This window comes from Pyrus communis, chromosome 4 (genome assembly GCF_041283825.1).
Source record: "Pyrus communis isolate YQ-2024b chromosome 4, ASM4128382v1, whole genome shotgun sequence".
In the NCBI taxonomy this organism is placed as follows: domain Eukaryota; kingdom Viridiplantae; phylum Streptophyta; class Magnoliopsida; order Rosales; family Rosaceae; genus Pyrus; species Pyrus communis.
The window spans coordinates 16,548,124-16,691,259 of NC_142568.1; the positions used below are offsets into that span (position 1 = coordinate 16,548,124).

Sequence of the window (143,136 nt, forward strand, 5' to 3'; positions counted from 1 at the left end):
ACTCACACATCAACTACTATGTATTGGTTAGCATGTTCATCTCTTTAGTGCTATCTTTGAGGTATTGATGGTAAGCCTTGCAAAAAGCTCGATCATCATTTCATGTCCAATTTTGACCCTTTGTAGTGCCATCCATGTTTCAAGCAAAGTGGAGTATGACCCTTTGTAGTGCCATCCATGTTTCAAGCAATGTGGAGAATGAAATGACGGAGGAGAAAAAATAGAAAGAAAGTGTTTGAAGGAAAGAGTGAATGTGAAAAAAAAAATTTCTTGTTTTTTTGGGTGCAAATGTGTGAATTTGTTAGATAGCAAGGTGGCTATTTATAGATTTTTATTTGGGAATTTTTAAAATCAAACGGCATATTACATGTGGTTGCAAGATTTTAAGGTGGGATCATTGCAGCCCATTTTCTCTCCAACGTCAACACATGTGTGTGCACCATAAACAGTGTTGGCGTGGGAATGAAATAGGCTATGTTCGTTTAGCATGTACCTTATTGCCTACCCTATTGTGATGATCAATTCTTGATGTAAACATGTCATATCACACCGTTATTAGCACTTAGAAGCATCATCCTACACTTTTTGGTTACAAAGTTGTAACCATGAATTTGTAGTTGGAGCACGATGATCTTAAGGTACTAATAACAATTATTTAGTTAATTAAATTAGATTGTAACAAAAGAAAATTGGGCTTGCTTGATTTATTTGGTACCCAATAATCTATTTGCTCTGGACACAGGTTGCGTCTAGGTGAATCTCTATCTTATTTGGATCACTGTATGCGGAGCCTACAAGTCAAATAATCTCGACCATTGAAACTAATCCTGGGGCTAGAAAGCAATTTCAACGTTCAGAATAAAATTCATGCAAAACAAGGCAAAAGTTGAGCAACAACTCCGTCTTCTTCCCCCATTGGCCGATGTGCTGCACTGTACGATGATCATGGGGTCGATCCCAGATCCTGCCAAGTTGACTCCGCCGAGCTTCGACCAATTCCAGCGGCGGACCTCTCTCATGACTAGCTGCACTCTCCTCTAGTTTGAAGGAGCTCTACGACCACTTTCTTCCCTCCAGCTGAACCTCCTGAAGAAATCCGAGACCATCAAGCTTAAAATCAGAGGCCACCAAGGGATCGCTCGACGAGTTACAAATAACTGGAAGGAGCCATGGATCCATGGAAGAACAGAAGAGAAGATAACAGTGATAGCTTGAAAAAATAAAATTAAAAATTAAAAAAAAAAAAAAAAAAAAAAAACTAATGAAAATAGTTTGAAAATTTTGAATTTTAACGATAAGGATAAAATAAAGATTAAAGTGAATAGTACCATAATTGATTTTTTACTGTAAAAATTTGATTTTTCGTTAATGTGAACAGTAACATAAACTTTTCTTTATAGTTGCCATATAAACTAGAAAAAAAATAAAAATTTAAAAAAATTTCTGATCACGTACCGTAAATGGCTAAGATTAAATCATCCCTACAGGATTCGCAGAGACGGATCCTGATAAGAACTGGTCCGTCTCTTTCATTCTCCACCTTCACTCGTCACAGCTTTAATTTTTACCAAAACAAACTGGTGCACAAGCTACAGTTATGAGCCTGGAAACGTCATTGCATATGATTTCATATTTTCGCTTCTCTTTTTTTCGTTGGAAGAAGGCCAATTTCAACAAGGCAAATCATACGTGAAATAGATTAACTTTAGGTCAATAAGAAAACTGATTATTGCATTAAATGGTTTAATTTTACCCTTTAATTAATTATTATATTTGTGGTTGAAAATGCAGCTAAATTTCCAGCATTTGTGGTATGCATAAAATAATGTTGGTTAAATTAACGTGTAACACATTTTCCACGCCCCCAACAAATAGTGAACCTGTCTAATCCTAATTTATTTTTAATATAATGATAGATATTTACGCTAAGTAAGGATTTTAAGTTAAATTAGATAATGTATTAGTGGTCATAATAATTTAGTATCAAAGTTGCCAATAGCTGAAGTTGAACATAAATCTTTTTATTTACAAGTGAAAAAATAATAACACTAAACCAAAATATAAATGACTCCCGAACCCTAACTTTAAGTTTAAAGCAAACCATTGCGTCCTCTACTTGAGGAACACGCACTAGATTTGCATATGCCACAAATATAAACACTTCAATAACTTGTATGATATGGATCAAATATTGCCCAAAATTCAGTGGATTGTGGAAGAGGTGTCTGTATCTTCGATATGTATGAATTATATATCATAATTTTGAGTGCCTAACCTCCATAATTGGAGGATGGTGGGGAAAGTCGTATCCAAATATCTTTTAAATAATTATAGAGGAGATATAGCCTTGCGATCTATCATCATATACATAATTGTATGAATAATTGTTCAAATTAACCCTTAAATAATACAGGTGTCACTACAACGTAGGAGATATACACGATCGATTTGGAATAGTTTGCATGCCCTTAGCTAGTTGCCAACGCAAGATATATTGGATTACCTTGTTATCTACCTTGCTTCGATTAAATTGATCGAGATACATTATTGATAGCCTATTACGAGACTCAATCCACTCTTCCATCCCCTTAGATCATCTCTAACCCTTAGGTATAAAGCTTAAAATTTTAAATCATAAAATTTTAAGTCATAATCCAAAAACTGCAATGGTTATTTAGATTATTAAATAATTATTGGAAGAGACGTTATGGCCTAAAAAAAAAATATTGAAATATGACAATTTGGTGGGTCTAAAATAATTTAAGCTAGGCTTAATTTCTGGAAAGAATCTTGCCCAAATATATATTTTCTCTCCAAGGCATATTTTAGCCCAATAGTTGGAGACGTTTTTTTGGGGGAGGGGGCTAAAGCTTTATCCTATGTGTTGGAGATAATCTTTGTATAAATAATATCATTTGTTCTAAAAAGCAAAAGTGTTAATTAATTAATGATTTAATAACTATACTTATTTTGGTGCACTCTAGAATGTATTCATATGCTAGACTGTTTTGGCACTAGCATATGGGCACACACAAAGTGTGTGAGAAAATTTATTGTTTTTGTTTTTGAAATAGAAGGAGAGAGGAAGGGAGTGATAGAGAACATGGGAGAGTGGGAAGTTTTTTTATTATTATTTTATTATTTATAATTAGAGATACGTTAGAATTATATGCAGATGAGGCTTTGAAAAAAATAGCAAAATTTGGTTGTGTGAAATTACATTTCTGCCCCATATTTCTTATTCATGTTCTCTTTTAATTAGAGGGTTAAACTGATAATTTCATAGAGTTTTGGTTGACAATGAGTGTTTTATTAATTAGTAGAGATTTATATGATTATATTTGTGAAAATTTACCGAAATTGAAAATACGTACGTTATCCATTTTATAATTATTATGAATATCGTCAAGTTTACTAATACTATGTTCGCCTATTAATTAGTTAACATAACGACTTTGTAATCAAGTAGTGATATTTTGCAGAGTTGATATTTCAATGAGGATCTACAACTTAGACACACGATTTGATCATATAATCACTTGAATGCCATCAGATTTACTGAAGATACTTTGTTCGCCTATAAATTAAAAAATTGAACGATATTTTAATCCAGTAATGAAGTTTATTAGGGTTGATATTTCAGTGACAACTTAAACTTAAACGTGCGATTTGGATCAATATGATTCATCATGGAATAATCGGAAACGAGTAATTAATACCGTGTTAATTTATTAATTCGTTTGCGCTTGAATGCTACTATATAACTATGCGTGTGTTATGCGTGACATCAATAGACGTTTTCTAAATTGGCTTGATTGAACTTTTATGTTATTTTATTTTAATATGATGTATTTGTATGTACAGACATGTATCCAAGATAAAAAATACCACATAGAATTCAAGTTTGTGCCGCCACTGACACTTGCAAATGCCACCACAACTTATAGAGTGCCATGACACATGAGCCTTGCTTTTTTTTTGTTTAATGTGCCAAGAGGAAATGATTGGAGGCCAAATATTACATGAGAGAGGAAGGTACAAGACAGACTAGATGAAAAGGGCTACAAAGGGAAAAAGAGTAGACCCTTGTTAAGTCATTCTTTCCCATTCACTAAATCATCAAAATAAAGGGCAAGATAGCTACAACTTTTATACATACATATATATGTATATATATATATATATATATTCATTGAAAGGAGGTATAAATGGGCCAAACAACAAATTTAGGAAACAGATCTTTTAGATCTCTATTTTATTTTATTTTATTTTTTGAATTCTCTAATATTGCATCGTAATCTTTTTTCGTATATACCTTTATTTTTATCTTAATTATCTTCCCTAAGTGGATTACCTTGAGTCAAGCATATATTGCGTCAAGTTAAGACTATGTAACTAGTCAATGATGGCCTTCCATGGATTCGCATATATAAGTCGCAGCTAAGGTTGCAAAAATAAGAGCTTGAATACCGCTTGTAAATAATCTAAGGAACATGATAGGTGTATGAACTACTGAAGATACTAAAGAAACAAGAACAAGACCTACTAATTCATCAGCTAAAATATTTCCGAAAAGTCGAAAACTAAGCAATAAGGGCTTTGTGAAATCTTCTAAGATGTAAGCTTGTCTGAGGAACACTTAGACGATATATTCTATGTTGTGCTTTAACGATCAAATCGTTCATATTTCTTAGGTCTTCTTTCAAAGATTATCTTGGTCAAAAATTTAGCAAACTGAAAATCATATGGCCATTGGATTAAACAGTAGCTATTTTAATGTTTTTTAAAGCACCATATATTCATCTATTTTCTTTGCCACAATATGTATTGGATTTGTATAAATTTTTGTAAAGATGATGTAGCAATTGGTTAAGTCATCTATATGAAAAAAATATTGAAGAACTTGGTGGTGGCTTACAACCAGATGGGTCTTATGAAAGCAGCATTTCTGACTCTTTCCCCCCTCAATTATTTGAACTGCCTGGGCTGGCGATGACCACGACCCTTGTATTGTTGTTATTACTTCTAATATACTATGATTTAAAATAGTATTATTATTTGGACTCCTAGCCTCCAGTTGGTGAGGTTGTTTAATTAGGAGAAAGCTACACCAACGGAGAGTTGTAAGAATCATGATCTGGCAGTCAATATTTTACTGTTGCATTCGTTTCTATGCACTCGAACCAGGAGTTGTTAGGATTTTTAGATTTTTAATTTGTCAGTTTTTTTTTTTTTTTTTTTTGCATAAAGTCAAACATGGTTCGCAGAGTTTTTTGTTCCTCGACATATAATTTGGTCTCGTCACTAAATTTGAGAGAAACGTTTAATAACTTTTTCTATTACGTGAGAATACGCATAACAAAACTTTGATAGTGCAAAATGACAAAACAATCTAATTAAATTGCACGGTAGACACAATTCCCATTTAAATATATGTCCTCTTTATACATTAAGATAAGTATAGTGTATGAACGTATAAACGCAATAACGGTAGCATACGCAAAAATATCTTGGGATTAGGTAGTGGATTTATTGGCCTTACATCAAATGCAAGTTCTGTACGGCAACATCAATACCAAAAGGCCTTGCATTCCCAAAGTAGTTTATTGATTTCTTTAAGTAAAAAAGTGGGAGTTTAATATTTGATTTAGCAAGAGAATTTCTTTGGCAGAATGGAGAAGTAACATCGGGGTCAAGTTTGTACTATACATATAACCAATTGGAAGAGCAGCTAGCATAATAACGATCTTTTAAACACAAAAAAAAAGTGCCAATTAAACAATAGAAACTCACTTATTTAAATCCTCCAATTATTATGAGAGTTTTAGAAGTGCTAAACTTTGATGCGTGGCCGGGGTTTGGTTGATCATATATATAATCAAATATGTTTTGGGCAACTGCGAGCATAATGTGATGGTACACGCCATAAACTCTACGATGTGCTCCGATCCATGACATGATGCGATCACCGGAAACCCTAGGATGTGCCCCTTGACTATTAATTATGATCTCAACCATTCAATTTTCTCAAGATACCATCATTTAATCCAAGATATGTTCACTAGCACTATTGCCTTGTAGAAATTGTGTTCATTTATGTAAGATGTCATAAGTTTGACTCTCATGAATAACAAGTTCATTATCGATTATTGATAGGCCATTGTGTGACTAGTTCCATCCCTACACTAATACCATTGTATCAAAACTTCGGATTCGATTATCTTGTATATATAAACTCTTTAATAAGCTCTTAATTAATTTGATAATTAATAGCTGATCACAATAATTTATGTAATAAGTACAAATCAACAATCATGCATGTACGTAATTGGGTAACGTGATTCATTAGTCTCAAATCATATATCGACAACTCAGAAAAGATCGAGACTGACATACAATTACATGATATGTCATATTGTCAATATGACTAGTCTATCCCCACAAATTAATTATTGGTGATGAAATATCTCATCACCATCCTTGTTTGCTTTCCAACAAGGAGGCCATTGGGGTTTGGATTTTGATGAGGCTGTTTTTTAGGCTAAAAAAGCTGTAGTAGTTTGTCCGTTTTGATTCACTAGGTAGCCAATCAACAGCCTACATTCCATCTAAAATCCCTAGAAAAATTCAAGTCCCACAAAACAGCTATCATGCATATATAGATTATGGAGTACCATCCTACTCAAAAACAAATGCAGTACTATCGTTCCCTGATTCCCATTTTCACATTCTTTACTTAAAAAGAAAGAGATTCCCTCACTGACTTTATTTATTTACTAATCTAGGTCAAATATATGCAGCTAATTTTCCTTTTTCAGAATCCCAATGAAATGTATGTTCATTGTTAGAAGAGCCAAATCAGAATCATATTTAGAAAAAAATCAGATAATTGTTTAAGTTGGGAGACTGGTAAGTCTAAGTACTCGTAGCATTAACGTGTCAATAGATCAGAGTCATTTGATTTTAATTAAAAGATCTTATTTGGTATACAAATTGGATTGAAATTCGTAAAGATTACGTAAAAGATATATTTAAAAATACTACAGCGAGCCGCATATTTGTAAATTTACCATCAAACTTTAGAACTTAGTGAAAGGTCCAAAGCAAAAATATAAACAGCTGTATGAGACACACTTTTGTTATATTGTATGTGAGCTCAACATCACAGTCTACACGTAAAGTCAGTTCCCCCAAGTAAATTTTAAAAAGGCATTTGTCCATTTCTCCACCAAATAAAGGAGAAAGCAACTAAGTCCTATATGGTCAGAATCATCACACATTCACTACAGAACACGCCTGAAAGTGTTTGCCCTCTCATGCGGAAGAAAAGAACAAAGCAAAAAAAAAACAAAACGTAGCCCGTCGCTCGTCCTCTATTGAACTCAAGGTCCATACCTGGATTAGCAGCTTCTGACTTCTAATCCAAGTGTCAAGTCCTAAACCATAGATATAAAGCCACGAAGTTCTCATTCATATAAGCTTTACGACGAGTATAACTCATCATGATCCATGACCCTTATCAACCCAAAAATAAAAAAAAATCACGTGCATGAGGGCACGAGTTCAACGATCGGAGTCCAAGGGCTTCAAGTCATGACTAAATGCTTTTAACCACATCAATTATAAATAATTTGTCAAGAATTCAAATATTTTGGTATTACTTTTGGGTGGTTCTATGGCTACCCCCAATCTATCAAAGGAGAAGGTCTTGAGTGTGGCTACCATTGGTAAGGTGCCCCCCACCCGGCATTATGTGAGAGAGGGTGGGACCCAATGGGGCCTGGTGAACCTGGAAAAATCGAAAAAGGATCCTCGCAGGATCATTTTTCTAGGGATTCTAGGAATCCTGTGATCTCACCCGTTCATCGTACATCGTGCAGTAAAAAATTATTTCAAAATTTAAAATTTAAAATTAAATATGAATAGTACCTAACGAAAATTGATCACACGATATACAATGAACGGGTGAAATCGCAGAATCCCTAGAAAAAGAATCCGGCGAGGAACCTTTCCGGAAAAATCAGGGCTAAGTATACCAAAAAACTTCTCCTATTAAAGTCACTCCTTACAATATTAATAAGAAGATACTTGTTTTCTCTAACATGACTTGACTATGGAGGTCATCATGAGTCGCATTATTAGCTAGAAACCATCTGAAATTATGTAATAATTTAGTAGCCAGCAATAGAAAATCTTCAAAAGATTTGGTTGATCTCCTTTAATACTAGAAGTCCATCATTAGTCATGGAATTCGGTAGCATCTAATCAAAAACTGTGCACACGTTGAGTAGCTAGAAGCTTAATATCCTCACCTAGTTTCTATTGCTCTCTATGAAACACATTTTCAGTGGTTAGCACCATTGTCACCATAAGTCGTCGTGATCTCCAACGTCGTCTTCGTTCACAATGGAGGATTTTTTAGGTTTAGGTAGCGGTTCACGAGCTAAGTACTAAAGTTGTTGTATAATGTAATTTATTTATTTTAACATGGTGAGTGGATAGTCTCTAAGGGCCTTTTGGGTAAGTTGAGCGGGTGATTTTAGTTAATACATGAATTTAAGTGTACTTGGAAAGTATAAATGGTGGATTGGCATCCTTTTCAACCTATGTGTCTCGGGTTCAAACACTTCCTTCTTTTCTAGTGTAAACTGACATAGTAATATCATTTGCATTGTAAATATTTTTATTTTTTTAAATTGAAGTTACGTGGAAGGTGTTTAGTAGGGAGCTTTACCTATAGAGAAAAAAACATAAAATATATTTCATAGAACTCCACTAGTTTTGCAACATTTCAAGGAGAAACAAAAACACAAACCACAAGAAGCCTAGCCAAAAAATAAGCAAACCAAAACGTCAAAATTTCAGCCATGCCCCTAGTAGACTTGTTACTTAACCAAGCCAAAACTATAAACCAATACTATCTATAAAAACTTCAAACTGATTTTAAATCCATAAAAATTAATTTCTACACATCTGCAAAATCAGTTTCACAATTCATGCACTTCTCCTACATTAGTTTCAAATTTTGTGCACTTATGATTAGTTTCAAAATTCCAGCACTTCAGCAAAATCAATTTCAAAATCACAATACTTCTAGATCAGTTTCAAAATTCCAGCATTTCTATAAGTACATTTCAAAAAATTCTGCTCTTTTGCAAGATCAATTTCAAAATTCCAGCACTTCAGCAAAATCAATTTCAAAATCACAATACTTCTAGATCAGTTTCAAAATTCCAACATTTCTATAAGTACATTTCAAAAAATTCTGCTCTTTTGCAAGATCAATTTCAAAATTCCATCACTTTTGCAAGATCAGTTTCAAAATTCTTCTTGCACTTCTAGAAGATCAATTTCAAATGCATCAAAATCAATCAAAACCTCAAAATCAACTTTCAAAAAATGCTACCATAAAAAACCAAAATTCTAAAATCTCAATCGTTCTTAGAAAGAAGAAGAAGAAGAGAGAATGACGAAGAAGGAGGAGCAAAGAGAGAAAGGTAGGAAGAAGGAGGAGAGAGAAAAAAGGACGAAGAAGAAGATGAGAAACAGCAAAGAAGAAGAAGAAGACCAAGAGAGAAGTATGAAGAAGAAATATGAGAGAGAATGACGAAGAAGGAGGAGCAAAGAGAGAAAGGTAGGAAGAATGAGGAGAGAGAAAAAAGGACGAAGAAGAAAGATGAGAAACAGCGAGAAAGAAGGCCGATGAAGAAGGAGGAGAGACACACACACACACACAGGTAAGATGGAGAATGAATATAAAGAAAATGACGAAGAAAAAAGATGAGATAGAACGAAACAGTACGAATAAGGAGATAAAGACTCCATCTTTCAATTACATGGAATAAATTGTAAATGTAAATGCAATTACAAAAATAATCATGACATCACCTGCCACATGAATAAGTTATGTCCTCTCTCAAATAAGTAAAAAAACTTAGTCTCTCCCCAAAATATAGTCTTACGATTTGAATGTATGGATAATTGTGTTGCAGTCATATTTAGAATAGGAATGTGATTGTGTAAATCTTAGGGAATCTGGGAAAGTATTATATATTCCTATTAGGATTAGATTACCTATTAAATGTTGTAATCCTAAAGGAAAAGGTTTTGCCCTTTCTACTACTATAAATCAAGGCACAATGGGGTGAATCAAACACACCTCACAATTAAATCAATCTCTCTTCTCTCTCAATATTGCCGAACCCCCCTCTCTCTCTCTAAACCCTAGATCGTTCAATCAAATAGGCCTACAACACATTATCAGCATGCTCTTGCCAGAAGCTGAGGAATTGAGGCATCGTACGAGGAGGCTATCATCCACCACATTCAAAGACTTATTCGTTTTCTGCTAATCAGGTATGCTTAAAATAAAGAAAGATATTTGAAACGTCCACGAAGCATGAAAACATTCTCTATGATACATGAGCCCCCTTATGTTTACATTTTCCTTCCGATATATATTGTATATGTTCATATATTTTTCAAAATATATATTTGTTTCATGCATCGCTCAATTAAATTGTTATGTGGAAATTGTGAGTCAAATTATATAAAATAAATTAGAAGCATATTTAGGATTTCTTAACCCTAAGGCTTTTTTTTTTCGAAAAAAAAAAAGGGAAATTGGACATTGGATGGCACCACTCCTTCAGCACAACATCGGTAACAGCCCTCTGGGCTTTGCTACACCAACTTGGACCCCCAGGCATTTGGCCTGATTGATTAGAATAGGCTTGCAGCCCTAGTTCTATCACTGAGGAGGCCCGCAACCTTCATGGATCCAAACCAAACCCACGGCAAGCCTTGCTTACTGGGTCCTTGTCCTGCACGCATCGAAGCCCACAAACTTGCTCTCTCTAGTGCCAGCCCACTCGATTGGGCCTTGTTTCCTTGCAGCTTGTAGCACAGGAAGCTAGCTTATGCGGCTGGGCTCTCATTCGAACCCACACACCAACCCATAGGGCTAGGTTTTGTTCTCCAGTACATCACCCACGAGGCTAGCACTTACTGGGCCTTGTCCCGTGCACCCCCCTTCAGCCCAAATTGAAACCCAGCCGCAGCTAGGGCTTCTTCCACGCCTATGTGGCCTGCAATCCACCCCCGAGGTCTTTTAGGCCTTGCCTTATACTTAAGGCACCTAAACCCATGCCACTTAACCCAAGGCACCAAGCCCAATATTATTTTGGGGCTATATTTCCGATCCAATAATATTATTTTAATATTATTTTGCTTCTACAATTGACCCGGTATGGCTCGATTTATTGAATTAATTAAAAGTGACATGCAGTCCATTAATCTGATAATGAATCCAAAAACATTGACCTGAATATCACTTTTGGACATTAACGATTCAATAATTTATTTTTATACTTTGAACCGTCACATACTTTCGTAGTAACGAAGCTCTCACACTTGAGTTCTCAAAGAAACTCAAATCCACTGTACTGAAATCAGCATATTGCATTCTGTGTTTCTTTCAGGAACCTCTCATTATGAACTAATTGTTCATAAAAACTAAATTAAACCTGTAGTTTCAAATTTAGTGCCTTTGAAACCTGAAGTTTTCATTCAAAACATACCTCATGAAACCCATAGTTTTCATGCATAAATTAAACCACTACATGTCTATAGAACCTGTATGTTTTACGATATATGTCTATGGCTTACCATATGACTAATCACATTTTCTCCCTTTATTTTAGGGACATGTCGAACTTGAACAAACTCGATTTCTTAGCTCTAGAAGTCTATGGAAGAAACTATCTGAAGTAGGTGCAAGACATAAAGCTTCATCTCACTGCAAAGGGCATTAGAGCCACCATCAAGGCACCTATGGCCGACAAACCTGTTGACGAGCTCAGAAGACTACTGCAATGATCTTCATTCGAAGACACATCCATGATGCACTGCAGATTGAGTATCTTGTTGAGGCCCACCGCTACTCAACCACATTCACCGTTATAGTTGGTCACTGGATACGAGTCTGACGTCTTGCATTTACTGGTGTTTGGGTGCGCCATTTATGTGCCAATAACCCCACCACTACGTACTAAAATGGGTCATCAGAGAAAAATGAGAATCTATGTCGGTTATGATTTGCCATCAATTGTTCGATACTTAGAACCCTTGACAGGAGATCTTTTTACTGCATGTTTTGCGGATTGTCATTGTGATGAGACAGTCTTCTCGTCGTTAAAGGAGATAAGCATGCTAACGTTCCCGTAGAACGCCGCGAATTGTCATGGTATGCTTTCACTATGTCTTATTTAAATCCCCGCACTGCCCAGTCTGAAACTGAGGTGCAACGAATTATAGATCTTCAGAGCATTGCTCAAAGCATGTCGGATGCTTTTAATGATCTAACAAAGGTGACAAGATCACATATACCTACTGCAAACACACCTGCAAGAATAGATGTACCTCGCGTACGTCAATTGCTCGTCTGGGAAGGCCAGATCGTCCCCGAAGGTAAGGAGGCCATACCCTCCACACGGCAAGGTATATTGGCGGCTAGCCAATCATCTGCTTTGACCCTAAAGCATGGCAGACCCCTTAGATCAAAGGATTCACAACCCCGGAAGAGGAAAATGGCACAAACTAGTGACCCTAGTTTGAATCCGACCATTTTTCACTCATCTATTCCAACGTATGAGGTTATTCTAGATTACGGTGATGCTTTAGACGAAACATGCCAGCCTCCTGAGAATTGCGAGATTTCGGTCCACTACACAGTATTGGATGAGATTTGGAATATGAATGAGATGATCGTCGACGATGCATTCTCGTACTCAGTAACTACTGACATCATGCTTAGCGATGACATTGAACCACGTTTCATCGATGAATGCTGACATAGAATCGATTGGTCAAACTGGAAACAAGTAATCCAGGTAGAACTCGATTCGCTCATGAAACGTAAAGTGTTTGGACCTATCGTTCCTACACCACCACGTGTAAAGCCTGTTGGCTATAAGTGAGTTTTCGTGAGGAAGCGTAATGAGAAGAATGAAATAGTGCGATACAAAGCATGCCTCGTAGCGCAAAGCTCTCTCAGCGCTCTGGGATTGATTACGAAGAGACATATTCCCCCGTAATGGACGTTATAACGTTCCACTACCTAATCAGTTTGGTAGTTTTCGAAAAACTAAATATGCATCTTATGGACATGATAACCGCGTATCTCTATGGGGATCTAGATATGGAAATATACATGAAAGTTCCAGAAAGACTTCCATTGATTGGTTCAAATAGTTCTAGACCACAGAGCACTCTCTGAATTAGGATGAAGAAGTCACTCTACGGATTGAAACAATCCAGGCGGATGTGGTATAACCGTCTAAGTGAATATTTGACAAGTCAGGGTTATGTGAATAACGAACTATGACCATGCGTGTTCATAAAGAAGTCATATTCTGGATTTGCAATTGTTGCAATTTATGTCGATGACATGAACCTCATTGGGACTCCCGCAGAGCTTGAGGAAATTGCTGCACGCTTGAAATCGAAAATTGAGATGAAGGATCTTGGGAAAACTCGATATTATCTCAGCCTGGAGATTGAGCATTATTCGGATGTAATCCTAGTACATCAATCGAACTACACCCAAAATGTGTTGCGTTGTTTTAATGAGGATAAAGCGAAGCCTTCGAGTACACCCATGGTCATTCGAACTCTAGATGCTAAAAGGGATCCCTTCTGTCCAAAGGAAGATGAGGAAGAGATTTTGGAACCCGAAGTTCCTTACCTAAGTGCAATTGGGGCTTTATTGTACTCAGCTCAGTGCACTAGACCCGACATCTTCTTCGTTGTGAATTTTTTGGCTAGATACAGTAATGCGCCCACACGCAAACACTGGAATGGTGTTAAAGACATTTTTCGCTACCTTAAAGGTACTACAGATTTGGGCTTGTTCTATTCTCTTGAATCTCTAAGTGTTGCGACCCCCTATGGCCTTCGGGTTGATTCTCGCCATGTTGGTTACGTAAATGCTGGATATCTGTCTGACCCACATAGAGCACGTTCTCAAACGGGTTATGTCTTTACCATTTAAAACACCGCTATATCTCAGAGGTCTACCAAGCAAACGCTAATTGCATCTTCGTCTAACCATGCTGAGATTCTCACCCTCCATGAAGCATCGCGTGAGTGTTTTTAGCTGAGAGAAGTTATAAGACATATTCGAAGCACTAATGGTCTTACATCAGTCGTTGACTTTCCTACGATGATCTTTGAAGACAATGCAGCATGTATCAACCAGCTAAAGAAGGGATACATCAAGGGAGACAACACTAAGCACATAGCGCCGAAATTCTTTTACTTGCACCAACAGCAGCAACATCAGAACATTAAATTCAAGCAAATCCATTCCCAAAACAACTTGGCCGATCTCTTTACCAAGTCATTGCCTGAGTCTACATTTCAGAAGCTTGTCCAAGGAATTGGTATGCGTAAATTATCTGAGTTGAATCGTTTGTAATTCTCTTATTTAGAAGTTATGTCTAACTCAGGGGGAGTATCTTGAAGCATACTCACATGATATTAATGTACTCTTTTTCCCTACGATTAGGAGCATTTTTCCCTATTGGGTTCTTGCTACCTAACTAGGTTTTAATGAGGCACCTATCCCAAGATGATCATACTCCGTTAAGTTCACTACCTTCGTCTAGTTTGACGAGCATTTTAGACATTATGCATATTTTCTTACTTTTCTCCTTAGTTTATGAGTTTTCCCCATTCCTTAGGTTTTACGATAGCAAGGTTTTTGTGTGTTTTTACAAATGCATACTTCAAAGTAAATTTGAGATTCGCGACCACCCGTTGTGCCGATAACTTCATCAACTATTCTACCTTATCTGCTGAATATCTGATGTGATGGTTTGTTGAGTATTTACACACTCAAGGGGGAGTGTTGCAGTTATATTTAGAATAGAAATGTGATTGTGTAAATCCTAGGGAATCTAGCGAAGTATTATATATTCCTATTAGGATTAGATTACCTATTAAATGTTGTAATCCTAAAGGGAAAGGTTTTACCTTTTCTACTATTATAAATAAGAGCACAATGGGGTAAATCAAACACACATCACAATTAAATCAATATCTCTTCTCTGTCAATATTGCCGAATGATGTGAAATATTCTAACACTCAAATTAAAACCCTATGATTGTAGTATATGAAAGTAGGGATCGTTTTAGGCCGGGGATTAGAAGGGATGCTAATCAACACAATTAAGACTCAAGAAAACACTAAAATAGACTCTATAGACTCTAAACTAACTTAAAACTCTCAAAACAGCAACAAACACTTAAAAAGACTCAATTTTAGACCTAACAAGTGTTTTGGACGAAAATAAACCTTAACTTGACTCAAAAGACTCAAATAAAACAGATTTTGACTCAAATAACAAGACTAAATGAAAGGGGGATTGTTTTTGACGAATTTAAAACTTAAAACAAAAACTTTGTAGAAAATACTTTGGAAAAACGAATTTGGGTAAATTAAATGGGTGAAAGGCTAGTTAGAGGGTCCTTCTCCACACATGATATATGCATACAAACCAATGTCCAGTTATTATTCCTTTAGACTATGAATGACAACGCCCCAAATTAGTTGCATCGCACAACTAACCTTCAAGTTTTCCTTATTTCATTCAATTAGATGGAATACGCATTTAAACCAAATTATCTTTTTTCAAGTTCTTTATATGAGACGCATAACAAAGATACATATCAAAAGTCATTAAGTTTTGTGAAAACTATAAGCATTGACAAGGCATTCATCACTATGAAAGGCATGAGACTCATACCAAGGATTTACTTAACACGATTGTGACTAGCAACCTCAACTACTTGTGAATATAAGTGAATAACTCTTATGTGAAACCCCCTTATACTCTAGCATCAAATTCATGCATGCAAATTAAGTGTCAACCCCCAACCCACATACAGAAACAAGTTTTAATAACTTAGATAAGCAAATCACATCAAGACTCAAGAAACAATAACTGGATAGAATCAATTCATATAAAACATTTAATCATGGCTTCGAATTCACCTCTAACTATAAAGAAATTAGTTCCACATGTTCGCAAAACAAAGATAATTAAACTTAAACATTAAAAACAAAGATAGAATACACCTAGAAACACTCCTGGTGGCTCCTCCTTCCTTCCTTGCCGCCAACAATGGGGATTTGCGTGAATTTAGCCTCTTGAGGTGTGGTGGATGGTGTGGTGTAAATTTGTGGTAGAGGGTGGTGGTTTTTTAGTGTTGTGGCATCAAGTATTTATAGGGTGAAGGGGAGGCACGAATTTGGGCTGAAAAGGAGAGGAATTAGGACTCCAAATCACCAAAGAACAAGGATACTTTCAAATAGATTCCAAGGAGGACAAGTAATGGTCCTTGTGGCAGATTCTAGAACTTCTAGAAGGGTTACATGTGACATAAACTTAATGCACGAAAATAGGGCTTCCAGAACTTGATATTTAGGTGATTTAATGTGAAAAGGAGTCCTCTTTGAAGTAGGAATTAAGGTAGGAAAAGATTAGGATAAGATAAGATAAGATAAGGTTGGATAAGGTTTGGATAAGATAAGGAAATTTGGATAAGGTTCTTTATTTCTTGCTATTTCCTTATCTTCTTTGCATTTGGACTTCTTTCTCCAGATTTTTAGCCTTTTCTAGCATCTCTTGACTTCAATTTCGTCCATCCACATTGCTCCGTAGTTAAGCTATCCAATCCATGCCCAAAACTGCTCCAAATAGCCTCAAAATGCACTTTCTTGCTCCTTTTGCCATTAGGACCTAAAAACATACGAAAATAGCTTAAAAGACTAAAATAGATAGTAATTAAGTAACTAAATGCAAGGAAACAACATAACTGAGTAGCATAAATATGCTCCTATCACCGAACCCCTCTCTCTCTAAATCCTAGATCGTTCAATCAAATAGGACTACAACAAATTGTTGTTTTTAGTAAGGATTGTCTTCAATAGGTTTTTTATTTTATTTTTTTATTATTGGTCAACGGATACCTTCATTAGATTGAGGGTAATAGAACCAAACTATTTTACTTCCAGTTTAATCTGTTTCTAGTAAAGACGATTGCCCAAAGAAAACCAAATTTTGCCTATAGAGACATGTTATAAAATCAACGGTGTGTGTGCAGTGGAATAAATAAAACAAGACACAAAATTTACGAGGTTCCTCTACAGTCAGTGTGACTGGAGTACATCATCGGGCAGCAATGGTGCTTTCATTATAATTTGGAATAATAGGAATACAAAGATAACTCTATTTATTCTCTCATCTCCTCTTCCTCTCTTTCTTTCTCTTCCCTCCTCTCTTTCTCTCTTTGCTATGTATTGAAAGCATACGGAGTGCTCTATTTATAGAGGCGCAACTCCAAGCACACATCTTTGACAATATGATCTTCTTTCATCTCCCAAATCAAGATTAATTTTATGGGCATTGAAAATCTATCCAATGTCTTCAGTTTCTATGTGGGCATTCATTACCCACTATTATTTTCAACACTCCCCCTTGGATGCCCACATATCAACATTAGTTACCTCGTTAAAATCTTGATCTATTTTTGGATGCTCCCCCTTGATGAGTATCTCCCCCTGATTTCAAATTCTTTAGGCTGATCATTGATCCTGCTGCTTTAGTCTATTAGCGATGATATTTGCCGAATGAGGTGTTTTACTTGTTGTTAACTTTCCACAGGCTTGTTCTTGAACTGGGTTGGAGGGCCTTTTGCTAGACTTCCTCCAAATGTCTGAATTTACCTATTTTATCTGGAGCAGAATTTGATTCAAGGGTGGTGGACACTTGATCTTGAATCGGACTTGTGATTTCTTCAAAGGTTGTCTAGGTTTGATCTTGAATAAAATTAGACCATGAGGAGCTTCATGTGACAAGTGATCTTAGACTTTGTCGAGGATGAACTGACATATGTTTGTTGTGCTTATCTCCACATGCTTCAATGTATCGTTTTCACTTGTCTTATTTGTTCCCCTTGTAGAAGTGGTATGTTCCCTAGTTTTTCCCCATGCATGTGTGGCATCTTCTCTTGTAATAGTTGCTCACTGATGCAGGAGTTAAATGCAAACCTTGCATTTGAATAGGCCATCACTTCTTGGTGGCAGCAAAAGTTTGAGTGAAGGTTTTGACATATTGCTTTCTCTGTCCTTGTCTTGGCAGGTAAGAGCAAGGGCAAAAGAAAGGATAGAGAGATTGCATGATATGAGATACTCTTGCTCTCGTCCCTGATGATATGAGATACTCTTGCTCTGGTGTGACCTATTTGTAGAGGTATTCTCGGAGAGGAAGAAAACTGAGTATTTCAAGATACTTTGTGAAAGATGCATTCTTGGAGATGAGGAAGAGTTAGATATTTTTCAATTCTGCCTTGCCATGGAGGACAGAGGTTGACATATATAGGGATTTCCCAATAGAAGGTAGTAGTGCTCTGCCTTTACTCTTGTCAGCAATTGTGGTGTAATTAGAACAGTAAGATTCACGCGTTTTCAACTTTATTAGAGATCTTTGATAAAGTTGCACGTGATATCCAAGAGCTGAGATTGTGTCTGAGAAATGTTGACAGACGTCATGCAGGGAAATCCAACTTTTGAAATTCGAAAACTGGTGTCTCTTCGATTTTTAAATAAGTGGCCATGTTGCCTCTCTTTTTATAGAGATATCAATTTTGTTCAGAAACACCCAGAAAATTGTTGCCTGCACAAATTTCCCTTTCTCGCACTTCTGAGATTTTATCTGACTTCCTTCATCATTTCTGAAAATGGCTTGCCCATCTAACATTTGCTTAGATTTAAGTCTCAAGAGTGATACAGACGAGCAGCGTCAGGATAACATATGGCGCCCGTCCTTCTCATCTTCTTATGGTCCTCTTATGGTTGGGGACTCTATGATGAAGAATAACATAACCGCTACAATGGTAGCCAGGAATCTTCTTACTCCAAAGGATAACAGAATCCTTTCAAATCAATCTGATGAGGCGGTCGTTCAAAACTTAGTGGCTCTCAGTGTTCAATGTGCAGGCTCTGTATCTAATATGGGCCAGTGCCTACTTACTCCAACTCACCAAGTTGAATCATTAATGGTTGAGGTGGCAAGTCTTAAACAAGATATTAAAGGGCTTAAGCACGAAAATAAAGTGTTACAAATGCTTGCAAACAATTACTCTACGAGCATGAAAAGAAAGCTCGACCAGCTACTGGAATCCAAAGATCGGACTCAAAATGACAATCAGGGGTTCGAGTCTTTATTCCAAAGACATCCATTGTCTCAGTTGTCTGGAGTTCCACCAAGTATTGAGACTCCAAATAATCAACCTATGATGTCTCCCCCTTCTAGGGTACTTCCGAGTACTAAGGCTTCACATGAGCAACCTTTGTGAAGGTTCCCTCCTGTTTGTTTGTTTTAACTCATGTGTATGTAATTTCTCGAAGATATTAATATATAAGCTTTATTTCATTCAGTGTATTGTGTTAAATACAATAAAGCATATATTTCACTAAGATGTGGTATTTCTGGACCAAATATCAATTTATCTTTACCCTCGCGAAGATAAATGATCATTCTTAGTGTCTAAATTATTTGAGTATTCAACTCATAATCTTCAATCCATATGATTCTTTAATATATAAACATCATGGATAAGATTTGTGTTGGCATATTGTTCGATTCTGCAATTCGAGACAATATTTCTCTCAACACTTTATAATCTTTCTTGACTCTTCAGGAGTCCCAATTTAATATCATCAACTCTTGCAAGAGATTTTAGTATGTTGCAACAATATCATAATGAAAGTACTCACTAAGGCAATTTATATCATCCATTGGTAGTACATATTTTATGTTTTACCCTTCGGGGGCTTTCTTCAAGCAAGTTGAATCCTTCAGGGATTTTCTACACTTCATGACACATTTTCCTTTAGAATTTATACAGAGCAATTCACTTCTATGTATATTTGAGGGATTTACTAATGGAGATATGATGTGGGCGACTCATAACCCTTCATATATAATTCTCCATTCATATGAACTCCTTTACAACTTTGTGTCATATCATGTGAATCTATTTCACGGTATTACAAATGCCCATATGTAACCTTCTAGGCTCAACATCCTTTGGCTATTTGTATTGTATTCAAATATATAGGTCTATTTTTCAACGTTCTTACAAAATTGTAATGGAATTGCCTTTCTCTATTTTGGCTAATAATTTTGTTGACAGAAAAAGAACAGGACTCAATATCAACACAGCTCATTGATGAATTTAGTAGTTACTTGTAAAAACCAAAATTACAATTGATTATCATCAATCTGTGATCCCATATTCTCATGTACATGTGCATGCATAAAAGTTTTTCATTTTTTTTGGATATCCATTGCCTCTTCAAGGGCATTACACTATCTCTTCTAGGATAGTCATAATTTAGAGAATGCGGATCATAACTACCTCTTGAGCGTTATAGAGCTTGGATTGTAATCTCCATTTTTGGGATTTGAGTCATTAGAACCTATAAGTCTATCATGCTTCATGCATGAGACATCAACATTCCCATGTCCTCAAATTGTTCTTTTTGGGACGTGTATCCATGCGGCAACTGTCATGCTTCTGGCATGCAACAATTATGCTTCGGGAATGCAATAGTTCAGTAGTGTCATATTCTTCTTCTTTTGAAGGACTGAACCTTTTGAGTCTGAGGGTTTGCCATGCTTCAGGTATGCAACAGATAAATCATTTATTGCATCACTATATCTTATCCAACAGGAACATTAATTCTTGTAAGCACATTTGCAGCAAGTATATGTGATTTTATCACTTTCGTTGCATCATTCAATTATTCTCAATTCGTTATTATATTGATTACTTCATGAATCAAAATAAGACAAATTCTCTTCGTTCTTCTGGAACGGTTTTTTCTCATCATTCTTCTGGAATGATATTTTCTCATCGTTCTTATGGAAATATGTTATTTTCTCCCTCTAATGGTTGGAAAATTGTCTTATCAAGATGACAGTTTGCAAACCATGCAGTAAACATATCCCCAGTCAAGGGTTCTAAATATTGAATGATAGATGATGTTCAACATCAATGCCTAATCCGCAATGATGCTTCATTTCAGTATGTTGTGGCAGTGCAATAGACACATAGATAACACAACCAAAAACTCGTAATGTATAATGTTTGGCTGGCTCCCAAACACAAGTTGTACTGAGAAATATTGATGGTTGACAACATGTCTCAACCGAATTAATAATGCATCATGCAAAATAGCATGTACCCATGTAAAAACTAGCAATTTTGTTTTCATGAGTAGAGCGCTAGTAATCTATTTCATCCGCTTAATAAATGCTTCTATTAAACCATTTTTTAGTATATACATAAGGAACTTCTGGTTCTTATTTAATAGTCTGTAGACTGAGACTCTTATGGCTTTTATTACAGTGAAGTTGAGGCACTGCAGCACTTCAAACTTATTGTACTCATCAAGGAACTTTATGTCCTGATCTTGAAGATCAAGGGACTTCATGCCCGATCTTTTTGTATGATGGAACTTTGGGTCCAATCATTTTTATATGATAAGGATCAAGAAACTTCATGTTTTGATCTGATCAAGGAACTTCGGGTCCAGTATGTACTCATCGTAACAAAAAGAAGTGCAATAAATAAACTAAAGCAATAGACAGTAATTCCAGCCATAGTGAATAGATTGCATTTAAATAAATAAAGCTTGTGACAAGGATTTTAATTCAGCACCATTCACATAAATCAAAACTTAAAGCAGTAGGCGGTAAAACTGTCCATGATAAATAAATTGCTTTAAAGTAAATAGAACTTGTGAAAGAGTTTTAAACCAACACCAATTCACATAAATAACAAGAAGTATCATACCTCCTTTTATTTATTATTTTTCTTTCTTTTGTCAGCACTTATTCAAACCTTATTATTATTACTTTTCTTATTTCTGCAGCATGGTGCCATACACCAACAGAAACCTTTATATTATTTTGACCAAATGGTGTCATGCACCATTCAAATCCCTTTATATTTTTTTTTTCTTAGGATTCAATCAACACCCTTTTTTTTTTTCTTCACAGGTGCCTTACCATTCCATCAATCCCCTTTTTATGTTATTTTTCTTCCTTCTTTGTCTCTGCCAGTCTCAAAACGCAGGGCCAGCTGGGTAGTTGTGGAGCTTGTCCAAATTCAATTCAATCTAAAAGGCTACTAGAGATTGGCGTTGTTCTTGCATGACCCAGGGAACATGGCATCGTTAAGCAAGAACCTCCCTACAGAGACATAGATGACAGTGGGGTTGACGAAGGCACAAAAAAGGGAGGCCTGTATGGATTCATTCTTGCCATCACCATCTTAAACAACCAAGTTCATGGGAGTTCTCAAGATCCGTCGAAAATAACATGATCTAGGTTTTCAAGTCTGATGAGATTCTTTTGGATCTCTAGAAACTAGTTGTCAGGTACGAGTTTTCTCATCTCGTGACGACTTCAGGTCGTAAATTTCAATTCTCACCAGAATTCGGTGGGGCGCTTCTGGCGCAGTGGGAGAGACGAAAAATTGACATATCTTTTATTCTGTGAGATTTTAGATGACGGAGGTGAGAGGTAGATAGTGCTTCACCAGATTTATGGCGTTGTGCTTTCCACTGACATGAGAGCTTCTCGTGCTGATAACGTGTTATAAAATCAACGATGTGCGTGCAGTGGAATAAATAAAACAAGATACAAAATTTACGAGGTTCCTCTACAGTCAGTATGACTGGAGTACGTCCTCGGGCAGCAGTGGTGCTTTCATTATAATTTGGAATAATAGGAGTACAAAGATAACTCTATTTATTCTCTCCTCTCCTCTTCCTCTCTTTCTTTCTCTTCCCTCCTCTCTTTCTCTCTTTGCTCCGTATTGAAAGCATACGGAGTGCTCAATTTATGGAGGCACAACTCCAAGCACAAGATTAATTTTATGGGGATTGAAAATCTATCCAATGTTTTCAGTTTCTATGTGGGCATTCATTACCCACTATTATTTTCAACAAGACATATTTTTTTAGTTACAACTCACATCTGGGCTGTCCTATTTTTCGGTTGTCCCCAAAATATCCAAAAAGTTACATTTAATTGCCTAGTGAGTTATGACGACTTTATAAAAATCTGTCGAGACCAAAGGGTTATTCTTGTCATGTCTCTCCATGTCAGGCTCTATTTCTAGAATTTTTTTAGAAGACTTATTTACATTAGCACCCCTAAGATTATTCTTGGTTCAAAATTCCTTGCGCTTTCAAAATTTACACTACCACCCACTAGAGTTTTGAAATTGTTTTCACGAAAACCCCTTTTGCTAAAATTTGGTCAAAAAATGATCTAATGACAATGTTAACTGTAAGCTGATTACATGTTTTCGCACAACCCCTGAGGTTTTGAACCTTAGGGTCCCGTAAAGGTTTAACATGCTTTCATATGACGCTTTAACTCAAAAATAAAGTGATAATTTGTATAATGACAAAAAGTAATCTAGCAAAGGTTAAACCTCCTTTTTTTTTTCTTTTTTTTTTTTTTTTTTTACAGTAATATGCTAGCTTACTCCTTGAATTATATTATCCGAGTGAAAATTAGGTTAGGTCCCAAAACTATTTTTTTTTTCCAAAAAAGTAATCCTTTAAATAATTACAATATGTCAATTACATTCCTAATATTAAATTCGAAGAAATTCTATTCAATTTTTCATCGATTTAAATCACATGATTTACATGTGATACACTTTCGAAGTAGATTGGTAGTTTTCTATGAGTTTAAGAACTTTGTTATTTTTTTTTGGAAAAAGAGTGAGCGGAGTTAGCCTTGGAGGTAATTAGAAACTAGATTTGCAACCAATATCCAACATCAAGGACTTATAGGCTAGTAAATAACAGTATTACCCTCCAAAATGTATTACGTGCAAGTCACGTAACTTAATTTTATGAAAAACTAAATAGAATTAATTTGAATGTCATTGTTTGGATAAAATTAGCACTTTTTAATAAATATAGGAACTTATTTTACCAAAAAAAAAAACACAAACAATAGTTTAGGGACCTAATTTTCACTCATATAACAATTTCGAAGACTAAATTAGCAATAATAAACAAGGTCTTAAGAATTTTTTTAATTCACAACATTCTATATTTTTTTCCATTTTACGAATGAGTTATTTGAAAACTTTGCAAATCCTCAGGAGGTTATGTGAAAATATAAAGACCTCAGACAGTTAATGTGTACGTTAAAATTTGTTCCTGTAGAAAATCTACAATGGCATTGGCAATTTCTGAAAGAAAAATTCGAGGACTGTTGGTGTAAATAACTCTTTTCTAAAACTGATCCAACCAGACGTTCCTAAACGAAATCAACAAGAAATCGTAGGCGAAACCAGACCGCACCTATGAGATATACAGAGCAGTTTTACAATCACTTCCGGCGAACGACGTAGGCTTTGACCGGATTCATTTTATATAAACACATAATCCCATGAAATCACTATGCATTATGCAGGCACAACGACATCCGGTTGAATAGGTGGCGACCGACCATCCTTCGCATTGGTCTCTTTAGCCTCCTTATCTTCTTCTTGGAACCCTTCCTTGAATCTGTCATAGTTTGTGGGCTCATTCGACTTGAACGGGCGTTCTCCCAGTACTCGAATCAAATCCTCTTGGTGAAGGACTTCCTTTTCCAGCAACAGCTCTGCAATCTGTCCTACATGCTCTTTGTGCTCCTCTATCAACTGGACAGTGCGGAAGTATGCTTTACCCACCCATTCTCTAACTTCACTGTCAATTATTGCACCGGTTTTGCTACTGTATGGCTTGGTCATCTCAAATGAATCCTCCCTCTGAGGAAACGAAAGAAGACCTACCTTGTCGCTGAAGCCATACACTGCAACTTGAGCATAAGTCATTTTGGTCACTTTCTCCAAGTCGTTCTGCGCTCCAGTTGAAATCTTCCCCAACAAAACCTACTCCAAGAATACCAACGCAGTTAATGACAGTTGAAAAAAGTCTCATAAGCTACAAAGACGCCTTTTGTTATAAAATTAAATTGTGGTGCCATCGTGCCATCATAGCAATACCCCGACTTCAGCTTTCTACATACAGGAGCATGATCATGCAAACCAGCCACAATTTTTGTTTCACTAGTAAACTAAGATCTACTTCACAGAAATTAGGAACTTTAATTTTCTTTTCAATCTAATGACGAGTCTCCAAAAAATATTATGCCAAAACTGAAATTCGAAATATTAACCCATAGGTATTGACGAATGGAAGTACTACTAAAAATTGCGTGCACAAATTACTTCAACACATCCGGTGCACACGCACACACATGTACAAGCTAATGGAAGTTGGTGACAATTCAAAAATGTGAACACCATTACCCCCTTTGTTTTTGGGAGCTACAAAATACCCCTTGACGTGTTTTCTTTTCACCTTTTGAGTCTGAAGCATTGCGCTTGATCAATTTAAAACAATTAAGTTATTGCGAAATAAAACAAGACTATCTGCAGTCACAAACTATATGAACAATGCAACACAACATAAATATTACTATCTAAAGATTTAAAGGACAAAATGCATCATGTACTTTTGCCATTTATTAGAAGTTTTCTTTGTTGCCAAGATGACATTCTTAAAATTTTAAACAATGTTATATTTCAGTTAAATTCGTCATACTTCAATGAGTGATAGACCACACTAAGTTCCTTTGTAACGTTGAAGAGTTGAGGCTAAATACTAAATTCAGTCTCAATGAGTTAGGAGGGGGTGGAAGCATACAAGTACCACTCTTTAATAAATCAAGATTTTCCTTCTTAATCATGTGATTCTATCCCTACTTGCTTATTTAGTAATTTTGGGAAAGAAAGAGAGCTTCACCTGCTCAGCAGCTCGGCCACCAAGGGTCATGCATGTCATATCAAAAAGCTGCTCTTTGGTCATAAGAAGATTTTCATTGGGCACATACTGAGCAAACCCCAGTGCTGCAGTGCCACGCGGAACAATAGTTACTTTAAGCAAAGGTTCTGCGTGTTCCAGGAACCAACCCACAACAGCATGACCAGATTCATGGTAAGCAACAGTCCGTCTTTCCAGCTTGCTTATAACCTGCATAAAGACCACTAAACAGTGAAATATCTTGGTAAAAAAACATTTAGCAAGTCTCTCATGATCAAACAGTTGTTTACACCACTATTTTAGGTTGCACAGGTACAAACTTAGATTAATGATGCCAAATTAAATTATCTCACTTTTGCAGGTTCATCAAAAATCTTCTAATTCTCAGCTATTAATTGTTGAATCATAAAGGAGTCGTCAACTGCACAGATTACCATGCAGTGGCAACAGATACCTTGTTCTTCTTTTCTAGGCCGCCTATCACCCTGTCTATAGCCGCTTCAAAATGTTTCATGGTGATCTTTGGACTCTCATTTCTTGCAGCAATCAAGGCAGCTTCATTGCAGACGTTTGCTATGTCTGCTCCAGCAAATCCAGGAGTGAGAGCAGCAAGCCTCTCAGAGTAAAATGATGGTTCCAGATCCAGCTTGAGCTTGCTCAGATATATTTGAAAAATCTGGTTACGACCCTTGATGTCTGGTTTATCAATAGTAATTTGACGGTCAAACCGGCCTGGCCTCAAGAGAGCTTTATCCAGAATATCAGGCCTATTAGTGCCAGCAAGTACAACAACTCCAGCAGTGGTTCCAAATCCATCCATTTCTACAAGCAATTGATTGAGAGTACTTTCACGCTCGTCATGGCCACCTGAAAAGCCTCCACGCCCTCTTGCCCGGCCAATTGCATCAATCTCATCAATAAATATTATACTGGGTGCGCACTGTCTTGCCTCTTGAAATAAGCTTCGAACCCTTGACGGACCAACACCAACAAACATTTCCATAAAATCTGACCCAGATATAGATAGAAAAGGCACCCCAGATTCACCAGCAGTTGCCTTTGCAAGAAGCGTCTTTCCTGTTCCAGGAGGGCCAACAAGAAGAGCACCTTTTGGAATTTTTGCTCCCAATTCTTCATATTTCTTAGGATTTTTTAGAAAGTGCACAAACTCCATTATTTCTTGCTTAGCCTCATCACAGCCAGCTACATCTTTAAAGTAAACCTGATTCAAAAAATGGACACTAATGAACTGTTATGTAAATAACTGCATCTATGTTTCACTTTATTGCTAAGATAAGAAACATGATAAAGGCAACACTAGGAAATGAAATGCATATTTAACCTTGTTTTTGGCATTCTTGTCCAACTTCGTGATCTGTGCTTTACCTATGTTGAATATGCCTCGGCCACCTGTTCCACCTGGACCACCAATGTTAGGCATTTTTCGGCTCATGAACCAAAGGGCTCCCAGAAGCAATACTGTTGGCCCATACCTTAACAACTCTTGCAACCACATTACTTGGGATGCATAAATTACAGGAACAAAATCATGACGGTCAATCCCTAAAGCTTCTTGAGCTTCCTCCAACTTTTCTTCGAAAGATTCAACACTCCCAATGTTAAAATAATATTTATACTGGGTTACATTTCCTTCGGAAGGAGAACCTTTAACAGGACTACTAACAGAATCATCACTATGAACTTTTTCGCGTGGGGAGCTCCTCACATACACTTTTGCAACTGATTTGTTTGCCACTTCAATGTGATCAACCAACCCAGGTTCAAGTAGCTTGTTTTTAAATTCTTGGAAACTTATCTGGGAAACAAGTCAGCTTGAGCAGAAACTACTAATGAAAGCAAAATGGGAAAAAATAAGCCGAACAACATTGATGTATAACAATTAACTAGAGCTTAGACACATATAGGTATAGAGGAGAAGACACAGAGGCCTCAGGGAGGAACATCTGTTTATTCCATCATTCAAGGCTCCCTCTACCGAACTATAAAGCCTCTATTATAAAGACCTTTTTGCTAGAAACACCGAAAGTAAAACCTATTCAACATGAAAGTGCTTTTTTGGTCGAAAACAGGACAGTAATCTCAATCCTACTCAAAAGCAATCTAAATAAACAAGTTTCTCTAAGCATAGTGATTACCTCCTTCGCTTGATGAGGATTAAGGAATAATGATGTGACAATAAAGCAAATGAACATTAAGGGAGCAATTAAATCTTGAATCTGCTTCGAAAACTGTCCCTGGGCATTCCCCTGACCACCTGCACTTGAGCCCTCTGAAGAAAACTGATACTAGTAAGCTTACTTAAACAATGTTGTACTTACCCAAAACACATCAATTTCTAAAAAACTAAAACAATCAAAAAGTGGCACACCTTTGGACTCCGTTTTCTGTTCACCCCCTTTCGGAATTTCCTTCTTATTTTTCGGATAATAATTTTCGTAATCTATAATAAGAACAAACCGTTGCAAAAAATCAAGCATAAACACATTAAAGCTAAGCATCAAAAATTATCAAACCAAACAAAATTTCATAACTTTTGGGTAGAAAGCCTTACTTTTCTTCTCGGGACCTTGGCTGGAGAACAAGCGACGAATTCTAGGGATTCCGAAAACAGACTTCACATTCGACATGTATGCTTTTGAAATGAGCTGCTTCCCAGCTCCATTGTCAGCTATATATCCCCTCAGAATCCCTACGCCGCCATCAACGCACGCATTACCGAGCAGCGTCGACAACTGCGGAAAGGAATCGTGCAGCAGCGTGTTCCTCCTGTTGTAAGTACCCGAAATCACATTCTGCGCAGAAAAATATCAAATTTATCAACCAACTAAAAAAAAAAAGAGAAATTGAGATAAAAATTTCAAAAATTAGAATTTTTCGTGTTACAATTCGTACTCTTTTGAATTTGGAACGAGCCGAGTGGGTGATCGAGCGTCCGATGCTTGAGAAAATCATTGTATCGAGCCGTGGGAATCGTTTGAGGTGGAGAATGGTACTTTCGAAACCCTAGAAAGAGCTATACGGGTCTGCTTGGTTGCCGAGAAAATTTAAGGTGGGAAAGTTTCTAGGGTTTGGAAATGGAGAGAGAGAGAGAGAGCGAGAGAGAGAGAGAGAAGTTACCGGAATTCGGTGGTGGGAAAGAGCAGGGGCGGAGAAAGGGAATGGATTCCTGTCCAAAATCAGAAACCGGCGAATTACGTTTTTCACCTTTTCTAAGGAACGATGGGATGTGGGTGGAGTAAGGTTAATTTGGTCATTCTGTAGTGTTTCTTCAAGGTTTTAGAGCCTGAAAATTAGTAGCAATATGTATGGTTAAATTGGAACATTACTTTTTTTTTTTTTTTTTTTTTTTTTGTCAAATGATAAATTTTGTTACATTAAATGTTAGATTAGTTAGCTGTCGGGTTCGCACTCACATCGTCATGTAAAAGCTCAATTCATTTCCACCATGTGCAGTATTTCTTCAAGGTTTTAGAGCCTAAAAATTGATAGCAATATGTATGATTAAATTGGAACATTTCATTTCCTGTTGAAAAGATTTTTTTTTTCTTTTTGTTTTTTACAGACCACAGTTTGACGTGTGCATATAAAAGAGATTTTAAATACAAATAATAAAAATCCTGTACACATATCGCATTATTATATGTTGCTTGAAAAGAACGATGTTTAAAGCCACAGAGCTAGGTATTTCCTAAAGAAAAAAGAGAAATAATAGATGCACTAACTTGTTACATTTTCTCGTAACTCACACATGAATGCATTCAGCTAACACTGTGTGTTCTTGTGTTTTGTAGTCTTTGTAGAGAGTTTTCGTCAAGCCTGCTTTTTGGGTATGGATCTGTCGGCATAAGCCGATTTGCGCCAATAAGTACTGGCGAAAGGTATCAATTTGGTAGTTGAATCGAGTGCCTAATTTTTTATTTTTTATTTTTATTGTTTGTGGTTTTTTTAGACCATACTGAAATATTACAAAACCCTAAATCATGATTTGGTCAAGTGTATAGAGATTACTTGAAGAAAGTCATCACAACGGCAAGGGAAAAAGAGTCTTCTACTCACTCTAGTGATAGTTCTAGTTCTAGTAATCTGAGAACGCGTTTCTTGTGTTAGCAGAGATCTTTCTTGAATGTTGGAAAATATTAGTATTGATGGTTATTTGATTATTTGAGTTTGCTTCTTAGTTGGTATATCGGCTTAGCCCATCCGAATTAGGGTTTCTAGGTTTTGCTCTTTATGAATATAGTTTATAGTTTAGTATGAAATTAAGTTAGTCACAATGTAATTTCTTGCGGTTTTATAACCATTTCGGCATTCTCATTTGTTTAATAATATTCCTATTAGTTTGTAGTCTTATTTGTCGTACTCTAATATTCAACTAAATACAAAAATAACAAACTTCCACCTCTCATGGAAAATTGACTAGTAACCCATGTATTAGTTTCAAAAATAGTGGGGTAGTGCACAACTCATATCACGTCTGAATTGATAAACTTTAGCAAGCAAATACTCAATGTGCTTAGATTGAGATACAAACAAGGATAGAGAATAATATAATCTACATACATAAGTTTTACAATATATTGACGTGTTTATAGTGTTTCACAAACAGTGAAGGATCTACGGCTGAAGCTTTGAAACCATACAATACTTATGTAATCTGTAGACATTACCATGATGCTTTATACCATTTTTGCAGCAAGCCATGAAGGATTTTTGACATCTAACTGTCATAAGGACCAATTGAAATAAGTAGCAAGGGCTAGATTAATCTCATTGTTGTTGGTTTAAAACATGTAGAATTTCAAATAAAATATGAGAATTTACAAAGAAATTTTGATACGAATTACTGTCGAACATTTAGTGCAGGATTTAACTTTTAAATCTTCACTAAATTTGAAGAACTTAAGATATCGAATCGAAAGGTTGACTGAGTTAAAGAAAAAAGATGCAAAAATAGTGAAGATCGTGTCAGAGTTAGACATCAATGCTCTTAATACCATGTTAAGATGAAGAAGCGAAAGAAGGAAAGGAAGCAAAAGGAAATGAGAGAATACAATCGTGTATCAAAAATAGCTCAAATGATTAAAATACGAGTCTAAGAGATTATAAGATTAAATATGAGTCTAAGTTCCTTATAATCTCTTAGGTACATGAAGGCATAACCACTCTTCTAACAATGACTACCAATTGGCTACTGTGTGTTTGCCACTAGTAGTCAGCTAGCTATACTTTTTCACCTCCTTCTCTCAATAGAAAACACGTGAAATTCTCTCTGGTTTTCTAACCTGCAATCATCCTTGCCTCCGGCCTTAGCCTTTGGCTTGGGTGTGGGTGGCACCTTGTCAATTTTCCTTCCTCTTTCCCTCCTTCTTTCCTTTCTCTCTTTTTCAATTTTCCCCTGAGATTTTTCTCAGCTTCCTTGAGATTTGTCTCCAATTTTCTCGTGAGTTTGTCTCACCTTTGGACTTCATGTTCCTCCTTTCCTCCCCTCCCTCTCTTCTGGCCGTTACTTTCCAAACCCAAAACTCCACCTCCCCTCACCTTTTCCCTCTACCTCTCTTCCTCTTATTTCATCCCCACCCTATCCTTTTCTCTAATATGCGAACTCCTAGCCGGATATCGTTGCCAAATTTAATTTTGTTCCTCACTTTCCCTACCCTAACCGGTATGTCGGATTTCCTTCAAGACCAAGTGTTATGTGGCTATGGCCAAAGTAAGGGTATTTTACATAACCCCTTTGTCACACCCCGATCCCGACATACGTCCATGATCGACACATGACGTCACCAAATACTTGTATATCTAACATACCCCGGCTCATAGTAATTTTTCGTATACTTTATGGCTGCATCTAACCTCCTCGTTAGACTACCTATGTACCCTAAGAAGAGATCAAGGCATTTGTATTTCATCATTCGCTACAATTCGACATATATCATAGTCCGTTCATGCCGAAAGGCATAACATTCCTCAATCAATCAATTGGACTTAACAAGCATGAATTATTCAATTCAAGCTATATAACGAACCACATGACAATCAAGGTTTCCATTTCATCCATTATATAAATCACTATGTTTCAACATAAAATCGTAATTCATAGCACATAATAGATCAAAGAATCAACAAAGCACAATAGTATCCTCTAGTCACATTGATCAACTAATCTAATCGTATTAATAACAATCATATCCAACATCATTACACAATCACTTCAAGTAACCAATTCCACGAATCAAGGAGGCACGATATTCACAGTTAATTACGTTAATCAGTCAACAAGATCACATATCAATGCACGGAATTTAATAAAGGAATTCTACATAATTCCCTGCCTAGATTCCAAGTAATAACATGGTAATTCTAATTTATAGACATAACGTCTACTGTGAGCAATTCCTACTCACTCGAATCTAGGGTCGAACTAACTTTATGGAAACGAGCAAGAATAGGGATTCCGAACCACTCAATGGATTCTAACCCGAAATATAATCGTTTATTGGCATGTACCAAGTACAACTAATCCTCATCGTGCAGGTAGTGATCACCCAACGCGGATATATGAAGCATGATCATCCCTAAAATACGTATGGTCCCCCAACGCAGATATACCAAGTAGAACTATATGCATAGTCTAATAATGTAGGCAGTGATCACCCAACGCAGATATACCAAGCATGTGTTGGAAATGTGCCCTAAAACCAATCATATGATGATACTTTATGGACATTTCACATGTTAAACTAATCTAGTTTAATATTAAGGGCAAACATTATTGTTTGAGCCGTGTCGTATAAATGTTATATGCTTAAACGATAAGTCCAAGGAATATGTGATTGGAAGAATGCGATCTAAAGAAGTTAGATTCATGAGACCATTCTTTCGTTGATACATCCTAAACGTTCCTGATCATAGGATTGTCAATTGGGCATTGACAGTCCGTTAAGATCAGTACGTGCTATGTCTTCTCTCAGGGAGAGTGACTAGTCTCGAGTCATTGGTGTGTGTGACATCAAGACAAGCATGTAGGTGCTCAATAAAGAATGAGTTCACTGAACACGATCAACGAGGGGTTCTCATATTCATGTCACATGAGAACTCATGGTTGGGATAATGCAAAGTAGTCCTTTGACCTGAGGCATCACAGCTGTCTTGTGGTTAGGTCCTTAATCTTTGATTATGTCAAAGTCACTCCATCAGGAGGGTGTCCACGGCATCGTCGGGGTTAAGCCACTTAGCCATGGAGGCAAGTGAATGCGCAACAAGGGATCTCTAACCTTCAAACTGTTTGAGGGAGAATACTCTATGATATGATTTAGAATCTCTGGCCAGAGTATGAATGAGATGTTGGAATGCGTTCCAAATCACATTCAAGGTAATCATATAAGCACAAGACTCACATTGGATAGTAGACATGAATAAACTATCAAACCAAACAATGTGGTCAAGAGTATTGTATTAGAGAAAGACCGTATTGCATTTGTAATCCTAAACTGAATAGGTTCTCCACCTCTTCTGATTAGCTTGGGTAACCATGACATGCTGCTAGGCGTCAACCATGGTTTGTGGAAGCCCTAAAAGTGTATTATCACTAACGGGAGAATTGAAAGTAAGTTTCAATTCACAATCGATTAGAAAAAGTTTTAATCGCCCACTGCCTCGCTAAAAGGAACCTAATGGATCGTTCACCAAGTAAGGTAGAGTTTGAAGAAACAACGGAGATGAGTAAGAATAATTAAATGGTTTAATTATTTATCTAAGGCTAGGATTAATTAATATGTTAATTAATCAAACGAATAAGTTCGTTAAAGACCTCGGGTTAGTTTTTGGCCGCAAGGCCCAATGGGATTTGAATGTCAAGCCCATTAACTCAAGTTGTATGACAACTTGAATAAACAAAGGGCTTGAAAGCCCAATAAACCCTATGGCCGGCCATGTTTGAAGAATAGAGCATTTGGTCCATTAGGTCACTTATTTGAAGGGACTATATAAAGGACTTTATAGCCTAAAATTCATTAAGGGTTATTTTTGGGGAAAGGATGAGAATACTAGCTCTCTTTTCTCTCTAAAATTTCGGCCACCTTGGAGGGATCATCTAGCAATCAAACTCCTCCAAGGTCACTCATTTCTTCTTCATTATGCCTTGGTGATGAATCATTAGAGGTTCTCAATTTTGGGAACTTGGAGAAACCTTTTCATCCATCCAAATCCATGGATCTAAGATGCAAGGAATGAAGGCCCTCTCTTTGGGTGATTAGCCTTTGCTTATGCAAAGAGGAATCTACAAAGGTATTGATTTCTCAACTCACTTTGTTTTGAGTTGAGTCTTGGTTCACCTATCTACTAGGCTTTGAAGTTCATGGGTTAAGTTTTGTTTTTGAGTGCATATAAACATGATTCCGCCTTTTAATTGTTAATTGCATGTTGTTGATGTTGCTCAAATGAACTTGTTTTTCACAATCTTCCTTCAGCATGATCACTCCTAGAATATGTATGGTCCCCCAACGCGGATATACCAAGCATAACCATAGCATAATCTCATCGTGCAAGTAGTGATCACCCAATGTGGATATACCAAGCATGATCACCCCTGAAATACGTATGGTCCCCCAATGCGGATATACCAAGCAGGACCATCCATGTACCACTGCTACATGGTGCAATAAGTTCAACACACAACCTATCCACAACTCAACCCCTATGAGTTTCAACGTAGTCACCTACATCATTAACTTCTCATGGCTACCAACTAATATATCACACAAGCATATAAGTTCTACAGAATACAACTAATAAGATTCTCGGATCACATTGTCATAACATTTATCATACTTATCATTCACATTATTAAGAAGATAAATAAGCACATATATATATATATATATATATATATATATCACAATATGGTGTCTCATACACGTAAACCGATGTATATATTATCTGGGATAACTCACTAGCCAATATAGGCCCACTAAGCCCTACATAGTTTCTAGTAATACTGATTTTTAATATTTAAGATCAATTCATAGCATGTTGACCAAAAGTAAGCAGTAATTAGATTAATACATATAAGGTTTCCCAGAACCCCCTACCTTGAATTCAATTAATTTTGTTCCTTTGAAGAACCTAATCGGAACATAAAAGTACAATCAAAAGTATAAATACAAGTAACACACATTAATAACCAAACTAAGTGTTTAATCACAAAATCAATATTATCTAAAGAAAGTACACTGATTCTGTAATCTTACCACTCACATAGTAGTAAAGAATATTAGAAAGGAATCTGGAAAAGAAAATAGGTGTGGCAAAATAGTACTCTGCTTCTTCACCAAATTTGCAAAAATACAACACTATTGGACCAAGTTTAGGCTCCCTTTGGAACATTCAAAACTAAACCAAATCGTGTAATATTATATGGGTTTTGAAGCTTGTGTTCTGTACTTTAAAAGCATATAAAGTTTGTAGAAACGGATCTCTAAATTGGAAGCTATGCCAAAAAGAAAAATGGAGTCATGAAATTGGAAACCCAGTTTTCTGCTACTGTTTGGCAGCTCGCGACCCAAGTTTAAATAAGGTTTTGATCAACCAAAACTCAACGGAACTGAGTGAAAACAATTGGGTTATGATCATGAACATATGTACTTTCAACACACTAAAAATTTTCTCCAGAGGAGCACACAAAGACCTAGAAATTAAGAGCCAAAGAAGACTACTCGAAACTTGAGTTTTCTTTGCAAAGAAATGGTCCACTTCCAATTCATATAACAAAAATACTTCCAGGTAGTCCAGAAGTCATGTATAGAACATCCAAAACTAACATGACTCAAAATTAACAAGAAATTGACCTTTTGAACCAAACCCTTGATCAAGAAATTTGATCTACACACCCAATCTGAATTACCCAACTCTAATTCATGTTCAGATTGGTTCATTGAATGATAGAAAACCTTATAAAACTAAGAACTCCAAATATATAATAGCAGTTTCAATTCAACTTAAGGAAATTAAATTCGAAAATCAAGATAGTCAAGGAATAAGGAATTTACCATTCAAATCTCTGAATCCTTCCTTCACAATCATGTTCTCTAACTCTCAATTTCTCTGCCCCCTTTTCTATTTCTGATGTTTTGCCCCTTCTCTGCAGCCCCTTTAACCCCTTTTATAGTTACTTTGATCCTACTCAATAATATCACAGATTTCCTCACCTCTCTCCGATTTTTCTCTGAAGAAAGAAGAACTTCTTCCAAAAGCTATGGAAGAGCCACCTCCTCCCCGTTTCTTTCTTTTTTTTTCCCTCAAGAGAAAGGAAGAATGTGGAAGAACGTTCCTCTCCTTTTCTCCATTCCTGATTGGCCTCACACATCCTCTCATTTATCTGATTGGTCCCTTATCTAACATATATGATTGGTCACTTAAACAATAATCTGATCGGGCCTCTTTCCCACAAGGTGGAAGTTTATTTAATTTATAATCCATAGTTTAGTAAAACGACTTTAAATGTCCGTAACTATACCATTTTAATCCGAACACGCAAACAGTTTTCACTTATGCGCTCATGGTTTCGAGATCTATTTGAAAACATTAATTGTGACCTCAGAAGGTTAACGAATTTTAAAAATTAATTACGAAAATTCAAACCTGATGATTTAATTCCTAAAATTAACAGAATTAAAATTAACTAATAAAGATAACGTAAACGTGAAATACGAACTTAAATAACGAGATACGTAATGAATAGTGAAATTTCGAGGACGGGATTTCACACCTTTAGCTTCACCTTCTATCCATGTGTTACTTTGTATATACTTGCAAGGACTAGTGAATGAGTTTTGGATCCGATGACTATCTTTTGGTCCAACATCTTTGGTGAAGAAATCTGGATGTGGCGTGCTTTTGGTTATGGGTTTGGTACTTTTGTGCAGCGATGTCTTGGTCGGTTTCACCATTCAGTCATTTTCTTAGTGTTAAAGCTTCATCAGCTACTAGCATGACTTTGTGGTGGTGACTGTGGCGGACGCTGCTTTCTGCAATTGGACATTAAGGATTTAGGTTTTCCTTTTTGCTTATTTAATTGGGTTGGCCTTTTATGTATCTGGTTCCCCCATTGTATTTGGGTTATTTCTGTTGGCTGATAAGCTCATATTTATATATATTTTACATCAAATTCACTTGTCTTTTCTTAGTTAGTTCCTTATATTTTTGAGCTATTTACTTTGTTTTTTTATTTTGTAGGATTTGTCAAGCAAAAAAAAGAAAAATAGCACAAGTGGGGTTTTAAGTAACAACTTCGTCAAAACTGCATGTGCAAGTCAGCTGACTTTGAAAGCAAGTTGCGGACAGGTTAGACTGAATTAGAAAATGAGCCTTATATGCTTGGAAATCTACGGATGTCTATTTTCTGGAGCATTTCGCGAATTGCTAATATTATTTTTCTAGAAGAAGTTATGGCCATTTTAACACTGAAAGGTTCCCAAGAGGCTGAGCAATTTGTAACTGATAATAAAACATTGAAAGCAATAAATCCAATAAAACTACCAGCCAAAACTGATGCAGCCAAGAATAAGCCAGCTGACACCTATTCAAATATCAAATGAAATGGAATTAAAGATGAGGATTAAGTGGGAGTAATTGGCATAAAGGTTGCCCAAAGAGTTACAATTGTTTTACCATTTTCTCTCACTTATTGTCATCACTAAATGGCTGTTAGTGGGGTGAGTTATGGAGAAGAAAATGTGGCAGCAAGCAAGAAGAAAAAGGCTGCAGGTTGCAACGACAAAGAGAGAAAAAGAAAAGATAGAAAAAAGGGAAGAAAATGAAGGAAAAAAAGGCAAAGCTTCTGCGTTGGGGAAGGAAGGAAAGGAATGAGGAAATCTTGGCATTCTTTTCTTTCGGTTTTATCTTCTCAAACCCATGTCTTTCTTTTGGTTTTATTTGAGAATAATGTGTAACTAAATTTTTAGTAGTTAGGGGTTGTTTTGCAAGTTTGTTATGACATTTCGTTTGAATTACTTTTATGAATAGATGAAAATTGGTTCACTACTTGTCTCATTGATGAATTCTTTATGTGTTTTCTACGGATGCATACTTAGTAACCATATCTAGGATTTTAATGCTATGAATATGTGTGTGTCTGCCCTTGTCGAATGAGAACCTACATATGTTCTAGAGTAGTACTTGTTAATTGCGATTAACATGTGAATCAATTTCTAGGATAAGTAAGACAATGCTAGTACTTACGATGCCTTGTGATGACTCAAACTTTTTTCATTCTTAATGATTTCTACTTGTTTAATCTATAAACACGACATTCTAGATTGTATGATAGGGACTAAGTTAAGTTGAAAACGTCATTCTCTTAACATACCACATAAGAAAGAGTAATAGGTTGAGTTCTAACATTGAGCCAACTTGAGCATCTTCATCCGAAAATGAAAGGAATTTGAATGAAACATAACATGTTTGTATGATTATTTGGTGGTGGATAGCAATTCCCCTAACTCGTTTTTCTTAATTTGTGAACCACTTAAAATCTGTTTCTGTTCTGTTTTTTTTTTTTCGATTTAATTTAAACAGAAAATCAACTCCAAAAATCCCAAAAATTTGTGTGAGTGTAGCTCTGTGTATCTAGTGTCTATATATAAAATTTTGTAGACATTAGATCAATATAAGTCGGTCTAATAATTATTTTTCGGTGGCTAGTTAGGAAGGACAGTAACCCAGTTTTTGTGACATTTTAAATAGTTAGATAAAACAATCTTCTGCAGGAAAGACCCTTATTTTCATATGCTACAATTGACAAATCCTAGTGTTAATAAGGAAATTCAATAGGACATTTGTGTGCTATTTTGTGGTGTGCTTTTAATCCTATCATTGGCATGAACCTTCTTTTGATTTAATGAAGTTTACTTTTCGAGTAAATTGTAACAATGATCCCTCAACTAAAAATCCATTACCATTGGTCCTTCAACTTATCAAAATGTGTAGCTATAGTAATTTTCATCAATTTCGTCAAAATTTTGTCAATATAAGTTATGTTGGAATGACCATTTATATAATTAGGGTCTTTCAATTCATCAAAGTGTGTAATTATGGTCCTTTTCGTCAACTACGTCAAAATTTTTGTCAAAACGAGTTATGTTGGAAGAACCATTGCTACAATTGGGTTAAAGTTAAGGAACCATTTTTTCAATTGAATTAAAGTTGAGGCACCAATGGTAATGAATTTTTAGTTGAGGGATCATAGCTGCACGTTTTGATGAGTTGAGGGACCATCGCTCCAATTGAGTTAAAAGTTAAGGGACCATAGCTACAATTTACGCTTACTTTTCAATTCAAAGAAAAAAACCCACAACAACAACAATGACTAACAATTTCTCTAAGGGTGATGCTATTAGCACACCCCTTGTTAATTTCTGTCATTTGATTATCTTCAATACATTCAATTCGACGTCCGAAAATTGAAAAGGATGTAAAGAAGATAAAAATGGGTTTGTCAATAGCACCACCATTTCTCTAATAGACTAAGAATTCTCATACAATTATCTTATGACAAGTGTCATAATCTTAGCTTTGTATATCCTCAGTTTAAGAATAATATTTGAGATTGATTGTTCACCATAAAACGATTTGTGAGAACATTACTAAGTAAACTTTCATTCAAATTGTTGACATAAGAGCAAAATAACTTATCTACTACCGTGTGGCTTCAAATATTTTATTGCCTCCTTATATTGACAAATAAAATCTACATCGCATTTTTAACATACATATCGTTATTGTTCAACATTTTATAGTTCACATATATATAATAATAACAAACTAGATTAATCATTAGGGTTTAACCCACAGAGATATCTATAGATTCATCCAAAACTATGATTTATGCCAACGTCAAAATAGGAAGTGGCCCATGATAGAGAAGAAGGAGACGTTGGAGATGAACGATAAGAGGAACATGAAGAGTTTGAAGAAGCACTTGTTGGTTTAGGGTTCCTAATCATGAATGGCACCATATCTTGAAGCAACCCTTGTGAGCTTCTCTCTTCTTCCACAAACTCTTGATGCTGGTCCGGAAACGGGCCCGGCGGCAGATCCGGAACTGGATCGGGAGTAACGCTTCGCGGGCTCTCTTGCGCTTCTCGTTCTTGGTCTTCGGGTTGGGGATCCGAGGTTTTCTTCTTGGTCTTCTTCATTGGTGGAGTGGAGTTTTGGGCCTGGTTGTTGAGGTTGAAAAATGGGTATGCAAAGTGTAAATGGAGCCCTTCATAGGTGATGATGAGTGTGTCTGGGTCCTCACTGGACCTCTCTACTTGCTTTTTGGCACTGCATCTTGGATTTGTGCACCGGTAGTAGCTCCTGTATCACAATCCAGAAAAAGAGCTGGGTGACAGATGTAAATTAAAAGATAAAAGAAAATAAATCGTTTGAAAGTATATTTTTTTTTCAAACAAGCGATATTATTACTTCAGACTACAATAAAAGGAGGATGAATGGTTTGAACGTAGAATTCAATGAGTTGAAGAGGAAGGTCTTATCCACCCGAATAATCCTCCAGCCACTTGCAGTTGAAAGTTTAATGAACTTGTGTGATTGTAGCAATATGTCAACCTTTGTCTAATGGCCTAGTACGAGGGCTAGACCTCATTTAGGCTATAAGGTACTGGCGTTGGTAGGCATATTTAAGGATAATCTACTTGCTTAAGGTGTTGAATAGGGTGGTTGGCTTCATGCTGCAGTACTAACTAGAGAGCATTTCGTGAACTAATCTACTTAATTAGTATTAAAGTCGTCCGAGTCACGCCGATTAATTTCGACTCTTAGACGCATAAGATAATGAAGTGGTTTGGGATGCTTATAGATTTTTCAATGCAAAGTTGAATTGTTTAGGTGCCTAATACACAAATGATTTGAAAATGTTCAACAATTATCATTTCAAGTTAATTAATAATATATAGATTTGGACGTGTTATCTTTTATGAAAGGTAGCGTTATTCATACTTTTCTTATATTTTGCCTTGCATTATTCTTTGCAAGAGCTTATGAACAATGAGATTTCTTTCATATACAAGCTATATAAAAAGGTGGAGAATCGATGGCCTTAGGTGTAGAACTGAGTGCTCGTAACTGCTTGAGCTACACACACTTATAGGGCTGCAATAATATCAATACCCTAAAGCTTTTAAAAACACTTAACTCCAGATAAAGGGGAAGAAGAAGGAGATATATATATATATATATATATATATATATATATAGTAAATAGTTACCTAGGATTAGGGCTATTCTTAATGGATTTCTGGCCATACTTCCTCCATTTATAACCATCATCAGCCATTATTCCATTTCCACAGCTTTTGATCTTCAGAGTGTACTTATGCTCAACCTTACTCAGACCCCTTTCTAGCAATGACAGCCTGCAAAATAAGAAAATGCATTTATAACAAACTACATAAAAGTTAAATAAAAAAATAAAAAAACCCCAATTGATTTACAATTCTATAAAAATGGTGAACTTAAAATTATTGAAACATAATATACAAACCTGGCGTTTGGAAGTTCTTGGGGTTGGACTGTTCCAGTTGTGACAGACAAAGCAGCCTCGATATCTTGGATCGTTGGACCCGAATAGACGTTAGGGATGAATCGGTTGATAGCCTCTTTGCCGAAAACACTAGCCGCTCGGGACTGCACAGCCTCCTCCGGTAGCACAAAGAGTGGTGAATCATTGTCCAGAAGCTCCCTCACCAGCTCTTCCTCCGACCAGTCCGACCACGTAGCAGCCATTGATTCCTCCATTGTTAACAGAAGAAGAAGGAGAAGCTGAGAGGAAACGAGTTGATAAGATGAGAATTATAGAGAGTGTATTATCTGGTGAGGAAATAAAAGAGGGGAAAAGGTGGAGCAGATGAAGAGGGGAAGTTGTCACGTCTACGTGTTTGCCTCTTGACTTTTAAAGTAAGAGGGTTTTGGTTTTGTACGCATTGTACTTTGACTTAACGAAGAATTCTATTCAACAGTAAACATATTTGGTAAACTGCACAACCCTAGCTACGGGCACTTTAAAAAATATGGGGTCATTTTCCTTGTGCATATATATATATATATGCTAGGGTAATTTCAATGCCTTGCCTACACAGATCAAATTTAAGAACAATAATTTTCACGACTGCATGAAATTAAAAAACAATTCCGGTGTGCAACACACTGGCTTCATGATCTTAATTTACCAGGAAAAAGTTCGTGAGGTAAATTGAGACTGCTTTTTTGGTTGTACGCATCTGTTTAATATTTTTACCATTGGATTGGATAAATGAAAAGAAAATTAATGAACATAATTAAATAAAGGTGTGCACAAAGATAATCTAAATTGTAGAGATGAGATTCAAACTCTACCTGCACATAAAGAAATACATCCGCTCTAACTAATTTAGCTAGATCCATATCTGAGAAATCGCATGATAGTCGGGTGAAAAATCATTTACTTTCTTTTGTTGCTTTGCAGCATTTTCTGTTTTCATTTAGTGTGTCCTTTGTCTTGTTATAATGTGTGTTTTGATGAGAGAAAATTTTGAATTATAGAGGCATCAAAGGTGGACCAATGCTACCTGAACCATGACCCAATTTTCAACCCAAAGCAAGAGTCAACCACTAAAGAATCAATAAAAAAAATACCTTTTCATTATTTCAAAGAGATTACATTCTCCTCTTTCTTTAAAAAAACAGATTAAAGACTTGAACTTCATTATCACTTCTTTCTAAATTCTTTAAGGAAGCATATAATTGGCTAGCTGGATAGTTACTTTATAAAAGGAGTAGATGTGAACTGTGATGACCTTTTAATTAACAAAATTAAAACTGCCTAATCTCATGTCATCAATTCATCACACTATTTCACCTCCCAAAAAGTAGCCTTTGTGGATCCTTTGATTACATAGTTCAACTGATAATCAGGCTGCCGTCGTTCACCAAGAAATATTTTGGTCGTTTTTGACGGATTGAATGTCAACATGTGGAGGCGTATGCCTTGTGACCGCAGTAGAACTTTGGGTTTTATACCATGGCTACGCAGGCGGCAAGAGAACTTTCCATCATTGGAAAACTGGTGGGTGCATTCCAGCAAGTCGCTTGTTGACACATCGAAGTTTGTACCGGACAAGACTAAGATTGTAGCAATCTAAGTGCAAGTTTATTAAAAGAATGGTTAACTATTTTGAACACATCACAAATATTTATTAAATGAGTGTCGTTGATTGCAAGAGAGGATCTAATCTCTAATTAGACTGATAAAAGTATGAAACCCTACTTTAATTCTTCCCCCAACTTTTTCTTTTCCAACTCTCCCAAGTCTCGATCAAGTGAGATGAGTAGCATGCAAAAAGAAGATAAAACATAATTAGAGCCTCCTGTAATTAAGGTTTATATATACTCATACAAGACTAAGCATGCGTGTTAATTGAATATTTCCAGAATACCGACCCACATTAAATCCAAGAGATCAACATTTTGCAGTATCCAAATCTCTACGCTTTCATTATTTTAGATTTTAGAGAGATTTGGTTGTGCTTTTGATGGCTGGCGGTGCAAACAGTCAGTGCCAATGTCTAACAACATAATGGTACACACACATGCATGCATGCCTCGATCTTTCTCACAAGAGAGAAAACAAAATTAATTATTGCAACTAATTGTCCACCCAAATTCATCAATTAGGAGACTATTCGAAGAGAATAGTATTTTGTTAATCTTGACAACAATTCAAACAAAATACACGTGATCAATGATATAGTTTGAAAGAAACAAAGCTATGTATATATGTACAACCATGTATATCGGCACTCCACCACGAGTACTTGAAAAAATTAATTCATGACACTAAAATACAATTAAGCAGTATATATAAGTTTACATGTTACAGGATTAATCGACGATAAGTCTTTGTTTTACAATGTAGTATATAATAGTAAGTAATCGCGCTATGGAATCTTCACCGTGTCGGGAGACCAAGCAGGGCATAGTTAGTGGCAAAGGAATCGACTCGGCGTCAGCGGCTTCGTGCCGCACTGGAGTGATCCAATATGTCATTAGTTGTTTATCACACAAACTGTGTTTCAGTACCGCTCAATAGATTAGTTTTTAGCACGCAAAATGATTTAGAAAATGGACAACAGAAAAATTGAAAAAATAAAATAAAATAAAATTCTAGGGTGGTATTATTCAACCACCATCACCATAGCTTATATATATATATATATATATATATATATATATATATATATTCAGAAAGTTTATCTTGAAACACAAGGGGAGCCGAGTGGTTGCTTCAAAGTGAGGGCAGGTTTTGGCGGTTTGTGGCTTTGACTTTTGTTAATCCGAGAAACATAAACAGAGGGTGCGTGCTATCTCCCTCTCCTGCTACCCTACCCGCTTAAAAACACAAAACTAGGGTTGACCGTCAGACAATGGGGGAGAGAGAGAGAGAGAGAGAGAGAGAGAGAGAGAGAGAGAGAGAGGCGTCGGTTAGCGGATGAGGGAGGTGGAGTGGGCGCAGCCGCGCAGGTTAAGAACCAAAACAAACCAACTTATCTTTGGTTGGAAAAAAAATTGGACGTGTTCGCCAAAGTCAACCCCTTTCGATGCGGGGCCATGTGGGGACACGTGTGATTGGTAGTGTCCCACTGGTGTCGAGCTTCACGAGTGAAAGGGAACGGGTGGGTCGAGCTGTCGACGTCTGTGGTATCGGAGGAGGAGGAGGGGATTGATCCGAGAAGTGACGCTAGCTGTAAGTAATCTTTTGGGGTTAAAACAAAGAAGAGAAGGAAGGGGGTCCTAGAAAAGAAGGGCAAATGTCCTAATCTATCGTCCTTTGCAGGGGCATCTTCCTCTAGTGCTAGCAGTCAAAAGACTCAAAACCTAGTCTTCTAGATGCGGTGGCTACAGGTGGGAAACTGCCACCACTGTGTATCCCACAGCGAGACCGTGCTAAGGACAAATGCCCACGCCAGAGCGGAGTGGTTGATACATTTTGAGACCTTAACGGCTAGAAGTACTTACCTTGACACATTAGATGGACTTACATTAAGAAATCGCCCACACGCTCAAGGTAGCATTTTCCATTCCACTATTCTGAGAAGAACTATGTTGTTGACAAGATGGCGAATTTGGAGTAATTTTTTGTATGACTGTTTAAACTGCTAGAGTTACGTAGTGTTACTAATCAACTCATGTTCTAAAATGTGTATTTTATTCATTAGACAATATATATTGTCTATGACATATAAAATATTATGTGAGTTTTTATATCAGATCGCCACATGATGTTCACATAACATTTTATCATACCTGGACAACATGGTTAATATTAAGGAAGTTGAATTTCTAACATAAAAGAAAAGGGGGCAATATGGTGATGAGTACATCTCCTCGTAAACATACATGCAAAGTTCTCTACCCAATGTGAGAATCATAATCTCAACAAGTTCCCAAATTGAGATGAATTTTCAAATCTAATACGCGAACAACACAACTACACAAGTTAGGTGACTTAGAGGTTATGTGACTGCTGGGCTTCACTCGTGTGGAACAACCTGTTCTGATATCTTGAAGGAATTGTTCTACGTAAAACCAATTGGCAAATGAGAGTAGCCCAACTCCTTTTAAGTAAGTACAAGATCTCTTAGTTCTCCAATATGGAATTCATACTCTCATAAGTAGGTCATGAACATAGAGTATAGTCATATTTGTAAAGATAAGTGTACTTGTAATACCAATGGAATAGGAGCACGACGTACCAATGTAAAGATCGCATTGAAAAATTACTTTATGATTTATCAATCATGTTGTCCACTTATATTTGCATAAATTGGTAAAACAATAGGGCAGGTTTTTTCACACTAAAATTAAAATTTCTTGTGAATTGGATTATGGACTGTGTTAGTTTTCCCCTCATTCATATGAAGATGTGAAGAATGTTTTTCATCAATAATTAAGAAAGCTTGCAAAAGTTTATAAGAAGTGCTGGGTCACTCTCTTGATTGCCAATTGATTGTGGGGTGTGGAACCTCATTTCTTTCATTGTATGTAGGTAAGTTAGCAAAATACATGACAAAAGTCATTTTGTCACATATGTTCATATCATGATGTTAAAATTGTCCATGTTTTAGACTTAAAATTTCACCATAGGAGACTAGCAGACATCAAATAGTATTGAAACCCACCAAGGTTCTAAAAGCCATTAGGCGTTAGTAGGGCGGCGGGCAGGCTAGGCAGGTGTCGTGCACTCTCGTTGCTTCAGAGGAGTGAGGAGTCATTTCTCACATGTCTAGACGTCATTTCTTAATTTTTCAAACACTAAATAATTAGTTGAGTGGTGACTAGCCGTCTAAATGACACTAGGCGTGGATAACCCACTGTGTTTTGGAAACATAGCGATTTGTATCTTTCTATTGGGCCTTACATTGTCAAGATAAAGGTAATTGATGATTCAACTCTAGGTCTCCAAGCCCATCCTCTCTTAAATCTGTTTTATGCATAGTGGCCCCAGAGACTGAAAAAGCAAAACAACTATACTTTTTAAGCTGGACATGGCCGATTAGCCGTATAGGCCACGGCCTACCCTTAAAATTCCACTTGGACCACAAACATTCAAGTTAAATTTCAGCCCAACTAAAACACATTGAAACGGATTAATTTTCCCGCGCAAACCAACCGACTCAAAGTTAGCACCGACATTAAAAATAGAAAAATATACAAAATCCGCTGGATTCGGGCCACGTGGAAACGCACGTAGTTAGAAACTCCCAGTAACAATCTGACACGTCGTCCCTCCCGCTCATGCTTAGCTGTCATTTCCATTTTCGAATAATTATTTTCAAATTTGAAATTTTACAGGCCGCGCGCGAGCTCCATGTGCTGCTATATATAAGTAAAGTGATCGAAGGTGTGAGGGGAAGCTGGATTGGGAATGGAGGAGGGTTGCGCGACACCCAAGCGGCAAGAGTGCCGGATACCGGAGGCGAACATGTGTCCACCGCCTCCGAGGAAGAAGGCGGTTGGGGAGACGAAGCGGGAGCAGCCGAAGAAGGGGTATTTCCAGCCGCCTGACCTTGATACTCTGTTTTCTCTGCCTCCGAGAAGTCAAGCGTGTGCGTAGCAAGCTCTATTTGTTATACAAGATGATTTTACTTGTTGGTTTTCCACTGTATATAGTTTTGATTGTTTTTGGAATAATTTCCCTCCTTTTTTCTTGAATTTTTGCCTATATTGTGATGATATCGGAGTGAGTGGAGGGAGAAACGTTGACTGCCCAAAAGAGGAAAAAATAAAATAAAATTTTACAGTCTTTTCAAATACCCAATCACGTGAAAATAAACAAGTTACATGTTTTGGTAGGAGAATTTGTTCTAGAATCAAAATGTAACTTGTCTTCTTACATTTATGATGAATGTTGTAAACACAAAGATATATACAGTGAGAGTCACATGTAGGCTTTCGGGATATACTTCTGGTAATAGAGACTTTTATTTTAAAGAAATCATAGAGGAAGTTGACAGAATTGCCTGATTAGCCTAATCACTAATATTCCAATTATGTATACTTCTTTTTACGTTACTATAAAGGAAAGTAATTGAGGAAAAGATGCATACGATGTAATCTTTTCCAAAATATATTATGAAAAGTATTTTCTTTGCCAGTGAAAATGAAGCAAAATCTAGCTTAGATTTAAGAGAACTTTAACGAAAAATCCCGGTATTGTTCATTTTAACGAAAAATCATATTTTAACACTAAAAAATCAATCTTAGTGTTATTTACTTTATTTTTTATTTTGTTCTTATCATTAAAACTTCAAATTTTCAAGTCATTTTCATTAATTTTTTTTAAATTTAATTGTGAACAGCTTGATATGGACTTAGTTTCAATGTGACAAGCAAAGAAATTCATATTTGGTGTTAGGGGCCAAATATGAATTAATGGGTCCTAAATGTTAGAAAATTAGAAATCAAAGAAATTTATGTTGGGTGTTAGACAGGGGTGGAGCCATAAAGGGACTAGAATGGTTCTGGGCTTACCTGGACAATTTTTTTTTTTTTTTTTACAGAGAAAAAATTAGAGTTATTGTTTTGATTTCCAAAGGTTTTTCAGGGGATTAGGGCCCCCAACCTAAGGGGAGAAAGAGGAAGTTGGCGAGAAAACTGTTTCATTTAGAGTTTAATCTTTTTCACATGGTGTTAGTGGTTGTTGGCAAACTTGAATTATGCTTCCATCCATGTGCGATTTTCATGTTCTCGTTACATTTTTTTGTAAGGTTGTTTTCTTTGCCAATTAACATGGCTCCCAACTGATCGGAACATAATAATGAAATGGAGTGAAATTGAAAAATCAACACCAGCGTCACTGAGTAAGCAAACATCAAAATGAGGAGTAAAGTAGTGGTTAAGATGATGACCAGACAATTAATGAGATAATAGATTTGCGAGTGTGAGAGAGGGATTCAAGAGTGAATTGCAGTGTTGTTTTAGAGCTGGCATTGTTGGTGGTGTTACAGTGTTTTTTTTTTTTTAATTTTTTTTTATTACCTTTGTGAGAGGCCCCTTCTAATCTAAAATTCGAACTCTGCCATTGCACTACATATAAGTACAACTAGAACATCTAATACATGTACATATTAGATCATACTGGTGATTTTCAAAGGTGGCATTAGATCGGGCGGGCCATCACTCTCATCGTACGATTTGAACATTACATAATTTGAATGTTTTGTTCCTTAGATTCCAAGACAGAACAGTTGTGGACAGGCCCAAATAAAGATTGCAAATAAAGGGAAACATATGATAAGCAGGTTGGGAGACTTGAGCTTGAGCATGCGTACAAAAGTAATTCTTACTTAGTTTTCTGCGACCTCACCCACCTTACCTATCAAGCCACAATTATCATTAGGGTTTGACGTTTAGGGGTAAGTCTTAGGACGTTGACCATTTGCCTGTTGATGAGTAAGAGATGCGGACCTCTTAAAATTCTCTCCCGTCTGAATGTTAGTATGGATTGAATCGTTTCTCTAACGTGATATTATTTTGTTATGCAAATATTATAATTGAAATTATTTATTTTCTTTATCATCATGTAAAGATTATTTATGAAAAATTCATTCAATTTGAATATCAAATAAATCAATTTAAGAGATAACTCCTAGTAATGCCAAATTGCCAATGGCTCTTTATGGATTTCGTCAAAAATGTGTTATTGGTCATCCGACCATATATGGTATGGTTTGGGGTTGAGGTGATTTAAAAAAAAAAACGGGTTTAAAAAAAAGCTGGGAAAGTTTTTGGTGTTTAGTAAACACCCCAAATCAGCTTTTTTTTCAAAGTTTCAGATGAAAAAAAGCTAAAAAGTGGAAGTTACAAAAAGTGGCTTATTTTCAAAGTTTCTCCTGATTCCTCACACTTTTAGGAGGAAGAACAACGTTACCACGTCACGACGACCCAGCTTTAAGCCGTTGATCAAGAATTGCAAATCGACGGCCCAATCGTCCATTTCTTCATCGCCGTCTTTCTCCTCCCCTTCATTCTCTGTCGCCATCTCTGCCTCTAGCTCTGTCATCAGAAATGGTGAATTTCTCAGGTTGGAGCGCACAATTTCAGAAACCCTAGTTCCGTAAGTTCCATTAAACCCTAATTTGAAGGTGGAGTGAGAGGAGGAGGAGAAAATGAGGATTGAGGCGATCCGATTGAGGCCGAAGAGGGAGCGAGCGTTGTTGTCATCGCCGGAGAACAAATCGTCGTCTAAGGTTCCGACGCGGGTGAGGTGAAGAAATGTGTAGTGTCGGCGGCGGAGAGAGATTGGAGAAGGGGACTTGGCTGGAGATCTAGGAGAGCGGTGGTTGGTATTGTTGGCACCAGCAAGGTAGAGGCAGGGGAGGAGGGATTTAAGAGAAGGGTCGCAGTCGACGAAGGAAGTGAGGAGGTGGGTCCCATTTTCGACGACCTTGCGGAAGGAGAAGATGAGGAGGGAGAGGAGGACGAAGGTGAAGAGGTTGCCAACGAATGACGTCGTGGCTTGTCATAGCACATCTAGTATTATACTTTTTTGGTTATTTCACACAATCACAGCTGTTGTACATAAAAGTTTACCAAACATTATCATACTGCTTTTTTTTTCCAAAAGTACTTTTACAAAAAAAATTTGCCAAACACTCTGCTGCTTTATTTCACAGTTGCTTATTTTTACAGCACAGCAGAAACAGTTTTTTTTCAAAACACAACAATACCAAACTAGCCCTAAGTCGGTACATAATAGAATTTCGCACTCAAACTTAATTTACAAAGTTTGTTTGATTGTGTCATTTGTCGTCCACCCCTGTAAGCCTGTCCATAAGAAATAATATGACTCAAACATTAAGTTACGAATTTCGTCCAAATGCGTTAACAATCACTGGTCCCAATAGGCCGTTCAACTTAAACCACTTTTTTCAATTTCCTTCTCCATTTTATGATCCCATCCTTGAAAGGGTTAATTATTTTACTGCATAGATGAGAAATGAAAAAAATTCACACTATCAGTCGGCTATACTTGTACGAAAGACGGGTTATTACCGTCCCGATAAAAAGCGGACTATTGGATACATATTCAAAACAATAAACTATATATTATTTTTTATTATACGGTATAAATTCACAAATTAACAATATAACCTGTCAAGTTTCACAAGTATCGAATTTCATTGCAACAACTTCAATTACATTGACATCGTGTTAGTCGTATTAGTTGAAAACAATGACCTTAGAAAGAAAAACAGCATTGTGTTGTGTAGTTCAGATTTGAAGACCTAAAAGAAAAAGAAGGATACTCACTTCCTATAACGCCGTGACATCTAGAAACACTAATTTTACAATTTGTACGCTAAGTATTACAACATGAATTAATTGACTGTTTAACTGCTTAATCATTGAAAATTTGGCAACTTCTAGACCACAACATGAGCTTTTGCTTGTGCTTAATATCCCTCCAATAAAATAAGATCAGAAGGTAATTATGTTAATCGGAGATTAGTACTGATGCAACAGGTAAAATCTTACTTAATCCACACTCTAAAGTTCAGCTCGACCAACACCAAAGCGGAGCAGACAAGTAGAAACCATCTCAATATTGAAGTTTAATGAACAATTATATTTTCGCGCCATCTCTATCTATGCTCTCCTATATTATGATGCCTTGACCTCTTTAGTTTACACTTACTCTCATTGTATCAATCTAGAGAGAGAGAGAGAGAGAGAGAGAGAGAGAGAGAGAGAGAGAGAGAGAGAGAGAATAATGGGTTCTTCTCATTTGCCTTGTTCTACTTCAATGGCAGCTTTTCTGTTCAGTTTTTGTGTTGTGGCATTGTTGACGCCGGAGTTTGCTTCCGGCATAACAAGACACTACACTTTCAATGTACAATTTTTCATCACATCTTGAGAGCCTCAATATTCTTCTTTGAACTACTTCATCTTTTTTCTTTTACTATCGCGTAGTGTTGCCGATAACAGCTTCTTAAATTAACTTCACTAGTTTCTAACTGTTTTCTTTTATTTATCATATACAGATTAAGTATCATAATGTGACTAGATTGTGCAACACAAGGAGCATTGTAAGTGTGAACAAAAAATTCCCAGGTCCTAGGTTGGTGGCAAGGGAGGGTGACAAAGTCCTCATCAAAGTGATCAATCATGTCTCAAACAATGTCACCATTCACTGGTATGCAATCTATTTTATTTATTTGTTTATTAACAAGTGATATATAATAAATAGAAAATTATATATTGATGCCTTGACATTTATTTCTTTGAACTACTTCAATTTTCGTCCCTCAATATTTAATCATCTCATTTATTAATTATATATTGATGTTTTATTTCTCTTTTTCTTTCTTATTTTAATGTATTAATTCCATTCATTATAACATATTTTGTTGTAGACATTTGGTTAAACTATATATATATATAATATATCCCGATACAATTTGTATGATCTGTATTTGAGTACATTAATTTATTTGATATATTTCGGTCTATCCAACAATACAAAAATTTAGGTACATTAGTTCAATATAATATATTTCGATACATGCATTTTGGCACACACATTTCACTATTTACATTAAGTTTATTAATTCAATATAATACATTTCAGTACATACATTTCGGTACGTACATTTTGGTACATAGATTTCGGTATTGACATTTAGGTACATTAATTAAATATAATACATTTTGGTATATTACATTCTAGGTTCATTATAGTATTTCGGTACAAACATTTAGGTACATGCATTTCGGTACAAAGAAGTTAATTTAATATATTTCGGTATGGTCATTTTTGTACACTTATATTTTACATATTTCCACTAATTTCTTTTAGTATTTTTTTCATTTAGGTTCATTTATAATTGAAAGAACTAATATGTGAATATTAACAAAATCAAAATTTCAATGTGGAGTCTTTAAATAAAAATACACATTACATAACAAAAACTGAATATAAATTCTGATAAAACTATACTTCAAGGGATTAAATTGAAACGTAATCTAACACCAAAACATTTTTTTAAATTTTAATCTTTTTCAAAGACTAATATTTAAAAACCCCTATATTCAACTTGGGACTTCAGATGTATGTTTAAATGACTCATTCACTGATATAAAATATATTTATTCTTTTTAACAAAGGGGTGTATTAAACTACTCTAATCTATAAAGGAGATACAAACTACACTGTAAAAACACGAACATACTATTCTGACCAAGTAGCTCGTATCTACGTCCAGAATCTATAAGTCTAAATTAGCAAATGTGGTGATTGAAAGGAAGAAACACAGCTACTATTCATGTATGTGTTTGTTTTGTGCGTGAGAGCAGGCATGGGGTTAAACAACTTAGAAGTGGATGGGCAGATGGTCCAGCTTACATTACCCAATGCCCTATACAGATGGGCCAGTCATACACATATAACTTTACCATCCAAGGGCAGAGAGGGACTCTGCTATGGCATGCTCACATCTCATGGCTGAGATCTACCATCTATGGACCTATCATCATTCTCCCAAAGCGCAACGAGTGTTACCCTTTTGTGAAACCCTACAAGGAGGTCCCCATTATTCTTGGTAATTAAGTATAGCAAGCTAGCTAGAATTAATGACAATTTTGAAAATTTGGACATTAATGTTTTTGGAAATTGTCTTGATTTGCATGGATTTGGGTTTGTTGCAGGAGAGTGGTTTAATGTAGACCCTGAGGCTGTGATTAATCAGGCTCTTCAGACCGGGGCAGGACCCAACGTTTCGGACGCATTCACCATTAACGGTCTTCCAGGCCCCTTGTACAACTGTTCATCTAAAGGTAGTGTGTTTATGACATATTGTTATGTTATCAGACTATAAATGAGAATGCAAAGATGTCAAACTGTTTGACAACGTAACAAAATAAATTGTAATGCTTTTGTGTGAGCGGGTGGATTTTTGCAGATGTATTCAAGTTAAAGGTGAAACCAGGGAAGACATACCTTCTCCGGTTGATCAACGCCGCTCTCAATGATGAGCTATTCTTTAGCATAGCCAACCACACTCTCACGGTGGTTGAAGCCGATGCTGTCTACATCAAACCCTTTGAAACCGATACGCTTCTCATCACCCCAGGACAAACCACAAACGTCCTCCTCAAAACCAAGCCCAATTCTCCCAATGCCACATTCCTCATCCTGGCAAGTCCTTACTTCACCGGGGGTGGAACCCTAGACAATACCACCACGGCTGGAATCCTCGAATACGAGCACCCGATAACCACTCTTCAATCTTCCATCAAAACCCTTCCTCTCTTCAAACCAAGTCTTCCACCTTTCAATGCCACCAAGTTTGTCAATGTTACCCAATTCGTCCAAAACTTGGCCAAAAAATTCCGTAGCTTGGCTTCCAAGAAATTCCCCGCCAACGTTCCCCAAACCGTTGACAAAAAATTCTTCTTTACCGTAGGTCTTGGAACAGCCCCTTGTCCCCAAAATTCAACTTGCCAAGGACCCAATGGCCTGAAATTTGCAGCGTCTGTTAACAATTTCTCTTTTGCCCTTCCATCAACAGCAATGCTTCAAGCACATTTTTCTGGACAGTCCAATGGAGTTTACACCACAGATTTTCCAGCCAATCCTCTTGTGACATTTAACTATACCGGAACGCCGCCAAATGACACAAATGTGGCCAATGGTACAAAGGCATTGGTGCTGCCATTCAACACAAGTGTGGAGCTGGTGCTGCAGGACACTAGCATTCTTGGTGCCGAGAGCCACCCTCTCCATTTACACGGTTTTAATTTCTTTGTAGTTGGACAAGGGTTTGGGAACTACGATCCTAACAAGGACCCTGCTAAGTTTAATCTGGTGGACCCCATCGAGAGGAACACGGGTGGTGTTCCGGCTGGTGGGTGGATTGCGGTTCGTTTTTTAGCAGACAATCCAGGTATGCTCAACTCACAGTTCAGCAACATAACAGAACGAATTTGTAACATTTAATGATATGTTTTTCAGGGGTGTGGCTTATGCACTGTCATTTGGATATCCATACAAGTTGGGGGCTGAGGATGGCGTGGATCGTCCAGGATGGACCGCAAGCGAATCAAAAGCTGCCACCTCCGCCATCCGATCTTCCGAAGTGTTGATTTTGAGTCACCATCTGTCCGGATTTCCCTTTTTCTTGAGTGAACTTGTAATGATACTTCCCCCTTTTCGCATCAACTTAATATTCATAATATGATTAATTATGATCATATTATTTTGCTACATTAACATCTCCTGAGTCATGAAAAGAATATTACGGATTTTCTTTCTCCGGGGAGATGTTTTGTGTACATAATTCGTGGTGTATTTTTTTTTTTTTTTTGGAGTGATAGTTTTCGCTCATATGGTTGATGAATGTAAAGTTTTACACCGGAAATCAAACTGAATTAAACACAATTCAAGTTAAATGATTTGACTAGGAAATCAAACTGAATTAAACACAATTTAAGTTAAATGGTTTGACTAGCATGTGCATCGAGGTTTTTTTTTTTTTGTATAAAATCCCACTCATTGGATCGTACATGCGGTTAAGTTGGAGGCCGATCATCCTTGTAAATATCTTATCGTTTATTTGAAAAAAGAGTTGGGACTCCCTAGTGTGCGAGAACCAAAACTCTTTCAACATTAATCCAGGTCAACATATTATAACTTTTTTTTTTTTGTTTTTTTTTTTTTTAAGAAAATACAGATTTATTGTTTCACATTGGAGCAATTAGTTCTACAGCATTAGCGAGGAAAAATACTGCTCGAATTCTTGATCAATGGTTGGCTTCCTGCTGCTGCCTGCTGATTGACCCTCTGCAAACACGAGCACGAAAATTCTATGCCGATCAGTAAATGGTAAAAACAAAGATAAATTCCCCATGTAAAGGCAAATAGAAATTCCTTAAACAGAAACTTTCAATAGGACACCTGAATTACCTTGGTCGACACTCCATCTTCCGGATGAAAGTACATATGTGTTCGGCTTCAAACCGTTGGGGTAGATGAGATCTTCGCAACCTGTGTCCATACATTGCTCAATGCAGTCATCTCCGTATTCTGCGAAAATGTAATCCATCCGGTTTCCAAATTCCTGGATGTGTTCTTCAAGATTCTGAAATTCTTGTATTTCGCCGTGTGGATGCATAGGTTGATGGTCTCCATTCACATATTTTAGTTCATCTGCACTATGGCTGATGCCGTTCCCAGATGAAGTGGAAGGCCTATCGTATTGGCATGTCTGTGCATACACGGGTCCGACTTTAGAATCACCATAAACCAACGTTGCATAACCAGAATCTCCGGCGAAACTATTGCTGCCTCCTCCGGATTCAGGTTCAGACCTGTCATCCTGGGATGCCCCGTCTATCTTTCTGTTCAGCGTCTGTTTTTGCATATTCTTTATTTCATGGTTTCCATCAAACATGGAGACGGATTCATCAGATGGAAATACTCGTGCCCAGCACCTGTGCTTTGGTGTTGGCAAGCCCAATTGTTCCTCGTGAAATTTTCTTTTCTTCATCGGACTTATAACATTGATGACAGGGAAGCTGTTTAAGACATTAATAGCAGAACAAAGATGAGAAAAGCTGCAATTACCAATAAAACTTGGACAATCAGAACTAGTAACTATTTCAAGTTTCCTAGACTTTTGACAAAAAAACAAAAAGAGGGATTAGGTCAACATGGGGCCGCTTTAGGACTGCTTCTGGAAAAAAAAGGCTTTCTGACAACCAAAAACTTTACTGATTCCATTTCACTGAAAAACTTAAAAAAGCTTCAGGATCATAGAAGCACTTTCTGAAGAAACACCAGCAAGATTCTGGATTTCTACTCGTTTTTTTTTTTTACATGATCTACTAAAAGCACTTCTAGCAAAAGTGGTTATAAGCATATGTGCTTCTTAAAGAAGAAGTCCCAAACAGGCCTCCCATTGAGTCTCATCTAAAGTAAAGTGGAATATTGCTCCAATAAAAAATATTCAACCTTGAGTTTGAATCATTGACCAAGGGCTGGTTTGCTGAGCTCAGGGAAGCAACAATTGGACATTGAATTCATCTCTACCTCAAAAAATGCATCCCTTAAACCCAAAAAATTATCCTAAAAATGACAATTAATTAACAACACTCTCTAAATTTGGCTACTTGCAGCTGAACTCAGCAGTAACAATTAATCCGCTCGTCAAATTTAGCTACTTGATTAAGTCAAACAGTTAACAAACAAAGAGCTAGTGATCTGAAAAAATGATTAAAATAAAAGACTAAAAAGGTTGAAAGTACGCACAAAAAAAAAAAAAATAAATAAATAAAAAGAAAAAAGAAACCCAGGAACCAAAACCTGTGGATCTCAGATGGGTTCTCCTTGAATCCTTCCATCTCCATATCGATCCAGAGAAACGAACTGGACGAGTTAACTCAACTCAGCTCAACTCAGTAAAATGATACAGATTGGGCTCCGAGGATTGCTACCTGCAATGCATACGGGAGAGAAACATGGATATTCCTGTCCCTGTCTTTGTCTCACTCAACGGTTACAAGGTAGCGCGTGTACTGCAGGCAAGGAGATTTAGTCTTGCGCGCGTTACGGTTTGCATGGGAGCCGCGTGGTGGATGATGAGTCGGATAGAGCCATTGCGAGTCCACGTGGTTTGGCACGAAGATCCTTGGTTCAATCAGGGACCCATCAAGTTGGCACAGAGTCGGATGTACACAAACGCATCAGTTTTTTTAACGAAATACTTTGAGTATTGTTTATCTTATGTTATTATTCACTTACAACATATTTATATCATTTTAATTAAAACTCAAAGTTGTAAAGTTTTTTTCATTAGTTTTATATATTTATTTATTTATTATTTTTATATTCGAATCACCATTTGAAACCAAAAATTTTCTTCTATTATATTTGTCTTTCCTTTTCTTTCTCCTTGTATGAGACTTTATTGTGCGCATGATGTGTTTGATGAAATACTTTAGTTCAAAAGTCTTGGCTATCTTTAACATTACTACACAATATCTTATATCGACCCTTGACAAGCCTCTACAAAAAATAGTAATTGTTAACATATGTTGGCACAAACTTTCGAATAATTTTGACAAGAATCGACATATGCCTATTCCGTGCTCGACAAAATGACCCAATGAAGTTTTTTCGATGATATTATGACCACATTATTTGAAAATCCTGGCTACAACCCTGCATATACCTAACATAAAAACAAAGATTTTTCAGTGTGCTTGAAACATGGCCCAACACACTAAGTGTAACAATACAATTAGTTGAAAACTTGGAAAAAAAATCTCTAACTACTGTATTATGACCAAGGTTCTAAAATATGTTAGGCGCTAGTCAAGCGGTGAGCTGGTTTAGGCAGGCGCCTAGGCTTACTATACGGATTTAACTAAATCTATTATATTCCGTATAAATAAGTATCTATTTATACTTAAAATATTTATAATTTCATTATAAACTGCAAAAATAGAATGGCATATATATAATGGGCTATTGGAACATAATGAAAACATGGGGAACAAGCATATAATGTGTGTTCATTCAAGTTTCAACAAGTCTCTTACAATTTATTGGAAAAAAATAAAATGTAAAATGAAAGTTATCTATTTTATGTTTAAGTGAGTCGCAACTTAGGCGGGTGCCTAGGCAGTTTTGGACGGGTTAGGCGGGTGCCTAGGCAGTCTAGGCAGGCGCCTTAGCAGGTCTAGGCGTCATTTCTTAATTTTCAAACGTCTAGGCATTAATCGAGACGGTAGCTAGCCACCTAGCGCCTAGGCGGGAATTTTTAGAATAGTGAATATGACACTGATATACTGGATCGTGTTTCTGGTACACTGAAAATTTTCTCCACAAAAGTGAGTGTCATTTTAATGTCACTTACCACTAGTCTTTAAAATATCGTTATCAGTGAAAATATTAATATCGATATTGGTTGTCTTCAATCGAAATAATGAAAATTTGCTTAAAAACGTGAAAATTTAAAATGAAACTTTAGAGAATGTCATATGACAGTTTGTCAATATTTAACATATATGTCGAAATATTAACGAAATCTGTCGATTTTAGCTGAAAAGAGTTTCTTCGATAGGGGTGAAGTCTCCATATTTTTCTCTGTTTTTTCTGATATTTCCAATGAAATATCGACCATATCAAAAAAATTTCAAAGGTTGCTTACTAGTCATTCTCAGTGTTACAAATGTTTTAGTTTTAATTAAATTGTTAAATTTGATTTTCTATTTTCTATGTCAGATTTTTTTATTTGATTTTTAAAATTATTAAATTTAAAAGTAAAGCAAAACTAAAAAATCACAAAGATAAATTAAGTTAAATAAGATCCAAAGCAGCGACGACAAAAACATTATATTAAAGAAAAATTACACAAAAAATTATTTATATTTTTTTTACTGGGGCTTTTATTTGCACTCATAAAAGTCAGCCTTCACTCATTCAATTAATCTTCCCTTAGAGCAATTCCAACGTGGGTTGGTGCTCGGGGGACGAGGGACGGGGGACGAAATAGGGCCAGATAGCCCGGCCTTGAAGCTCCAGCATGGGCAACTTGAGGGAGAGTGGAGGCCCGAGCTCTGGGCCTGAGAGGAATTGCCAGCCCGAGATCCCGAGTGGATGTGACACCAGGGCTAACATCATCCTAGCGTCAGCCCAATTTTATATTTTTTTCTGTCAGGTGTGTGCGACTCACCCACACTTCGGGGTGCGTCAGCCGACAGCTTTTCAGAGTATGGGGCCCACGTCGCAGTCTGCTGAGGTTACCGTTGGGAAGCCACATGGCTTCCCACGGTCCGTTCGATCTCAACAGCTCTTTAAATTGGACCGTCCGATTTGCAAAGGTAATAAAAATAAAAAATCTTATTTAAAATCAACCGTTGGATCTGAGATCAACGGTTGATATTATTCTGTTTTATAAATAAATAAATAAAAAGAAAAAATAGTTTTAAAATTAAGAAAAGTTACCGTTGTGACACGTGGCACAATCTAGAGTGTTGGAATTCAAATTTTTTTTTTTTAAATCCAACTGCAGAGATTAATTAGTTCAATAAAAATTTTTAAAAAATCGGAAAAAAAAATCTGAAATTTTTTTTAAAAAAATTGTTTTTACTTTTCTATAAATACCTTCTCATTATCATCTACCTTACACCACAATTTCATATTTTCTCAACTACTTTCAATCAAATTCTTATCTTTCTCTCAAAGTTTCAATCCAATTTTTTTTCAACAAAATGACTACTGATGCAGGTACGAATTGGACGCTTCTTGAAGATATTGCGTTGTGTACTAGCTGGGTTGAAGTTACTCATAGTTCCCTTACGGGTATTGAGATGTAGTTGCCAGAAATGTGGAGTCTTATTCATATCAATTATCTTAAGAAAATGGGTGGGAAAAGAACCAAAGAATCAATGTCCAGTCGTTGGAAATTACTTAGCCAATCGTTTAGTGCGTGGAGAGACGCCTTGGCACAAGCCAGTAATAATATTCGAAGTGGGGAAAATTACGCGGATTAGGTAACAATATATTATTTATTTGTTTGTATTATTTATTTTTTACCTACTTTCATTATAATTATTTATTTGTATTATTTATTTGTTAACTACTTTCATTATAATTATTGTTTTTAGGTTGTAGATAATGCCATGTGGCATGCGTCATTCGTTAAAAATCTGATGGAAATCTATCCTCAAAGATTGTAAACAGATTATGACACGTGGCGCGACGTGATTGGTTAATAATCTTATCGAAAATCCATCACCAATAATTGTATTTTCGGTTAATGACACGTGGCGCAACGAGTACAATTAAAAATCTTATCGGAAATCCATCACCAATAATTGTCTTTTCGGATTTTATGACAAGTGGTGCAACGAGAACGATTAAAAATCTTATCCAAAATTACAAATAAAATTATTTTGTATTATTTTATAACTTTTCGGATAATAACACATGGTGCAACGAGAACGATTAAAAATCTTATCCGAAATTACAAATAAAATTATTTTGTATTATTTTATAAATAAAAAAAATACTAATATTTTATTGCTTATTGCCAGAGCTAGTGTAACGACGGAGATGCAAAATGTGATTACTGTTCATTAAGGGCAATTACTGTTCATTGGGTGGATAACATAGTGTATTGCTTGGGGAAAGGGTTCCCACGCTGGAACTGCTGTTATAACAAACAATAAAGAAAGTGGGATGCTAGGTATGAGTTACTTTGAGGGGTAAAATGAAAAAAAAAATTGTACTTGTTGTACAACTTTGCCCTTCGGTAACTATACGTACATATAAAGTTCATTTGGTGTCGAAGATTAGCATATGATAGATCACTTGTGATATTGAAGGTTTGGTTGAATAGTCTGTTATTTTAAAAGATCGGAATAAGATTAAGATGCGAAGTAAACTGATCTCTTTAAATCCTCTCATTTGGAAGGATTAAAATTGATAAGTTTTTTACTGAACAATCTATCATATCGTTTGACCTGTATGAAGACCGAATCCCATCTTAGTTGGTCCATATCAATCAAATTGCTCGAGTTTGCTTTTACAGTGAGTTGAACGAAGTCTGTTGACTATTGAATCTATCGAATATTCCTACCTAGGCCCATACCTTCATTTTGCTTGTAGTGATTGGTTTAAGGTAGGATTGTGCCAATGTCAAACCTTTTTATTCGATTTATTCACAACGACTCTCTTTTACTTCGCATCTGTCTGATCGTATACATTCTCTGCCATGCTTCCTCAATCATTATGAAAGGCGGAAATTATAAAATTATTTTTGTGGGATTGACTGTAAGCATTCCAAGTTGGTCACAATTGTCTTCGTTTCTTCCTTTTAACATACCTTACTTATAGCGGATCATCCATCGCCATCCAATCTAGACACCAAACGAACCCAAAAAAGCAACTACGGAATTAAAAATGCTAGCAGTTTCAATTGAACAAAGGATTTTCAGTAAAAGAAGAAAAAGTGAAGCACCATTTCTCTTATTTCTTTAACGTTACAAAGGATTACAATTCTTCCAAGTTACACAAACACCCCGCTGTCTCTACAAAAGGTGCCCTGGCTGGTAAAAGCTGGGATGCTGATTCTCCTCTCTGTACAAAACCCTATCAACTGAAGGCCATGCCGTAAAACTGTAAAACTATGGTTCAACGTAACTACCTGACGACAAGCGAAAAAACAAACTCACATCCTGCGCCTAGTTTCTCAGAGACCGATTAGTTTCGGCTATTGACAAGGACCCTATAATCAATTGTTTCCCCTAAAATCGTTTCGTTGAAACAGTTTCAGGAACTCCTAGACAATGAATTCCATTAGCAGGAGACAAGGAAAAGTCCTTTTGCTTCTTTTGGAGCGACTCGTAGGGGGACACTGGAAAAGGACTGCCAGACATCATCACAAGACAGGTCTGTCCAACCCGACCACACTGGTAAGTCTTGTGGGAATGAAAATCAAGATCATGAACCCGGGAAAAATTCATTCTGACATTGATGCTCCAGAAGGGTAATCATAGGCTGTACGAAAGTGAAGTCCGGATCCAATATGTCCCGATGTGGGGAGTGCCCAACTGCAGATATTTGATCCCAGTACCTACAGCAGTCAAATATGACTTGAATGTAATGGATTTGTAAAATAAAGTAAAAATCACAATCTACCATAAGACCGAAAAGTAGATTCAGAATGCACCATTGGTGCTTCAATTTGGATTGGTCACACTTCTGGCCTAGTAGACAATCATTCTAGTTTCTAGCTGTTAGGTTGAACAGAGCAGAGAAGCAATATAGGCTAAATACGATCCAAGTTGCCACTAGAGAAACTAAAACTTTAAACCGCGAAAACAACATTAATGAAGAGTTTACATAGTTTTAACCACCAAATAAAAGTGGGAGGGAAAATACCGTTGTCAAATTTTCATAGGCACCACGATCATATGGATGGGAATATATTTGCCCTCCTTTCTCTGCAAGCCACATACCTCTCACTCCTTCATGGTACTGCCAGAAAGAAGGAAAAAGAAGTGCTATGAAATCGCGGTCCAGATATCTAAATCAGATTTGCTGCCAAAAAAAGAACAATAATATACAATTTGTTAATTCCTAATAACCTCAATTGTGGTCTTGTTTTGCAAAGTGAGGTAGATATGCCAACCTAAAAGAACACTCAGCGCCACACATAAGGGAACTAGCAACAGCCCAGAAATGACCTGAAACTTGAAAAGAGAAAAATGATAAGCAAGCTGTCTTGTATCCAAGTATCAAACATAAACCCAACACTTAACCTTACATATGCAGTTTGAAAAGAGTCTCCAGGTTCCTGGTCTTCTTTTTCGGGATCATAAGTTAGGCTACCCACAAGCAAAACCTGAAAGTTTAACCGCAGATCCAATGTTAAACAGGATGAAATAAATAAAAGAAAAGAAAGAAAATTATATCTTAAGCATTCACCATCTTTTCACTACAGAGAGAGTCACCTTCTATGGCTACAAAACTAACGTATGATCAAAAGGAAACAGGCATATTTTCTACATGAAGAAAGGAAAACAAATTCCCAGCGGTCAATGCATGCAATTACAGCAGTCAGGAAAAAAATGCCAATGTCCAGTTGGGTTTAGTAACTTAATAACTTACCAGGGAATAGAGGCATGCTATTACAGCATACACAACAAAGATGAAAAAGACCTTATAGTTTGCATGGCCAACGCAGTTATTAATCCATATGCAATGATGATCCTTTACAACCAAGAGGCAGCACGTTAACACATTATCCAGGAAATACAAGGCATCAAAGAATAAGATGGATAAAGCATACCATGCGCAAAACACATCTTTTGCATACACGACAATGATGTGCACGAGCTGGCTTATAGTGAGAACACTTTTGGCAATATCTTAAATCCCCTCCCTGCAAAATCATTCACCCAACAATTATCCAAAACACAAAGACTCCCACTTTCTATAATATATCCTGCAGCCTGCTCCAAGTAAAGAGCCATTGCTTCTATGTTTATTTCTCTTTTTTAAATAACAATATTAAAAATAACTTCGGATAGCCGATTCAGATGAAACCTTTATCAAACAAAATAGAAAGAAGGCAATATACTAACATTCCCAGTTTCTTTCCACATGATACAGAACGTAACTTAAAAATCTAAAGGAGTGAAATGCAAGAACAGTAAATTCTTATTAAAACATTTAATAATATTGTTTTAGAAACAATTCAAAAGCGCAATGTCAGGGGGAATAAAACTCAACTATCCACTTATCGTGTTCTAATTGATTCTTAATTGTGGTGCCCTTCTTTCATTGCAAGGCAAGAAGGGTGCTTCTAAAATATTAGGTATTGTTACGATTTTGGCTTGTCAAAGTTAATGTCCTATTGCCAGATACATCAAAGAGCAAGATCCAGAGGGAGTCAGAATTATAACAAGTTTTAGGTATTTTTCTCTAAAGTATAATCTTATCAAGAGCTGGTATGTGAAAAGCCTTTCACAAAAGAAAGATATTAACCCAGGGCCTACCTCCTCCTCAACCCACCCCATCCTGTGTCATCTTAGCTAATGCCTAAGAATTACTGATCGTAAGAATACAATCAGGCACAAGTACATGTGGCAACATAACAATGATCTAGCTTTAAAACAGTATACTATCCAGAATAAAATAACAATTAAGTTTGGACGTTTCGTTCACCCAATAGGGAGATCACACCAAACATCCTGATGTCCGGTAAAGCTATTTCTACCTATGAGAATTGGCATTTAATGCAACAAACTGCAAGGTTAAAATTAAAAAATGAACCTTGGTGGATAAATCGGTTAGGGTTTCCAGATATAGATTTTCCATTTGATGCATGCACATCTATACGAAGATCACACCCCATGAGTATCCGTGCTCGAGCATACTGGGAAACATGTAAGTAAAGGAAAGTTGGCATTTTCTGCAAAAATTGACTGATTAGGTGATGCTGCTAAGTTTGAATAACAGAATCTGGGAGGTCTAGATTTAGAGAGGCGGTTAGTTTTCCAAATGTAGATTTGCCATTGATTTCGGTGCAGTACACAAAGATCATAGCCTGCGAGTATCAGCATTGGGGCATACTGACAAACACAAGTTGGCCCCACCCAATCATGTGAGAACATTGTTTAGTTGTGAGGGCTACTGAACATTATGATACAAGAGGAATGGTAGATGAAAAGGGGCAAGCAAACCCTATTGGATTGGTTCTGGTTCCGGCTTACTTAACATTGTAGATTGATACAGGAGACCTAAGATCACAACATGCAATCGTAATCTTGTTTCTGAACTTTCCTTTTTGAAAATAAAAACTGATGTAAGACAATGCCATTCAAAGATAGTAGAAACAACAAGTATTGGAAGTTGGAACCACATGTCCATCTCAGCTTAGCAATTATTAAAAGCACAGCTTTCACTAATATATGGAAAGGCATTATAATTAATGACACTTCTGTATAATTGCAATGACAATAGAAACCATGACATCGATTTACTGCAAAACACAAAGGGTGACTCAAAGCAAGGAGCCTACGCGCCAAGTTATCTACTTGCTCATTATCTACAAGTTCCTTGGCGTATTGGGCAGCTTCATTACAAGTTTAAAAGATCAAACATTTTTACTGTTTCAGGAACAACGGTTCATTCACTGTATATCAAAATTATATCTTTCCTTTTAAATCCATCCTAATTGTTATCATTCTTTTGCAAAAACAAAACTATGTAAGCAATTGTTACAAAGTTTTACTAAATCAGGATCAAAGTGACTCGATGACCTTACACGAATTGCATACTACAAAGATGTTATTTTTCTAATTCCCCGACAACTCGAAATCAGCTCAGCTAAATTAAGCATCAATGCACCTCCTATAAGCTCTTATATCATTATCTCCTCCCTAGTTTCTACAATGTCTAACAAGTTAATCCAAACTAAAGCATCCTGCTTTCGATTTTCCGGCCAAAGAAATAAAGCCCTCTAATTTCCCAAAACATATTATTAACATATTTAATCAAAATCAATTTACAATTTCAAAATATATGCAAGAAAATTGGCTTCATCAATCGGTGGCTAATCTAACATCTAATCTAACAAAATATATTGTTTGACAACAAAAAAAAAAAAAAAAAAAAAAAAAAAATCTTAAAATTCCAATTTTACAGAAATTATTGAAATGAGCAAGAGAAATCGATTTCTACATTAAACGACACAGCTTTGAGATAGAAAACAGCACGAATTCGATACCTTGCGCTTGATCTCGTGCATAGGGTTACCCGAATCTTCAACGTCGGGCATGTACGTGGAGGGAACCCGACCCGGATCCCTGAAGACGGAAGCCGAGTAACTGAAGACGCACATGACTGCCACGCCGGTGAAAACGACGGCGTTCATCAAGCCCGGCGACGACATGAGACCGAACCAACGGTCTATGAAAATGAAGACCGTGGAGAAGTAAATGTATGCGATTGCCAAAACGACGACGGTTACGGGTAGGGAGAAGCCGAGGCTTCGCGTCATTGTGTCTGGAATATTCTCCGGCGGTGGAGGAGGGCCTGGAGGAGGCACCGGCGTCAAAACGACGGCGTCTCCCGGGGATTGGGTGTCGTTTTCAGCTGGCAGAATGCAAGGATTTGGAGGTTGGCGAGTCGGTGACCGAGTTTGCAAAATCAAAGATGGTGCCGGTCGTTTCTGATTTAAGGTATTACCCTTCATATTTTATATTTCTTACATATAAGTCCTTGTTTAATATATTATTGGATCATTGATCAATTGTTTTTCTTTTTTAGGTAAATAAATGCTTTGTTAAACAAACAAACAAACACAAAAGGGGCCACACTAACAAGCAAGGAAACCATTACCAAACCACAAATTGGGTAATTAAGCAACAAATAGACTATTACCCAACCAACAATCTAACGTTTTACAAAACTCCACTAAACCATACCAAATACTAAGTGAGGAGCTAATAAGAAAAACCTGCTTATGTTTGTAAAATAATAAAAACAAGTGGCAGTATGACTATTAAACTAAATAAACTTTTCAATAGTAACTTCGTCTCGCATAGTACTAATGTTTGTGCAAAAAAGTTGATACTCAATAAACAAAATCAAAACACAAATGACGTTTTATCGCAGTAGCAAAAAGTAATTATGCCTATGCATCTTATGTGGATTCGATCCGCATTCATTTTCCTTCTCCCTAACAACTAACAATTCATTAATTAAATAATATTTGTAGGAGATGCATGAATGAAGTATAAACTTGAGCTGGAAAGCGTTCCAGAGTTCATGATTGAGACAAATACTGCTTAAAAAGTAAAAGGAGATATTCTATTACATTTCGATATTACAATAATTGAATGGCCTTACAAGTCAAAAACCTAACCCAAATCTTTCACAGGAAGGGATACTACTACTAAACCATAACCCTTTTCCACGAATCCCCTTTTTCTGGGGAGCAACTGGACAAAAAGAATGAAATGGAAGCACAAGAAATCTATGAGCAAAGCGTGAAACTAACACTTGGGAAGATCGGACGGTGGAGGAGGAAGCTTTTGGTTGCGTCTCTTTCCATCCAAGACCACCCAAGCCATCTTCAAGCCCCAGCTGGTGTGCACTTCTAGGTGGCAATGCATGAACCAAACACCTATTTTGCATATCACCATGTACAAGAGAAGAAACAAATCAGATTGCTAAACCCTAATTCCATTCCAAATTTCTCACCAAGGCTAAAGATATTTGATAACAAATGTTAAACCTTTATGAATCAAGTGACCAACTTGATTAACCTTGTCAACAAATAAAGAAGAAAAAAATCCTAAGAAAAGTGTGGGCTATGATGATATTGTGTCAAATTTATATTAATGAGGATTTACTGTTTACCTGGATTATCGGCGAGGAATCTAATGGCAACCCAGCCACCAGAAGGCACACCAACGGTGTTCCTCTCAGCAGGGTCAACAAGGTTGTACTTTTTAGGGTCATTTTTGGGATCAAAGTTCCCAGAACCCAAACCCAGCACAAAGAAATTAAACCCATGGAGGTGAAGTGGGTGGCTCTCCGCCCCAATAATGCTAGTGTCCTGCAAAACAACCTCCACAGTAGTGTTGAAAGGCAGCACCACCACCTTAGTTCCACTGCTCACGGCAATGTTGCTGGGTGGACTGCCTGTGTAGTTGAACTTGAATGCTGGGTTTGCAGGGAAATCTGTGGTGTACACACCTTTTGATTGGTTGAAGAAATGAGCTTGCAGAAGAGCTGTATTGGGTTGGACAAATGTCACGTTGTTAATGGCTGCTGCTAACCTAGTATTATTTGGTCCTTGGCATGTCTGATTTTTTGAGCATGGGAGAACTCCAAGCCCTACAGTGAAGAAGAAGTGCTTTTGAACAGTTTTCGGAACATTTGCCGCCGGGAATTTGGGATTGGCCAGGCTGAGAATTTTCTTGTTGTATTTCATGGAAAACAATGTGTCATTGAGCTTTGGAAGGACTGGTGTGAAAAGCTGCTTTTTCTTGTTCTTGTTGTTGGTGGAGGAAGAAGCAACTTCGTATTCTAGTAATCCTGTGGTTGTGGAGTTGTCAAAAGCAGCTGGGCCGGACACATAAGGCCGAGCTGCCATGATAAATTTGGCATTTGGGGACTTAGATTTGGTCCTCAGAAGCACATTTGTGGTCTGTCCTGGTGTGATTAAAACTGTTTGGGTTTTGAAAGGCTTCACATAAACAGCATCTGCTTCGACCACAGTGAGGGTGTGATTGGCAATGCTGAAGAAGAGCTCGTCGTTGAGCGCAGCATTGATCAACCGCAGCAGATATGTTTTCCCCGGCTTCACCTTGAGCTTGTATGTATCTAGTTCAAATATATTAAACATTGTTTATTTACAATACATAAAACAAATTAATGCTCTAACTTTGAACTAGGAAATGTTGATTACTTATTAGCCAATACCTTTTGCTGAGCAGTTGTATAAAGGACCTGGAAGACCATTGATGGTATAGGCATCAGAAACATTTGGTCCCAACCCTGTTTGTAAGGCTTGACTGATGACTGTTTCTGTGTCTGCTTTCCACCATTCTCCTGCAATTCAATATAAATTTCACTGTTTAGAAATTCTTTGTGCATGGCATTAAAGAAGAATGGGCACACATCGATATTGTTAAAAATTTATCGATAACATGTCAACATGTTTTGCTGTCAACAGCAATATGGACACATTATCCATAACATCAATAATAAATAACATAAATATATGCAAAACTAACGTACCGAAAATGATGGGAACTTCTTTGAAAGGTTGGGGGAAAGGATAAGGCACGTGTCTTTTAGGGAGGATGACAATAGGTCCATATACAGTTGCCCTAAGCCAGGAGATGTGGGCATGCCAAAACAATGTGCCTCTTTGACCAGTAATGGTGAAGTTATAGACATAACTCTGCCCTGTCTGAATTGGGCACTGTGTGATATAAGCAGGTCCATCTGCCCATCCACTCCTCATTTGCCTGACTCCATGCCTGCAAATTTCTCCAAATTTTAAGCATTAAAGTTTGAAGTTTAAAAAACATTATCCAAACAACCAAAGCTAAGCAGAAGAATTGTACCAATGGAGGGTGAGATTGTGCTGAACATGGTTGACCACCTTGATCACAAGCCTGTCACCTTCTCTTGCGATGATCCGAGGCCCCGGAAACTGCCCGTTGACAGTTACAATGCTCTTGGTTTGACAAAGCCTTGTCACATTTTGTAACTTGATCTGTGCAATGCAATAAACATGGACAATATTTTTTAAAGAGTAATATACAAAAGATAGAACGCATTTTCAACAAAAAACTAAATTAGGGGGGCACTAAACATGTCATAAGCCGTATATAATTCACGGTATAGTGATCATTTATTATCTATTTAACGTTCCTCTAGTTCTTTTCTAATTAAAACTTTGACACCGGTTCAATTTATACATGTAATATTATAAATGAAGTACGCGTAATTACATACATCGAACTTGTAATGCCTAGTAAACCTAGCATGTTTTGCAAATGCAGGCTCAGGAAACATGCACAAAAATGCACAAACTACAAAGAAGATGGCCATTGAGAAGGCTGTTGATGAAGGAAGACTAAAACCCATCTCTCTGATCTCTTGGTCACTCAATCTGCTGAATTGTTTTCAAATGCTGATGCAAGAAAGATTAAGATAATCAAGCATTTTATAGGGTTTTTTAATTAATAAAAGTCAGTGACATTTGGTTGCAGTTGCCTTCAGCAACAAATTTCATGTTCAAAATCAGACCAGACTTGAGTAGATAGAGCAGCTGGTCAAGTTTTACTTTAGAGTGCTGCTAAAGCCAGATAATTATGGTTATAATAATTGATTAATATCTCCCTAACAGTATCACATGGTGTTCCTGTAATGCCCCTTTCACTTTACAATCTTAATTTAACAGATACATGCTACTTACGTGGGTATTTATGTCAAATTAAGATGAAAGCAAATAGCAATGACTGTCGTTTTTGGTAGAAGACAAAATAACAGATTGATCTGAGAAAATATGGGGCTTCAATTGCATGGTTGCTTGGTAGACTTCAACCTCCTACCGTTGATGCTTACTAGTAAAGAAAAAAGGAAGGTGTTAACACCATCTTGTTGGCTGTCGTTTGTTATATATTTATCCTTACAATCCTAACAGCTTTGATGTTAATGGTTTTGTATTATAATATTAATCCTTTCAAAGTCTCCTTTCAGAAAATTCACATCTGGTTTTGCCACCAAGCCAACAATTGAAATTAATCATCCACAGGAAACTAAATATCAATTGATTAAGAGCAGTTTCCCTTGACATGGATTCATCCCTCTTCAAATATCGCTTGTATATAAAAAAAATAAAATAAAATAAAATATAAATGAAAGTAGAACGCTCTTTTCACAATAATTGGTTACGTGACCAACTTGTGATAGGATAATGTGATTTGTGTGCACTCAATGTTTGCAACAAAACTTTAAATGGGTAAATTTGTTTTGGGGAAACAATAATTATATACCATATCTAGGCTCTCTCGTATCAATTTTTGATCATTTTCATTGTTTTTATTTGATGTATTCAATCCGATGACCATAAATCATGGGTCAATGAGAAACTAAAAATAGTGTGACAAAATCACCTTCTACTCTCTAGCTAGTAGGGTTGCAACTCGGGTGGGTTTGATGGTAAATTCAATCCTAACAGTCATTTACAATTCAGAACTGGATCTGGACTTTGGTTTCATTGAGCCGAAAAAAATATGAATCCAACCTAACTCAGGGTGAATTCAGGTTAATGCCAGTAGGGTCCGGGTTTACTAGAACATCAGCAATGAAAGACAACTAACATTAGGTTGGTGAGATACAATGTAGTGAAGCAAGATTAGTTCTTAGATTTCGTAGCCCATGTTTGAAAATTAAAGTGAGCTCGCTGACATATCACTCCATGTATTTTGCTCTCATTTGCATGAAAGAACAAAAAAGAATAATTCATTTAGATAAATCTCACTCGTTCACTCGTGAAAAAAATAAATATTAAGAGGAAGGCCTCCATTACTAGAAACTTGAAAAATGATCCGTAACCAAGAAAAGTCATGGATGTACGAGGCCAATGAGATTAACCACAGTGGAGCCACATATCACGTCCTTATCCTCCTCATTTTTTGGATTTCAGCTCTGCTTACAAGAAATTAGTGACATGTTTCTTTTTTTCTTTTTTTTTTCCCAAAGAAATTAATGAGATGTTTTCCACATGGAATTGATCTATTAAAACTTGAAAATTTGATGATTAATCTGCAATGCTCGGGCCAGACGGAGATTGGCCCTCGAGTGCAAAGGCAGAAGCGAACTTGACTGCAAGATCCACCAGTCGAGCAAGGATGAAAGTCGGTCTTACGTATATAACAAGAACAAGAAAAGGTTCATCAAAGAATAATAAAAATGGGCACAACAGAACTGAACTCGAAGTAGTACGTGCTTGCTCTTCCTTCACCATGGTCTAGCTGATCATTCATGGACCTGCAGGGGTATTGTCACCATGGGAGCACAGCTAATGGGAACAAGTGCATGCCTTTTATACCTTCCGCACCTAATCTTTGTTGGAAATTATATATTATAATTAATATTATAATATTTAATATTTATATGAATGAAAATAAAAGTTATGTGTCATAGTTAAATTCAAATTCATGAGTTAAGTCTGTTCATTAGAACTTTAGGCAACGGTCACAATGTTTCAAAAATGGTGGCTTTAGTTCTATATAAACTCAAGCATCCCACCAATCTAATAGAATTTAGAGAAGAGTTTTCTCCAATGTCTTAGTAAAAATCCAAGTCGTGTCTTGAGAGTACGGAATATATGAAGTTCGTCAGAGTCCAAAGATTGAAGTGTTTTGACTTCGGATTATAGATTGTTGAATCCTGAGAGACAGACGCCTACCGAACTACAAGCACAAGAGTATGACCGAAATTCTGTCTTTAGGACATTGCATTTATGCAAGCCTCAATCTCCAAGTTTGTCAGTTTTTCTAATTTTCTCTCTAGTTGTTTATATTAATCTCATATATAATTGATCTTGTAAATTTCTTTATGATTATTATGTTTGGAATTATATTGTTATTTTTCATATTTTCTAATATTGCTCCAACAACCTTGACCACGTTCCCCTACTGATATTCCACATGACAATGTCTCCGTCATAACTAACTCATAAGATACAAATTATCATCATCATTTGGATCGAAAGCTACCATCTCAAGTTCATCATCTGGGAAAAAATTGGGGTGCAGAAAATAACGCGGTGTCTGTTTCATACACAATTTCTGAGCTCCTCTCTCTTCAGTGTGATCACCATTTCTCCACGTCCTGAAGTTAGTTTTGCTAATAGTGTTTAATGAAAATATGGCATAAACTGAAATATAGGTATGAAATTAGTGTTTGGATTCCTTTGCGTGTACATTAACACCTACCAAGCCCTAGAAGAAATCTGGAAAAATCAAACAGCGACAACCTGACAAGCCCTAGAGGAGCCAAACTCAAACCTCGACAAACAAACAATGAAATTGGGTATAAAAAAATTTGACGCCTGAAATTAGTACTTTGAAAGATTCTTATAATGATACTAATCCATAAAATTGAAAAATAATGGAAAAATTATTATCGTTCTTTAATGTACCTCTGGTAAATTATCGATTCGATGTTTGAACACATCTGACAATGGAGAGTTAGAACCATCTTCCTCTTCATCTTGGCCCTTTAAAACTAGCTTTCTTTTTATTTTTTTTATTTTTTTATTTTTTATTTTTCATCAATGAGAACCAAACCTTAGGCAAACTAGATCAAATTTGACTTGTTTGTAATTGTGCACAAACAAACTTAGTCTTGGATTTTTTTTTATACATAAAGTGGACGGCTCTAGAATGAGTTTTGAAAATAAACTTGGATTAAATCTGTGTGCGAAATTCAGTTTTGGAAAATAATTTTTGCACTTATGTTTTCTCTTTTTACACTCCTTTATTTTTATCTCTTAAATTTTATTTTGGATTTATTTAATTCAAGAGCTAAAGAAAAACAAATTGCAAAGGAATAAAATAAGTGCGAAAACCACTTATCTTCCAAAGAAAGAATGCTTTTCAATGATATTGTATTCGTATCATTCAAAGGTATATATACGATCATATATAATCCTATCATAATAAAGGAAAGAATAATTACATCCTAAACTAGGAAACCAAATATGGTAGGAATCCCACAATTGTAGGAATCCTAATGCAAGTCAACACTCCCCCTCAAGTTGGTGCATAGATGTTGCACATGCCCAACTTGTCTAGAAACCTCAAGAACTTGTCACTAGAAACAGCCTTAGTGAGAATATCTGCTACTTGGTCTTCAATTTCTTTGGGAGGAACCTCGATTACTTTGCTTTCCAACTTCTCTTTAATAAAGAACCTGTCAACCTTTACATGCTTGGTTCGATCATGTTGCATTGGATTATGAGTGATATCACAAGCAGCTTTATTGTCACACAATAACTTCATTGACTGACCATGTTTGACCCCCAAGTCTTCTAACAGAAACTTAAGCCATAAGATTTCATAAATACCAAGTGCCATACCTCTAAATTCAGCTTCCACGCTTGACCTTGCTACGACATTTTGCTTCTTGCTTCTCCACATTACTAAATTTCCCCCAACAAAGGTGAAATACTTCGATGTCGAGCACCTATCATCCGTCGATCTTGCCTAGTCAGAATCTGTATAGCACACAATTTTGAAATGCCCATTTTGCCGAAACAAAATTCCTTTACCAGGGCTTCCTTTCAAGTAACTCAATATTCTCATAACGGTACTCATGTGTTGTTCTCCTAGATTATGCATATATTAACTAACTACACTTAATGCATGAGCAAGATCTGGCCTAGTATGGGCCAAGTACATTAATCTTCCTACTAACCTTTGGTACCTCCCCTTATCAACCGGTACTTGGTTCTGATTGATACCCAACTTCATTCCTTCTGTTAATGGAGTAGATATCTGCTTACATGCCGACATATCGATTTCTTTTAACATGTCAAAAACATACTTCCTTTGTGATAGAAATATCCCAGACTTGCATCTTGACACTTCAATCCCAAGGAAATATTTTAAAGAACCCAGATCTTTCATTTAGGCAGAAAAATACTTTTTCAAGGCTGCTTATGCACCAGGGTCGTTACCGGTCACCATGATGTCATCCACATATACAATGAAAGTTGTAACCTTTCCGTTCTGGCATTTCAAGAATAACGTGTGATCCTAATTACTTTGCCTATAACCGAATGCTCTCATGGACTTGGTAAATCCACCAAACCAACCTCTCGGAGACTGCTTCAACCCATACAATGATTTACATACCTTTTGTTTTCGTTTGTCCGGATCATTTCACCCTGGTGGAAAAAGTCCATGTAAATCTCCTCGGTTAGATCTCCATGGAGGAATGCATTTTTTATGTTGAAATGTTGCAAAGGCCAATTTAGGTTTGCTGCGATGGATAGTAGAACACGAACTGTATTGATCTTTGCCATTGGTGTGAACGTATTGGTGTAGTCGATGCCATATTTCTATGTATATCCTTTTGCCACCAATCTTGCTTTAAAGTGATCCACCATTCCATCTGCTTTGTATTTCACTATATAAACCCATTTGCTCTCATAGATTTCTTTCTAGCTGGTAAGTCAGTAATTTCCCAGGTAGCATTCTTCTTCAACGATTTCAATTCCTCGTTCATTGCATCTTTCCAGTGAGAATCTGCTAAGGCCTCCTGTACATTGTTAGGAATATATACAGTAGATAATTGATATACAAATGACTTATTTGATTCTAACAGGTGACAGGTAGACACATAATTGTTTAATGGATATCTCACTCTTGAATCCGAATTTGGTTCATTCACGGAATACTTATGTTTACACTTAGGATTTGCCTCATAAATGGATTTGGGAATACCTTGGCTAATACGCTTTAGAAGGCGGCTAGGTAGAGGTGCATCTGATGTAAAAGATGATTGGTTATGAGAATTACAGAAGGCGAGTTCATACATTAACCTGATATAACATATAGAGAAAGATTATGTGATAGTTGCTGCTCGGATCTATTAACACTAGTGGGCTGTTGCGGCTCAATTCCATAAAAAACAGTGGGTTACAACTCACGTTCAAGCCCAAAACCTGTATGACTCGAAGGCTGGTCCTGCATATACCTTTCAAGACCAACACCCGTGGAACCCGTAGGTTGGACAATATCCTAATTTGTTGGTTGTTGTTCGGTATCCTGCTGATCACCTACAATTGTGCGCTGCTGCTCTTCATGTGCCATGGGCTCCAAATATGAAGGCTGCAATTGATGCTCTTCATACAGCTCATTGCTAACCATGGGAAAGTAATCAAGGGTCAGAACTTCATTATCTCGGTACTCCCTTTGAAGCGATGACTCAGAGGATCCAAAAACCATGTCCTTCTTATGGAAAATCACATCCTGATTGATAAACATTTTCTTGCTCAGAGGATGATAACAACGATATCCTTTCTAAGTAGTGGCATAACCCAAAAACACACAACGGAAGGCTCGAGGCTCAAGTTTATTGTTTCGTTGAGGAAGATGAAGGTGAACAAAAGCAACACACCCTAAGACCCAGGGGGGAAGATTTGGAGTCGGTGGACAGCTCGTCTGAGACATGAGAGCCTGAAATGGCTTATGGAATTTGATAGTACGAGAAGGAAGACGATTAATAAGATAGGCCGCGGACGTAAGTGCTTCACCCCAATAATGTAGAGGCAGATGTGCCTCAATGAGCGAAGCATGAACCATCTCTAACAAGTGTCTATTTTTGCGTTCGACAACCCCATTCTGTTAAGGAGTATGCGGACATGTGGTTTGATGAACAATACCATGTAGTTCAAAGAAGGAACGAAGTTCCATATTAACATATTCGCCCCTATTGTCACTTCTAAGAACCTGGATATTCATGTTGTACTGCACAACAACCATTTTATGGAACTTTTGAAAAGCCAAACTAACTTCGCTTTTTGACTGTAACAAACTAACCCAAGTCATTCTTGTACAATCGTCAATAAAAGTGACAAACCAGTGAGCACCACCAAGAGTAGCTATTTTCGACGGACCCCATACATCATAATGCACAAGGAACAAAACTTTTATTTAAACTGGGAGGAAAGGGAGTTCGATGGCTCTTAGCCACTTCACAAACATCACATTTAAACTGAGAAACATCATTCTTGACAAACAAACTAGGAAATAACTTATGCAGATAACCAAAACAAGCATGTCCAAGGTGTCGGTGCCACACCAGGAACATTTGGAACATTTCATTTCTGAGCAGAAGAGCCGTTTTCATTTTCAAAAAGAAGAACTGCTCGATTAATCCGTAAATCCCATTATTTTATAATATTTTTCATTGAAAAGATATACATAGATATCTTTCTATCTATGATCCAAATGTCTAACACTTTATATTTATCGCCTTGAGAATCATCAACGGAAAGAGCTTGAGTCAGCAAGCCAGAACTTTTGGTTGTCAACTCCAAGTAATAAATTAAGTTTCCCTCGTTTAATACCATAACCAATCGTCTTCCGTGTCCGGGTGTCGTTAAAAACACAAAAATAAGGCCAAAAAAATAACCAAATAATGTAAGGTAAGGGTTATTTGGGCAACAGATAACAAATTATAATTTAGAGAGGGAACCACAAGAACAGTGTCAAGTTTCATGGTATTAGAAAGGGAAATAGTGTCTTCCCCAATAACAGGGATGACATTACCATTAGCGATGTTGACTACGGTTTGTGTGAAGGTTTTTAATGATGGAACCTGTCTAGAATCACAAGCCATATGTTCAATAGCTCCAGAATCAATTATCCGTGTATTATTTGTAACAGAAGTAGAGGTGGTTAGTGCCTTACCATCACTACCTACCACAGCAATTATGGTAGATGCCTTGTCCGCTATCTGGTCGGAATCACTCTTGGTTTCTGCAATGGAAGCTCGAGATTTGTTGCACCGAGGATCATGAGTCTTATCCAATTCTCGAGATATCTAATTAGCTCAAAACAGCGACTCTTGGAATGTCCTATCATGCCACAGTGTAGGCACTTACCTTGGGGACGATCCCGGCTTGTTTGGCAAGGGCAAGTTGATCCTGGTTAGTTTTGTGACCCGTCTTGGTTCGACTAAGAGGATGAACCACGGGCCTTTGCTGCCATTGTGACATCCCACATCGCCCAGGGGAGTGATCCTTATATGTATATTCTCATCCCTACCTAGCACGAGGCCTTTTGGGAGCTCACTGGCTTCGGATTCCGTAGGAACTTCGATGTTAAGCGAGAAGGGGGCTAGAGCAATCCCATGATGGGTGACCCACTGGGAAGTTGCTTGTGAGTTCCCAAAAATAAAACCGTGAGGGAATGGTAAGCCCAAAGTGGACAATATCGTGCTACGGTAGTGGAGCGGGCCCGGGAAGTGATCCGCCCCAGGCCGGGATGTGACAATTTGGTATCAGAGCCTAACCCTGGTCGTGGTGTGCCGACGAGGACGTCGGGCCCCTAAGGGGGGTAGATTGTGACATCCCACATCACCCAGGGGAGTGATCCTTATATGTATATTCTCATCCCTACCTAGCACGAGGCCTTTTGGGAGCTCACTGGCTTCGGGTTCCGTAGGAACTCCGAAGTTAAGCGAGAAGGGGGCTAGAGCAATCCCATGATGGGTGACCCACTGGGAAGTTGCTTGTGAGTTCCCAAAAACAAAACAGTGAGGGAATGGTAAGCCCAAAGCGGACAATATCGTGCTACGGTAGTGAAGCGGGCCCGGGAAGTGATCCACCCCGGGCTGGGATGTGACAGCCATGACAGCTGGTTCACTTTTGTCAACTTCCGTCTTCATTGCTTCCTTCCGATCAGCTTCTCGACGAACATATGCATAAGAAGCTTGAAGCCCAAACGGGGAATCTTTCCGCAACACTTTTCCACGAACTTGATTAAACATATCATTGAGACCACCAAGAAACACATAGACTCGTTGTGTCTCAGTTGATTTGTGAAACACTTTGATGTTGTTTTCGCACTCCATGGATACTTTATTAAAGTGATCCAATTCTTGGAAAATCTCAGTTAGCTCCTCGAAATAGGTAGCCAACGGTCGGCCATTCTGACGAAGACATGATGCCTTCTGATTCAACGAATAAATTCTAGCCTCGTCATTCTCATCAAAGTAGGCTGCCTTAAAAGACTCCCAAATTTCCTTTGAAGTAGACAACCGAATGTACTGTTTCATAATCTCTGGCTTCATTGATGACATAAGCCAACTCTTAATTTTTTGATCTTCAGAGAACCAATCATCATATTTAGGATTGTCTTCGTTAAGTGCCTTGATAGACCCACGAAGATATCCCATCTTCTTCCTTCCGGCAATATGGATTTGAATGAGAGGAGCCCATAAATCATTGTTCTTCCCATCCAATACCATACCAATATTAAAGCTTGAATTCTCTGACTGCACCATAATTGGAGCAGCCACTAGAACAATCCTAGAATCGGCCCTTTTTTCTTCAGCCATCAATCTTGTTGTTGGTATAACCTAAAACCTGCAGCGCTGTGATGGGAATTTGGAACACAGTAACAGACTGACAAGGCAGCGTTGTGCTGGGAATCTAGAACTGTGCGGACGGACTGACAGAACGGGGTAGCAACAACTCTCAGTTGCTCATTGCAATTGATCAGAGACACGGGCAGCAACAACTCTAAGTTGCTCGCTGCAATTGATCAGGGACACAACAAATACAAACCCAGTTAGGGTTCAATGTTCTTTTTTTTTTTTTTTTTTTTTTTTTTTTCCTAACTCGGCTCTAGTGCCAAGAAGAAAGAATGCTTTTCAATGATATTGTATTCATCTCATTCAAAGGTATATATACAATCATATACAATCCTATCATAATAAAGGAAAGAATAATTACATCCTAAACTAGGAAACCAAATATGGTAGGAATCCCACAATTGTAGGAATTCTAATACAAGTCAACATCTACGACCTTTACTTAGTTTCCTTTTCCTCCAGACATATTTGCGCAGTATACCTTGGCCATTATTGTTCTCCAAAATTTTTAAGCATTAATATTTGAAGTTTTGAAAAAAATATTATACAAAAAAACCAAAGCCAAGTTCACAAGACAAGAACTGGGTACCAATGGACTGTGACATTGTGGTGAGTATTATAATTCACAGTCAAAATGCTCTTTGTTTGACAAAGCCTTGTGACACTTTGTCTGAGCAATGCAACAAACAGAGAAACGATTAAGTTAATATTAAGCAGAAGCAGTCACAAACTTTTAATGAAGAATAGAACTAGAACACTAAACAAGCACTACTGTATATAATTCACAGTTTAGTGACCCTTTATTGTTTGTTTATTGGTATCCTAGAGTTTTATTTTTTATTTTTCAAAACTTTGTCATTGTTTCTATATATGCATCATTGGGTTGGGATGCCACGTGACGCTTAACATGTTTCAGTAAGTTGTTCTTCTTTGCTAGAGTGAATTCAGGTTCCTTCGGATTGCTCTAACGTTATTTTGTTTTATCTTTTATTTTATTTTTCAAATTATTTATTTATTTTTTAGTTTTTATCACAAATCGTTACTTACATTTAAATCAATCAATGATGGTCTCCATGTTTGTCTATCCACATCAATATGGTCCATGTTGTTCAAATGCACCATATATATATATATTGTCTGCTAGTGTGATTTTCTTTGACAAGAAACGATAGTGAGATTTCATTGATCAATCAACACAATTATAAGGAGGTGTCAATTGATGTATTCTCAAATGGCCAATAATTTGATCCGGAGATAATTTGCCCAAACATACAAAGAGAGTAAGGGCTGGTTTGGTATTATTGTGCTTTGAAAAAAAAGCTGATTATGTTGTGCTGTGAGAATAAGCGGCTGTGAAATAAAGCAGCAGAGTGTTTGGTAAACTTTTTTGTAAAAGTGCTTTTGAAAAAAAAAAAAAAAACAGTATTATAGTGTTTGGTAAACTTTTATGTAAAACAGATGTGAAAAAAAACCGAGTTTTCAAAGCTGGGTTTTGCAGCTTCTTGTTTTTGGCTTTTTTCACCCAAAACTGTGAAAAAAAGCTGAAGCTGAATGTTTACTAAACACAAAAACAGCTCCTAATTTTTTTTTATACCAACTTTTTTCAGAATTAACTCAGTACCAAACCAGGTCTAAAACTCTTAAATGGCCACCGCACGAAAAAGAACCATTGGGAACTATTGGTACATATGTGCCATAATAACTGCAATAACTGCAGACATGACAGATCAATACCAAGAAACACACAAAGTCGTAACCAATAAAATGACACAAACAACTACAATAAAATTAAACTAATCTAACTCGAGAAAGAACGAATTGACCAATCAGCTCCATCTTCATAGTGAAAGTTTTTCTACACATGCGATCAGCTATATCATTTCGAGAGGACACGCATTTCTTGACGTTCTTATGTTCTCGCAATGTTTTTCCGCCCTCGTATGTCCTCTCTCTCGTTTTCCAGAAAAGGCACCCTCTAGACAATCTTTGCAAAAATTATAAGCACGTGGCATGGGGTAACTGAAATAATCTTACCTTCTAACACATGTGACAATGTAAAAATCTAAAAATGTGAAATTTTGGCTTTGAATCTTCCGTAACCAACTCGATATTTATCACCTCTAATATTGGACACATGCAAGTATTTAACACCTAATTTAACAAAAGAAAAGGCTTGGGAAAAAAAAAAAAACAAAAGAAAAGGTCGAAAATCTAACATAGTTAAATTTCAAAAATTAATTAAAATAAAAAATAAATAAAAATTGGCAGAATCAAACAACTACAACCCACCAAACCCAAGCACCGCACCATGTCTAAGAAGTCAAGTGAACTTAATGATGGTTCAGATGGGAAACCTGATCTGGTCAAGCTGAACCTGGAAAAATCAACAAGAAGTAATTGCAAGAGAGAGAAACCGATTCACAAGAGAAAGAAGTTTAACAATGAACTTGCATTCATCGTCAAATTTCCTTCACCTATGAGTCAGCTTCTCTGAAGTGCAATTATTTATACCGTCAATTTGCTTCACACATTTAAGGTATAAACAACTTTCAATTCGAATAAGTTTTTGTAGGATGATCTTGAAATGAAGATTTATAAAATTGAATAGTTTTTATTATGAAATTTATAAGGCGAAAATATGTTATTCGCAACACCTGAGATATGTGCATTCCTTATATCGTCAATTTATTTTAAGATTCAGATGACTAAACAATCTCTTATTCGAATGATTTTTTTTTTTTAATAAAATAACCTTCAAATGATGATTGAAAAGTTAAACAATTTCGATTATAAATTTTGAAAAGTGTAAATAAATTATTCTCAAGAAATGTGACATATGTATTGACCATATGTGAGATGCAAATATTAACCATATAAAAATATAATTACACAAATATAGGAAAACATTACATTTTCCCATTACATCCGAAATTCACAAAAATTAAACTTTCTCCATTACACATTATTGGCAAAAACAAGTTTGTGCAACAAAAACAATCCTTATCATACTATCTATATATACTCTACTCTCATCCTCCAATCAAAATGGTCCATGCATCTAACAAGTAACCATCATGATTGAGCTATGATAGTAAGACGACAACGCTACCGAGGGACCATTGTAAATACAATGGTCCTCAGCTACACAATAAATCTACATGGTCCAATTGAAAACCTTCGATGCCTGAGAAGAAATTATGAACCGTACTAACCGCTACATAGTGTTGGGTCCAAAATGTTATGGCACATGAAAAAAAATTTACCCCTAGCATAAAATTATTGGAGCAAAATGAGACAGTAACGATTAAAGCGTTGCTCTTATAGTGCGTAAGGCCAAGACAATCGAAGCGATGGAGCTATACAGTGAGACCAAATCTCTGTCCCACCATATCACACTGCACCTCAGCCAGTCCAATCCTTGAATTTCGGAGGTCGAATTCCATCCACACGTTTTGCTGATGATGGTGACCAATCACGTACGCCTCCACGCCCAAAAGATCAGAGTTTCCGAATGTGAAGCAATGCAGGGAATCATTTCCCTTAGCCTGATCCGGAACCCGATACAGCAGCCGGGTATCCGACACCTTCATCTCGGCCCCCCGAAACATTAAACTGACCGAAGGCAACGGGGGCAGTTTCGGTTGACCCTGTGGGACCCAGTAACACAAATCCATGGCTCCTTGGAAGACAAAGTTCGGATCGTCCGAGACTTTCAAAATGCCGGATGTTTGGTTCAGGAACTCGGTTCTCAAGGCCGTGTAAGCCGGGCCGAGAAGGAAGGTGAACTGGGTGCCCGAGTCGACCATTGTCTGACCCGCCCCGGTGTGGTCCGGTATGAAAACCGATTTCGGTATCGGCAGCAACTTGTCCGAAACTTTAATACCCTCCAGCTGGACGGTGTACGCGACGCGGTCGAAGTACGGTAACGGCATCGAGATTTGGATCAACGGCGTGTAATTTAATGGCGCGATCCATGAGAAATTGGAGTCCCCGAGAAGTAAGAGACCCGAGAAATTGGAACCCGAAATGCAGTACGAGAATTTCGAAAAACCCATTTGGGAAACGAAAGAGAGCGACCCGCGGTTCATGCCCATTAACCCGGTTGTCTTCGCGTCTTCGTCGGAGTTGGAGCTAAATGTTGAATCCATGCACCCGAATACTAAAGCCGGAATTCCAGAGCTACCGATGTAGAACGTATCAGCGGCGAGATTGCCTTCGGAGGACGAGGCGTCGGCGTAGGAGAGCATGGCGTGGCAGAGCTTGTTGGAGTCGCAAGAAGCAGGTATGGTGAGGTCTCGGGTCCGGTTCGTGCAGGTGGCTGAGGAGCATGGGACGGGGGAGTAGGAGGTGGACTGGGTCGGATCGAATGTGTTGTTATAGTCCCGGGTTTTGTTGCAGTGAAGCCAGGAGAGCTCGCTTCCGGTGTCGATGACCATCGAAACGTTCTGCGGCGGAGTTCCGACTGCGACGGTGACTGTGAGGGTGACATTGTGGTGGAAAGGAAGCCTGTTTGGGGACTTTGGGAGGGACCCAGATGGAATTTGTTGGGTTCTGAGGGGTAGAATGAGTGGTGGAGTTTGGAGTTTGGATTCGGTGAAGCAAATGAGGAGAGTGGCTGAGAAGATTAAGAGAAAAGATTGGAACTTTAGAGATGGGTTTTGGATGGAGTTGCAGAAAGTGCAGACTTTCATGGTGGAATTAATAGAGTTGATGGCGGTAGAACTGGAATAGTATAAGGGATGCAGAATGTAGAAGATGGTGTTTTGGGTGGAAGGAGTGGGAGTGAAAGGTATCTATAAAATGAGGTTGAATGTGGAGTGTCCTGTGTTTTGGGGACAGCAAAGAAGCTTCACTTTCTCAGTTTTATAAGTGTCGAACAAAGAGAAATTTACCGGTAAATGTCACGGTCACGGTAACGAAATTCTAAACTAATCGGTAATGTGTTTTTTAATTTTATTAACATGTATGTACATGTAAAATTTTAATTCGTGATAGTAAGTGATTGACTTTAAATAATATATTATGATCTTGACATTTCGATTGCATCCGAGGCTTCTCCATGTAATGAGATCTACAAGTCAGGAGGATCCTCGTCGGATCCTCTTTGTGATAATCTTGATGATTCTCCAATCATATCAGTTCATCGTACATCATGTGGTAAGAAATCATTGTAAATTTTTATTATTTAAAATTGAATATAAACAGTATCTGATAAAAACTGACCACACGATATATGATGAACGAATGTGATTGGAGTATCCTGGATCCTCACTCATCTACAGAGTAGGATTCTCTCCCCTTTTTTTTTTTCCCCTTCCCTTCATTCCTCTCCTATTTGAACGGTCACGGTTAAGCCACGTCAACATCTTATATTAATTTTTTATAGCAAGAGAAAGACAAAATAAGAGAATGTGAGAGAAGATGATGGAAGGGGATAGAAAGAGGAGGGGAGAGAATTCTAGTCTCTCATCTACAAGGTATATCAGAGGACAGAGCCCAATGATGTCGTTTGGCATGGTTACAACGTAATTGCCTCACACTTGAACCCAACAAGATTTTGCTTAGTTTGCTTTGGTACACATATCAGTTACTTGAATAAGTCTTTAATAGTCGGAATTATTGGGTAACCTGGTTTTATATCTATTATATTGTCAAGTAAGTAAAAATTGTATTTTTAAATCTCAATCGTTCACTTTTTATACTACTGAATAGCTCAAACTATTAAAGAAAAATTACATTTTTTTCTACTCTTTTACATGGTTAGATCTTCATGTAAATTCGAAGAATCCATCTATTCCATGGTTCATTGGCGTCTGTCGCTTTAACCAAGATATTTATTTACAGCTAAAGTGACTAAAATTCTAAAGCCATGCATTCTATAAAGTTGGTTTGAAGAGACCGGAAAATCGATTGCCCTTATAAAAGTTACCACTGCTAAATCATGCACCAGATGATTACGGTAAAATTTTCAGATAGCTTTTAAAGTGATTTAAATTCATTAGATGATTCTACCCAATTAAAGTCCCATGATTCATCTCTCAAAACGAGAGATTCTTTAAAGTGGTTAAATGCGGATTTGAATCATACTATTACTAGTCCATTGTGAAGTTCAGTCCATTCTCTCACCCTTTAATGTAGATAATAATATTTTGTTAAAAATAAAAATAAAAATCACCACACCAATGTAACCCTCTATGACAAGGTAAAATATGCCATTTTTTATGAAAAAAACTTACTTACATCTAAAATATTACGGTATTAATATTCTAAATTAATAACGTATTATAGTATTTTACACATAAAAATGCATAATTGACTTGGGATATTTATGACATTCTGAAAATTATTATACTCAAATAATAAAAAAGGGTGCCATAATTCACATGGGAGGCCGACTTGACTCTATATTGTTCCTCTACCCTTTAAAATGTGCTTTTGTTTACTTAGGTTTTTAATTATTATTTTTTTAATTAAAAGGGTTTACTACTAGGTTTAATATTAATGCGCATAGAGGGAGAATAATTGAATGGTATTTGATGATGGCATCCTCGTGCTAAAAGTATGGACAACCTTTTCTTTTTGTTGGTTGGACTCTGAATTTATTTTTTGAGGGTTTTGCACGTGACCCATGAGTGATTGCTCTCCTCCTGGGGACGGGAGTATAGGCCGTTGTGTGAGGCTGTGCAATGGACAGCTATCACATGACACAAAATCCCTGAGGCCCCCAAGTCAATTCTTGCGGTTTAAGGGTCTTTTCGTTTTAGGGTTTGGTCCTACAAATAGGGAGAGGATTCTCTCGTGATGTACTTTGTGGGGATTCTAGAATTCTCACATCTTAATCATTCATTGTACATCATGCGATCAGTTTTCGTCAAGTAATATTTGTGTTTAATTTTAAATAAAAAAAAGTCAAATGATTTTTTACTGTACGATGCATAATGAATGATTAAAATGTGAAGATTCTCACAATTTGGATCTAGATGAGATCCAAATCCCTACAAATATAAGGACTTCAAACAATATGACATATCTTTTTTTTTTTTTTTTGTCAAAAAACAATATGACGTATCTTAGTGGATTCGAAATGATGATCAAATTATGGATGCATGCCAAAGAGAAACTTACTTATCACATGTTGTACACTCATTTTGTAACGAACAAAACAGAACGAACCGTAGACAATTTGTTTATGAGTGTTTCTCTTTGATTGCTTGCAAGAGGAGAAAAACTTATTTATCACATATTGTATACTCATTTTGTAACGAGCGAGACAGAACGAAACATATAAACATGTTTTATGAGAGATTCTCCCCAATTGCGGCCTTGCAAGCTTCACCATGATCATAATATAATATAGAGTTAAACAGGTATTCTCTTTTAGAAAAGAGAGAAATATTTAGGCCTACGTTTGTTGATGTTAAATTGTGAGATCCAATATGCATGGGTGGTGAGGCAGCCAATGTGCAAACCAATGTGTAATTGTGAATACTACAAACATAACGTTCAGGGCGGTTGCACATGTTATGCTGAATTGTTCGAGGGGCAGGACCAGGACTCATGTTTTTTCTTGCATGATTAGTCTCCATTTCTCCAAATGGATTGCTCCTGGTCCTATTTGGCTCGTGAATCAGAAAACTGGAATCAAATGAAACCCATTATTGAGCAAGTACAAGGACCAAGTTAGTTGCATGTGTAGAATAAAGCCATCTGCATGGGAAGGCCAGAGCAAAACTTACTTACAAGAATAATGCTATTAATACTATATTTTTGTACCACATTTTCATACCACGTTAGGTGGTATTTGATGTGGACAGCCACATTATTTGAATTAATCAGATTTTTAAATTTAGTTTATTATTGAATAAACTAATAATTAAGAAAAACTAATTAATTAAATGATGATTGTGGTATACGAGGAGTCTTTCTTCTTCATTTCCTTGGATTTTGCAAATTTTTCAAATGAAGTGGCTGTCCACATCAAATGTCGCCTAAGATGGTATAGAAATGTGGTATAAAAACATGGTATGAATAAAATTACTCTACTTACAATTAAAATATCACAGTAACAGTATCTTAACCTAAATCAAGTAGTGCTTTGTTTGAGATACCACCCGAGTTATAATAAAATTTATCTCTTGTTGTTTCCATTTGTATTAAGTCCTAATGAAGTACAACAATTTGTATTAGGCTGTGTTAACTAAGGAAGAATGACACGTATTCGTTCTCTCAGCTAGCTATCCTGTAGCGAAGCCCTTTCTGTATATTAGGCTGTGTTAACTAAGGAAGAAATATTCCTGAAAGAATTAAGACCCCAGTTGAAAGTTGTAAAGCTGATCGGTAGTTACATGAATGAGCACATCTTGAGATAATTAATTCTCACTAATCATGATTTGTAAATTTGTATACAGGTGGGACTCGAAATTTTTCCTTCTATTTCACTCCACAAATTGTTGAGCCATTCTTGAAATTGCAGAATATGTTCCAATAATGGAGCACACCAGCCCGACAATGACAATCATAATGCAGGTTGCAACCTGAAAATTAGAACAAGAAACCTTTGTGAAAACCATTTTATAACACAAGATTTCCGGTAATTAAATTTCATTTAGTACAATGATGGTTTGCTTCTTAATTACCTGCAATTTTGTTAATCTACCCGAGTAGCATGAGATAACTCACGCATGGGAAGACAACAGCCTGCCAAGGAACACAAGAAAAACTAAATTAATTTAACTCATTGATCAACTGCACCCAATAGTACTGTAGGGTTATGCACATATATATAAGAAAGAAGTTACTCACCACTAGCATTGCTACAAAGGATCCAATCAATGCCATCACAGAGCCTTCATTCCAATTCACAAAAATGAATTTATATTTAGAGTTTGGCCTTATCTTATTATTCCAAAAGTAAATGCTAGTCTGATATGCTATGTCACTCGATTGTCAATTAAAGCTCAATCAGATAAACTTTGTTAGTAGTTGATATTGACAGTCCAACAACATAACATGACATGGTTAGAACAAAAAGTTTTCAACAACTTACAGAAGTAAAGAAAATTCATGGCCACAGTCAAAGTTGATAGAACTAGAAGTGTTCGAATGAAGATCGAAACTAAGTAAGATCCCATCCAAGCTTCGGGAAAGAGTTCCTCGAAACTCAAGGCCACCGGCGTCATCGTCAAGGCATACTTTGTCATTGGGTTCAAAACCTGTATAATCGAGAAAATAAAACATGATGAAAATGCAATTCGAAACTAGGGCATAATTCGATAGTTTGGATTCATATATGAATAGGAACCAAGTTTCTTGAACCATACTATTGTCCATACTGCAATTTTAGAAGCAACAAACTGTTTGGGCACGTTTAGAGTGAACTGAGAGTGCATTGAGTCTCCAAACATCATAAAGCCACATACTGCTACGCCAGTGTATATGAAGAAGCAAAAAATAACACTGCAGCACAAGATAAATGTAAATTACTATGTCACGTCCATTTTTGAAACCTTGAAAATAGGATGTCAAGTCTTAAACATAACTGCAATGCGTTCGAGTATTTTGAAATAGAAGCAGTAAGCTATTGAGGATAAGGTACACATAATCAAGGAGAGAAGAACTGAGAACGATAAGAAAATTGCAGAGAATGAAGAGGAATTTCTAGAAAAACTTGCAGAGAGGCTATGACCTCACTATTCCATTCAATTCACACGAAATGTGTGTGAGAGGGAATGAGCCAATCACAAGCTCAATTCCCTAACGGTTCCATAGAGCGGGATTATCCCAACATTGCGTACATCATCCAATCCTAGTCATTCATCTTATCAGCGTACGAGGTTAAGACACACGACATTTTTATACAACAATGGCTATTACACAGGTATTATCACAATTCAAAGGGGTTGCTTCGGTTTGAAACTCACGAAAATCCTCCGGAACAAACCTTAGCCATGTTACTTGTGCATTAGCCTTTGAAGCACTGATGTACTCAGCCTCAGCAATGGATAAAGCCACATGTTATTGCTTAACTAAAGCCTACGAACACTCCACTGCCAAATGTGAATGCATAACCAGAAGTGTTTCTCGTGTCATTCTCAGAACCACTCTAATCCCTGCAACAGTAGCCAATCAACACACTTCCTTTCCCTTTTTCATATTCCAAGCCATAATCTAGTTTTCCTTGCACATATCTCAAGATTCTTTTGGCAGTTCTAAAATGCTTATTAGTTGGACAGTGCATAAACATTGCCAACACGAATGCATCATACATTATATTTGGCCTTGTTGTTATGAGGTACAAGAAGCTCCCTACAATCCTTTTATGCTGAGCTGATCAGCAACACCACTCCCATCATCCTTTCTTAATTTATCATTTGGAACAAGTGGAAAACTTCTTGAGCAAAGAAGTTGCATATTTTTTCTGGTGTATAAGTATACTTGATTCAGTATGCATAACCCCTAGTCCAAGGAAATGGTGTACAATGCCCAAATCTGTCTTTTTATATTTGCTTATCATATCAACCTTGAATTCTTCCATCAAACTTTGATCACTTCTAGTATAGACAATATCATCTACATAAATTGTGTCAATGATGATTCCTGCAGTACCTTTGGTTTTACTATAAAGAGTTGCCTCACTGATACTCTTTTGAAAACCACATTGAGCAAAATATGAATCAATCCCCCATACCATGCTCTTGGAGCTTGTTTCAACCCATACAATGCCTTGTGCAATGTATAAACCTTCTCTTCTTATACCTCTTCTTTCGATACTCGATTTAGACATGCAGAATTTACATCTAGCTGAAATAATATCTCTTTCTTTTGCAGCTAGTGCAATGAGAGCCATTGGAGCAAAGGTCTCATTGTAGTCCACTCCTGACTTTTGTGCATATCCTTTTGCCACTAGCCTAGCCCTTGTTCTTTTGGATTGACCCATCCAAATTTAACTTGGCCTTGTACACCCATTTGACACCAATCACTGGCTTGTCATATGACATGTTCTCCAATTCCCATGTGTTATTTTTTTATCTTAGAAATCTCCTCACTCATAGCTTTTCTCATGACTCATCTACTGAGGCATCCTCAAAGTTCTCAGGCTCAACAATGCACATGTTGCATTTTTCGTATACTTCGCTCAGGCTTTTCCATCTCAAATGTGTTGAATCAAGGTTCTCAAAATCAATTGGACCACAATGAGAACTTGTTGCAGTGACATGTTGATTCTGAGAGCTTAGCAATGCTCAGACTGAGGTGTAGGAAATTCACTTGCAAAGATTTCCTCCCCTAAGTCATCTTCTTGAATGATCTCATTTGAAATGAGTAGAACACACACCTCTTCCAACTTGCCCTTCTCCCAATCCCATTTGCCATTTTCATCAAAGATTACATCTCTTGATGTTGTCACCTTCAGTGTTTTAGGATTGAGGATTCTGTAGCCCTTTTCACATGTGCTATAACTAGACCTGGCAAACGGGTCGTATCTGTCGTGTTCGTGTCGTTTTCGTGTAACACCTGTTATCTTAACGGGTCGTGTCGTGTCACACCCGTTTTCTTAACGGGTCCTTAACAGGTCGTGTCACTTTACCCAACGGGTAAAGTGACCCGACCCGTTATGACCCGTTAAGAAAAAAATATTTTTTTTTTAAAATTTGCACATACCACACATTGCGACATAAATATTACTTGAAAACATTAAAACATTTCTCGTTCAAGTACTATATCTACACTCGAAAATGAAAGCCTAATAAAAAAAATAATACATACACTACTAATCTATTACAAATATTAAATGTGCAAGGATAAAGAGTTTTTGTTTTTAAGATTGACTAACACTTAGAGTTTATTTATACTTTTATTAAGTATAACATAAGATTTTGTGGTATCCACTTGTGTAAATATTTTAAATTGAAGATCGAATTCATTCATTGTATTCATATAGGGTCAAGGAGTGTAGTTATAAAAAATCATCAAAATCGGAGTTAAAATAACCGTTAAATCGTGATTTTTCGTTTATAACCGTTGAAAAGCTTTGTCCCGTTACTTGATCTCTGAATGTTTTTTTTTTGTGATTTTTTGCTGATGTGATCTCCAAGCATATACAAACAATTTTGACGGTTTGGATCGTTGAAATTAGTTTTGAAGAATTCGTAAAACGATAGATTGTCTAACACTTAGAGTTTATTTATACTTTTATTAAGTATAACATAAGATTTTGTGGTATCCACTTGTGTAAATATTTTAAATTGAAAATCGAATTCATTCATTGTATTCATATAGGGTCAAGGAGTGTATTTATAAAAAATCATCAAAATCGGAGTTAAAATAACCGTTAAATCGTGATTTTTCATTTATAACCGTTGAAAAGCTTTGTCCCGTTACTTGATCTCTGAATGTTTTTTTTTTGTGATTTTTTGCTGATGTGATCTCCAAGCATATACAAACAATTTTGACGGTTTGGATCGTTGAAATTAGTTTTGGAGAATTCGTAAAACGATAGATTGACTAACGCTTAGAGTTTATTTATACTTTTATTAAGTATAACATAAGATTTTGTGGTATCCACTTGTGTAAATATTTTAAATTGAAGATCGAACTCATTCATTGTATTCATATAGGGTCAAGGAGTGTAGTTATAAAAAATCATCAAAATCGGAGTTAAAATAACCGTTAAATCGTGATTTTTCGTTTATAACCGTTGAAAAGCTTTGTCCCGTTACTTGATCTCTGAATGTTTTTTTTTTGTGATTTTTTGCTGATGTGATCTCCAAGCATATACAAACAATTTTGACGGTTTGGATCGTTGAAATTAGTTTTGGAGAATTCGTAAAACGATAGATTGACTAACGCTTAGAGTTTATTTATACTTTTATTAAGTATAACATAAGATTTTGTGGTATCCACTTGTGTAAATATTTTAAATTGAAGATCGAATTCATTCATTGTATTCATATAGGGTCAATGAGTGTAGTTATAAAAAATCATCAAAATCGGAGTTAAAATAACCGTTAAATCGTGATTTTTCGTTTATAACCGTTGAAAAGCTTTGTCCCGTTACTTGATCTCTGAATGTTTTTTTTTTGTGATTTTTTGTTGATGTGATCTCCAAGCATATACAAACAATTTTGACGGTTTGGATCGTTGAAATTAGTTTTGGAGAATTCGTAAAACGATAGATTGACTAACACTTAGAGTTTATTTATACTTTTATTAAGTATAACATAAGATTTTGTGGTATCCACTTGTGTAAATATTTTAAATTGAAGATCGAATTCATTCATTGTATTCATATATAGGGTCAAGGAGTGTAGTTATAAAAAATCATCAAAATCGGAGTTAAAATAACCGTTAAATCGTGATTTTTCGTTTATAACCGTTGAAAAGCTTTGTCCCGTTACTTGATCTCTGAATGTTTTTTTTTTGTGATTTTTTGCTGATGTGATCTCCAAGCATATACAAACAATTTTGACGGTTTGGATCGTTGAAATTAGTTTTGGAGAATTCGTAAAACGATAGATTGACTAACACTTAGAGTTTATTTATACTTTTATTAAGTATAACATAAGATTTTGTGGTATCCACTTGTGTAAATATTTTAAATTGAAGATCGAATTCATTCATTGTATTCATATAGGGTCAAGGAGTGTAGTTATAAAAAATCATCAAAATCGGAGTTAAAATAACCGTTAAATCGTGATTTTTCGTTTATAACCGTTGAAAAGCTTTGTCCCGTTACTTGATCTCTGAATGTTTTTTTTTTTTGTGATTTTTTGCTGATGTGATCTCCAAGCATATAAAAACAATTTTGACGGTTTGGATCGTTGAAATTAGTTTTGGAGAATTCGTAAAACGATAGATTGACTAACGCTTAGAGTTTATTTATACTTTTATTAAGTATAACATAAGATTTTGTGGTATCCACTTGTGTAAATATTTTAAATTGAAGATCGAATTCATTCATTGTATTCATATAGGGTCAAGGAGTGTAGTTATAAAAAATCATCAAAATCGGAGTTAAAATAACCGTTAAATCGTGATTTTTCGTTTATAACCGTTGAAAAGCTTTGTCCCGTTACTTGATCTCTGAATGTTTTTTTTTTGTGATTTTTTGCTGATGTGATCTCCAAGCATATACAAACAATTTTGACGGTTTGGATCGTTGAAATTAGTTTTGGAGAATTCGTAAAACGATAGATTGACTAACACTTAGAGTTTATTTATACTTTTATTAAGTATAACATAAGATTTTGTGGTATCCACTTGTGTAAATATTTTAAATTGAAGATCGAATTCATTCATTGTATTCATATAGGGTCAAGGAGTGTAGTTATAAAAAATCATCAAAATCGGAGTTAAAATAACCGTTAAATCGTGATTTTTCGTTTATAACCGTTGAAAAGCTTTGTCCCGTTACTTGATCTCTGAATGTTTTTTTTTTGTGATTTTTTGCTGATGTGATCTCCAAGCATATACAAACAATTTTGATGGTTTGGATCGTTGAAATTAGTTTTGGAGAATTCGTAAAACGATAGATTGACTAACACTTAGAGTTTATTTATACTTTTATTAAGTATAACATAAGATTTTGTGGTATCCACTTGTGTAAATATTTTAAATTGAAGATCGAATTCATTCATTGTATTCATATATAGGGTCAAGGAGTGTAGTTATAAAAAATCATCAAAATCGGAGTTAAAATAACCGTTAAATCGTGATTTTTCGTTTATAACCGTTGAAAAGCTTTGTCCCGTTACTTGATCTCTGAATGTTTTTTTTTTGTGATTTTTTGCTGATGTGATCTCCAAGCATATACAAACAATTTTGACGGTTTGGATCGTTGAAATTAGTTTTGGAGAATTCGTAAAACGATAGATTGACTAACACTTAGAGTTTATTTATACTTTTATTAAGTATAACATAAGATTTTGTGGTATCCACTTGTGTAAATATTTTAAATTGAAGATCGAATTCATTCATTGTATTCATATATAGGGTCAAGGAGTGTAGTTATAAAAAATCATCAAAATCGGAGTTAAAATAACCGTTAAATCGTGATTTTTCGTTTATAACCGTTGAAAAGCTTTGTCCCGTTACTTGATCTCTGAATGTTTTTTTTTGTGATTTTTTGCTGATGTGATCTCCAAGCATATACAAACAATTTTGACGGTTTGGATCGTTGAAATTAGTTTTGGAGAATTCGTAAAACGATAGATTGACTAACACTTAGAGTTTATTTATACTTAGATTCACCACTTCTATTAATTTTCATTTTTCCCTCTCTTTTTTGTTTCCTTTTCAACTTTTTCTTATCATTTTCACTTTTCCCTCCAACATCTTTCCCTAATTGAATTCCCTCACTTTTTTGTTTTATTTTCAACTTTTCTTAACATTTTCGTTTTCCCTCCATTTTTTTTTTCAAAAAGGGCGGCAAGTTGGCAAATGGCAATGGCAAGAAATTGATTATTGAAATTTGAGAATGGAAACAAATCACATATGAGTCCTGACGCATCAAATTTCAATGGATGCAAAATCATGCAAATATGCAATGCATGATCATGCATATTAAATTATTAATTAATAATTATTATAGTTTTTATAAAATTTAATATATATATATATATATATATATAATTAGTATAGATAGACTTAATATTTTGGGGGTATAATTATTATAGTATATATAATTATTATAATTATTATAAATTTTATAGTTAATTTAATATATATATATATATATATATTTATTATAATTTTTAGGGGTATAAAATTGTAAAATTAATGTATATAATTATTACAGTATTTTTTGAGGGTTATAAAATTATAAAAATAATATTCTGCTTATCGTGTATCGTGTTTACCCACGTGTATACCCGACCCAACCCGTTATCTTAACAGGTGCTTATCGGGTTACCCAATAAGACCCGATTCGTTATCGTGTCGACCCAAACACCTGTTAATTTCGTGTCATGTCGTGTCGGGTTATCGGGTCGTGTCAGAAATTGCCAGGTCTAGCTATAACCAATGAAAATGCCTCTGGCACTAGTCTCCTCAAGCTGCGCCTCAAGTTATTTGGTATGAGTGAGTAGTACACTGAACCAAATACCTTGGGACTTTGCCATTTTCACAACTGTTCTATTCTTCCCTTTTGCCACTCCATTTTGTTAAGGAGTATAGACAACAGTTAATTGTGTTTCCAGGACAAAACTTTCACAGAACTCAGTGAATTCATTTGATGTGATTCACCTCCCTTATCACTTACGAGGCCTCTTCAATTTAAAACCACTTTGAAGTTCCACCATTGCCTTGTGCTTCTTGAACACTTGAAATACTTCAAACTTGTTTCTCAATAAGTAAATCTAGCATATTCCTAAATGATCATCAATAAATGTGAGGAAATACTTCAAACTTGTTTCTCAATAAGTAAATCTAGCATATTTCTTGCCTCTTCAATTAGAGATATTATATCGATATTATAAATTACATTATTGATAACATGTTGGTACCTTTTGTTAGTTTCAATGATGTCAACACAATATTAAGAATATGTTAGCAGTTATCTAATAAAAATGTGAAGGATGCAATGCCCTTTGTATGTGAGTCATACACCATCAATATTATCAACACATTATTGATAACATGGCAATACATTTCATTGGCTACAATGATATCAACAGAATATCGATGACACATCAACAATCCATTTTATAAACGGACTATATATCTAACAGCCAACGTATATGGCATGGTGATGATTAACCAAAAGTTTTATGCGACAGTGTTGAAGAGAAATCTTGTTTTTAAGCTTTGACAGCAGGTGAGATTAAAGTTACAAAACAGAGAAGGATGTGAAGGGAAGGAAGAGGCATAGAGTATTCTATCTTTTGTCTACTTGGTTGAGCTTGCCAAGGCCATTGCAACGAGCACAGACGATCTGAGCCTCGTCCTTCCTCGCTGCATTTGCTCTCAAAGTTGCCCCTCCCTTCCGAACAAAACCTGCTCCGTCGCATTCTGGACACCTAAAGAATCAACACAGCAAGCACATTTCAAGCTTCCATTTAAATGGAATCATGCTTAGCAAACAAGGAAACCAATCAAATGCAAGAGGGGTAGTCATGAGTAATTACAGATCCTTCCGGGAGAAGAGGATTGGAAACGCAGTTCCAAGCAAAGCAACAGCAGCAGCACCAGCAATCAGGTAAGGGGTGCCATTAGCTGATACATCTCCAATAGCAGCAACCACCGTTGACGGTTTCTTCTTTTCAAAGTGCATTCTGAAGAGGGAGGGGCTCCGGCCGACCGCCACTGCCGACTGTTTCAGTGGTTGTGGAGAAATCATTGTCAGAGGAGAAGGCATTGATCCCATCTCGGAGATAATTAGGTAATTTGAGTTTCTTAGGGTGGAAGAGGAAAGGTTATGGTTTGTGTTCAAGGTCTATCGCTCTATGGATATTGGCTAATTTTAAATGGATAGGGCCACATCAGCACAACTCAAAGATTTCTGTCGTTTTTGAGATAAGGCTGGGTCCACGCCATTGCTGCCAACTTCACAGATTCAATAGATAAGTTTCGAGCATTTATCTGCATCGGAGATCCTGAGTTCGAATCCCACCTTCAAACACCGCTTGTACAAAAAGGAAAATAAAACATAGAGGTCCAAGCGGCCCCTTGCTTCTCTCCTTTTCCTCAATCTTGTGGAGGCCTAGTCACTAACTGATGGTTGGAAGTAAACGAACGGTTGTGTGACTTGTGAAAGCAATGAAGTAAAAACTTGCCAGCAGGCTGTGGCAGCGACTGAGAGGCAGCACCTTGTGGGCAGTGGCACATTAAGATCCAGGGGGTGCATTGCTGTGGATGAGCAGGATAATTGGCAATGAGGGCAATGGGACGAGACTAGCATTGCGATGGCTCAGCATCTACTGTCCATATGGTCAATTAGACATTAAACGGAAGCGCAGAACAGACTCTCAGAGTGTAACCAATTGTATTATTGTATACAATCACGTGTTTATCTCGTTGATACGGAACATTTTCTCCAACTCATGAGATAGCTACTTGGCCTTTACACGTAAAGGTTTGGTATTGCAGACCAAGAGTCATCCACTAGTCTACTTTTCACACAGAAGTCAATACCCCCATCCAACACAAGAAACTTGCTAAAAAAGGAATGGCCATGGAGAAATACTCGTTTTACAAGCAAACATTATAGACCACATAAATGTCTTGTCGCGATAGCCTATAGCAGTAATTCAATTCATGTTTGTAGGTTGGGAATAAAATCTGTGGTAACATCAATGATGTTTAGCCAGGAAGATATTCATGAGTGGCATTACTCAGATAGAACAAGTGCTCATTGAAACATTGATCGAGAGTCGCTAATACTACCTTTGTTGGTGTTCTGAATTTCGACTGGAATGGATAACCCGCTATGTTCAAGAAGAAATGAAAAAATTGCGTCCAACTTGAAGGTAGAAGAATTACTCAATAAGAAAACTTATCCATTTCAATCCCCACAGAATGATAGGATTAGAGGAAATAGTTTCCTTCACGCTCTAATCATGCTGGCAACTGGCAAGGATTGAAACAGAGTTTGCTTTGGATGAATTGCGGATTTCTGAGCATCATTTTGGACCAAATGAAATGAACATAAAAATGCAACTCAACAGCATCAAACAAGTGAAGCAGCAATCACTTTCGACTAAAACAATGCTAAAAGTACAACAATGGACCAAAACCAGCCATCACCTTCTAAGTCACTTCACTGAAAATCTGCAACACGCGACGGCCGAAAATCCTAACAGTAATACAAATAATAGCACAAAGCCTAGTACCTCCGTTAACTAACTTCCCAAGTCCATGCCAACCGCACACTCCTCCTCCTCCTCCCACATGAGGGGAAACTAATTCCTAGTCTCTACCAATTCAAAAATTCCATCTCTTCTTCGGAGTCTCGATTTCAATTCCCCGTCATGTATTGCTATTTACACCAAACAAACAACAAATGTACAAACTTTGCCTTCCGACGTTAATATAGAAGAACCCGAAAAATAAAAACAATACACTAAACCTCAATCAGTTGTCTTCCAAAGCCCAACGCTGGCTCCTCCGCCGCGATGATCTACTGAACACATTACCAGACCGACTTCTCGAGCTTCTCAGCCTCCCGAAAAAAGAGAAGAAATTGCGAAAAGCCTGAGCAAATCCCCCACTCTCTCTGGCCCTTCTTCTAGATGCCCATGAAATCCTCCTAGGAGCACCCGCCGTATTGAACCCACCATCCATCTCGGTGTAAACAACTGGGAGCTCACGCTCTGCGGCTCTTCTGCCTCCAGTGAACCTCCCCACGGCAAATCCACCACCGGGCAATCTCCAAATAGTCAACCCCACTGGCTCTTCTTCTCCAACCACGCCATTGTTCTCCGGCGATGCTCTGCCACTGCCGCGAGGGCCTCTCACATCAGTCGGGAGCTGGTGCCGGCAAACCGGGCATGAATTGCGGATTGAAAGCCACGGGAAGATACAATCTGAGTGGTAGATGTGCTTACACGGCATCTCGCGAGCTTCCGAGTCGAGCTCGAATGCCTCTTTGCAAACGGCACAGTGCGACTCCGTCGAGACGTGGCTGTCGGCGATTTTAATGACGGGCATGGACTCGATTGCGGCTTTGGATGCCGGAGGGTGGTCCAGCCGCGCGACGCCATTTTCCAATTGGGTCAACTGGTGGAGCAACCGGTCGAAACCCGACCCCATTAAGATATCCGACATGGACGACGGAAGCGGGCGGAGGCCTAACCCGGCTCCGTCATCGTAGAACAGCTCGAAGCTTCCCGGGTCAGATTCAGTATCAGGTGGGCCCCGGAGAACGATGACCGGGTTAAACGGGGACCGATCGCGGCCGCTTCTCTGATTCCGGCGAAGTCTAGGCGGGCTCGGGCTCTGAGAAACCGGGGCGCTGTCGAGGAACATCGCGGCGGTGGGAAATGGGTGGTGTAGCGGAGAAGATCGGGTCGGGGTCGGGATCTCTTCAATAAACCCAGCTCCGCAATCGGGGCAGAGGATCGAATCTTGAGTCCGAACCCGAACTTGAATCGATCGGTTACACGTGTAGCACCAGTAGGACGATGCTGCCATGGAAGCCATATGAAGGTATCGGAAACCCTAGAAATTGCAGAGAAAGAGGGAAAGATGCTTTCTCTCCTCCGTTTTCGAAACTGGGAAAAGATTGAATCTTTGCTGGATTGGAATCGATGCTCGGCGACCCAGATGAATGCAATTGAAATCTGGGGGGGTTCAGATCGTCGAGTGGGATTGGAGGCCCAGTGAAGCAAGAGCAAAGAGGAGAGAGGTAGAGAGAGAGAAGGAGAGAGGAGCGTGAGCAATGAGAAAACAAAGGTTTCGAAGGGGGTGAAGCGAAACGGAGCGCGTTGTTCGTTTTAAAAGCGTGGTATTTACGCTGGCATTGGCCCAAAGCGAAAATTAATTTTAATTAAATTAAAATATGAAAGATATAAAGCTTTAACTACAACTTTACCCCTATATATAAGTGGTTGTTCTATATTAGTCCTCGACTTTTGTTTTTTACGGTTCCAAGTTAGTGCTTAAACTTTAAACATTATGTCTAAATGAAAACACTATTTTAAACTTTAAACATTGTGTATAAAAAAATCGACACAATTAATGATTAACAAAATTTTATCTAGAATTTTTTTTTTTTTTCTTTTTTCGACCACCTCTTAACGATCATTAATTTTTAAATTGTAAAAAAAGATCATATGTATAGAGAGAGTTATTAGTTATGTGAGATACTGATATATAATAAGAAGGGCTTAGAATTCTAGGTCTAATATGGTGTTCTATGACGGATTGAAACACTAAACAATCTCTTATCGCCAATTGTTTTGTTAACTCGATTACCATAAATACTCATCCAATGACAAAAAGTCACGTGTTAAGAGATGGAGGGCATTATGATAGTAGACATGCCATTATGTCATCTTTTGTGCAAAATCACTTTATGTAATTTTTTTGGATACAATGTTTTACTTTAAACTAATATGAAATACAAGAATAAGAATTTAAAATTGAGTTCATGAAAAAAGTGCATACGGTCTAGTAAATGTGGCTACACTTGTGTCTGCACTTTATGTCTTTACTCAAACACTTGAAAAACTTAAGTACCAACTTGAGACCAAAGTATGGTTAAGGACCACACTGAAACCCCCAAACACTTTAGAGGCAAAGTGTAAAAAAAGGGGAAAGTGCTCAATAAGGAAAATAATTGGTACGTGAGAGTAATATACGCAACTGCATACGCAATGGGGTATGTCGACCGTCGTGGGGATTGGGCCACACAAAGACGACATGTCGTGTGGAATTTCTTTTTAACATGTTACAGCTCACCGAAGAGAAAGAGTAGCAGTGGCTCTCCCACCACACACCAAAAGACGAACATATTATCATGGGAGATAGAATAATCCACGTTTCCCCCATATATATATATATATATATAATTATTTAATAAGTGTGAGGCAATTGCAAATCTCATATCACAAGACTATATGTATACCCTTAACGTCACATGATTTCTTAAGTAATAAGGCGATAGACATATAGTTGTAATGTACGTATTGTAACTTTGATATGCATTAGCGGTTTGCTATTATAAAGTTTAAACTTTTCAAGTTAGTCGTTATCTAATATGGGTTGAGCGCAATGGATATATGAGTTCATTTTCTAAATCTCAACCAATGGAATCTTCAAATGTTGAGTTTAGAGTTTTTTTTTGCTTATAGGAATAGATCGTAATGAATAACTCACTACACTTAAAGTATATTGAAGGATTAAATGACAAAAATTGAATTCAACTTGAAGGTAGAATATGCATTACTTATTAAGAAAATTTATTCATTCAAATCCTCATAAAAACAATAGGATTATAAGGGATAAAGTTTCATTCATGTCTAGTCTCCTTCTAATCCGCCCAATGTGGAAAATTATTCGTATCTACTTTCAACATACCTTAAATTTGCTTCTACTTTCAACATACCTAGAATTGGCCAAGTTATGGCACAACCAGCCTTGTGATTGGTTCCATATCTGGTTATTGGAGCTTTCTTTGAAAGTCACCATGAAATTAAAAAAAACAAGTTCTCTCTTCTTTGTTAGTTCGCAATATATTTGTGACTGAGGTAATTTGGTCTCGTTTGATACAGAGGATTGATTAGACTGGATAATACTCGATATTCAAGACATATTTGAAGGCATATGAGAATGATTTTTCATTTTGAAAGGATTAGACGTAAATAGGGCGAACTCCTACTTGACAAATCATTGGGCCTCAAAATCCCAGCCCACCTAATCTTACTAGCGGCTCTCAAGCCGGCAAGGCCCAGCAACTCGTTGCCCTCCACCTCGTGTCTTCTTTTCGGTCGTAGAGCAACTCAAACAATCCAGAACCTACCGGACGTTTCAGGAACCTCTGAAGTCAGGAGTCCGAGCGGTACCCTACGTCCTTGATTCTTCCTATATAACTCTGCTGCTGCTTTAATTTCTCTCCTTTATAATTTCTTGTTCCTCCAAGACGAAGCAACAATGGCGGACGGCGGACCCAACTGGGAAGGACTGCTCAAATGGAGCCTTGCCCACTCCGATGGCACTCGCCCCAATCGCAATTTGAGGTAATTAGCCCTCTCGCAACCAAAATAATACTAATTACGCAAATAAGTTAAGTTAATTGAGATTAAATTGATTGGGTTGTGTTTTAATAGCGAGGAGGATCGGAAGTGGTTTATGGAAGCGGTGCAATCGCAGACCATCGACGTTGTGAAGCGGATGAAGGAGATAACCCTTGTAATGCAAACTCCTGAGCAGGTTTTGGAAGCTCAAGGAGTTACTCCTGCTGATATTGAAGGTTTTTTCCTTCCCTTTTCTTCAATTTAATTGGTAAAGTTTTCGTTTTTCTTTGTTTTCCGAGGAGTTTTCGACGAATTTGTTAACTTTTTTGTTTATGGTAATTCTTTTGGGCTTGTGGCAGATTTGTTGGATGAGTTGCAGGAGCATGTTGAGTCCATCGATATGGCCAATGGTAACATTTCTTAGCCTTTTTCTTGATCGTTTTGTTTTAATTCGAGCGATATTCTAATCTAGTCTAATTTACAGCGAGGGGAGTTTTGTGTATTGAATATTTGGGTTCTTTACTAGCATAATGGTAATTGCAATTTGTAATCTGGCGTGTCTCATTGGATGTTGATGTATGTGTTTTAGATCTTCATTCCATTGGCGGTTTGGTCCCGCTTCTTGGTCACCTAAAGAATCCCCATGCTAATATCCGCGCCAAGGCTGCAGAAGTTGTGACAACTATTGTTCAGAACAACCCCAAGAGCCAGCAACTGGTTATGGAAGCGAATGGCTTGGAATATCTGTTTAATAATCTCGCATCTGACCCTGATGTCACAGTTCGAACCAAAGCTCTCGGCGCAATTTCATGTATGTGCTTATTCTGGTGTTATGATGAATTGTGTTTGCTGTTTAGTCATGCAAACTGTTTTGTTTAAGTTGTGCGCTTTCTTCTGAAGGATGTTAATGTACGTTTTGCTTGCAAATATTTACTTTTCAGCTTTGATCCGGCACAACAAACCCGGTATCACTGCATTTCGTCTGGCAAATGGATATGCAGCCTTAAGAGATGCTTTGGCTTCTGAAAACGTGAGATTCCAGAGGTAATGGTGTGTTACAAGGATTTTCGTTATATCTTCACTTGGAGCTATTTACTTATTTTTTGAAGGAATTAAAACATGTTGAGAAACCGTATTAAATTATATATTTTGGAAATCTTCCCTTGTTTATGACTTAATTTATTCATCTTTTGGTACTTCCAATATTGAATTTCTTGAAAATCAACAAATTTTTTCAGGAAAGCCCTGAACTTGATTCAGTTCCTACTGCACGAGAATAGTTCTGATTGCAACGTAGTAACTGAGCTAGGATTTCGCCGCATAATGTTGCACCTTGCCTCTAGCAAAGATCTAGAAGTACGAGAAGCTGCACTTCGGGGCCTTCTTGCGCTTGCCCAAGACAAAACTGATGGGGCCAATAGTGGGTTAGCTGATGAAGATGAGAAGTTGAAGCAACTTCTTCAAGGACGAATTGAAAGCATCAGTTCAATGTCTCCTGAGGATCTCGGTGCAGCTAGAGAGGAGAGGCAGCTAGTGGACTCCCTGTGGAATGCCTGCTACAACGAGCCATCTTCTCTTCGTGAAAAGGGGCTTCTTGTTCTCCCTGGAGAAGATGCACCGCCACCTGATGTAGCTAGCAAGCTTTTTGAACCTCGTCTTAGAGCTTTTTCTCCAAATCCTGCTGATACAAAACTCGCTACTGAAAAGAAAGAAGCTCCTCCTTTGCTGCTAGGATTAGGTCCTCCATCCGACGCAGCAAACACTCACGGTAATTCCGGTGCCGGAGATGATACCAATGGCAGCTCACCGACGAATTAATAACATAGCCATGGCCGTTTATGTTGGCTGTATTTAGCTCGCTCAGGGAACTTGTTTTAGTGTATCAAACTTTTTTGCTGTAATTTCGTTCACTCTCCCTCACCCTTACACTTGTATATCGTTTGGATTCACTGGAAGTTTTGCTTGCATAATTATAAAATTACGTCCTACGCTATTCCTTAAACAAAATGGGGGCTGTTATTGACACCTTAAAAATTTTAATATGCAATTTTCGTGAGCGTTATTTTTTTTCTCCTAAATATAGAAAGTTGGACGCGCCAAGAGTCCCAAAAAATAAAAATTTTCGTTGTGTTTGGCCCTCCGTTTCCGAAGACGGCCCTGATTATTTTACATGGCTTTTGTTGGCAAGAGATTATTTCACTTGGCTTGATTATTTTACATGGCTAATGGAAGAGGAAAGTACATCTTCGTAACCAAAACCAAAGGAAAGTACATATATTTTTTTTCGGTGAAGAAGGAAAAAGTACATGTTCAAACCAACACAAACAATGCTTATGATTCAGTTTTTTAACAAGCCTACTCAAAGTCATCACTCGCACTTGAAGACTCGATTTATTTTAGGTTTCTGTCCTCTGGGTTTTGACAATGTCAACATTTTTCCTAACTTTCAGTCTTTGCTATTTCAGTGTGTCCCCTCCCCTTATACTCCCCACTCTGAGGAAGTCATCAGATAATCACCATATTTGACTTTCTTGTACATTCTTGATGTGTCTACCATTTGATCCAACGGTTCAATTTCCACATCAAAATGTGGACAAATAAACGATGCATAAGATATTCTCGCCTTCCTTTCGTTTGCGATGACTCTATGTTCAATGCTCTTGTACTTCCCATTACTCCATATCTATCATGACAACAAGAAAAAAAATGAAGCTTAAACGAAGTCATTGTACTCCTTATTAATTTGGTGCATTTCAATTACCATATTTACCTCAGTAACATCTCCCACATTCACAACGAAAGCGTTCAGAATCGGCGTCACGGGCACCCATTTGCCATTTTTCGAATCTGTAATCCGTTTACGTTGAGCATGCTTATGGTGCCTGGGTCCGAGTGTGGTCTTAGACATAGGACTTTATCAGGCATGCAGCAAGGAGGAATGTAGTTCAAACACAGGGTTTGGTGCAACTCTTTGTGTAGACCAAGAAGAGTGTCCTTCCCCATCCCCATATTTATAGAAAAGGACTCTAGGAGCTCCTCCCCAACTCTTTTAACTTCACTTGAATATGCGTCAAAAGTATCCCTTCATCGTAATCAACACAACATTTATCATTTTTTTTTTATGAAAACACAACATTGATTAATAAATTGGAAGTGATAGAGTTTGCTAACTTCACTTCAACGTGTGGTTAATTTTTAACATCGTCGATGAATGTGACGTTGTATTGACGGTCACGTTTGTGGAGCCAAAAATAATCAAGAGATGACACGTGGATTTTTAGATTGTAAGGACAAAATTACCCTTGAGGAGCACGGGAATTCGCACGCGCGAGTAGTGAACAATCATCTCACAATCAAGTCAAAAGTGCCCAAAATAGGTATTTGACATTTCCCAATTCAAATCTCGTGCCCGGAGCCTACTACACTTCCACTGCTCAAGGAGGCACATTCCTTCCAAGCTCTTCCAATCTCAATGGCGAGCAACACTTGTCTTGACAAGTCATAAAGTTAACGAGCACCCTTGAGCACCCTTGCACAACAGATAACCTTGGTGAATGAACTATTGCAACACATCGAGATCCAACGTGCCCCAAATGAGGTGTCCCGAAGTAGGACAAGGGCAGACGAACCTTTTTACCAGTGTCCTGCAAGCAGCCCATCAACCAACCACGATTCGAGTGTTTTGGCAGTTTACGCTCCCGCCTGGGTCCTTGGGATAGTGTATACTCTCATCTTAGCGTGTGGAGGAGCGTGCATTCCCTATCAAGCCCACGGATAAGCATACGTTCATGGTTGAGGTCACACTCTGATTATCAACATGGATAACATTCCAGGCGAAGTGTTCATTCACAACTAGGCTCGCAAGGAGTATTCTCCACCTCACATCGGAGTAGACAGCACATCAGACGGAGAGAAGCAGTCACTCAATCCGACTCAAGTTCAACTGGCAGCCTGCGAGCAGCCTGTTCGCCTGTTAGGAATATGCCACATGCACTGTAGCTGTGATATAGACGAGTTGAGCATAAGGAAGAGCGGCTCAAACCCATAGGTTAAGACAGGGGGCAGTCGAAAATTCCACTGCCCCAGTAGAGGCAAATTCAAGAAGAAGTTGAGAGGCTTCTAACTGAATGATTGCGCAATTTCCAACGTAACGAGGCTGCTGATGATGCGCTTCGACGAGACATGACCAGCATAAGCATTTCACCATTCACGAATGAGATCGAGTAGACATATCCACCTCGCGGGTTCACTATGCCTCACTTCACTCCGTACAAAGGAGACAAAGATCCGGATCGACATCTTAAGCATTACCAAAGTACTATGATCCTCTACAGGAACAACGACGCGTTATGTGCAAAATTTTTGCCACAACTCTACAAGGCGAGACGCAAGATTGATTTCACACTTTATCGCCACAGTCGATCTGGAGTTTTAACGAACTTTCCTTTGTTTTCACTAAGGAGTATTCATCTAACCGCTCAATCAAAAGGACATCCGACCATCTCTTCAACATCGAAAAAGACCATTGGGAGATAATTCGTGACTGTGTTAAGAGGTTCAAAGCAGAGAATGCCAAGATTGTTGGCTACAACGAGGACATAGCAACGGCAACATTCAGAAATGGGCTTCCTACCGAACATCCTTTATTCGGAAAACTGATCATGGGAGAAAAACTGACCTTAGCAACTTCGTATGCTTTGGCAGAAAAACATGCACTATGGGACGAGGCTAAGCAGTCTAACAAAAACGAGTAGGAAAAGAAGCACATGGAACGTTCCCCAACCAAAAAAGATTCAGCGCCTCAAACATTCACCAAGTTCACAGTTCCAATCGACCAAATTCTCTGCAAACTCAAGAACGAACCTTGGTTCGAACTGCCGCCACCTATGAAAGGCGATCTTACCAAGCTAGATCATACAAAGTATTGTGCATTCCATCAAAGACCAGGCCACACTACCAATGGCTGCCTGAAGTGGAAGCAATACCTTGAGAAGCTGACAAATGAGGGCTAATACGATGAGTATCTTGACAGGTTAATGAAATGGCCTACAAAAGCAGGGGAAGTCTCTATCACCCCCTGAACCTTGTTTGGGCTTTTCTAAATAAGTTCGAAGTCTCAAGCAGCTCGACGAACAAGGCCTCGTAAGTCGAAGATTATCTAGTTTGTTATGCAGTTTCTACACAGTTGTTTTATTTCTTTAAGAACAAGGAGGAAGAAATTTACATCCACAACGCTCATTGACGTTGCTTAGTCATTTATCTTCTTGTCGCGCTACACTTTCTTTTATATTATAATTAATTAATTTGTTGTGTGTAAATGATTATGTACTTCTTATTATTTACAAAAGCGGTCAAATAGTTTTTTTCATTTAAAATACTAAAAAGTTGTTGAGAAAAATATAAAAATAAGTTTGGTATATAGATATAGTGCTAATAATGACTCAATTTGTATTCCATTAAATTTATTTTAATATGTGTAAAGTTTATATGATAAGGTCAAAATAATAGTTAACAAACTGAAGAGCAAACCCTCGAGTACAATCGGTCCTTATAGAATCAAAATGAAGAGCATGAAGAGCAAATGAAGGAATACAATGATCCCAAATATGACAATTAGTAATAAGAAGGCCTTGGCGAGCGAAGACATCTGCCACAAAGTTAGCCTCTCTATAAATATGCTTTGGGGTCCATATATTTTGCTTTATGCTTACTATGTAAGTAACCTCATGTATATATTTACTTTGATGATGTCCCTTGTTGGCTTTTGCCCTAAAATGCCATTTCTAGTTTATATATAAAAAATAATTGAATAAAGGGACAAACAAAAGCTTTATTTTTACTCACTTGAAATAGAAAGGGCATAACAACAAGTTTACACTAAGGGGTTGAGGAATAAATTGGTTGCCAACTCGCCATTTCTTAGATTCAAACTTAAGTCCTCTCACTTATAAGTGAGAAAAAATATTATTAAATCGTAGTACTAAGACCATCTCAAATGGAGATGATTAAAGAGTTAAAAAGCCAAAGTATGGTCTCAATTGGACAAAATTCATCTCCAACAAAAAATTAGGCTAAAAATTAATGGAGGCCACAAGTCAAAACATAGCTGAATGGCTATCAGGCTGGCTAAAGTTGGCCTGATGCCCAGTCTATTTGCTAGGGCCCGTCGTTTGCTACGTCCAAGACTTCTCTTTGTGTGAATGGTTTTAGAGTTGATTTTCATATGGGATTTTGGGGTTTAAACGAATTTAATATTTGTTAACTAGCACAGTCTTTGTCATTTTCTGAGGAGCCCAGGTGAGAAGATCTCTATATATCTCTAGCTCGTTTTTAGAGAGATGGATGATACACCACAAACTTTTTTTCTCTTCACTATGAGAGACCTCCGGAGTGAGCGATTTTCTCTCTGTTGTGAGAGTCCAAGCACGGTTGTGCATTTCAACCTCAGGTTAGTGAGTTTGTGTTTTAGGGTGTTGGTTATCAAGGGAGCAGAATAAAGACACGTGTTTGGAATTTCGATATGAAAGACTGCAGGATTTTTGCTATCGATGTGGGAAAATAGGTCATGCAAACATTGAATGTTCTTTTGCTGCTCTGAGGGGCGACTTTGCTGGCATTTGAGAATGGATGAGGGCAGCTCCGATAAGGGAAGTTATGGAACCTCCCAAACAGCTTACCATAGGGATGAGGGAAAGAAGATTTGCAGGTGTTGTTCGACAATGCCGGATGGGAGACATGCAGGGAGATATCGGCGCAATTTAGCAAGGTATTAGTGGGGACAGTGGTAGCAGTTCCATGAGTAGGATTGAGCATGGTTTTCCCTCGGCTCCTAGTAAGGAACGGAAGCAATGGCATCGGTTGACAAGGGCAATGGTGGAGCGAGAGTCACTTAGGTCTCAGGGGACGGTGATAGAAGGATCCTCAGAACCGGTTTAACATGCTTCCGAGAGTTTTTGGTTGGACTCCTCAATGCAGGAGCACATATCGACTATTCAACGTAGTTATGGGCGAATTCCATCAGTGATCATTGAAGAAATTCAAGTGGGCGAGGATACGGGGGAGCATGAGGAACTTTACCTTAAGGGGGAGGCTGAGGGCAGTCAAATGAAAAGGGGAGCTGATTCTGAGGCCGAGGAGATTATTCAGTCTCCTTAGAAGAAGTTTAAGAATATTGAAAGTAATGAGAACCAGAAGCGAAGAACGGCTGAACGCTTACGGAAAATGAGTATCAAGGAGTGCTGCTTGATGGTGGAGCGAGCCATATATGCTAAGGAAGACCTCCAGGAAATCCCTTTTGAGTACCAAGATATGTGGGAGTATATGGAGTTGATATTTGAGCAAGAAAAGGAAGCACTATTAGCACGCAAGGAAGGTAAGTCAATGCATGGTGGTGGCGGCTGGCCTACAACAGCCGCACGTTCACCATGAGTTACATTTTCTGGAACTGCTGTGGTCTGGGGTCGAAGAGGGCCTAAGTGGCACAAAAGATTTTATTAATCAATAGTATATATTGACTTCTTTTTTTTTTATTTGCATATATAGAAAACTTTTTTCTTAGAGAATAAGAATTTTGAGGAATAATATTAATATGGCACAATTGTTAATATATTAGATTATTCATTAAACAAAATTAGCTTAAGATTTAGCCCACCCCATTTCTAATCCTGGTAATATTAATATGACACAATTGCTAATATATTAGATTATTCATTAAACAAAATTAGCTTAAGATTTAGCCCACCCCATTTCTAATCCTGGTTTCGTCCTTATATATATAGATATTTGCCCACATCACTTTAATTAATATATTTCATATCCAAATAAAAGAGGAAATATATAGAATTTCTTACAACAACAGAGAACTCAAAATCAACATCACGTATAATACGAAAATAACAATATCTCACTAAAATAATAATGGGAAGCCAATCAATTGTTCGGTACTTATTCAATTTCAATGAATTGAAAAGATAGCCAAACCCATTTTGGAAATATATGGTTTTAGAAAATGCCTTTCATATTATCAACAGCATTTATTTGATTAATTTTTTTTCTTCTGTTCAACTTCCAATCTTCGCCGTTTCAATGTGTGATTTCCCCTTAAGTTTCCCCTTCTTCAAGGAACTACCCAGATAATCTCCGTACTTGACCTTCTTGTACTTCTGGGACCCAGATAACTCCACTATATGACCAAAAGGTTCAACTTCCACCTCACCGTGTGGCAAAATGAATGATGCATAAGATATCCTCGACTTGCTTTCGGTTGTCACAGCTCTATGTTCAATGCTCCTGTACTTCCCATTACTCCATATCTGTCACAGGCAAAAGAAAATTGAAGCTTAAAGAAAATTTTGTACTCCTTATGTTATAGTTCAATGAGAAATTTTAGGTGAGTGTTGTTGGCATTGCTTAGTTTACCTCCATAACATCTCCAACATTAACAACGAAAGCGTTTGGAATTGGCTTCACGGGCACCCATTCACCTTCTTTTCGAATTTGTAATCCGGTTACATTGTCTTCTTGCATGAGAATGGTTATGGTGCTTGTGTCCGAGTGCGGAGAAAGACCTAGTACTTTATCAGGCATTTTGCATGGAGGATAGTAGTTTGCGCGCAAAACTTGGATCACTTCTTGATGAAGATTAAGAAGAGCATCCTTTTCCATCCCCAGAGTTGAAGATAGACACCTTAGGAGCTCATCTCTAATTCTTTTGACTCCGCTTGAATATGCCTCAATAGTTTCCCTTCATCAACCACATGACATTTACCGATTCAATGAAAGTTATATGTTAAAATAGAGTTTAGCTATACAGCTGCACTGTCACTTGTACGTGGTGACTTCTAATTGTTGATGTGTACAAGATCGCGTGCATGTTGGGTGTGAGATTCACAACGTTTGGGTGATTGATGGGTGGCTATAGCTATGACACTTACAAGTACGTACTTAAATTATCTACTCCCATTAACGGTGATTAATTAGTCACCCCTCTTTGTTTCTATGTTAATTAACACTTCTTTTGTGTAACAACTCATATGTATTGCTTACACATAACCCAAAATAATAATCTTTTACAAGATACTCAGATTGTTTAACTTTGATTATAAGATCTACAGCCTACTTTTACCTTTTACATAATTACTGACCCAAAATCATTGGGTTAAACGCAATGGTTTAGAGTCAAAAGAAGGTGTACATTTTAAACTACTTTAAATTTAAGAAAAACATAGTGATTTTTATTTTAGTTCCTTATTAAAGTTAGTAATTCTTTTTTCAATGGTTAATTTAGATATTGCATATAGAGATCTAATGGATCTTGCAACTGTTAGATCTTGCATAACCCATACCACTGAGTGAAATATAACATTGTAGCCATACTCCAAAGTTATAAAATTTTAACATAATGAAACTCAATTTCATTATGATTGAACATATGATGGGAATCTCTCATTTTGATTCATTAAAGCATCTCCAAGAAAAGATCTAAATTTTTGTTAATCTAGCAAGTGAATAAGGTCAAAAAACTATTTTAGCTACTCAGTTCTCCCTAAATTTAAATCAGGATGTTTCATTTTGCTATAATAGAGAATCTTTTACAGCTAGGGGTGGTTTTGGTACATTACCGTACCAAAACCTCTGTACCAATTACCATACCAAATATTTGGTATGGCAAAATCTATTACCATTACCATAGTAAATTTTTGGTATACCGAACATCGATATACCAAATAGTTTGGTTGGTATGGTATGCCAATGGTAATTGCCACTTTGTTTTACGCCACTTAGTTTGCTCAAAATCTAATATTTTTTAATTAATGTAGAAGTCTAAAAAATATATGAACGCTCGTAATGACAAGCTTTACCACTTTCGTGAAGAGCTTAACTTTGAAATTCGTCATTAAAATCATATAAATCATAGATCAAAATTTAACCGTTGATTGTTGTGTACATTTACGCTTCATTTTTCTCATCACATTTTGTTTTTTTTGGATTTTGTTTTTTGAAAACATGATCCATTAGAGGATGTAGGAAAATGAACGGTTTGGATCGTTAATATTATGTTCAGAGTTTTACGGTTAGTGAAAATATTGCTTGATGTTTATAAAGTTTCTACAAACTATATGGCATCGACTCATATTTCAGTTAACCATAAATATCAAAACGTGATATCAAAGATCTGAATCGTTCATCTTCTTACATCCGCCGGATGATCATGTTTTCAAAAAAGAAAATTTAAAAAATGAAATTCAGTAAGAAGAATAAAGTGTAAATGACAATCGACTGTTAAATATAAATTTAAGGTTTATGGATTATAGTGTTGGATTTTGAAGCTGACCTCTTCATGAAAGTTGTAAAGCTTGTCACTATGAGTGATTGTATATATTTTTTTCACATTTTTTACACTTTTACAATAATTATTATTAATTTTATTAATTTTGCCCTCAAATAATTATATGAATAAATACATAATATAATATTAATAATATTGGTAGGTATGGTATACCACCGGTACTAGTTTTGGATACCAGTACCGTACCGAAACAGTATGGTACGGTACAAATACCGTACCATTACCAATTGGTACAAATTTTTGGTAATAATTTGATATGGTATGGTTAGTAGGGCGGTTGGTATGATAGTTTGGTAAAAATTTCCACCCCTATTTATAGCATCTTGTTTAGATAATTTTTTTTAACTTGGTTCTTTATAACAGAGTGTTAGTTATTTTAGGGCATCTCTTGCTCTTAGATCTCTTTATTTTCTTTTAAAGCACTCATTATATCACATTCCTATTAAAGTACATCAACATCCACTAGTGTTTTCAAATTTCTTGAAACATTGGGTAGTCTCCATTTTTCCCTAAATTAAGTTTAGAAACATACTTGAATCCCTCTGGTGCGGTTGGCCATAAGTTAGGCCTTCTGTACTGTGTTGGATAAATACTGAGAAACAGTGCATCGGACCAGTCCAGTGTCTGCCCTTGTGTAACCGCATAGGCTCGCCCGTAGCCTTGAAAGTCATCTGGTGGCATACGAATTTTGTTCTTCTCTTCCAACGGAAGTTCAAAGAACTTGGCCGTAGCATCCTTCATTTCCTGCAACACTTCTGTTGCCACTCCATGATTTATCACCTGGGCACAAAACGTTCCATTATATTATAGCATGAACTTAAGTGTCCATTACTTCCCGAGAAATGTTCTCTTATCAGACAGTTGAACATTATGTTGCCAAATGTGATTATTGATAGACTCATTTTTTTCAGGAACTTGCATGCTTCATATTTAGGTCTGACAACATAAACACGACTCTGACCCAAAAGAAAATGAAAATCCAAGTATACGATGATCACCTGAAAGAACCCCCATTCTTCACAAGCCTTGTCCAGTTTGTGAAGCTCCTCCTCACTTCCTCTCGAGAGGAGAGAAAGATCAATGATTGGGATCTCAGAAGAAGGATTATATTTGTCGGCAGTGCTCTGTAGCTTGTCTTCTTCTTCCTCATTCCCGATAAGGAAACTTTCAGGGACCTGCAGAGGATCATTCCTTACCAGTTCTTGAACATTTGGTACAGATTCCATATCAGAAAACCAAACTCTTGTTTCACAGAGGTTGGCTTCAATGTTGGTGGAGGATAATGAAATGAGGGGTTATGATATTGTTTTGTGAAGATGGCAATTTATGGAACATGTCTTGTGTCACTGTGCTGCGTTAGGTAGAAATGCTTAGACACCACTCAATTTGTTGTAGGATTAGTTTGGTACTGTTGTGTTTTTTTTTTCCTATGAGAATAAACAGCTGTAAAATAAAATTGTTGAGTGTTTGGTAAACTTTTTTTTATGTAAAAGTGATTTTAAAAAAAGCAGTGTCTGAGTGTTTGATAAACTTTTATATAAAATGCTTTGAATATGATAAATGACTAAAAAGAGTATGATATTTAATGTGATATAATAATTGTCAAAGACAATAATGTAAGGTAAATATAATTTGTAAAACATGTGGGGGTATACTTATCGTTTGAAAATTTCATTAAAGAGCATTGATTATTATGCAGCATGGTAGACTCTGCTGTTGTTTTTCTATATATTTTTTTACTTTCATTGACAATAGTTTTTTTAAAAACATTTTTTTTTTGTTTTATCAAACACATTTAATGTTTCAGATTTTTTAATAAACTGTTTTTTTTTTAAAGCACCGCAATCTAAGACCAACCTGTTTTGGCTAAAATATGAAGATATTCTTGATTGAAAGATGCTTTTCATCTTTTAGCCTTTTGTCTATTCTAAACAAATTAAAACGTGGGTTTTCATTACAAATAATTTCTGAAATAAAATTATTTAAAATAGTTAGCTAAGTTTTATTAAGAAATTGTTATTAGTATTCTAAAAATCTTATCTGACATTTCAAATTTTTTATAATTAAAAAAATTAAAATACACATGTGAGAAGTGTATAATGAAAATTTTAAAATGCGAATAACATTTTCTTTTTATTATTGCACATCAATATTGTCCCTATTATACATCTAATATTATCAAATAATTTTGGTGGCTCGTGGAAAGGTAGGGGAGGAGGTGGATGGTGTCCAATGCGTGGCCAGTCGTAGGGTTAGTGGCTGCAGGTCTGTTCCAAGCTTTCGGTGGATCGAGACGGAAAGTCGATGGGACCTTATGACACATTGTCTTCACATGACTGTTTTGTGGTTGCATTGCATATATGCTCCTTTTTCTCTCAAACATAATAGTTTCATTAAAATAATAGGATAACACGAGATGAATTAAATTTAAACTAGTAAATTAAATGATATGGAAGTTGATGATTGAATTATTACTTAAGTGTTTACTAACGTAATTATTTTTTTATTGATGATACATCATTTAATTTGTAAATTTGATTGAAAATTTGACATTACTCCTTGAAACTATATTTTCCTTAACTAAAACTTATCTCATTTTGTTTTCTTGACTAAAGGCTAAAGCCCATTGACTAGGCTCCAACTAAGCAATTCTTTAATTAAATTTGACTTTTTAAATTGTGTATTTTTTGAATGCCTAAACTACCCTTATTAATACTTGAACTGGGTTTTTGAATCAGCTACTTGTTATATCCATTTAATTAATTATATTTCTTTTACAAAATATTTCATGCCATTCATTGTCTATTCAAAGTATTAACTTCCAAATTGTTATAAGGTGCCGACTGGAAAATAATAAAACTAATTTCGTGATTTTGTGCATTAAATATACAAGTTAATTAACCTACAAACATAACAATAGGCCTAAAACAGCTTCAGTTATTGCATATATACTCCAATCCCTAATGCACAAAACAAAAGCTATATGTTTCACGCAAACAAAATAGTCTAATTTACCTATATGATTTATATGCATTAGATTTCAGGTTTATTTAATTGCCTACAAGCACAAACCCACAACATTCAAACATTATCTAATATCACTAACTTTTTTTTTTTTTGTGGAATAGGTAATATTTTATAAGTAGGTATATTAATTTCTATGTCGGTAATTACATGATTCAAACAATATTAATTTTTTTCCGTACAAGATATGTCTATTTTTTTAATCTGGTAAATTAATTTATATATATGTTACTAATATTTATGATACAAGAAAGGTAAATATCCATATGGGTTTAATTGCTCATTATAATTAGGATAAGTAATAACATTTATTGACCAAATTAGGAATTTATGGCATAAGTTGTAAATGTGTTGTAATAATTGGTTACATATTTGTCTACATGACAGTCTATTTGAAATTTGGGTTTTATTTGAATGTTTAAAATTAGGTGGGTTGTTATTTGAAAAATAGGAGTTTCAAGAGCCTATATCAAAACAATCTTAAATTTTATCTACAAATTTAGTCTCTCTAGCACTATCCTTCATATTAACAAAAGAATTTCCTGGATCGAAACTCAAAATGTTTTCCTGTAAAGTAATAGAACAAGTTAAGAAGTAAAAAAAGAAAATAGAAGTTAGGGAACCTTTTTACCCTTTTAGGCCTTGTTGTGACTTGTGGAGCTGAACGAAGATTCACCAACATACTTATAACTAGCAACCATTACCTTATTTTCCATTGCTCCATATCTAAAATGTAAATATACGAAAGCTTAAAGAAAATATTGCTCTCTATTAAGTGTTCATTTTTCATTTAAATCCAATGAAATTTTGTATCCCGTTTCTTTTTACTTCCAACGTTCACGGGGAGCGCACTTGAAATTGGCTTCACCGAAACTCATTGTGCTCCTTGTCGAATCTGTAACCATGTCAGTGTCACGTACTCCAAACTTCAGCGCTTAGAAGTGAGCTCATTCTGTATTTCAAGCTTCGTTATAATATAGTTTTTACTTTAGCTCGAAACCTTTTTTTTTTAATTTTATAATATTATAATTTTGGAGGTTTATTTGTTCATCTCATTCTGCATTTCATTGGAAATTCAATGATTGATATTCATCCCATGATTTTGAAGGTTTAAATAATGTCCACATGGGATGATATTTTCTTACAGATTCCTTGATTTGATTGATATTCATCCCATGATTTTAAAGGTTTAAATAATGTCCACATGGGATGATATTTTCTCACAGATTCCTTGATTTGTTGTCAAGTATTGTCTGCCCTTCCTTTCGAAACACACGCGCGCGCACATATATATAGAGAGAGGGAGAGAGATGCCAGCAGAAGAAGCCAGAGAATCATCCGAAACATTTCGAATGAAAGGTGGAGATGGCCCAAACAGTAATGCCAAGAACTCAACGTTCCAGGTTCTCGTACAGAATCCATTCTTCGAAACATCGACAATAGTCATCTTATAGAGATTAGATTACATGCACCTAGTTCGACTAATTTTTTTTTAATCCTTGATCTGAAAGATATATTCTGAAATCACAACAATAAGATATTAGGATCACGAATATAATGAATTACATTACTATACAATAGAATTGAATTACTTATATTAAACTTATCTGTAGAATATGGAAGACATGACTTTTGCTAATGACAAAAAAATCGGTGTGTTTGGGTTAATATTTGAACTTCGGGCTACAAGTGTGTGGAACACGTCCCGATCCCAATATTCCTCGAATACTAGGATAGGCATGTGTTGGCCGACACCCGAAGGTGACGAAAGCCATTTATTGAGTGTAAATGCTAAAAACAAGGGGTAGATAAGACTTATAAATATAAAAGAATAAAGAATATGCATTTAAGGAACGTGTTAACTAACTAGAACGCTAAAAGAAATAATATAAAATTGAATGAAACAAAGGATGGATCCTACACCGAGAGGACTCGAAGATGCCGATGCAGAAATGTCTGGACATCGAGATTGTATGCCTTAATTCTAAGTCCTGAAGGGGACGCAAAACAAACATGAGTGGACCAAGTTAATATATATATATATATATAATAAAACAGTTATCAACATACTAACCCCCAGGTTTTATGAAAACACATATATCATGATAAAATAGGTTTTCCGAAACCTAGCATGCCGTGCAATGTCTCAATCATAACTCATATATATAATACTCACTAGTGAATGTCCAATATCCGTCTAGGCCCCATGCCAGCTCTCCGTCTTTGATCAAACAGTCAGAAGAAAATATCCTTTCAGACCCCGTTCTAGTTCCCCGTCCCTGTGCTAATAGCCAGAGGAAAACCACTTCAAGCCCTATGCCAATACCATAACTGTCGTCCAAGATGGACCAGAATCTATCTCTCGTCCCGTAGCGGAATTAGGACCACTAGGTAAGTACAAAACCATTGAACATATATATATTTGAAAAACAACTTCATAGTATAAAGGCATCCATCATCTATATTATAAAGAAGTGTTCTAAACGTGTTTTAAATATCATATCGTCATCTATCAGATATTTTATAAGAACACGGGTTATAGGAAAAATAGTAATAATTCAAACTAGCCTCAATAAGCATGTTATCTCACAAAACGTAGTCATCAAATCATGCTTTTCATGTATGCATTTCTACTATTAAAACATGCATTTTAGAAGGGGTCCACTCACAGTACTTCGTGGTCGAAGAGCCACGCACTAGCGGAGACAGAACGCCACAATAAATTGCCCCTAAGCACATAAAGGGTACATTTAGTCAAACTCTACTCAAACGACTTATTTTGGGAAAACGGACATTGAAAACGGGTTCAGGATGTCAAAATTAGCGTAGGAGGGGTCCTGGACGAAAACCCAAAAAGTCAACAGTCAAAGTCAACGTTGACCGTTGATCGAGTCTAGGCTTGGGTTGGATCCGAGTTGGGCTTGGGTCCAAAGGGTTTTGGGCTTAAGGCCCGGCCTAAAAGGGAAAAAGGGTTTAGGGTTTTGAGATAAATGAAAATAAAAAGGTTATTGGGTTTGGGCTTAAAGGGGTTAACGGGCTGGAGGCCCTGGGGTTTGGGCTTAAATGCAAAGGCTCGAAGGCCAACTCCTACACGGCCCTAAGGCCAACTCCTACACGGCCCTAAGGCCTAAGCCTCTAAAGGTTTTGGGTTTGGTCCTAACGAGCCTTAGGCTGAAGGCTTGGCCCAACAACCATTTGGGTTTTTATAAAACTAAATAAATAAATATAAATAGATTAAAGGATTTGGGTTGGGTTTAAAAGGATAATGAGCCTAAGGCTCAACTTCTAAAGAGCTTGGATTAGTAAAGAGGGTTGGCACTAAAGGCCTAAAGGCTTGGTGTGGTTGCTGCTCACCGGAGCTAACCCTAGAAGAACACCAAAATTTGAGGTTTTTGGTCGGAGAACTAAGCTAACTTTAAACATCTATAACTTTGTCAAAACTCAACGAAATCAAGTGAGACAAAAACGAATGTTGTATTACTTAACAAGACAAAGAGAATGGTACCTCACACGACATCTAACTTGCCGTGATTTGACCAGAAAACTCCTCGAAAGCCTCAGAGGTCACTGGAAACTACGTAAGATTCAAATTGATATAACTTCTTCAATACTCAAGGAAATTGGGTGATTCAAAAAGGAAAGTTGTACTACTCAGCAAGATGAAGAGATTGATACCTTTCATGCGGCCAACTCACCATGGTTTAGTCGTCGGACCTCGTTGCAAAATCTGGAAAACGTTTTCCTGAGCTATTTTGGTGTTTAAACCGTGCCATAACAACTCAAATACTACTTAAACACAATAATAAGCACGATCTAAGGAGATTTAGGTGTGCTTTGCACATACCTCATCGAAGATCTCGTGCACAATGATTGTGCGCAGTGCCATGATGGATTTTGAAGGTAAGGGAGAGAAAGATGAAGCTCAGAAGATGAAGATGATAGTCAAGTCCTCATGATGGCTGTGTGTGTATATATATGGGCGTGTGTGTGTGTTCTTGTCAGAGAAAAGAGTACCGAGAGGGAAAGAGATAGAAATGAGACATAGAAATGAGATAGAGAGAGAGCTTGAGGAGAAGGAAAGAAGAGAGAGAAGTGAAAGACTTGGGCCCGGGGAACAACAAACAAAAGGTGGGCACACCTTGGGCACTACCCTTTAATAGTTTTCTAGCAAGAGTAAAGCTACTACAGTCGGGCTAATTTACCTATAAAAGGAGGAAGAGGCATCATAGACAAGGACACTCAACCAATCAAACAAACATATAAACTCTGCTTTCAAGCCAAATTTGCATCTAAAAGTTGTAATCAGCCTATATCTCAATCCTTTTCAGGATCATTCCCCACAATAGCCATCTTTTGTCTAGTTTAGAAGCTCTGCTATCACCTCTAGTGGCATAGTATCGATTTCCTCGTGTAACCTTGTTTACCATCCATCCATCCTTAGCATATAAACCCTGTATACTCAAAAGAGAAGTGATTGCAAGAAGTTCAGCCTTGCCCAACAATGTGAAATCTTGCTTAAAGCTCTTTGTTTGTTTTATAAGTTAATAGATCAACTACTTAATGTATTCTCCAGGATGTATTCAAGTCATATCCATATGTTTTCCTACTTTAAGAGTCTCATTTGTGCCTAGATCTGGTCACCTTAATGAATACGCCTTCATTTATCAATGCATAAGGAGTAGTTCTAGTTCCTGCCCTCTTGGAAGTTCTGTAAGCCCATAAAATGTCTCCTAACTTCTCATGCCACTTTTCTGGACTATCTACCACCATTCTTTTGATAATGTTCACCAAGACTTTGTTGCTGGCTTCTGCTTGACCATTTAACTGAGGGTAGTAAGGATTACATTGGATCATCTGAATCTTGAACTTACTTGTAAATTCTTCTACTTCCTTTGAAATAAAACACAGCCCGCGGTATGTAACAATTGTCTCGGACACCCTATATCTGTGTAAGATCTTGGTTTCAATGAATTTCATGACCGCATTTGCGGTTATGGTCTTTACCGCTGAAGCTTCTACCCATTTGGTGAAGTAGTCTATTGCCACAATTATGAACGTGTGCCCTTTGCTAGAAGTTGGATGAATTTGCCCGATGAAGTCCATTGCCCATCCTCTGAAAGGCTAAGCCTTGGCCACGGGGTTTACGAGTATTGAGGGCACATGTTGGAGAGGTCCATGTCTTTGACATTCTTCACATCCTCGGGCATAAGCTTTGCAATCTTTCTCTATCTCGGGCCAGAACTAACCATATCTCCTAATTAGCCACCTCATCTTAGTTCCCACCTGATGTGCTCCATAAATCCCTTCATGTACTTCGGCCATTAGCCTCATTGATTCTTCCTAGCCTAAGCATTTCAACATTAGTCCATCTGAAGTTTTTCTCAGTAGATTTTCCCCCCACAAAACATACTTAGTTTCTTGTTGTCTATTTTTCTTACTTGTGGGGAATGATGGATCTTTTAAATACTGAAGAATAGGTGTCCTTCAATCTTCGACCTTCATTTCTTCAGTCATTACATCTAGGCTGAATCCCCTTTCAAAGATAGAAGAGAGATTTCTTTTAAGAACCTCTATATCCCATTCATACTTTCTTTCTTGGATCTGCGCTCCAGAAGCCAATTGTGCCATCTCATTGGAAATTGCATTTGATCCTCTAGGGATATGGTTGACTGATATCTCAGTGCCCCAATAGCTTAATAGTTGTGTAACCTGCCATGGTGATGTGTCTACACTTGTACTCCCTATTTAGTTGATTGATCACCAACTTTGAATCACCAAATACTTCAACTTCAGTTGCCCCCAATTCTATCAAGATCTCCAAGCCAATTATTAATACCTCGTACTCTGCCCGATTGTTGGTAGTCTCTTGATTGTTTAGGAGGAATGAATAATAATGATGAGCACCATTGGGATTAATGATAACAATCCCAGCTCTCGCGGCAGTTTAAGTGCAAGAACCATCAAAATATAGTTTCCAAGGAATGATCCAGAAACTAGCTATTCTATTTATCTCTTGCTGGATCCATTCTTCTTTGCCCGAGAAGGCTTTGCTCGAGGGGATCCACACACTGGTTACCTCCAGAGTTCCCAGGATATTGATAATCTCATATTGGGATTCTTGGTGCTTAGCCAAGAAGTCTGCAATTGCTTGCCCTTTGATCGCTCTCTGAGGCACATATTGAAAGTTGAACTCTGAAAGCCCTGGAAGCCATTTTCCAATCTTTCCAGTTAGCATTGGCTTTGACAACATATATTTGATTACGTCAGTCTTGGCAATAATGTGGATATGGCAAGATAACATGTAATTCCTTAGTTTGCATGTTGTGAAGTATAGAGCCAGACATAACCTCTCCACTGGTGTATATCTTGTCTCTACTTCAGTAAGGATTTTACTGAGGTAGTAGATTGCTTGTTCTTTCCTGCCTTCATTGTTCCGAGCCAACAAGTTTTCTATTGATTTCTCAGAGGCAGAAATATAAAGCTTTAAAGGCTTCCCTCCCTGAGGTGGTATGAGCACAAGTGGAGAGGCCAAGTAAGCCTTTATGTTGTTGAAAGCTTCTTGATGTGGTGGGCCTCACTCAAATTCTTCCTTGTCTTTCAATTTTAGTAGAGGAATTAGCAGCTGAATCTTGCCCGCCAAGTTGGCGATGAATCTTTTTAAAAAGTTGATTTTTCCTAGTAACCTCTGTAATTGTACTTTATTGATAGGATGAGGTGATTCTATGATTGCCCCGAGCTTTGTTCTTGTCAACCTCTACACGTCTTTGATGAACAAGGAGTCCCAAGAAGTTGCATGACCTTACTCCAAAAGCACATTTCTTTGGATTCATTTTTAGCTTATAGACCCTCATTCTTGTTAAGGCTTGTCTAAGGTCTACCAAGTGCTGCTCTTCATTTTTAGATTTCACCATGATGTCATCAATGTATACTTTCATGCTATGGCCGATCAAGTCATGAAAAATGGTATTCATCGCTCTTTGATAGGTCGTTTCAGCATTTTTTAGCCCGAATGGCATTTCCAAGTATTCATACACTCCAACTTGACCTGGGCATCTAAAAGCTGTTTTGTGTATATCTTCTTTAGCCATTTTGATCTGATTATAATTGGCATTCCAATCCATGAAAGATAAGACTTTGTGTTTGGCAACTGCATCTATGGATAAGTCAGCCATGAGCATTGGATATTTATCTTTTAGCATGGCTCCATTAATGTTCCTATAGTCAACACAACATCAAACCGCCTTAGTTATAATTTTTAATACAGGTATAATGTTGACCAACCACTCGACATACTTGGCAAGCCTAATAAATCCAGCATTTCAATCTCTTCCTTGACCTTTTCCTCGATCTCCTTTGACATTCTCTATGGTGATTGCTTGACAGGTTATACCCTTTCTTAATAGGCATTATGTGTTCTACTAAGGTTGAATCTAAACCTGGCATTTCAATGTAATGCCAATCAAAACAGTCTTTGAACTTATGCAGAAGGCTAACTACCTTTGCCCAATCCTTCGTTTCTAATAAGCCACTGATCTAGATAGGCCTTGGATCTTCCTTAGTTCCCAAATCAATGGTTTCCAAGAGGTCGTACTTCTGGTAGTGGCTTGTCAGGTTCTGCGCACAAGAATTCAACTAACTCTAGACTCTCGAGCAAGTCTGCTGGCCCGTCTAGGTCGTATATACATTCAGCCATTTGTATGGCCGCTTCCAACTCTTTTCCAAAAAAGTCTTCTCCGCTCTGGCTGCTTAAGGTTTCCTTCTGGTGCTTTTCGGCCAAGCTCTCCCTTTCTTGCTTCATTTCTCTTCCATACACCAATAGTCTTTTGATTAAAGACCTGACTACAACTACTTGGTCCTTTATTCTTTACTCTAACATTACTAGTGTTGGGGAGTTGGGACAATATGGAGTCGGTCTCATTCTTCCCTTGTAAGGAACAACCCTTGTTCTAAAAGCTTTTGGGCCATCGCCTTAGTCGGGCGACCGTTCTTATCAGCTCCAAACACTGGAGAATCCCAATGCTAGGATTATAAAACTTGGCTTCTGCCACATTACCAATAGGAATGAATGGTCGTGATTTGGCCTCCACCATCTCCCAAAATCCAGGTCTCGTAGCTTATTCTTCGTGGTAAACTACCATTTGTTGATGTAGGGTAGATGGTACTGAGAGACTCTGATGAATCTAATCTCGGCCCAGTAAAGCTCCATATGTGGAAGTACTATCCACAACGAAGAAAGCTAACATAATATGCTTGGAACCCAAGTCAACCTCCAATGGCAATATCCTATGAGTTTTGGTGATGGCTCCAAAGAAACTGGAAACTGTTAAGTCCGTAGGGATAAGGTCCTCTTCACTTTTACATGCTCTCTTCATCTGCTTGAAAGACAACACATTGATTGCAATTCCTCCATCAATCAAAACCCTTTTGAAGGGTACTCCATCTAGATGAGCAGTTACATAAATGGGTTTCAGATGGTTGACTAGGGTCAAATTTGAACGATTGAAGATCATCTTGTATGTGTATACTCTCTTGGGTTCTCTCTTTGTGGCCTCGGGCAAATCTACTCTGCCTAACTCCTCTTTTCCCGCATCTTCAACACTAACATGTGCCATCATAGGTTCTGTTGCTAAGTAGTCACCCTTCATTATGGCAGGTTGATCATGTTCAGCACAAAACATGGCAGATAAAACATATGTTATGTTTACATGGAAGTTGGTAAGCCCAGATAAGTCCTTATTTTTGCCCCCGATGTGGTTTATGAACTCATCTAACCAAGCCTGTGCTTTTTCTGGCAGCATTAGCTCGGACACCCTTTCTTCACGGGTTATGCCAAAGTTTGGCATCTGTCCTGGAACCTCGCAGAAAGTATCAACTAACAATGGTGCAGGCAACCCCCTCTCAGGTGAGATAATTCCAAAGCATATTGGTTCTGGGCTTCATCTTGGGGTTGTCATCATCATTATATCTTCTTGAGGTCTCTTCAAGATTCTGTATTTTCCAGGATGAAGGCTCTGCAGCACATGGTCTTCTTCCCTTTCGTTCTTGCTATTATCCTTCTATACCTCCTTCTTGGTTCTCTAATGGAGTTAATTTCTTCCCCCATCGGGTACTTTCTCAAACTTCACATTCTCAGAGGTTTTTGAGGCAGCAGAGACTTTTAATGAATTCATGTGGGCTCTATGTTGCCTCTGGACTCTCCAAATCATGAAGGCTCCTATTTATTTAACAGGTTTCCCGTCTTTTCTGACCATATACCATTTCTACCCGAGTCGGGCAGGATTCTTCTTTGTGACTGGATTCACGGTTCTCCCCTTAACTCTGACATCTCTACCAGCATAGCTTGGTTGGGGTGGCCTCACATCCACTCATCTTGGCACCTTGCCCTCTCTGTCCCCCACCTCTTCAGAAGCTTCATAATTTCTGGATACTTCTGATAAGCCTTTTGGTTGGGATTCTCCTCTCAACCTTTGGAAAACATTCCTAGATGTCTCTCTCTCAGTTATCCACATGACATTTCTGTGGGCTTCTTGCTTTTCTTTCTTTCTTCTCTTGATCAGTTTCTGATCAATAATGGCTTCTGACGCTGGGATTTCCATCTCACACTCACATTGGCATCTACTGCACAATACCACTCATTTGATTATGGGCATTTTGGGTTTCTCGGGCAACTTTATGGCTCACTCAGTTCGCCTATCAACTTGTCTCCTTTCTGCTTTCACCTCCCATGTAGCTTTTCCTTTCTCCTTCTCAGCCCACGTTAGGTTAATCATGTTTAATGAGACTTCTAAGAAAGGGTCAGTGTCAATCATCATGTTGGCTTACGGTTTCTCTAGCAACAACTTCCCCTTTACTATAAGGTATTGTATCCAGTCCCTGAACTGGACATAGTTGGTTATGAAGTGATTGGAAGTGTAATGCAGCTTGTAATATTTCTTCTTTCTCAATTATTCGGGCTTGGGCAATTTTTTGCCTCTGTCGGGCACAATCATTCTTGCCCAAACTAGCTCCTCATAGATCTCCGCGACCTTTGTTAAGTCAAAGGAATAACTCTGGTACTTGGGGGGTTTCATGGGGACAAATCCACCATCATTTATGACCACTTTCTCCACCATCATTTATGACCAGTGTTCTAAAAAACGCCCTAGGCGGCGCCTAGGCATTCGGTGGTGGTCTTCCGATGCAATTTGGGGGAAATCATTACAAAAGTCGGTGGGTATCTAGGCGGCCGCGTAGGCGTTCACTAGGTGCTTTAGGCAGTGCTAGGCGGTGCTCAAGGTGGTTTGGAATTCTTGCCAGCGTTGAAGGCTCTACAACTTTTGCCGTTTCGAACTCTCATCGGATCTGCAACTCTAACTCTCGCATCTGCATCGAAACTCTCATCTGTGTCCGCATTTGAATATAGCCATTGCTTTGCTAGAGGTTTCTGGAAAAATAACGAGAGAAAGAGAGATAGCCATGGAGGTTGCTTTGCGAGAGGTTTCTGGAGAGTGAGAGAGAGAGAGATAGAGATTTTCGGGATTTTGTGATATGGATCACGGGTTGATAAGAAATAAAGTGGGAAAAACGATGATATTCCTGGGATTTTGTGATATGGTTCACGGGTAGATAAGAAATAAAGTGGGAAGAGAGTTATGGGAATTGAGATGTGGCTGTTTGCCACGTCTATGTCAATTTTTTTTTATCATTTTTTGTCTGCCATTAAGGAATAAAAAAATTATTTTTATATAAAAAAAAATAAGGTTGTTTATTAAATGAGAAGCAAAGTCTAATAATAATTAAAATATTTGGGCTGAGTAAATGTTATAAAACTAACATAAAAAGCCCTAAAAGTTTACAAATATAGAATACTTTATAATATATATAATAAATATAAATAACTCTGACTAGCGCCTAACGTTTTTTAGAACTTTGTTTATGACCACTTTCTGGTCCTTAATTGGCTGGATTAACCCCTTTACAGTCAATGGTTTGAAGGGGGTAGTCATCTCCACTGTGCATACGTCTATTCTCTCTCCTTCATGGCCATTATTCTTTTCTGGCTCTCTTTCAAACTCCACTTGTGAATGGCAGCTTTGCTTTTGTAGAAAGGAGGCACCTTAGATAAGTACTTTACTTGCTGCTTCTCCAGCAATAGCTTCTCATACTTGGTAGCCGTAATTACCAACTCCTACAGCTCATTGAATTACACGTCATAAAACTTCTTCCTCAAAGGCAATCTCAACGCCTTCTGAGTGATAGATATGAGTTATGCATGATTTATAGGGAACTGGCACCTCATCCTCGTCCTTCTGAACCTCATCATGAAGTCTTTTGTAGACTTATGCTCGTATTGCTTCACCTCCACAAGGTCATTCATAGACATTTCGGGCTCGACCCTGTAAAACTGCTCATGGAAGGCCATCTCCATTTACCCCCAGTTGGCAATAGAATTAGGGGGCAACAAAGAATACCACTGAGATGCTAAGCCCACCAAGGAGTTCTCTAACAATCTCAACTTGTAGTTGGGATTGTCTTCAAATGCCATACAGTGATTAGAGAACTTGAAAATGTGATATTTGGAAGACACATTGCCATCTTCTCCGCTGAATGTTAGGAATGTGGGCATCTTGAAGTTGACTGGAAAAGGGTTATGCTCGTCAGTGTACTCAGGATAAGGCTTCTGATAAGTGATCCTAAACAGTGGGCAGGCTTGTGGCTGAGCATTTTGGGACACCATCCTCCTTAACTCAACTAACTCATCCCTGAGCTGTTGGTGAGCTGTATTATCAGGAAGAGTATGAGGAGATTCCTATTTCGGGCTACGATAATTGCCCCAAAAGTCTCTTTTCTTGGCTCGGGTTTCTTCCACTTGGCATCCCCTCCCTTACTGGCCAATGGTGGGGGCTTATAAAAAAGAGGTTTGTCTGGCTTGGTAGGGCCGCCTTTTCCATTGGATTCCCCGATCAACTGGGGCATCCCATGCTTCATTCTTTCTTGCCCGCTATGCCCCTACTATTAAGTGGAAATAGTGAGGGGTCGAGCAACTCCGCTTCTAGGATTTTCTTCCAACACTGGCCCACTGGTGCCAAATTCTTCATTGTTTTTATCTTTACCATTCTTCTCCTCAAGCAAAGGAAATAATGGAATAACTGGTTCTTCTTCGGGGTTCAATTCTCTCACATAACCATTTTTTGGAGTAGAATACTTCAGATCTAGTCTTCTTTGCAAACTCCCCGATAAAGAACAGAGTTTGCTTACTTCTCCCCTTGTTTCCAAGGAAATCTTCTCCATACTCATTAACACTTGCACCATGGTGGCTTGCAAGTCCTCATTGGTTACCATTCCCCTTGACTTCTCTGATGAGGTCGGGCTTCTCAAAACAGTTGGTCCTTGTAAGGAGGGAACGTCCTCTGGGCGGTCTGTCATGTTTGATTTTAGTAGAGACTGGGGTAGCATGTACTCTCCGTTTCACCTGAAAGTTTTCTCCTTCATTCTTTGTCTTGGCATACAAGACTAATGTGATCCCACCGGGCATGCCAAAACTATGTTCAAGCGAAGATTTCTCCAGAGAAGGCTTATTAACTCTCAACACAGCTCCCCAAGGGATTGACACTTTGGATATGTAGTCGGTCTCTTGCTTGCTGATGTGCTACAAGAAGAGATAAAGTTCGTTTTGAAAGGTGCCTTTGTAGGGCCTTAGGTGTAGGCCTTGAGGTGCGCAATCAAAACTAACGAGTGTTAGGCGTGCCACTGCTATCTTAGTATAACATATGTAGAACAAGTGTGTTTAGGCGATTACTTGCGCCCCAAGTTACTCGGACGTCTTGTTATCAAAGGATTGTCGTGGATGGGTTAAGTCCACATTAAGTTCTTTTTCTTGCCTTGTGACCAAGGACTTTCAGTTCATAGTCTTGTATGTTCGAGTGAGAGGAGTCGAGATTCCCTTAAGTCATCTATCCCCATGGAGATAAATGTGAGTTATGTTAGAATTCAAAATTAATTTGGGTTGCATAGTGAAGAATATATTCAGGCTATGTGTCAAAGAGTTGAAGATCCAGATGTAGCCCGAATCGAAGCTCTAGTTAGAATTCAATAGTGGAAGAGAGAAGGTTCTTTCATTATCAACCAAGTACTAGACAAATGGGGATATTATTTGGCAGATTTGGAAGGAAGTTTGCAGAGACATCTAATTAATGCTAAGTTTTTTAAGAAGTATTACCCAACCTTATGGGATGTTAGGGATTGCTACATTGAAAAAGTGTCAACATTGCGAAAAGTTTAAATTCAGCTTATTTACCCATCACAGTTAAGTTTCAAGAGAGAAATGCAAACCAAAGTGGATTAAAGAAATCATTTTCATTTCATTGAATGTTGAAGTTACATCAGAATTAGTTCAATAGTTCTACATCCTTGACTAGGGCAACTATCCTAGAATATTACTATTAGCTAAGCTATACTTCAGGATCTTCAGACTTCAACATTTACTTTCTTGATCTCTTCAATTTTCTGATGAAGTTGATTGGTAGAAGATCATGCTAAATGGCTACTGGCAGGCACTGCCACTTTCATGTATAAGCCCAACAGTCGAATCAGTGATGAGCATTCTTCTATAAGTTTTATTAAAGTATTTGACATTATCGTGGTAGTTGATCTCGAAGCATACACCTATGATGATGAAGTAATTAAGCAATCATAAGCTATAGGGAAGTCTGGGCTTGTGGATATTAGTGCGAGGAAGGTCAGCTATGTATCCACATGTAGGATCAACTAATGCGATTAAAGTTGCTCGGCTACCCTACAATGCCATAGAAATCCTGAAACTGAAGTTGGAAGCAGTGCGTCTTTCTGAAGATGATAAGGAAGCTAATAACTGAAAAGTCCATGCAGGTCCCAAGGAGTGCACTCATCCTTCCTTGAAGAAGAGTTCAATGTGCAGGTCTGCCCGAGGGCGATGAAGGCCGTTAAGAAGAAAGTGCATGGTAGAAATCCCCTCACCAGTCTCACAGAGAGATTAAGCTCGAGCAACTATGGGTACCATTATGAATTTTTAGGAAAAGATAGGAAGAAATTCGGAGCCAATAGGGAAGAGTTGAACTCTGGGAATTATGAGGAGTTTTGAAAGTTGAAAGACTTGAAATGACTAGAATGTTTTGCCAAAGAGATTAAGTGAGGATTATATAGAGGAATGGTTAAGTAACGGTGGCGTTCGTGGATAAGTACAAAGGGTTTCAAATAAACCAATGGTTGCTTTAAAATGGCACAAGTTCCGAGTAGAGGCGTGCGACGATTATTTAATCATTATTAGCACTTGGGATTGCAACCTCAACAATTATTAAAGGGGGCACTGTTTGGGTTAATATTTGAACTTTGGGCTATAAGTGTGTGGAAGCCCAAAAACACCAAGTGAAGGAAGACTTGCTCAAAGCCTAACATTAAGCCTAGAGACAAATTGGCGTTTTCCCATTAATACATAGGTCATATGCCTATGATTAAGTGTCAAGTGAAGGGGACTAACTCACAATCATCCAAAAACCACTTTTCGATGGCAATACAAGTAAAAAGATGATGACTTACTACACTTTAATAGCTTTCAGGCAAGAGTAAAGCTACTGTAGTCGGGCTAATCTGCCTGTAAAAGGAAAAAGAGGCCCCATAGACAAGGACACTCAACCAATCAAACAAACAAATACACAAACTCTGCTCTCAAGCCAGATTTGCATCTAAAAGCTGTAATCAGCCCAGATCTCAATCCTTTCTAGGATCATTCCTCATAAAAGCCATCTTTTGTCTAGTTTAGAAGCTCTGCTATCACCCCTAGTGGCGTAGTATCAATTCCCTCTTGTAAACTTGTTTACCATCCATCCATTCTTTGCATATAGACTTTGTAAACTCAAAAGATAAGTGATTGCAAGAAGTTCAACCTTGCCCGACAAGATGAAATCTTGGTCAAAGTTCTTTGTTTGTTTTATAAGTTAATAGATCTACTGCTTAATGTATTCTCCAGTATGTATTCAAGTCATATGCATCTGTTTTCCTACTTTAAGAGTCTTATTTATGCCTGGATCTGGTCACCTTAATGAATATGCCTTCATTTAAAACCAATCAAGAACCGAGTAGATGACTTAAGGGGTGGACTCCCCTCACTCGAACATACAAGACTATGAACTAAAAGTCCTTGGTCACAAGGTAAAAAAAAGAACTTAATATGGACTTAACTCATCTACGACAATCATTTGATAACAAGAAGTCCGAGTAACTTGGGGCGTAAGTAATCGACTAAACACACTTGTTCTACAGCTGCTATACTGAGATAGCAGTGGCACGCCTAGCATTTGGTTAATTTTGATTGCGTGCCTTAAGGCCTACACCTAAGGCCCTACAAAGGCATCTTTCAAAACTAACTTTATCCTCTTCTTGCAGCATATCAGCAAGCAAGAGCCCGACTACATATCCAAAGTGCCAATCTCTTGGGGAGCTGTGTTGATTGCCGAAGAGCCCTTTCCGGAAAAATCTTCGCCCGAACATAGTGTATGCATAAGAATGCCGTCTATTCCCTCCATACAATATGTTCTTGCTATGAATAGGTTTTAGCACATAATAGAACGATCAATATAGTGTTACTAGGATATTAGGGGTGCAACTTGGGTTGGGCCAATCCGAACCCCTTCTTTGTCCAACCCAATTTCAACCCGTTCATTGATTGGGTTGAGTTGGGTTGATCATTTGCCGGTCCATCCTCAACCCAACCCAACCTGACTAACCAAACTCAATCTAACCAGATTGTAACCCATATCAATTAATGTTCATACTACACCTAAGTGAGCCAAGTCCAAAAACCAACGCCCTTTCTATTATTTTTTTAATAAATTACATAATTACTTAAGCTTTTAAGGAATAAGAGAAATAAACTTTGATTAGTCAGCACATATTCGAAGTCTCTAAATCCTAAAGCTTTATAGTAGGTTGATTTATGAAATTAATGTTAGCTAGCTTTGATGCTACTTGGCTTAATTGTTTTAGGAATTCTTGGAAACTAAGTTATTACAAAATTAAACTTGAAAAAGTTAGGCAACCCGAACCCAACCCAAGAAACCTTAACCCAATTAAACCCGAGCCCAAATGAACCCGAATGAAATCCAACCCGAACTCGAGCCTGAATTGTAAAAATTGGGTTAAGATTAGGTTGACATTCCAACCCGTCCAACCCGCTCGAGTTGCACCCTATAAGATATCCCTTAGTTAAGCTTATTATTAAATGAGAGATACTCATAATCACAATTATATATTTTATCTCTCCATTTTTTCAGAAAGGCCCAAAACATACCATCTTGGACTCCAAAAAGCCCAAAAAAGCCCAAAACGTCATTTAGATAACTTCACGCGTTGGTCCTTTATTTCATCACCATAAAATAACCACTTGGTAGAAAAATCTAAAACTTTGATATGAACAAGCTAAGAAACTAACAAACATCCTTCAATTGGAATCACTAAAAATTTGTCTGTTTGAACACTTTTTGCTTAAGCAATACAAGTCTTACGTTGAAAATATAAATCAAAGTATCAAAATTTTGCCAAAATAAATACCAAAATACACTAAGAATAGGGTTAAATATATCATATAAAATCAACTCATCAATAAGCGAATGCCTTCAGCATTGTTGGCCAACATATGAGCTTTCTATATTGAGATGGATAAACAATAAGACACGATAAGTCAAACCAGTCCAGGACCTGCTCTTCCAAAACCACATACACATGTGCGTAGCCTTGTATATCATCGGATGTCATAAGCAACCTTTTCTACCCTTCACTTCTAATGGAAGGTGAAAAAACATTTCAGTAGCATCCTTCATACCTTGCAGCACTTCTGAAGCTACTCAATTATTTACCATCTGCAATGGATTAACTATGAAAAGTTATGTTTTGTTTGTCAAGAGTCAAATTATAATATCAAGTAATGCTAGAGTTACCAAATTTGTTCACCAAATGTCGGCGTCATACTTGTTCGGAATAATAGAGAATCAACGTGGACTCATATTAGAATAAAATGAAACATTTTGGCATATAACAAAATTTGGTAAATACGTAGTAGAAATCATTGTTGATCAATCAAAATCCAATTCTTTGCATTCCAGGTCCAGTTTGGCGAGCTCCTCCTTATGCCCTCTTGAGAGCAAAGAGAAATCAATGGTAAGAATCTTCGAAGAAAGCTGACACATATGACCCTCTCTCTTTGGCATGTCCTCTTGATTCTTAATAAGGTATCTTTGAGGAACATGCAAAGGGTCACTATACGCTATTTCCTGAACATTTGGTGTTGACAGAGAGGTGTCATAAGTTGGTAAGACTACAAATGTAAAGAAAGACAATATTCCAAACTCCAGAGTGTTGATTCTCAATTAGTGCAGACTCCACACTAGCCCAAGACTTACAACCAACAATAAAGAAAAACAATGGAACTCAATGAAGATGGATCAACTTTCACTAACAAAGAAGTAAGCTTACAAGTTACAACACTCTCACCAAGAGCATGAACAATACAACTAAAAGGAAAGATGAAAAACTAAATCAAAAGGATAAGCAGCAGCTAGTTATCAATACAATTAAAAATATTGTCTGGAAAGAAAACTAAAACATAAAGGAGTGCCATTGCATCATGAAAACATGTGGGTTCCCAAGGCACCCACAATTAAGGAATTAATATAAGTTGTTAGGTATATAGGAAGTTGTTCTAGAAAAACCATTTTAATTTTAACACTCCCCCTTAAAGTGATTTTCTAGATATTAAACCAAGATGCGCACAGAAGCCTTCAAACGACCATTTGGAGAATGATTTTGTAAAGATGTCAGCAATTTTTGCATTGCTTCAAACTTCAAAAACTTTGACTCTTCCTTTAAGCACACATTCACGAATATAGTGATGCTCAGTCTCATTGTGCTTGGTCCTCGCATGAAACACTGGATTTGTTGCAAGCTTTATAGCACTTTGGTTGTCACCATGTATAACCGTAAGACTGTAGATTGGTGAATCAACATTCCCAATCAACCGACGCAGCCAAACACATTCTTGAGTAGCAAAAGAAGAGCCTTTATATTCAGCCTCAGTAGTCTTATTTTTTACTGCACCAAGAAATACATGCTGATCCACAAAAGAAAACATAACCAGACATCGATCTTCGATCATCTAAATCACCAGCAAAATTAGCATCTGTAAAACCATACAGCTTAAGATCAACATCTTTCTTGAACATAAGTCCCATGTCAAGAGTTGCATAAACATATTTCAATATTCGCTTTGCTGCATCAAGATGAGGTTTTTAAGGATTCTGCATAAATCGGCTAATAAGCCCAACCGCAAATGATATATGTGGCCTTGTGATGGTCAAGTAAATAAGGTTACCAACCAATGCACGATATGGTCGAGAATCTAGAAAAAGCTTGCCTTCATTTTGCCTTCACTTCAAATTTGCATCCAGTGGAGTGGAACACTTTTTGCTTATAGATAATCCAGACTTTTCAACAAGATTTCTAGCATAGCTCTTTTGAGATATAAAAAATCCATGAAATTTTCCACTTCCAAACCAAGAAAGTGACTTAGTTCACCCAAATCTTTCATTGCGAACCGAATTAAGAGTTTGGATCGAAGTTTTGCAATTTCCTTCTCATCATTGCCACTCACAATTATGTCATCCACATACAAGAAAACTACAATGTGTGAGCGTTCGTTCTGCTTGACAAATAGGCTTGCATCAGAATCTGAAGCAACATAACCACATAATAGTAAGAATTTAGCAATCTTACCATACCAAGCTCTCGACGCTTGTTTCAAGCCATATAGCGCTTTCTTAAGCTTGCAAACAAAATTTGGATGCTCTTATGATACATAACCAGCCTGGTTGTATCATATATATCTCTTTGTCAATCTCGCCATACAAGAATGCATTTTTGACGTCGAGCTACCATAATTTCCATCCTCTACAAGTTGCCAATGATATCATAATTTGAACTGAAATTAACTTTGCAACGGGGCTAAAAGTTTCTTCATAATCTTCCCTATAATTTTGAGAGAAACCGCGGGCAACAAGTCTTCCATCTGTTTTTTGCTTTACTTTATAAACCCATTTGCATGTCACTGGATCTACACCTTGGGGTTTTAGAACAAGTTCCCAAGTCTTATTTTTTAAGAGCATTCATCTCCAAATCCATAGCTTCATCCCATTCCTTTTTTTTTTTCATGAGCTTCATCAAAGTAAGATGGCTCATTATGATCAAAATTGGTCCAGCAAAAAGACAAGAGTAAAGACTAACAAAATCTTTAAAACGAGATGGCTTCACAATTGTTCTTTGGGATCTTTTAAGAGACGATTTAGCTACAAGTTCCTCGCTGCTTTCAGTTTCAACATGACAAATCTCAACTCCCCCATTTGCATGTTTCCCCATAAAAGAATCATCTTGAGTCACAGCTTCTTCATATGCTTATTCATATGATGAGGGGTTGATTTCATTCACTAATGGAATAGGCAAAGACTTCACCAACCCGGTTTCAACGGAAGCATCTTTCTTGTCAAAATAGGAGGAAATCTCATAAAAAACAACATCCCTTGAAATTGTAATTTTGTAAGTATCAGGTTCCATGCACTTCCAACCCTTTTTCCTTTCATTGTAACCAATGTAAATGCATTTTTTGGCTTTTGCCTTTAGCTTGGTCATTTGAGCATCTAGTATATGAACACAGCAAATGGAACCAAAAACTTTGAAGTGCTTGACATTTGGTTTTTCACCAGCCAATTAATCATATGGAGACATCAAATCAATTAGACTAAGACAAACTCGGTTAATCACGTATGATGCACAAGCCATATCTTTTGCCCATAAGGCCTTTGGTAAATTTTTCGCAAATAACCAGCTCTTGCAAGTCTCCATCAAATGCCTAATCTTCCTTTCCGCCACACCATTTTGTTGTGGTGTGTGAGCACAAGTGAGCTGCTTACGAATACCATGCTCCATGCAAAATATAACTAATTCGAATGAAGTAAATTCTCCACTGTTATCAGTACGGAGACACTTGATTTTCCTTTTAAGAACCCCTTCAGCATTTACTTTGAATTCCTGAAACTTGGAGAAGACCTCTGATTTTTCCTTCACAAAATATACCTAAGTAAATCTTGTAAAGTCATATACAAACAGTAGCATATACCTTCAACCTGTTTAAGAAGGTGTATTGGTTGGTCCTATAAGATTACTATAAACCAATTCCAAAGAAACCTTGCTTCTTGAATCAGATTTGTGAAATGGAAGACGATGTGCCTTCCCAAATTGACAACCTTCACAAACTTTATCACACGAAATGAGTAAACCTTTGGCAACCCATCAACCAAATTTTTCAGCACCATAACCTTTAACTTATCCATTCTCAAATGTCCCAATCTAGCATGCCAAAGTGTAGGACTATCATTTTTACTCATGTTATCAACATAAGAACTCGCCACTTAGTACTAGGTCTAGTGGTATTCCTCTTCATTTGTAAGTGAGAGGTCTTAGGTTCAATTCTTGCCAAATACGAGTTTGAATCACATTATTGTTAGCCCATTGTGAGGCTAAGCCCACCTCTCCCTTTAGTGTAGATAATATCACTTGTTCAAAAAAAAAAAAAAAAAAAAAAAAAAAAAAAAACACTAGATGTAGCTAAACAACATTAGCATCTATGCATTTCAAATTTCATATAAACTTCACATTTTCAGGTCCAAAGATAACATATGTACCTATATCAACCGTATTTGCCATCGAAAACAGATTTTTCTTTATACCCAGTACTTGAAAAACATTATTCATTGTAATGCGATCATCGTCATTGTCAATTGTAAAACTTCCCTCCTTTTTAACCGGATGAACATAATCATCTGCTGTGACAATGGCATCATTTCCTTCATATCTTCAGAAGGAATAGAACATGAATCATTGCATGTGAGACGATGGCTGCAACCAGATTCAACAATCCAATCCTCTTTGAAATTGATTGAGGCCAACGCATCTATAGTGGTAGTTTTAGCCACAAAGCACTTCCCCCAATTTTCCTCACTCTTTGGTTATTTCAATTTAGCCATGTTCCCCTCTTGCATCTTCACTTTGTAATTTTTCCGTATGTGCCCCATTTTCCCACAGCGATGGCATTGCCTATCCACATCTTCATTAGTAAATCTTTCCTTCTTCTCGTTTTTCGGTTGGAATCACGGGGCTGTTAGGTTTTTTTTCTTTTCAAACTTTTTTTTTTCTAGTTAAAAGGGCACTTCCATCACCATTCGAAGATGACACAGAGCACCTAGCCATTTGTCTAGCCAAAGACTCTTGAGAGCTAGAAGATTTTCCAACTCTACCAAAAGACGGCTGATTTGCCCATCCTTGTATTGATGTAACAAAAGGAACATATTCATGTTTGAGCCCATGGATAATATGTCTTCGTACTCGTGCATCCGACATTGGTCCTTCCGTATCAAGAAACGAAATTTCAGAGCGTAAATTTTTTGCCTTCAAGAAGAACTGAGAAATAAAAAGATCACCTTGGGTTAAATTTGCTAGATCATTCTCTAGTAATTGCATTCTTCCTTCTTTCTTTTCGCTGAATAAGCCATCAAGAGTTGTCCATATTGTATTGGTGGATTTGCAATCTGTGATGTGTTCAAACAGCTAGCGAGAAATAGATTTCTTCAAGGCAAATTTAGCCTTAGCATTCCTCACCTTCCACTTGTTCAAAGCGTCTGGAATTTCTTGTGTATTTGTTGGAGTGGCAGTTTCATCTCCACCAACAACCTCCCATAAATCTTCACCCAAGAGATAGGATTCCATACAAGATTTCCATACCTTGAAATTTGACTAATTCAACAAATCAATACCTAATCCAGAGCTTTAGTTGTTGAATCCCACATCAGTCATACAAAAAGAAAAGTAATAGTTTAAATATCTTAACCTTACTCTAACTAACACCGAGGCTTTTTGTGATAAAATCTCACACTTAATGGATTGTGTAAGTGGTAATTACCAAGTTGGGGACAATATCGGTTTTGTTGGAAGTGGGCCGTATGGCCCGTCTCTCTAATAATTCTACATGGTATTAGAGCCAGGGAACGGGTCCGTACTATACCACCATATGATGGGTGGGTCCCCTTGACCCCAGGCGATGTTGGTGGGTACCTTGGTCCTGCGTGTAGGCTGAGTCCCCTTGGCTCCACGTGGTTGCCGATGTGTGGATCTCCCACGTGTGACCCATTAATTGGGTTCCACGTAAGGGGGCGTGTTAAATCCCACATCGGTCATACAAAAAGAAAATTAATAGTTTAAATATCCTAACCCCACTTTAACTAACACCGAGGCCTTTTGTGATAAAGCCCCATACCTGACGGATTGTGCAGGTGGTAATTACCAAGTTGAGGACAAAATCGGTGTTGTTGGAATTGGGCCGTATGGCCCGTCTCTCTAATAATTCTACATTAGTTTGAGTCCACCTTTGAGTATCACAATCTTTCTTTACCAAGGGGAACTTGACAACAGAAGCTACCTCCTTTGTAGCTCTGGTACCATAAAGATGAATCAACTTTCACTAACAAGGAAATAAGCTTACAAGTTACAACACTCTCACCAAAAGCATGAACAATATAACCAAAAGGAAAGATGAAAAACTAACTCAAAAGGATAAGCAGCTATTTATCAATGCAATTGAAAACTATTGTCTGAAAAGAAAACGAAAACATAAAGGAGTGCCACTACATCATGAAAACATGTGGGTTCCCAAGACAGCCACAATTAAGGAATTAATACAAGTTGTTGGGTATGTGGGAAGTCATTCTAGAAAAACCACTTTAATTTTAACAACCTCCTCTTGAACGAGTGCTACATCCATGTATAAACCCATGTTCCCTTCTCGGAGCGTTCAGCTTAATATTGTATCGATAACTCTAAGTACTCGGGGTTTTATAGACCAAATCAGTGCTCTAAGTGGTGTTTGATGAGGTGGATCTCCATCCTGCCGGATTTTAAGATTCTTTAGTTGCAGAAGAATTGGAGCTTTCCTACTGTTGTATCATATTGGACGTTATGAAACCCCACTTCGAACATTTAGTAAAGGTCTTTGAGATAATCCTATATATGCATCTAGATACAGAGATTTTCCTTAAGATACTGACAACTACAGAACAAACATTCTAAAAACCAACAGGAAACTGCCGTCTGAAGTCGATTTAATGGCTTTCGAGTATATGGTAAAGAGGACCGTATTCATATCTTTTGGTTAGTGACAAATGAATTATTTGGCGATTATAATACTGACAACTGCAAAACCAAACAGAAAGCTGCGGTCTAAAGCAATTTAATTTCTTTCAAGTATTTGCCGAAGGATCACATCTTTTGGTTACATGTTCGGCGATGATAATTTACGTAAAGCATACACATCAAGAGCGATGTAATCTGGCTTTAGCATTACTCGTTTCTTTAAGAGTAAATTAATCCATTCTTCTAATCAAGAAAAAAAAAAAAAAAAAAAAACAGTAGTTTCTTCCAAGTATAGATTAGTACTACAGAAGCCATTGCTTCATCCTTTTCAGCCATTCCTCATTGGGGAGGGCAGAAAGTGATGACATATCGCGAAGCCCTGCATTTGTTAAGGCTGGAGGAGTCATCAAAGGCATAACTATAAGCCTTGGGGCATATGGCCTTAAACAGATGCGCGAAAAGGGTTGGTTTGCAAGTGTTCGGGTTTGCGTAGCTTCCTGTGCAGCAATACTTCGCAGACTGCATAGCCAAGCAGGCACTCTTACAACCCACCACCCTGCCTCCTCTCCTCACTTCCAACGCAGACGGGCAGCAAACGTTCAAATCAGCCTCGCACGAGGCAACACCGCACCCTATTCCACCACCAACCGGCTTCATTGACACAGGCAAGTTAAAGCCGTCAACCAAGCTCACGTCATAGAAATGCAGGGGTGAAGTTGATGATCCAAGCGTCATTTCAACCACGGTCGCTGGAGGCACACCTCCTTTTCCTTGGCAACGCAATTGGCCAAAACAGTCTCCGGTCTCACAGTTGCCTATTCCATTACCGTCAAAGGAGCAACCCTGCCTGCCCCATATCCTTCCTGACCACTTCTCAGGCACATCAAGAACTGATTCCTCGCCGCTGCCAAGATGGAAACCGCCACTTTCAGGAGTGGTTAGGCCTGCACTGCCAAGTATACCGGGCCATATACTTTCATTGCAGTTGTTCACTATAATCAGTTGAGCCCCATCTGCAACAATAAAAGTAAAAACATTGAAACCGAAAAAATATGACATAGGGCAGTAATAAATAGAGTACAAGCAGAGGTGGCACTTTAAGACACTACACAAGTCACACAACTCGATCCCCAAGAATCGAGGGCACGCGATTTAAACACAAACAACACTGTTGAACTAATACTACATTAATAAAATGATAACTTTTCTCATTTTTCTTATGAATAGTACGAGGTATTGTATTATCATACTAATATTTGATATAATTTTGTGTGTTGTTGACCAACAAACGAGTGAGATACAATTACGACAAATGGATACATCCGAACACGACGGATTATCATCCCAAAGTAGAAGAAATACCTAGAAGAGAGGAAGACTTACTTGTAATTGAGGTCGAGATTAGTAGATAGAGTAGGGGGAAGAACAAAGAGGAAGTTGGCATTGATTTTTACAGTGAGAAATTAGGGACTGAGAATAGTTGAAGTAATTGAAATGAAAATACTTCTTCAGCACTACAAGCATATATATAAGTGGAGACAACAGCAAGCTTTATTTTTTTATTTTTTTTCTCTTGATCTCTTTTCACTTTTACTTTCACGATGATAAAAAATGACACATTCATTGCTTCCCGTTGGGGCTTTCTTTTTCTTCCCTTATCACTGAGTATAAAAAATCAAAAGGAAGAATAATCAATATTTCAAACAAAGAATGCATTAACAATAATCAGAAAAGGAAAATAGTGTGAGGAAGTGGCTGTGGAGTGTTGTCTCACATTGGGAAGTTCAAGTAACTTTGTGAAAAAAGTTGAAGTTTCATCATAAAATTAATTAACAATATGAGCTTAATTTACTTATAAGCCCTTGCATAGATTTATAAAAAGTTGGATTACTCCCCTTCACATTGGTTATTAGTTTTTAATAAGATGGGTTACTTTCTAAATTGTTGATTGGTTTTGGGTTGAAACCTAACTTCCTTTACAATATCAAAGTAGATTAACTAAAGCGAAACCCAACCAACACACGTGCTCCTTGTCACTCGAAAATTAAGAAAAAATTATTTTCTAGTAATTCGTTATCAACCCAACCGTTCCATGGTCTAAGGTTGTTTTTGTAGAGTTACAGATAGCAGTTGATGCGAGGGATCTTCGAGTCGTGTAGTGGTATTGAGGCAATGTGCTCGGAATGGGGTTTGTACCCTTCATGTTTTAGTAATTTAAATTGTGTATGAGTTTCATTTGACTACGTACCGCTACTTCTGATGATACGTGTTGATTCTAGACCTATTGAACAAAGCGCGACAACTACTAATTTGAATAACTTTTATTCGGATTACGTGATCGGCAATCTATTCTTGCGAATCAAATGCCTATGGAAGCAGAGTACTAGGATAGGGTTTATAAAAAGAGAATACTACATATAAACGACAAGTATCAACAGTACTTAAATGAAAAGCAATAGTGCTGCTGGTGGCTTTATCATTGTTTATGATAAAGTGATTTCTAAAACACAACCATGCATCTTTCTTTATGTTAAATCATCAAGTCCTTCTTTTGTGTATCAGAAGCAGGTTTTAAACTGGGCTTGGTAATTGGTGAGTGACAATATATGGTTTGTGTAAACAAACCAGAAGATTATGGACTAAGAAAAAACATAGCATTCGAACCTAAGACACCTCACTTATAAGCGAAGAGGAATCCCATCAAAAGTAGTACTGAGTGGTTGAACAACTGAAGCTAATAGTTTAAAGAATTTGTGTGCCGGGTTTCACGAAAATATTTTCTATTAGTTGAATTTTATTGGATCAAGATCTTTATGTATCTTAATCCGAACTCATATTTAATACTTAGGTGAACTTATGGATTTGTTAAGTTTGTCATTTAATTGATGAAGACCAAGTTACAGTTTTCAGAACATGTAAAACATTAATGTTTGGTTAGAGAAAATTTATGATTAACTATAAAGCTATCATAGAACATCAGTAATTTACATATTGTAATGTAAGTGAGTGACCTAAGTACCAAAATTCGTACCGTCGAATCTTGATATTTAATAACCTATAAATTAAAAAAAGAATTTTAATGAAAAAGGCTTCTTTAAACTTTTTATTAACCAAAAATCATCCAATAACTTTATTTAATAAAAAAGCTTAAACTTTAATTAAAAAGACTTAAATTTTAATACAAAGGACAACAATTTAACATAAGAATTAAAAGAAAAAAACTAAAAGTAAAAACTGACACACCGAGTCTCGTGCGTCGCATCATCCACACAAACTCACTACCCTCATCGCCCTTAACCTCTCTCTCTCTCTCTCTTTCTCTCTCTCTCGCCCCTCTCTATCTTTCGCATATTCTATTAATTTTTTTTGTCAAATCACCATTTCACGTCAACTTTTTCTCTTCTTTCTCCTCTCGCATTTCACCACGCCCCACTCTTCTTCTACTCTTACTCAATAAACAATATACTTTTTTATTTTTTATTTATTGTTTGTTTATTTGACCATTGTTTCGTAATTTTCTTAAAACAAATTAAGCAATAACATTACAAGATCAAAAATAAATAAAAAATTGTAATTTTTTTAGAACAAATTAAGTAATAATACTACAAGGCCAAAAATAAAGAAAATTCGTAATTTTTCAGTTTTACGAACATTAGCACTATTACTATTTCTTAACTAAATATTGACTACTTCTTAAAATGAACACTATTTCTTAAATTAAACACTAACTATATCTTAAACCGAACATTAGTACTATCACTATTTCATAAACTGAACACGAGTACTATCACTATTTCGTAAACTAAACATTGACTATTTATCAAACGAATACTAGTACTATCACTATTTCGTAAACTAAACACTAACTATTTCTTAAACGGAACACTAGTACTATCACTGTTTCGTAAACTAAACACTGACTATTTCTTAAACCGAACACTAGTACTATCACATAAACTAAACACTGACTATTTAGCAAACGAACACTATTACTATCACTTTTTCGTAAACTAAACGCTAACTATTTCTTAAATGGAACACTAGTACTATCACTGTTTTGTAAACTAAACACTGACTATTTCTTAAACGGAACACTAGTACTATCACTATTTCGTAAATTAAACATTGACTATTTATCAAATGAACACTAGTACTATCACTATTTCGTAAACTAAACACTGACTATTTCTTAAACGGAACACTAATACTATCACTAGTTCATAAACTAAACACTGACTATTTTTTAAACCGAACACTAATGTTATCACTATTTCGTAACTAGTACTATCACATTCGTGTTTGTTATTTGACATTCCTCTCAATCAATTTATTTGACTTTCCTTTAAATTTTTTTTTCCACACAAACTGAGTCATCTCTTCCCCTCCTTTTTCCTATTCACCTTCTTCAACCTTCTCTGTCCATTTACGCATACAAAAATACCCACATCAGTTTTGGTCGCCCACAACCCAGACCAAATTGAACCTAGCCCACCCCTTCTAGATCCACCGAGATGCGAGTTTGAAAGAGTCACAAGAACAACTTTAGTAGAATTTGTTAGAGTTTTAGATGCTGACATTGGCGTTAGACTACTCGAGAAGAAGATGGCACAAGCATCTATGTCTATCAAAATTAATGAAGCAAGTCACCTCATTTGGTACTGTAACCCACCATTTTCTAACTTTATCTGAATTTAATGAAGCAAGCCCCTTGGAAAGGGCTGAATAAGGACATGTAAAGAGAGAGAGAAAAGGTTGAAGAAGGTGACGAGCTTTTGCATTACAGACTACACATGGTTCTCTTCGGTTATAACTCTGATGAATTGCTTGGCGTGCGTTGCACACACTTTGGTTGGATTAGTTTATGTTTTTCTTCTTTTTAATCTTTTGTGTTTATCATTAAATAAAGTTATTAGGTGGTTTTTTCATTAAAACTTAAAGTTTTGAAATCTTTTTCATTAGTTTTCCTATTAAAAAATTTAGTTAAATAATATTTCTTGTCAGTTCCGATTTGGGAATAATATGCTAAATTAATGATTCGTTAAATTTATAAGATAATACATTATAAAATATTCAATAGGCCCCATGCATATATAAATTAGTAATTTTATGATACATAGTGCTT

The 143,136-nt window shown here is 37.1% G+C and overlaps 14 protein-coding genes and 2 pseudogenes across 20 annotated transcripts; 3 read left to right on the forward strand and 13 right to left on the reverse strand.

The window, feature by feature from the left end:
• Positions 1-24,369: 24,369 nt before the first annotated feature.
• Positions 24,370-29,198, reverse strand: LOC137723385 (ATP-dependent zinc metalloprotease FTSH 10, mitochondrial). The gene is made up of 8 exons (XM_068462576.2): positions 28,883-29,198; positions 28,542-28,782; positions 28,359-28,430; positions 28,126-28,259; positions 27,312-27,785; positions 26,424-27,191; positions 25,952-26,179; positions 24,370-25,035 (listed from the first exon to the last, which is right to left on the reverse strand). Exons 1-8 carry the CDS (start codon positions 28,940-28,942, stop codon positions 24,565-24,567), a joined length of 2,448 nt encoding a protein of 815 aa, XP_068318677.2. The 5' UTR covers positions 28,943-29,198; the 3' UTR covers positions 24,370-24,564.
• A 10,504-nt stretch (positions 29,199-39,702) lies between these two features.
• Positions 39,703-41,890, reverse strand: LOC137722258 (putative WRKY transcription factor 49). The gene is made up of 3 exons (XM_068461227.2): positions 41,532-41,890; positions 41,257-41,403; positions 39,703-40,345 (listed from the first exon to the last, which is right to left on the reverse strand). The coding sequence occupies exons 1-3, from the start codon at positions 41,783-41,785 to the stop codon at positions 39,853-39,855; spliced, it is 894 nt and encodes a 297-aa protein (XP_068317328.2). The 5' UTR covers positions 41,786-41,890; the 3' UTR covers positions 39,703-39,852.
• A 5,027-nt stretch (positions 41,891-46,917) lies between these two features.
• Positions 46,918-47,337, forward strand: LOC137722036 (cyclin-dependent protein kinase inhibitor SMR4-like). The gene has a single exon (XM_068461038.2). It carries the CDS (start codon positions 46,950-46,952, stop codon positions 47,136-47,138), a length of 189 nt encoding a protein of 62 aa, XP_068317139.2. The 5' UTR covers positions 46,918-46,949; the 3' UTR covers positions 47,139-47,337.
• Positions 47,338-49,424: 2,087 nt separating this feature from the next.
• On the reverse strand, positions 49,425-50,471 carry LOC137722037 (uncharacterized). The gene is made up of 2 exons (XM_068461039.2): positions 50,447-50,471; positions 49,425-50,041 (listed from the first exon to the last, which is right to left on the reverse strand). Exons 1-2 carry the CDS (start codon positions 50,469-50,471, stop codon positions 49,425-49,427), a joined length of 642 nt encoding a protein of 213 aa, XP_068317140.2.
• Positions 50,472-51,149: 678 nt separating this feature from the next.
• Positions 51,150-54,973, forward strand: LOC137723318 (laccase-17). Its single transcript, XM_068462481.2, has 6 exons — positions 51,150-51,416; positions 51,568-51,719; positions 52,880-53,124; positions 53,231-53,359; positions 53,485-54,468; positions 54,537-54,973. The coding sequence occupies exons 1-6, from the start codon at positions 51,297-51,299 to the stop codon at positions 54,665-54,667; spliced, it is 1,761 nt and encodes a 586-aa protein (XP_068318582.1). The 5' UTR covers positions 51,150-51,296; the 3' UTR covers positions 54,668-54,973.
• A 147-nt stretch (positions 54,974-55,120) lies between these two features.
• LOC137721773 (protein FAR-RED ELONGATED HYPOCOTYL 1) lies at positions 55,121-57,034 on the reverse strand. The gene is made up of 3 exons (XM_068460792.2): positions 56,886-57,034; positions 55,488-56,098; positions 55,121-55,364 (listed from the first exon to the last, which is right to left on the reverse strand). Exons 1-3 carry the CDS (start codon positions 56,927-56,929, stop codon positions 55,285-55,287), a joined length of 735 nt encoding a protein of 244 aa, XP_068316893.2. The 5' UTR covers positions 56,930-57,034; the 3' UTR covers positions 55,121-55,284.
• Positions 57,035-61,518: 4,484 nt separating this feature from the next.
• LOC137723035 (putative protein S-acyltransferase 16) lies at positions 61,519-66,306 on the reverse strand. Of its 6 annotated transcripts, none has more exons than XM_068462188.2 (7): positions 65,824-66,306; positions 63,382-63,474; positions 63,201-63,302; positions 62,857-62,934; positions 62,678-62,776; positions 62,472-62,567; positions 61,519-62,163 (listed from the first exon to the last, which is right to left on the reverse strand). In XM_068462188.2, exons 1-7 carry the CDS (start codon positions 66,289-66,291, stop codon positions 62,050-62,052), a joined length of 1,050 nt encoding a protein of 349 aa, XP_068318289.2. In that variant the 5' UTR covers positions 66,292-66,306; the 3' UTR covers positions 61,519-62,049. The 6 variants fall into 6 exon arrangements, with proteins under 6 accessions (XP_068318289.2, XP_068318288.2, XP_088548786.1 ...); XM_068462187.2 differs by having other exon boundaries at positions 62,678-62,782; XM_088692660.1 differs by lacking the exon at positions 63,201-63,302.
• Positions 66,307-66,886: 580 nt separating this feature from the next.
• Positions 66,887-69,757, reverse strand: LOC137722038 (laccase-17-like). The gene is made up of 6 exons (XM_088692663.1): positions 69,573-69,757; positions 69,179-69,330; positions 68,847-69,091; positions 68,529-68,657; positions 67,461-68,429; positions 66,887-67,224 (listed from the first exon to the last, which is right to left on the reverse strand). Exons 1-6 carry the CDS (start codon positions 69,702-69,704, stop codon positions 67,094-67,096), a joined length of 1,758 nt encoding a protein of 585 aa, XP_088548789.1. The 5' UTR covers positions 69,705-69,757; the 3' UTR covers positions 66,887-67,093.
• Positions 69,758-76,697: 6,940 nt separating this feature from the next.
• LOC148697547 (uncharacterized) lies at positions 76,698-78,698 on the reverse strand (annotated as a pseudogene).
• Positions 78,699-81,665: 2,967 nt separating this feature from the next.
• LOC137721757 (aspartic proteinase PCS1-like) lies at positions 81,666-83,580 on the reverse strand. The gene has a single exon (XM_068460779.2). The coding sequence runs from the start codon at positions 83,423-83,425 to the stop codon at positions 82,091-82,093; it is 1,335 nt and encodes a 444-aa protein (XP_068316880.2). The 5' UTR covers positions 83,426-83,580; the 3' UTR covers positions 81,666-82,090.
• A 3,248-nt stretch (positions 83,581-86,828) lies between these two features.
• On the reverse strand, positions 86,829-88,207 carry LOC137722269 (amino acid transporter AVT1D-like; annotated as a pseudogene). The gene is made up of 5 exons (XR_011066750.2): positions 88,055-88,207; positions 87,781-87,946; positions 87,537-87,580; positions 87,371-87,431; positions 86,829-87,268 (listed from the first exon to the last, which is right to left on the reverse strand). The product of XR_011066750.2 is annotated as an amino acid transporter AVT1D-like (transcript).
• A 7,109-nt stretch (positions 88,208-95,316) lies between these two features.
• On the reverse strand, positions 95,317-96,171 carry LOC137722268 (uncharacterized). The gene is made up of 2 exons (XM_068461234.2): positions 95,855-96,171; positions 95,317-95,746 (listed from the first exon to the last, which is right to left on the reverse strand). The coding sequence occupies exons 1-2, from the start codon at positions 96,091-96,093 to the stop codon at positions 95,605-95,607; spliced, it is 381 nt and encodes a 126-aa protein (XP_068317335.2). The 5' UTR covers positions 96,094-96,171; the 3' UTR covers positions 95,317-95,604.
• A 1,233-nt stretch (positions 96,172-97,404) lies between these two features.
• Positions 97,405-99,146, reverse strand: LOC137722267 (putative E3 ubiquitin-protein ligase RHC2A). The gene has a single exon (XM_068461233.2). It carries the CDS (start codon positions 98,865-98,867, stop codon positions 97,800-97,802), a length of 1,068 nt encoding a protein of 355 aa, XP_068317334.1. The 5' UTR covers positions 98,868-99,146; the 3' UTR covers positions 97,405-97,799.
• A 1,982-nt stretch (positions 99,147-101,128) lies between these two features.
• Positions 101,129-103,408, forward strand: LOC137722915 (uncharacterized). The gene is made up of 6 exons (XM_068462034.2): positions 101,129-101,404; positions 101,495-101,637; positions 101,761-101,811; positions 101,991-102,212; positions 102,343-102,445; positions 102,640-103,408. Exons 1-6 carry the CDS (start codon positions 101,319-101,321, stop codon positions 103,217-103,219), a joined length of 1,185 nt encoding a protein of 394 aa, XP_068318135.2. The 5' UTR covers positions 101,129-101,318; the 3' UTR covers positions 103,220-103,408.
• Positions 103,409-109,196: 5,788 nt separating this feature from the next.
• On the reverse strand, positions 109,197-113,107 carry LOC137723526 (protein LATERAL BRANCHING OXIDOREDUCTASE 1). Its single transcript, XM_068462730.2, has 4 exons — positions 112,748-113,107; positions 112,282-112,529; positions 109,820-110,144; positions 109,197-109,713 (listed from the first exon to the last, which is right to left on the reverse strand). The coding sequence occupies exons 1-4, from the start codon at positions 112,973-112,975 to the stop codon at positions 109,462-109,464; spliced, it is 1,053 nt and encodes a 350-aa protein (XP_068318831.2). The 5' UTR covers positions 112,976-113,107; the 3' UTR covers positions 109,197-109,461.
• Positions 113,108-135,918: 22,811 nt separating this feature from the next.
• Positions 135,919-139,516, reverse strand: LOC137723786 (thaumatin-like protein). Its single transcript, XM_068462976.2, has 2 exons — positions 139,398-139,516; positions 135,919-139,027 (listed from the first exon to the last, which is right to left on the reverse strand). Exons 1-2 carry the CDS (start codon positions 139,456-139,458, stop codon positions 138,354-138,356), a joined length of 735 nt encoding a protein of 244 aa, XP_068319077.2. The 5' UTR covers positions 139,459-139,516; the 3' UTR covers positions 135,919-138,353.
• Between the last annotated feature and the right edge of the window lie 3,620 nt (positions 139,517-143,136).

Coding starts and splice junctions, on each gene's coding strand:
- LOC137723385 (XM_068462576.2), bottom strand. CDS start 28,942: ATGATTTTCTCAAGCATCGGACGCTCGATCACCCACTCGGCTCGTTCC. Junction 28,260..28,358: donor ACAGAAAACGGAGTCCAAAG/GTGTGCCACTTT, acceptor AGTTTTCTTCAG/AGGGCTCAAGTGCAGGTGGT. Junction 27,786..28,125: donor ATCCTCATCAAGCGAAGGAG/GTAATCACTATG, acceptor CTTGTTTCCCAG/ATAAGTTTCCAAGAATTTAA.
- LOC137722258 (XM_068461227.2), bottom strand. CDS start 41,785: ATGGAGGAATCAATGGCTGCTACGTGGTCGGACTGGTCGGAGGAAGAG. Junction 41,404..41,531: donor CAAGAACTTCCAAACGCCAG/GTTTGTATATTA, acceptor CTTATTTTGCAG/GCTGTCATTGCTAGAAAGGG. Junction 40,346..41,256: donor AAGAATAGCCCTAATCCTAG/GTAACTATTTAC, acceptor ATTGTGATACAG/GAGCTACTACCGGTGCACAA.
- LOC137722036 (XM_068461038.2), top strand. CDS start 46,950: ATGGAGGAGGGTTGCGCGACACCCAAGCGGCAAGAGTGCCGGATACCG.
- LOC137722037 (XM_068461039.2), bottom strand. CDS start 50,471: ATGGAGAAGGAAATTGAAAAAAGTG. Junction 50,042..50,446: donor GAAGGAAATTGAAAAAAGTG/GTTTAAGTTGAA, acceptor TGCTATGACAAG/CCACGACGTCATTCGTTGGC.
- LOC137723318 (XM_068462481.2), top strand. CDS start 51,297: ATGGGTTCTTCTCATTTGCCTTGTTCTACTTCAATGGCAGCTTTTCTG. Junction 51,417..51,567: donor CAAGACACTACACTTTCAAT/GTACAATTTTTC, acceptor TATCATATACAG/ATTAAGTATCATAATGTGAC. Junction 53,360..53,484: donor GTACAACTGTTCATCTAAAG/GTAGTGTGTTTA, acceptor GGATTTTTGCAG/ATGTATTCAAGTTAAAGGTG.
- LOC137721773 (XM_068460792.2), bottom strand. CDS start 56,929: ATGGAGATGGAAGGATTCAAGGAGAACCCATCTGAGATCCACAG. Junction 56,099..56,885: donor AACCCATCTGAGATCCACAG/GTTTTGGTTCCT, acceptor TGTCTTAAACAG/CTTCCCTGTCATCAATGTTA. Junction 55,365..55,487: donor AAGATGGAGTGTCGACCAAG/GTAATTCAGGTG, acceptor TCGTGTTTGCAG/AGGGTCAATCAGCAGGCAGC.
- LOC137723035 (XM_068462187.2), bottom strand. CDS start 66,291: ATGAAGGGTAATACCTTAAATCAGAAACGACCGGCACCATCTTTGATT. Junction 63,475..65,823: donor TGCACGAGATCAAGCGCAAG/GTATCGAATTCG, acceptor ATGATTTTGCAG/GGAGGGGATTTAAGATATTG. Junction 62,568..62,677: donor AAAACAAGACCACAATTGAG/GTTATTAGGAAT, acceptor TCTTTCTGGCAG/TACCATGAAGGAGTGAGAGG.
- LOC137722038 (XM_088692663.1), bottom strand. CDS start 69,704: ATGGGTTTTAGTCTTCCTTCATCAACAGCCTTCTCAATGGCCATCTTC. Junction 69,331..69,572: donor CTAGGCATTACAAGTTCGAT/GTATGTAATTAC, acceptor TGCATTGCACAG/ATCAAGTTACAAAATGTGAC. Junction 67,225..67,460: donor ATTCCTCGCCGATAATCCAG/GTAAACAGTAAA, acceptor TATGCAAAATAG/GTGTTTGGTTCATGCATTGC.
- LOC137721757 (XM_068460779.2), bottom strand. CDS start 83,425: ATGAAAGTCTGCACTTTCTGCAACTCCATCCAAAACCCATCTCTAAAG.
- LOC137722268 (XM_068461234.2), bottom strand. CDS start 96,093: ATGGGATCAATGCCTTCTCCTCTGACAATGATTTCTCCACAACCACTG. Junction 95,747..95,854: donor CTCTTCTCCCGGAAGGATCT/GTAATTACTCAT, acceptor TTGATTCTTTAG/GTGTCCAGAATGCGACGGAG.
- LOC137722267 (XM_068461233.2), bottom strand. CDS start 98,867: ATGGCTTCCATGGCAGCATCGTCCTACTGGTGCTACACGTGTAACCGA.
- LOC137722915 (XM_068462034.2), top strand. CDS start 101,319: ATGGCGGACGGCGGACCCAACTGGGAAGGACTGCTCAAATGGAGCCTT. Junction 102,213..102,342: donor AGCTCTCGGCGCAATTTCAT/GTATGTGCTTAT, acceptor TTTACTTTTCAG/CTTTGATCCGGCACAACAAA. Junction 102,446..102,639: donor GAAAACGTGAGATTCCAGAG/GTAATGGTGTGT, acceptor AAATTTTTTCAG/GAAAGCCCTGAACTTGATTC.
- LOC137723526 (XM_068462730.2), bottom strand. CDS start 112,975: ATGGAATCTGTACCAAATGTTCAAGAACTGGTAAGGAATGATCCTCTG. Junction 112,530..112,747: donor AAGAATGGGGGTTCTTTCAG/GTGATCATCGTA, acceptor TTTTGTGCCCAG/GTGATAAATCATGGAGTGGC. Junction 109,714..109,819: donor ATGTTGGAGATGTTATGGAG/GTAAACTAAGCA, acceptor TGCCTGTGACAG/ATATGGAGTAATGGGAAGTA.
- LOC137723786 (XM_068462976.2), bottom strand. CDS start 139,458: ATGCCAACTTCCTCTTTGTTCTTCCCCCTACTCTATCTACTAATCTCG. Junction 139,028..139,397: donor AATCTCGACCTCAATTACAA/GTAAGTCTTCCT, acceptor TTATTGTTGCAG/ATGGGGCTCAACTGATTATA.